The following is a 102,324-nucleotide window of genomic DNA, read 5'->3' on the forward strand; positions in this document are numbered from 1 at the left end:
TGTTATATCTTCCAATTAAGAAAAATATCTAATATAATCGCTGATAAATGTAAGTTACTGTAATCATTAAGTTGAAAAATTAAAGACCTCAATTAATAAATCATCTTGTTATGACATGTAACAAGTATTAATCGTAATTACTTAAAATAAAAGAAAATTAAAATCAATGTAATGTTTATATTATTGGATTTTTAAGGGGTAGCAAGTGCCCCCCCCCTCCTGACCCCTGACGCACTCCCGCACTCAAATCCACAATCACTTAAGTTTGAGACAGAAGTATCAGGTTTCTTTTTCAAATCACATACAAGTCTGAACACCAGGTGGCGCTTTCAAGTTCGAACTGATCATGTCTTCTGTTAAATCATCATATTTTTTTTTTCCTCTTTTTTATTCCCAGCTGTATTCTGTCACGTCATTAGAAAGTGACATTCGCGTTTTATGATTTAAAAGGAATGTCGGTAACATCGAAATCGCCCAAAACAAATGGAAATTTGGAAAACGTCGAACTCAAATCAAAAGATGCGTTGACAGAGGTAAGTGACTTTTGACCCTGCAAATGGGGGGTAGTTGCCTTAAGCAACGCGCCTATGTTTTTAACTCGGGCCCGAATAATTATTTAAAATATTATATGAAATATTATACATTAAAATATTGAGAAATTTTATGCAATAAATGCATTGTCAGGGTGCATGATTAATCAGGAAAAATTAAAAAAAATTAGTGATGTAATAAATACTGATGTAATAAATTATTTTACTAATTCCTATAAATAAAAATGTATGTTAACTGATTGATACCCCTTAACAAAAATGTGTCTCTATGCGTAAAACATCTATATGAACAACATCCATATAAAAAAACAAAGATTTAGTACAATGTTGTTTAGAGCGATGGATATTTCCTTCTTTTACCTATCACTGACATTTCAGAACTAAATATAAATAGTCATATTTTTATTAAATTATGGAACCCAGAATTATATTATTTTTGAAATATAAATCTTAACAATGAAATATTTTTGCTACCACTATTTTCTTTTTTTGATAAAAGGAACCATCCCTTCACGCTTTTCAAAATAGCGTTTTCCTAGTAGTAATGGAAAAGACGATGACATTGTATGTTGCTGTTTCGTATAAATTTAGCTAACAATTATAAGCACAATCAGAAATCTAGCTTGACTTGATCGGTGTATTTATGGAGTACCTGCCGCGTTAGCGGGCGCTTCACTCTTTCATCTGATGTTGGTCCTAGGGCGACTGGGATTGTTGGCATAGATAGGGGATATCTAGGAGCTAGGATAGGGGAATGTAATGGTAGTGAAAATTATTTTAAACCGTATTTATTTAATAAAGAATACATTGTAGGGAAGTACTTCTTTTACGTCGCACTAGAGCTGCGCAATTGGCTATTGGCGACTGTCTGATAAACATCCCAAATTTCAGCACAAATGCCGATCTGAATAATGCTATGAAGCAGAAGCATGGTGGCTCAGGGGATAGAGCGTTCGTCTTCTAATGAGGTGAGCCAGGTTCGAATCCCAGAGGTGGCTCGTAGATAGGAATCTTGCACCCGGCTTGCAACGACCTCAGGGCTGACGTAAAAAGATCCTCAGAGGTAGACAGATCATCGGTTAGAGTCCCCTCGCCGTCAGGCTAACCATGGGAGGTTTCCATGATTTTAGTCTTCATTGAACGCAAATGTGAGTTAGTTCCATCAGAAAGTATTCCACGAAGGGAAATTTCGTCCACTACTTGATGCAGAAGTTCCTTTGTCTTCTAGATTTGGGTCAAAATTACAAGGCTACGGAGTTGAAATTAAATAGTCTTAAATCAAAAATTACATCGACGGTTTAACGACGGTTATAAAATAAAAAAAAGAACTAAGGATTGTCCGTAGTATTTCATTTTTATATTTAAAGTGGTAATAAATCTTACAAATATCATTTTAAGTCTTGGACAAATAAGTTTAATTTAATAAAATTTTGACTACATTAAATGCAAACATATCAAACTTATATATGTAAAATCAAGTTATAGAAATGAAAATGCGTGAAATGAAATGATGATAGTTTCATACTCACGAATTACTTCATGAGTATAATATTATATTAAATATGGTTTTTAGCAAATTTGTAAAAATTCTCCACACTAGCTCCCTCTATCGAGTGTGAAAATCCGATCATTAGAGCGAAAATTATTCGGAAAAAACTTATTTATTATATGTTACGGTGAATGACTGAAATCGGTGGTTGTTGATTTCCACCGGAGAATGTTGACAATCACATAGTCGCTTTGGTAAATATCCGAAATACACTGGTGGACAAAATTAAAGAGATGGAAAGCATTTTCGCACATTCATTCGCACATGCAAGATACCCGCGCACCGCTCCATGTGTTTGACAATGGTTCCATGAATGCCCAGAGGTACAGGATGGAGGTCCAAGAGCCCCATGTGCGTCTTTTCAGGGGCACTGTTGGCCCTGAATTCATTTTTATGGACGACAATGCACGACCACATAGGGCTCTCATGGTTGCTGAGTATCTGGAAAGCGAGGATATTCAACGAATGGATTGACCAGCCAAATCCCCTTACCTGAATCCTATTGAACATGCTTGGGATGCTCTTGGGAGAGCTATTGCGATGCGCTAACCTCTCCCCAGAACCATTCTGGAGTTAAAAATTGCTCTGGTGGAAGAATGGGAGGGTCTTCCACAAGTCCTCCTTAACTCCCTTATTAACAACATGCATACTCGTTGTGCATGCTGTCTGTCTGTCAAGGGTGACCATACACCATACTAGAGGCAACACACACTGTTCAAGCCTAACTTTTATTGTCATCTTTTATCCTTAGCTCAGACTACATTGGAATTATTGGCAATAGGTCTTGCCAGTGTATGGTACTTTCATTTTTGTTTTGCATACTTTATTATCATGGAATAAGCTATATCCATGCCAAATTTCATTTATTTATATTCAGTATTTTTTGAGATATTTGGGAAAATGTCTTCCATCTCTTAATTTTGCCCACCAGTGTATATACAAGGTCTAGTTAAGTGCCACTGTTAGGTAAACATTTGTAGGAAATTTCGAACACTGATGTTTTTCTTAATCTATCCTCAGAAGATATTAAAATATCGAATAAATATAATAATACCGACGAATAAATTAATATCAATATAACAAATATTTCCGCCATTCAAAGGTGAAAGTCAAGATATTTTCTTCATTTCGTTCATTCACGGTAACATATACGCATTTTTTTTATTCACTGTACAAATCGAAAAAATGTTATATCAGGAAAAAGATTTTTATAAACTTCAAGGTGTAATTTTATATGTAGAGATAATATTTTAACTCTCTATCTTTATAGCTTTTCATCTTTATCACATTGCCCTATTTAGTGTTTTACACACGAGTTAGAAATAAAAGTATTGCTGATATAACAGACAGAGAAATAACACGTACGCTGAGACACACTAAAAATAAAAATATTTAAATTCAATTGTTTTATGAAAACACGAAGTTTTACCTTGAGAACTGAAAGTTCCGCCAACGTCATCGCATATAATTCTGTTACAAATTTGCTACATTGTTATTTATTTAAAAAACCATAATTTATTGTAAATTAAAATTTTATTAAAATTTTATTTCATTCCATGAATAGATTTTTCTTTCCTTCAGGGATGATCTCCTCCTTACTTTCAATCCTTCCTAAAGTTTAAATCCAATAAGACAATTTTTTTGCAGAAATGTTTCTCTTCTTGACACATGCTACATACATTCTACAACTAGAGAAAGTCACTTGGTATGCATTACGTCTCCTCTATTCTTTTATCCCTTCCAAACGTAAAAATCGTTCATGACAATATTTCTTCAAAAAATTCTTCTTATCTGAACCTTGAAATAGAGATAAAAATACTTTGCGTTACACATGATCAAAGTTAAGTGAAATAATTTGGATTCAATGCAAGTATTATAAATTAATTTTATAATACCTAAAAGGGGATTTCCCTCCAACATCAGAAAGCATATCGTTTTCTATTCTTTCTGGAAAATTAAATCCTGAAAAACAATTTATTTTTTTTGAGAAATGCTTCCCATCTGAACCCTGCAGTGGAGAAAGAATTGCGTTAAATATGATCAAATATTAAGTATAACTTAAATTAAATGCAAATATTATAAAGAAATTTTATAATACCTAATTGGGAACCGCGATGGATCAGGTGATAGAGCATTCGCCTTCCAATGAGTTGAACCAAATTCGAAACCCAGCAATGGCTGGTCGATACCAATCCACATCCGGCTTGCACCAAACACAGTACTGACGTGAAATATCCTCAGTAGTAGACTGATCATGGGTTGGAGTCCCTTTGCCGTCAGGTTAACCGTAAGAGGTACTCTTGGTCTTCCTCTGCATTTAACGCAAATGGGGGTTAGTTCAGTCAAAAATACCTCATCGAAGGCTTGATTTCTCCCAATACTTGATAAAGGAGCTCACTACTTAGCTGGATTGGGATAAAATAACAAGGCTACGGAATTAAACATTGGTAGTCGTAAATCCCAAAAATTGGGTCGACTGTTCAATGACGATTAAAAATAAAATACCTTATGAGGCATTCTCTCCAACATCAGAAAGCTTATCAATTTCCGTTTTCTTATAATGGTTCTCCATTTAACAATCTTTCTTGATTGAAGAAAATTTTCCTTTCTAAACCCAGAAAAAAAGGATAAAACCTGCTTTGCGCTACATAGGATCAAAGTAAAAAGGAATAATTGAATTTGAATGCAAGTATTATAAACAAGTTTTATAATAGCTTAAAAATTAATTGCTGAACAACATCAGAAAACTTGATATATTCTATTCCTTAATGGTGTTTTTCCTCTTTTTTTATTCCTTCACGAAGCTTAAATCCTTTAACACAATATATTTTTATTATTTGAGAAAAGCTTCGCTTCTGAGCTGTGCAGCAAGCCTGCTTTGCAATTAACATTATCAAAGTTAAATGGAATAATATAGATTCATTACAAGAATTGTACATAAATTTTATTAAAGAATTTTAAATAAAATTCAATACATCATAAATCTTGTAATTTTCCTTTCCCATAAGGTCGATATCTTGTTTTTTTTTTATCCTTTTTAAAAATATCTTTCAATCTTACATAGCAATCTTTTTTTATTGAGAGATTGCTCCCTTCTAAACAATTTAATAAAGTAAAATCCATGCTTCGAATAACACGTTATCTAATTAAAAGAAATAACTACGATTCAATGTAAGAATTAAAAATAATTTTACAATACAGAAAATATATTATTCATCCAACATCAGAAAGTGTCTCATTTTCTTTCCTTTATTGTGGATCTTCTCTCTCGTTTCATGTCTTCCGAAAGATAAAATCTTCCAAGACAATCTTTCTTCATTGGAGAAATGTTTCCCTTCTGAACCTTGAAAAAGAGAATGAAACATGCATTGCGTTAAACAAGATCTAAGATGAAATAACTCTGTTTGAGAGTAAGATGTATGAAAAATTATTAATATATCTTCAAAAGGGTTATCTCTCCAACATGAGAAAGCTTGTCGTTTTTCTTTCCTTTATTGTGGATCTTTTCTCTCCTTTCATGTCTTCCGAACGATAAAGTCTTCCAAGACAATCTTGCTTCATTGGAGAAATGTTTCCCTTCTGAACCTTGAAAAAGAGAATGAAACATGCATTGCGTTAAACAAGATCTAAGATGAAATAACTCTGTTTGAGAGCAAGATGTATGAAAAATTATTAATATATCTTCAAAAGGGTTATCTCTCCAACATGAGAAAGCTTGTCGTTTTTTCAAAAGGGCTATCTCTCCAACATCAGAAAGCTTGTCATGTTTCTTTCCTTTATTGTTGATCTTCTCTCTCCTTTCATGTCTTCCGAACGATAAAGTCTTCCAAGACAATCTTTCTTCATTGGAGAAATGTTTCCCTTCTGAACCTTGAAAAAGAGAATGAAACATGCATTGCGTTAAACACGAACTAAGGTGAAATAACTCTGTTTGAGAGCAAGATGTATGAAAAATTATTAATATACCTTCAAAAGGGTTATCTCTCTCAGGGCTAAAGAGAATAGAAGGGCTAGTTCACTCCGCTCCTAGAGCTGAAGCTACGATTTCCCTCCTCATGACGTCACTGTGTCCACAGATCTCGGAGATCGCAAGCAAAGATATTATGATAACTTTGCATCTTTCTCATTGCGAAAATAAGTTAGACTTTTTCTGGTATTTAGCTTTCAAACTTTACGTAATTAACACATAATTTCCGTTCATAAACATAGTTCAAAAAAACTTTCTTGGCCATTGTATTAAAAAAAATACCATTTTAAACTTATCAAAATGTTTTACTAGTTGACACTATAAATACACTATTTTGAAAAGTTCAGTTTTAACCTTAATTATTAAGAAAAATGAAGGCATATATCGACACTTTTTTTATCTTCATATTCTTTTATAACAATAAGTTGAGTTAAATTTAGAATCCCTGATTTTAAAATATGCCGTTAATAACAATTTGCTCATACTTAATCATTAGGAAACATCAACCTTAAACGCTAATTACTGAAACAAAATAATAATTTAGGTTCATAATGACGTTAGAAACGTTACAATTGCTTATAGATACTTAAATTTACGACGATATAATTTATAGATATTTAAATTTAAGAGAATGTAATTTATAAAAAAACTCATAAATATTTAGAATAACTACATTAAAAAATATGTCATGAAATTAGGAGAATTCCAACTATATACTTATATATTTTATTTATACTTTTTATTTACATTTTAATTTTCTTTAACTTTATCCATTTTTTAATTTTTTTCACCTGCCTTTCTTTTTGAAGTAACGAGGCGGTTTCTATTTAGATAATGAATTTTTATAAAAGTTCTTAACGACAGAATATACGTATTGCTGTTTTATATTAACTGTGTCATTTCGGAATCCATTCTTTACATAGTTGTTCATTTACTTTAGAGAACACGCGGAAAATTATATTCTTTCCTTTCGTTTTTCTATCAAAATTTTTCAAGTTGCAATCGCTCAAACTGGCATTTTGATAATAGTTTTAAATTCTTGTAAATTCACTGCAAAAACTGAGGAAAGTCATTATAGAAAATAACAAATGTCTTAGAATATATCGCAAAAAGAAATACTCCAATATTAGTAAGAGCTAGTAAGGCCGGACGCTCCGTTCTTGAAGTAAAACTGCGAGCTTTGCGCCAAAGTGACGTCACTAGAGAAAATAGGAGGATTGGCGCGGCGAGAGCTACTTCAAAGGAGTGAACCAGCCCTTCTATTCTCCTTAGCGCTGTATCTCTCCAACATGAGAAAGCTTGTCGTTTTTCTTTCCTTTATTGTGGATCTTCTCTCTCGTTTCATGTCTTCCGAAAGATAAAATCTTCCAAGACAATCTTTCTTCATTGGAGAAATGTTTCCCTTCTGAACCTTGAAAAAGAGAATGAAACATGCATTGCGTTAAACACGATCTAAGATGAAATAACTTTGTTTGAGAGCAAGATGTATAAAAAATTATTAATATACCTTCAAAAGGGTTATCTCTCCAACATGAGAAAGCTTGTCGTTTTTCTTTCCTTTATTGTGGATCTTTTCTCTCCTTTCATGTCTTCCGAACGATAAAGTCTTCCAAGACAATCTTGCTTCATTGGAGAAATGTTTCCCTTCTGAACCTTGAAAAAGAGAATGAAACATGCATTGCGTTAAACAAGATCTAAGATGAAATAACTCTGTTTGAGAGTAAGATGTATGAAAAATTATTAATATATCTTCAAAAGGGTTATCTCTCCAACATGAGAAAGCTTGTCGTTTTTCTTTCCTTTATTGTGGATCTTTTCTCTCCTTTCATGTCTTCCGAACGATAAAGTCTTCCAAGACAATCTTGCTTCATTGGAGAAATGTTTCCCTTCTGAACCTTGAAAAAGAGAATGAAACATGCATTGCGTTAAACAAGATCTAAGATGAAATAACTCTGTTTGAGAGCAAGATGTATGAAAAATTATTAATATATCTTCAAAAGGGTTATCTCTCCAACATGAGAAAGCTTGTCGTTTTTTCAAAAGGGCTATCTCTCCAACATCAGAAAGCTTGTCATGTTTCTTTCCTTTATTGTTGATCTTCTCTCTCCTTTCATGTCTTCCGAACGATAAAGTCTTCCAAGACAATCTTTCTTCATTGGAGAAATGTTTCCCTTCTGAACCTTGAAAAAGAGAATGAAACATGCATTGCGTTAAACACGAACTAAGGTGAAATAACTCTGTTTGAGAGCAAGATGTATGAAAAATTATTAATATACCTTCAAAAGGGTTATCTCTCTCAGGGCTAAAGAGAATAGAAGGGCTAGTTCACTCCGCTCCTAGAGCTGAAGCTACGATTTCCCTCCTCATGACGTCACTGTGTCCACAGATCTCGGAGATCGCAAGCAAAGATATTATGATAACTTTGCATCTTTCTCATTGCGAAAATAAGTTAGACTTTTTCTGGTATTTAGCTTTCAAACTTTACGTAATTAACACATAATTTCCGTTCATAAACATAGTTCAAAAAAACTTTCTTGGCCATTGTATTAAAAAAAATACCATTTTAAACTTATCAAAATGTTTTACTAGTTGACACTATAAATACACTATTTTGAAAAGTTCAGTTTTAACCTTAATTATTAAGAAAAATGAAGGCATATATCGACACTTTTTTTATCTTCATATTCTTTTATAACAATAAGTTGAGTTAAATTTAGAATCCCTGATTTTAAAATATGCCGTTAATAACAATTTGCTCATACTTAATCATTAGGAAACATCAACCTTAAACGCTAATTACTGAAACAAAATAATAATTTAGGTTCATAATGACGTTAGAAACGTTACAATTGCTTATAGATACTTAAATTTACGACGATATAATTTATAGATATTTAAATTTAAGAGAATGTAATTTATAAAAAAACTCATAAATATTTAGAATAACTACATTAAAAAATATGTCATGAAATTAGGAGAATTCCAACTATATACTTATATATTTTATTTATACTTTTTATTTACATTTTAATTTTCTTTAACTTTATCCATTTTTTAATTTTTTTCACCTGCCTTTCTTTTTGAAGTAACGAGGCGGTTTCTATTTAGATAATGAATTTTTATAAAAGTTCTTAACGACAGAATATACGTATTGCTGTTTTATATTAACTGTGTCATTTCGGAATCCATTCTTTACATAGTTGTTCATTTACTTTAGAGAACACGCGGAAAATTATATTCTTTCCTTTCGTTTTTCTATCAAAATTTTTCAAGTTGCAATCGCTCAAACTGGCATTTTGATAATAGTTTTAAATTCCTGTAAATTCACTGCAAAAACTGAGGAAAGTCATTATAGAAAATAACAAATGTCTTAGAATATATCGCAAAAAGAAATACTCCAATATTAGTAAGAGCTAGTAAGGCCGGACGCTCCGTTCTTGAAGTAAAACTGCGAGCTTTGCGCCAAAGTGACGTCACTAGAGAAAATAGGAGGATTGGCGCGGCGAGAGCTACTTCAAAGGAGTGAACCAGCCCTTCTATTCTCCTTAGCGCTGTATCTCTCCAACATGAGAAAGCTTGTCGTTTTTCTTTCCTTTATTGAGGATCTTTTCTCTCCTTTCATGTCCTCCGAACCATAAAATCTTCCAAGACAATCTTTCTTCATAGGAGAAATGTTTCCCTTCTGAACCTTGAAAAAGAGAATGAAACATGCATTGCGTTAAACACGATATAAAATGAAATAACACTATTTGAGAGCAAGATGTATAAAAAATTATTAATATATCTTCAAAAGGGTTATCTCTCCAATATGAGAAAGCTTGTCGTTTTTCTTTCCTTTATTGTGGATCTTCTTTCTCCTTTCATGTCTTCCGAACGATAAAATCTTACAAGACAATCTTTCTTCATTAGAGAAATGTTTCCCTTCTGAACCTAGAAAAAGAGAATAAGACATCATTGCGTAAACTCGATCTAAGAAGAAATTACTCTGTTTGAGAGCAAGATGTATGAAAAATTATTAATATACCTTCAAAAGGGTTATCTCTCAAACATGAGAAAGCTTGTCCTTTTTCTTTCCTTTATTGTGGATCTTTTCTCTCCTTTCATGTCTTCCGAACGATAAAGTCTTCCAAGACAATCTTGCTTCATTGGAGAAATGTTTCCCTTCTGAACCTTGAAAAAGAGAATGAAACATGCATTGCGTTAAACACGATCTAAGATGAAATAACTCTGTTTGAGAGCAAGATGTATGAAAATTTATTAATATATCTTCAAAAGCGTTATCTCTCCAACATGAGAAAGCTTGTCGTTTTTCTTTCCTTTATTGTGGATCTTTTCTCTCCTTTCATGTCTTCCGAACGATAAAGTCTTCCAAGACAATCTTGCTTCATTGGAGAAATGTTTCCCTTCTGAACCTTGAAAAAGAGAATGAAACATGCATTGCGTTAAACACGATCTAAGATGAAATAACTCTGTTTGAGAGCAAGATGTATGAAAATTTATTAATATATCTTCAAAAGCGTTATCTCTCCAACATGAGAAAGCTTGTCGTTTTTCTTTCCTTTATTGTGGATCTTTTCTCTCCTTTCATGTCTTCCGAACGATAAAGTCTTCCAAGACAATCTTGCTTCATTGGAGAAATGTTTCCCTTCTGAACCTTGAAAAAGAGAATGAAACATGCATTGCGTTAAACACGATCTAAGATGAAATAACTCTGTTTGAGAGCAAGATGTATGAAAATTTATTAATATATCTTCAAAAGCGTTATCTCTCCAACATGAGAAAGCTTGTCGTTTTTCTTTCCTTTATTGTGGATCTTTTCTCTCCTTTCATGTCTTCCGAACGATAAAGTCTTCCAAGACAATCTTGCTTCATTGGAGAAATGTTTCCCTTCTGAACCTTGAAAAAGAGAATGAAACATGCATTGCGTTAAACACGATCTAAGATGAAATAACTCTGTTTGAGAGCAAGATGTATGAAAATTTATTAATATATCTTCAAAAGCGTTATCTCTCCAACATGAGAAAGCTTGTCGTTTTTCTTTCCTTTATTGTGGATCTTTTCTCTCCTTTCATGTCTTCCGAACGATAAAGTCTTCCAAGACAATCTTGCTTCATTGGAGAAATGTTTCCCTTCTGAACCTTGAAAAAGAGAATGAAACATGCATTGCGTTAAACACGATCTAAGATGAAATAACTCTGTTTGAGAGCAAGATGTATGAAAATTTATTAATATATCTTCAAAAGCGTTATCTCTCCAACATGAGAAAGCTTGTCGTTTTTCTTTCCTTTATTGTGGATCTTTTCTCTCCTTTCATGTCTTCCGAACGATAAAGTCTTCCAAGACAATCTTGCTTCATTGGAGAAATGTTTCCCTTCTGAACCTTGAAAAAGAGAATGAAACATGCATTGCGTTAAACACGATCTAAGATGAAATAACTCTGTTTGAGAGCAAGATGTATGAAAATTTATTAATATATCTTCAAAAGCGTTATCTCTCCAACATGAGAAAGCTTGTCGTTTTTCTTTCCTTTATTGTGGATCTTTTCTCTCCTTTCATGTCTTCCGAACGATAAAGTCTTCCAAGACAATCTTGCTTCATTGGAGAAATGTTTCCCTTCTGAACCTTGAAAAAGAGAATGAAACATGCATTGCGTTAAACACGATCTAAGATGAAATAAATCTGTTTGAGAGCAAGATGTATGAAAAATTATTAATATATCTTCAAAAGGGTTATCTCTCCAACATGAGAAAGCTTGTCGTTTTTCTTTCCTTTATTGTGGATCTTTTCTCTCCTTTCATGTCTTCCGAACGATAAAGTCTTCCAAGACAATCTTGCTTCATTGGAGATAGAAATTAAAACATGCTTGGCGTTAAAATTGATCGAAGATGAAATAGATTATTTTGAAAGCAAGATCTATAAAAAATAATAATATACCTTCAAAAGAGTATGTTCTCCAGCATCAAAAAGCTTGTAAATTTTCTTTCCTTAGGGGTGGTTCTTCTTTTTTCTTTCCTCTTTTCCAAACCATAAAATGTTCCTTGACAATCTTTCTTGATTTGAGAATAATATTCCTTCTGAAGCATGAAATAGAAATTAAAACATGCTTGGCGTTAAAAATGATCGAAGATGAAATAAATGATTTTGAAAGAAAGATCTATAAAAAATAATAATATACCTTCAAAAGAGTATTTTCTCCAACATCAAAAAGCTTGTCAATTTTCTTTCCTTTGGGGTGGATCTTCTTTATTCTTTCTTCTTTTCCCAACCATAAAATGTTCCATGACAATCTTACTTAATTGGAGAAAAATATCCCTTCTCAACCTTGATATAGAAATTAAAACATGCTTGGCGTTAAAAATTAACGACGATGAATAAATTAATTTTGAAAGCAAGATCTATAAAAAATATTAATATACATTCAAAAGTATATTTTCTCCAACATCAGAAAGATTGTCAATTTTCTTTCTTTTGGGGTGGATTTTCTTTTTTCTTTCTTCTTTTCCAAGTGGTAAAATGTTCCATGACAATCTTTCTTAATTGGAGAAAAATATTCCTTCTGAGCCTTGAAATAGAAATTAAAACATGCTTGGCGTTAAAAATGATCGAAGATGAAATACATTATTTTGAAAGCAAGATCAATAAAAAATAATAATATACCTTCAAAAGAGTATTTTCTCCAACATCAGAAAGCTTGTCAATTTTCTTTCTTTCGGGGTGGATGTTCTTTTTTCTTTCTTCTTTTCCAAACGATAAAATGTTCCATGACAATCTTTCTTAATTGGAGAAAAATATCCCTTCTGAACCTTGAAATAGAAATTAAAACATGCTTGGCGTTAAAAATGATCGAAGATGCAATAAATGATTTTGAAACCAAGATCTATAAAAAAAATAGCTTACCTTCAAAAGAGCATTTTCTCCAACATCAGAAAGCTTGTCAATTTTCTTTCTTTTGGGGTGGATGTTCTTTTTTCTTTCTTCTTTTCCCAACCATAAAAAGTTCCATGACAATCTTTCTTAATTGAAGAAAAATATCCCTTCTGAACCTTGAAATAGAAATTAAAACATGCTTGGCGTTAAAAATGATCGAAGATGAAATGAATAATTTTGAAAGCAAAATCTATAAAAAATAATAATATACCTTCAAAAGAGTATTTTCTCCAACATCAGAAAGCTTGTCAATTTTCTTTCCTTTGGGGTGGATCTTCTTTTTTCTTTCTTCTTTTCCAAACGATAAAATGTTCCATGACAATCTTTCTAAATTGGAGAAAAATATCCCTTCTGAACCTTGAAATAGAAATTAAAACATGCTTGGCGTTAAAAGGGATCGAAGATGCAATAAATGATTTTGAAAGCAAGATCTATAAAAAATAATAATATACCTTCAAAAAAGTATTTTCTCCAACATCAGAAAGTTTGTCAATTTTCTTTCCTTTGGGTTGGATCTTCTTTATTCTTTCTTCTTTTCCCAACCATAAAATGTTCCATGACAATCTTTCTTAATTGGAGAAAAATATCCCTTCTGAACCTTGAAATAAAAATTAAAACATGCTTAGCGTTAAAAATGATCGAAGATGAAATAAATTATTTTGAAAGCAAGTTCAATAAAAAATAATAGCATACCTTCAAAAGGGTATTTTCTTCAACATCAGAAAGCTTGTCAATTTTCTTTCTTTTGGGGAGGATCTTCTTTTTTCTTTCTTCTTTTGCAAGTGTTGAAATGTTCCATGACAATCTTTCTTAATTTGAGAATAATATCCCTTCTGAACCTTGAAATAGAAATTAAAACTTGCTTGGCGTTAAAAATGATCGAAGATGAAATAAATGATTTTGAAAGAAAGATCTATAAAAAATAATAATATACCTTCAAAAGAATATTTTCTCCAACATCTGAAAGTTTGTCAATTTTCTTTCCTTTGGGGTGGATCTTCTTTATTCTTTCTTCTTTTCCCAACCGTAAAATGTTCCATGACAATATTTCTTAATTGGAGAAAAATATCCCTTCTGAGCCTTGAAATAGAAATTAAAACATGCTTGGCGTTAAAAATGATCGAAGATGAAATAAATTATTTTGAAAGCAAATTCTATAAAAAATAATAATATACCTTCAAAAGAGTATTTTCTCCAACATCTGAAAGCTTGTCAATTTTCTTTCCTTTGGGGTGGATCTTCTTTTTTCTTTCTTCTTTTCCAAACGATAAAATGTTCTATGACAATCTTTCTTAATTGGAGAAAAATATCCCTTCTGAAAATTGAAATAGAAATTAAAACATGCTTGGCGTTAAAAATGATCGAAGATGCAATAAATGATTTTGAAACCAAGATCTATAAAAAAAAATAGCATACCTTCAAAAGAGCATATTCTCCAACATCAGAAAGCTTGTCAATTTTCTTTCTTTTGGGGTGGATGTTCTTTTTTCTTTCTTCTTTTCCTAACCATAAAATGTTCCATGACAATCTTTCTTAATTGGAGAAAAATATCCCTTCTGAACCTTGAAATAGAAATTAAAACATGCTTGGCGTTAAAAATGATCGAAGATGAAATGAATTATTTTGAAAGCAAAATCTATAAAATATAATAATATACCTTCAAAAGAGTATTTTCTCCAACATCAGAAAGCTTGTCAATTTTCTTTCTTTTGGGGAGGATCTTCTTTTTTCTTTCTTCTTTTCCAAACGATAAAATGTTCCATGACAATCTTTCTAAATTGGAGAAAAATATCCCTTCTGATCCTTGAAATAGAAATTAAAACATGCTTGGCGTTAAAAGGGTTCGAAGATGAAATAAATGATTTTGAAAGCAAGATCTATAAAAAATATTAATATACATTCTAAAGAGTATGTTCTCCAACAACAGAAAGCTTGTGAATTTTCTTTCCTTTGGGGAGGATCTTCTTTTTTCTTTCTTCTTTTCCAAACCATAAAATGTTCCTTGACAATCTTTCTTAATTGGAGAAAAATATCCCTTCTGAACCTTGAAATAGAAATTAAAACATGCTTGGCGATAAAAATGATCGAAGATGCAATAAATGATTTTGACACCAAGATCTATAAAAAATAATAGCATACGTTCAAAAGAGTATTTTCTCCAACATCAGAAAGCTTGTCAATTTTCTTTCTTTTGGGGAGGATCTTCTTTTTTCTTTCTTCTTTTCCCTACCATAAAATGTTCCATGACAATCTTTCTTAATTGGAGAAAAATATCCCTTCTGAACCTTGAAATAGAAATTAAAACATGCTTGGCGTTAAAAATGATCGAAGATGAAATGAATGGTTTTGAAAGCAAGATCTGTAAAAAAATATAGCATACCTTCAAAAGAGTATTTTCTCCAACATCAGGAAGCTTGTCAATTTTCTTCCTTTTGGGGTGGATTTTCTTTTTTCTTTCTTCTTTTCCAAGCGGTTAAATGTTCCATGACAATCTTTCTTAATTGGAGAAAAATATCCCTTCTGAGCCTTGAAATAGAATTTAAAACATGCTTGGCGTTAAAAATGATCGAAGATGAAATAAATGATTTTGAAAGCAAGATCTGTAAAAAATAATAGCATACCTTCAAAAGAGTATTTTCTCGAACATCAGAAAGCTTGTCAATTTTCTTTCTTTTGGGGTGGATCTTCTTTCTTCTTTTCCAAGCGATGAAATGTTCCATGACAGTCTTTCTTAATTGGAGAAAAATATCCCTTCTGAACCTTGAAATAGAATTTAAAACATGCTTGGCGTTAAAAATGATCGAAGATGAAATAAATGATTTTGAAAGCAAGATCTGTAAAAAATAATAGCATACCTTCAAAAGAGTATTTTCTCGAACATCAGAAAGCTTGTCAATTTTCTTTCTTTTGGGGTGGATCTTCTTTCTTCTTTTCCAAGCGATGAAATGTTCCATGACAGTCTTTCTTAATTGGAGAAAAATATCCCTTCTGAACCTTGAAATAGAATTTAAAACATGCTTGGCGTTAAAAATGATCGAAGATGAAATAAATGATTTTGAAAGCAAGATCTGTAAAAAATAATAGCATACCTTCAAAAGAGTATTTTCTCGAACATCAGAAAGCTTGTCAATTTTCTTTCTTTTGGGGTGGATCTTCTTTCTTCTTTTCCAAGCGATGAAATGTTCCATGACAATCTTTCTTAATTGGAGAAAAATATCCCTTCTGAGCCTTGAAATAGAATTTAAAACATGCTTGGCGTTAAAAATGATCGAAGATGAAATAAATGATTTTGAAAGCAAGATCTGTAAAAAATAATAGCATACCTTCAAAAGAGTATTTTCTCGAACATCAGAAAGCTTGTCAATTTTCTTTCTTTTGGGGTGGATCTTCTTTCTTCTTTTCCAAGCGATGAAATGTTCCATGACAGTCTTTCTTAATTGGAGAAAAATATCCCTTCTGAACCTTGAAATAGAATTTAAAACATGCTTGGCGTTAAAAATGATCGAAGATGAAATAAATGATTTTGAAAGCAAGATCTGTAAAAAATAATAGCATACCTTCAAAAGAGTATTTTCTCGAACATCAGAAAGCTTGTCAATTTTCTTTCCTTTGGGGTGGATCTTCTTTATTCTTTCTTCTTTTCCCAACCATAAAATGTTCCATGACAATCTTACTTAATTGGAGAAAAATATCCCTTCTCAACCTTGATATAGAAATTAAAACATGCTTGGCGTTAAAAATTAACGACGATGAATAAATTAATTTTGAAAGCAAGATCTATAAAAAATATTAATATACATTCAAAAGTATATTTTCTCCAACATCAGAAAGATTGTCAATTTTCTTTCTTTTGGGGTGGATTTTCTTTTTTCTTTCTTCTTTTCCAAGTGGTAAAATGTTCCATGACAATCTTTCTTAATTGGAGAAAAATATTCCTTCTGAGCCTTGAAATAGAAATTAAAACATGCTTGGCGTTAAAAATGATCGAAGATGAAATACATTATTTTGAAAGCAAGATCAATAAAAAATAATAATATACCTTCAAAAGAGTATTTTCTCCAACATCAGAAAGCTTGTCAATTTTCTTTCTTTCGGGGTGGATGTTCTTTTTTCTTTCTTCTTTTCCAAACGATAAAATGTTCCATGACAATCTTTCTTAATTGGAGAAAAATATCCCTTCTGAACCTTGAAATAGAAATTAAAACATGCTTGGCGTTAAAAATGATCGAAGATGCAATAAATGATTTTGAAACCAAGATCTATAAAAAAAATAGCTTACCTTCAAAAGAGCATTTTCTCCAACATCAGAAAGCTTGTCAATTTTCTTTCTTTTGGGGTGGATGTTCTTTTTTCTTTCTTCTTTTCCCAACCATAAAAAGTTCCATGACAATCTTTCTTAATTGAAGAAAAATATCCCTTCTGAACCTTGAAATAGAAATTAAAACATGCTTGGCGTTAAAAATGATCGAAGATGAAATGAATAATTTTGAAAGCAAAATCTATAAAAAATAATAATATACCTTCAAAAGAGTATTTTCTCCAACATCAGAAAGCTTGTCAATTTTCTTTCCTTTGGGGTGGATCTTCTTTTTTCTTTCTTCTTTTCCAAACGATAAAATGTTCCATGACAATCTTTCTAAATTGGAGAAAAATATCCCTTCTGAACCTTGAAATAGAAATTAAAACATGCTTGGCGTTAAAAGGGATCGAAGATGCAATAAATGATTTTGAAAGCAAGATCTATAAAAAATAATAATATACCTTCAAAAAAGTATTTTCTCCAACATCAGAAAGTTTGTCAATTTTCTTTCCTTTGGGTTGGATCTTCTTTATTCTTTCTTCTTTTCCCAACCATAAAATGTTCCATGACAATCTTTCTTAATTGGAGAAAAATATCCCTTCTGAACCTTGAAATAAAAATTAAAACATGCTTAGCGTTAAAAATGATCGAAGATGAAATAAATTATTTTGAAAGCAAGTTCAATAAAAAATAATAGCATACCTTCAAAAGGGTATTTTCTTCAACATCAGAAAGCTTGTCAATTTTCTTTCTTTTGGGGAGGATCTTCTTTTTTCTTTCTTCTTTTGCAAGTGTTGAAATGTTCCATGACAATCTTTCTTAATTTGAGAATAATATCCCTTCTGAACCTTGAAATAGAAATTAAAACTTGCTTGGCGTTAAAAATGATCGAAGATGAAATAAATGATTTTGAAAGAAAGATCTATAAAAAATAATAATATACCTTCAAAAGAATATTTTCTCCAACATCTGAAAGTTTGTCAATTTTCTTTCCTTTGGGGTGGATCTTCTTTATTCTTTCTTCTTTTCCCAACCGTAAAATGTTCCATGACAATATTTCTTAATTGGAGAAAAATATCCCTTCTGAGCCTTGAAATAGAAATTAAAACATGCTTGGCGTTAAAAATGATCGAAGATGAAATAAATTATTTTGAAAGCAAATTCTATAAAAAATAATAATATACCTTCAAAAGAGTATTTTCTCCAACATCTGAAAGCTTGTCAATTTTCTTTCCTTTGGGGTGGATCTTCTTTTTTCTTTCTTCTTTTCCAAACGATAAAATGTTCTATGACAATCTTTCTTAATTGGAGAAAAATATCCCTTCTGAAAATTGAAATAGAAATTAAAACATGCTTGGCGTTAAAAATGATCGAAGATGCAATAAATGATTTTGAAACCAAGATCTATAAAAAAAAATAGCATACCTTCAAAAGAGCATATTCTCCAACATCAGAAAGCTTGTCAATTTTCTTTCTTTTGGGGTGGATGTTCTTTTTTCTTTCTTCTTTTCCTAACCATAAAATGTTCCATGACAATCTTTCTTAATTGGAGAAAAATATCCCTTCTGAACCTTGAAATAGAAATTAAAACATGCTTGGCGTTAAAAATGATCGAAGATGAAATGAATTATTTTGAAAGCAAAATCTATAAAATATAATAATATACCTTCAAAAGAGTATTTTCTCCAACATCAGAAAGCTTGTCAATTTTCTTTCTTTTGGGGAGGATCTTCTTTTTTCTTTCTTCTTTTCCAAACGATAAAATGTTCCATGACAATCTTTCTAAATTGGAGAAAAATATCCCTTCTGATCCTTGAAATAGAAATTAAAACATGCTTGGCGTTAAAAGGGTTCGAAGATGAAATAAATGATTTTGAAAGCAAGATCTATAAAAAATATTAATATACATTCTAAAGAGTATGTTCTCCAACAACAGAAAGCTTGTGAATTTTCTTTCCTTTGGGGAGGATCTTCTTTTTTCTTTCTTCTTTTCCAAACCATAAAATGTTCCTTGACAATCTTTCTTAATTGGAGAAAAATATCCCTTCTGAACCTTGAAATAGAAATTAAAACATGCTTGGCGATAAAAATGATCGAAGATGCAATAAATGATTTTGACACCAAGATCTATAAAAAATAATAGCATACGTTCAAAAGAGTATTTTCTCCAACATCAGAAAGCTTGTCAATTTTCTTTCTTTTGGGGAGGATCTTCTTTTTTCTTTCTTCTTTTCCCTACCATAAAATGTTCCATGACAATCTTTCTTAATTGGAGAAAAATATCCCTTCTGAACCTTGAAATAGAAATTAAAACATGCTTGGCGTTAAAAATGATCGAAGATGAAATGAATGGTTTTGAAAGCAAGATCTGTAAAAAAATATAGCATACCTTCAAAAGAGTATTTTCTCCAACATCAGGAAGCTTGTCAATTTTCTTCCTTTTGGGGTGGATTTTCTTTTTTCTTTCTTCTTTTCCAAGCGGTTAAATGTTCCATGACAATCTTTCTTAATTGGAGAAAAATATCCCTTCTGAGCCTTGAAATAGAATTTAAAACATGCTTGGCGTTAAAAATGATCGAAGATGAAATAAATGATTTTGAAAGCAAGATCTGTAAAAAATAATAGCATACCTTCAAAAGAGTATTTTCTCGAACATCAGAAAGCTTGTCAATTTTCTTTCTTTTGGGGTGGATCTTCTTTCTTCTTTTCCAAGCGATGAAATGTTCCATGACAGTCTTTCTTAATTGGAGAAAAATATCCCTTCTGAACCTTGAAATAGAATTTAAAACATGCTTGGCGTTAAAAATGATCGAAGATGAAATAAATGATTTTGAAAGCAAGATCTGTAAAAAATAATAGCATACCTTCAAAAGAGTATTTTCTCGAACATCAGAAAGCTTGTCAATTTTCTTTCTTTTGGGGTGGATCTTCTTTCTTCTTTTCCAAGCGATGAAATGTTCCATGACAGTCTTTCTTAATTGGAGAAAAATATCCCTTCTGAACCTTGAAATAGAATTTAAAACATGCTTGGCGTTAAAAATGATCGAAGATGAAATAAATGATTTTGAAAGCAAGATCTGTAAAAAATAATAGCATACCTTCAAAAGAGTATTTTCTCGAACATCAGAAAGCTTGTCAATTTTCTTTCTTTTGGGGTGGATCTTCTTTCTTCTTTTCCAAGCGATGAAATGTTCCATGACAATCTTTCTTAATTGGAGAAAAATATCCCTTCTGAGCCTTGAAATAGAATTTAAAACATGCTTGGCGTTAAAAATGATCGAAGATGAAATAAATGATTTTGAAAGCAAGATCTGTAAAAAATAATAGCATACCTTCAAAAGAGTATTTTCTCGAACATCAGAAAGCTTGTCAATTTTCTTTCTTTTGGGGTGGATCTTCTTTCTTCTTTTCCAAGCGATGAAATGTTCCATGACAGTCTTTCTTAATTGGAGAAAAATATCCCTTCTGAACCTTGAAATAGAATTTAAAACATGCTTGGCGTTAAAAATGATCGAAGATGAAATAAATGATTTTGAAAGCAAGATCTGTAAAAAATAATAGCATACCTTCAAAAGAGTATTTTCTCGAACATCAGAAAGCTTGTCAATTTTCTTTCTTTTGGGGTGGATCTTCTTTCTTCTTTTCCAAGCGATGAAATGTTCCATGACAGTCTTTCTTAATTGGAGAAAAATATCCCTTCTGAACCTTGAAATAGAATTTAAAACATGCTTGGCGTTAAAAATGATCGAAGATGAAATAAATGATTTTGAAAGCAAGATCTGTAAAAAATAATAGCATACCTTCAAAAGAGTATTTTCTCGAACATCAGAAAGCTTGTCAATTTTCTTTCTTTTGGGGTGGATCTTCTTTCTTCTTTTCCAAGCGATGAAATGTTCCATGACAGTCTTTCTTAATTGGAGAAAAATATCCCTTCTGAACCTTGAAATAGAATTTAAAACATGCTTGGCGTTAAAAATGATCGAAGATGAAATAAATGATTTTGAAAGCAAGATCTGTAAAAAATAATAGCATACCTTCAAAAGAGTATTTTCTCGAACATCAGAAAGCTTGTCAATTTTCTTTCTTTTGGGGTGGATCTTCTTTCTTCTTTTCCAAGCGATGAAATGTTCCATGACAGTCTTTCTTAATTGGAGAAAAATATCCCTTCTGAACCTTGAAATAGAATTTAAAACATGCTTGGCGTTAAAAATGATCGAAGATGAAATAAATGATTTTGAAAGCAAGATCTGTAAAAAATAATAGCATACCTTCAAAAGAGTATTTTCTCGAACATCAGAAAGCTTGTCAATTTTCTTTCTTTTGGGGTGGATCTTCTTTCTTCTTTTCCAAGCGATGAAATGTTCCATGACAGTCTTTCTTAATTGGAGAAAAATATCCCTTCTGAACCTTGAAATAGAATTTAAAACATGCTTGGCGTTAAAAATGATCGAAGATGAAATAAATGATTTTGAAAGCAAGATCTGTAAAAAATAATAGCATACCTTCAAAAGAGTATTTTCTCGAACATCAGAAAGCTTGTCAATTTTCTTTCTTTTGGGGTGGATCTTCTTTCTTCTTTTCCAAGCGATGAAATGTTCCATGACAGTCTTTCTTAATTGGAGAAAAATATCCCTTCTGAGCCTTGAAATAGAATTTAAAACATGCTTGGCGTTAAAAATGATCGAAGATGAAATAAATGATTTTGAAAGCAAGATCTGTAAAAAATAATAGCATACCTTCAAAAGAGTATTTTCTCGAACATCAGAAAGCTTGTCAATTTTCTTTCTTTTGGGGTGGATCTTCTTTCTTCTTTTCCAAGCGATGAAATGTTCCATGACAGTCTTTCTTAATTGGAGAAAAATATCCCTTCTGAACCTTGAAATAGAATTTAAAACATGCTTGGCGTTAAAAATGATCGAAGATGAAATAAATGATTTTGAAAGCAAGATCTGTAAAAAATAATAGCATACCTTCAAAAGAGTATTTTCTCGAACATCAGAAAGCTTGTCAATTTTCTTTCTTTTGGGGTGGATCTTCTTTCTTCTTTTCCAAGCGATGAAATGTTCCATGACAGTCTTTCTTAATTGGAGAAAAATATCCCTTCTGAACCTTGAAATAGAATTTAAAACATGCTTGGCGTTAAAAATGATCGAAGATGAAATAAATGATTTTGAAAGCAAGATCTGTAAAAAATAATAGCATACCTTCAAAAGAGTATTTTCTCGAACATCAGAAAGCTTGTCAATTTTCTTTCTTTTGGGGTGGATCTTCTTTCTTCTTTTCCAAGCGATGAAATGTTCCATGACAGTCTTTCTTAATTGGAGAAAAATATCCCTTCTGAACCTTGAAATAGAATTTAAAACATGCTTGGCGTTAAAAATGATCGAAGATGAAATAAATGATTTTGAAAGCAAGATCTGTAAAAAATAATAGCATACCTTCAAAAGAGTATTTTCTCGAACATCAGAAAGCTTGTCAATTTTCTTTCTTTTGGGGTGGATCTTCTTTCTTCTTTTCCAAGCGATGAAATGTTCCATGACAGTCTTTCTTAATTGGAGAAAAATATCCCTTCTGAGCCTTGAAATAGAATTTAAAACATGCTTGGCGTTAAAAATGATCGAAGATGAAATAAATGATTTTGAAAGCAAGATCTGTAAAAAATAATAGCATACCTTCAAAAGAGTATTTTCTCGAACATCAGAAAGCTTGTCAATTTTCTTTCTTTTGGGGTGGATCTTCTTTCTTCTTTTCCAAGCGATGAAATGTTCCATGACAGTCTTTCTTAATTGGAGAAAAATATCCCTTCTGAACCTTGAAATAGAATTTAAAACATGCTTGGCGTTAAAAATGATCGAAGATGAAATAAATGATTTTGAAAGCAAGATCTGTAAAAAATAATAGCATACCTTCAAAAGAGTATTTTCTCGAACATCAGAAAGCTTGTCAATTTTCTTTCTTTTGGGGTGGATCTTCTTTCTTCTTTTCCAAGCGATGAAATGTTCCATGACAGTCTTTCTTAATTGGAGAAAAATATCCCTTCTGAACCTTGAAATAGAATTTAAAACATGCTTGGCGTTAAAAATGATCGAAGATGAAATAAATGATTTTGAAAGCAAGATCTGTAAAAAATAATAGCATACCTTCAAAAGAGTATTTTCTCGAACATCAGAAAGCTTGTCAATTTTCTTTCTTTTGGGGTGGATCTTCTTTCTTCTTTTCCAAGCGATGAAATGTTCCATGACAGTCTTTCTTAATTGGAGAAAAATATCCCTTCTGAACCTTGAAATAGAATTTAAAACATGCTTGGCGTTAAAAATGATCGAAGATGAAATAAATGATTTTGAAAGCAAGATCTGTAAAAAATAATAGCATACCTTCAAAAGAGTATTTTCTCGAACATCAGAAAGCTTGTCAATTTTCTTTCTTTTGGGGTGGATCTTCTTTCTTCTTTTCCAAGCGATGAAATGTTCCATGACAGTCTTTCTTAATTGGAGAAAAATATCCCTTCTGAACCTTGAAATAGAATTTAAAACATGCTTGGCGTTAAAAATGATCGAAGATGAAATAAATGATTTTGAAAGCAAGATCTGTAAAAAATAATAGCATACCTTCAAAAGAGTATTTTCTCGAACATCAGAAAGCTTGTCAATTTTCTTTCTTTTGGGGTGGATCTTCTTTCTTCTTTTCCAAGCGATGAAATGTTCCATGACAGTCTTTCTTAATTGGAGAAAAATATCCCTTCTGAACCTTGAAATAGAATTTAAAACATGCTTGGCGTTAAAAATGATCGAAGATGAAATAAATGATTTTGAAAGCAAGATCTGTAAAAAATAATAGCATACCTTCAAAAGAGTATTTTCTCGAACATCAGAAAGCTTGTCAATTTTCTTTCTTTTGGGGTGGATCTTCTTTCTTCTTTTCCAAGCGATGAAATGTTCCATGACAGTCTTTCTTAATTGGAGAAAAATATCCCTTCTGAGCCTTGAAATAGAATTTAAAACATGCTTGGCGTTAAAAATGATCGAAGATGAAATAAATGATTTTGAAAGCAAGATCTGTAAAAAATAATAGCATACCTTCAAAAGAGTATTTTCTCGAACATCAGAAAGCTTGTCAATTTTCTTTCTTTTGGGGTGGATCTTCTTTCTTCTTTTCCAAGCGATGAAATGTTCCATGACAGTCTTTCTTAATTGGAGAAAAATATCCCTTCTGAACCTTGAAATAGAATTTAAAACATGCTTGGCGTTAAAAATGATCGAAGATGAAATAAATGATTTTGAAAGCAAGATCTGTAAAAAATAATAGCATACCTTCAAAAGAGTATTTTCTCGAACATCAGAAAGCTTGTCAATTTTCTTTCTTTTGGGGTGGATCTTCTTTCTTCTTTTCCAAGCGATGAAATGTTCCATGACAGTCTTTCTTAATTGGAGAAAAATATCCCTTCTGAACCTTGAAATAGAATTTAAAACATGCTTGGCGTTAAAAATGATCGAAGATGAAATAAATGATTTTGAAAGCAAGATCTGTAAAAAATAATAGCATACCTTCAAAAGAGTATTTTCTCGAACATCAGAAAGCTTGTCAATTTTCTTTCTTTTGGGGTGGATCTTCTTTCTTCTTTTCCAAGCGATGAAATGTTCCATGACAGTCTTTCTTAATTGGAGAAAAATATCCCTTCTGAACCTTGAAATAGAATTTAAAACATGCTTGGCGTTAAAAATGATCGAAGATGAAATAAATGATTTTGAAAGCAAGATCTGTAAAAAATAATAGCATACCTTCAAAAGAGTATTTTCTCGAACATCAGAAAGCTTGTCAATTTTCTTTCTTTTGGGGTGGATCTTCTTTCTTCTTTTCCAAGCGATGAAATGTTCCATGACAGTCTTTCTTAATTGGAGAAAAATATCCCTTCTGAACCTTGAAATAGAATTTAAAACATGCTTGGCGTTAAAAATGATCGAAGATGAAATAAATGATTTTGAAAGCAAGATCTGTAAAAAATAATAGCATACCTTCAAAAGAGTATTTTCTCGAACATCAGAAAGCTTGTCAATTTTCTTTCTTTTGGGGTGGATCTTCTTTCTTCTTTTCCAAGCGATGAAATGTTCCATGACAGTCTTTCTTAATTGGAGAAAAATATCCCTTCTGAACCTTGAAATAGAATTTAAAACATGCTTGGCGTTAAAAATGATCGAAGATGAAATAAATGATTTTGAAAGCAAGATCTGTAAAAAATAATAGCATACCTTCAAAAGAGTATTTTCTCGAACATCAGAAAGCTTGTCAATTTTCTTTCTTTTGGGGTGGATCTTCTTTCTTCTTTTCCAAGCGATGAAATGTTCCATGACAGTCTTTCTTAATTGGAGAAAAATATCCCTTCTGAACCTTGAAATAGAATTTAAAACATGCTTGGCGTTAAAAATGATCGAAGATGAAATAAATGATTTTGAAAGCAAGATCTGTAAAAAATAATAGCATACCTTCAAAAGAGTATTTTCTCGAACATCAGAAAGCTTGTCAATTTTCTTTCTTTTGGGGTGGATCTTCTTTCTTCTTTTCCAAGCGATGAAATGTTCCATGACAGTCTTTCTTAATTGGAGAAAAATATCCCTTCTGAGCCTTGAAATAGAATTTAAAACATGCTTGGCGTTAAAAATGATCGAAGATGAAATAAATGATTTTGAAAGCAAGATCTGTAAAAAATAATAGCATACCTTCAAAAGAGTATTTTCTCGAACATCAGAAAGCTTGTCAATTTTCTTTCTTTTGGGGTGGATCTTCTTTCTTCTTTTCCAAGCGATGAAATGTTCCATGACAGTCTTTCTTAATTGGAGAAAAATATCCCTTCTGAGCCTTGAAATAGAATTTAAAACATGCTTGGCGTTAAAAATGATCGAAGATGAAATAAATGATTTTGAAAGCAAGATCTGTAAAAAATAATAGCATACCTTCAAAAGAGTATTTTCTCGAACATCAGAAAGCTTGTCAATTTTCTTTCTTTTGGGGTGGATCTTCTTTCTTCTTTTCCAAGCGATGAAATGTTCCATGACAGTCTTTCTTAATTGGAGAAAAATATCCCTTCTGAACCTTGAAATAGAATTTAAAACATGCTTGGCGTTAAAAATGATCGAAGATGAAATAAATGATTTTGAAAGCAAGATCTGTAAAAAATAATAGCATACCTTCAAAAGAGTATTTTCTCGAACATCAGAAAGCTTGTCAATTTTCTTTCTTTTGGGGTGGATCTTCTTTCTTCTTTTCCAAGCGATGAAATGTTCCATGACAGTCTTTCTTAATTGGAGAAAAATATCCCTTCTGAGCCTTGAAATAGAATTTAAAACATGCTTGGCGTTAAAAATGATCGAAGATGAAATAAATGATTTTGAAAGCAAGATCTGTAAAAAATAATAGCATACCTTCAAAAGAGTATTTTCTCGAACATCAGAAAGCTTGTCAATTTTCTTTCTTTTGGGGTGGATCTTCTTTCTTCTTTTCCAAGCGATGAAATGTTCCATGACAGTCTTTCTTAATTGGAGAAAAATATCCCTTCTGAACCTTGAAATAGAATTTAAAACATGCTTGGCGTTAAAAATGATCGAAGATGAAATAAATGATTTTGAAAGCAAGATCTGTAAAAAATAATAGCATACCTTCAAAAGAGTATTTTCTCGAACATCAGAAAGCTTGTCAATTTTCTTTCTTTTGGGGTGGATCTTCTTTCTTCTTTTCCAAGCGATGAAATGTTCCATGACAGTCTTTCTTAATTGGAGAAAAATATCCCTTCTGAGCCTTGAAATAGAATTTAAAACATGCTTGGCGTTAAAAATGATCGAAGATGAAATAAATGATTTTGAAAGCAAGATCTGTAAAAAATAATAGCATACCTTCAAAAGAGTATTTTCTCGAACATCAGAAAGCTTGTCAATTTTCTTTCTTTTGGGGTGGATCTTCTTTCTTCTTTTCCAAGCGATGAAATGTTCCATGACAGTCTTTCTTAATTGGAGAAAAATATCCCTTCTGAACCTTGAAATAGAATTTAAAACATGCTTGGCGTTAAAAATGATCGAAGATGAAATAAATGATTTTGAAAGCAAGATCTGTAAAAAATAATAGCATACCTTCAAAAGAGTATTTTCTCGAACATCAGAAAGCTTGTCAATTTTCTTTCTTTTGGGGTGGATCTTCTTTCTTCTTTTCCAAGCGATGAAATGTTCCATGACAGTCTTTCTTAATTGGAGAAAAATATCCCTTCTGAGCCTTGAAATAGAATTTAAAACATGCTTGGCGTTAAAAATGATCGAAGATGAAATAAATGATTTTGAAAGCAAGATCTGTAAAAAATAATAGCATACCTTCAAAAGAGTATTTTCTCGAACATCAGAAAGCTTGTCAATTTTCTTTCTTTTGGGGTGGATCTTCTTTCTTCTTTTCCAAGCGATGAAATGTTCCATGACAGTCTTTCTTAATTGGAGAAAAATATCCCTTCTGAACCTTGAAATAGAATTTAAAACATGCTTGGCGTTAAAAATGATCGAAGATGAAATAAATGATTTTGAAAGCAAGATCTGTAAAAAATAATAGCATACCTTCAAAAGAGTATTTTCTCGAACATCAGAAAGCTTGTCAATTTTCTTTCTTTTGGGGTGGATCTTCTTTCTTCTTTTCCAAGCGATGAAATGTTCCATGACAGTCTTTCTTAATTGGAGAAAAATATCCCTTCTGAGCCTTGAAATAGAATTTAAAACATGCTTGGCGTTAAAAATGATCGAAGATGAAATAAATGATTTTGAAAGCAAGATCTGTAAAAAATAATAGCATACCTTCAAAAGAGTATTTTCTCGAACATCAGAAAGCTTGTCAATTTTCTTTCTTTTGGGGTGGATCTTCTTTCTTCTTTTCCAAGCGATGAAATGTTCCATGACAGTCTTTCTTAATTGGAGAAAAATATCCCTTCTGAACCTTGAAATAGAATTTAAAACATGCTTGGCGTTAAAAATGATCGAAGATGAAATAAATGATTTTGAAAGCAAGATCTGTAAAAAATAATAGCATACCTTCAAAAGAGTATTTTCTCGAACATCAGAAAGCTTGTCAATTTTCTTTCTTTTGGGGTGGATCTTCTTTCTTCTTTTCCAAGCGATGAAATGTTCCATGACAGTCTTTCTTAATTGGAGAAAAATATCCCTTCTGAACCTTGAAATAGAATTTAAAACATGCTTGGCGTTAAAAATGATCGAAGATGAAATAAATGATTTTGAAAGCAAGATCTGTAAAAAATAATAGCATACCTTCAAAAGAGTATTTTCTCGAACATCAGAAAGCTTGTCAATTTTCTTTCTTTTGGGGTGGATCTTCTTTCTTCTTTTCCAAGCGATGAAATGTTCCATGACAGTCTTTCTTAATTGGAGAAAAATATCCCTTCTGAACCTTGAAATAGAATTTAAAACATGCTTGGCGTTAAAAATGATCGAAGATGAAATAAATGATTTTGAAAGCAAGATCTGTAAAAAATAATAGCATACCTTCAAAAGAGTATTTTCTCGAACATCAGAAAGCTTGTCAATTTTCTTTCTTTTGGGGTGGATCTTCTTTCTTCTTTTCCAAGCGATGAAATGTTCCATGACAGTCTTTCTTAATTGGAGAAAAATATCCCTTCTGAACCTTGAAATAGAATTTAAAACATGCTTGGCGTTAAAAATGATCGAAGATGAAATAAATGATTTTGAAAGCAAGATCTGTAAAAAATAATAGCATACCTTCAAAAGAGTATTTTCTCGAACATCAGAAAGCTTGTCAATTTTCTTTCTTTTGGGGTGGATCTTCTTTCTTCTTTTCCAAGCGATGAAATGTTCCATGACAGTCTTTCTTAATTGGAGAAAAATATCCCTTCTGAACCTTGAAATAGAATTTAAAACATGCTTGGCGTTAAAAATGATCGAAGATGAAATAAATGATTTTGAAAGCAAGATCTGTAAAAAATAATAGCATACCTTCAAAAGAGTATTTTCTCGAACATCAGAAAGCTTGTCAATTTTCTTTCTTTTGGGGTGGATCTTCTTTCTTCTTTTCCAAGCGATGAAATGTTCCATGACAGTCTTTCTTAATTGGAGAAAAATATCCCTTCTGAACCTTGAAATAGAATTTAAAACATGCTTGGCGTTAAAAATGATCGAAGATGAAATAAATGATTTTGAAAGCAAGATCTGTAAAAAATAATAGCATACCTTCAAAAGAGTATTTTCTCGAACATCAGAAAGCTTGTCAATTTTCTTTCTTTTGGGGTGGATCTTCTTTCTTCTTTTCCAAGCGATGAAATGTTCCATGACAGTCTTTCTTAATTGGAGAAAAATATCCCTTCTGAACCTTGAAATAGAATTTAAAACATGCTTGGCGTTAAAAATGATCGAAGATGAAATAAATGATTTTGAAAGCAAGATCTGTAAAAAATAATAGCATACCTTCAAAAGAGTATTTTCTCGAACATCAGAAAGCTTGTCAATTTTCTTTCTTTTGGGGTGGATCTTCTTTCTTCTTTTCCAAGCGATGAAATGTTCCATGACAGTCTTTCTTAATTGGAGAAAAATATCCCTTCTGAACCTTGAAATAGAATTTAAAACATGCTTGGCGTTAAAAATGATCGAAGATGAAATAAATGATTTTGAAAGCAAGATCTGTAAAAAATAATAGCATACCTTCAAAAGAGTATTTTCTCGAACATCAGAAAGCTTGTCAATTTTCTTTCTTTTGGGGTGGATCTTCTTTCTTCTTTTCCAAGCGATGAAATGTTCCATGACAGTCTTTCTTAATTGGAGAAAAATATCCCTTCTGAACCTTGAAATAGAATTTAAAACATGCTTGGCGTTAAAAATGATCGAAGATGAAATAAATGATTTTGAAAGCAAGATCTGTAAAAAATAATAGCATACCTTCAAAAGAGTATTTTCTCGAACATCAGAAAGCTTGTCAATTTTCTTTCTTTTGGGGTGGATCTTCTTTCTTCTTTTCCAAGCGATGAAATGTTCCATGACAGTCTTTCTTAATTGGAGAAAAATATCCCTTCTGAACCTTGAAATAGAATTTAAAACATGCTTGGCGTTAAAAATGATCGAAGATGAAATAAATGATTTTGAAAGCAAGATCTGTAAAAAATAATAGCATACCTTCAAAAGAGTATTTTCTCGAACATCAGAAAGCTTGTCAATTTTCTTTCTTTTGGGGTGGATCTTCTTTCTTCTTTTCCAAGCGATGAAATGTTCCATGACAGTCTTTCTTAATTGGAGAAAAATATCCCTTCTGAACCTTGAAATAGAATTTAAAACATGCTTGGCGTTAAAAATGATCGAAGATGAAATAAATGATTTTGAAAGCAAGATCTGTAAAAAATAATAGCATACCTTCAAAAGAGTATTTTCTCGAACATCAGAAAGCTTGTCAATTTTCTTTCTTTTGGGGTGGATCTTCTTTCTTCTTTTCCAAGCGATGAAATGTTCCATGACAGTCTTTCTTAATTGGAGAAAAATATCCCTTCTGAACCTTGAAATAGAATTTAAAACATGCTTGGCGTTAAAAATGATCGAAGATGAAATAAATGATTTTGAAAGCAAGATCTGTAAAAAATAATAGCATACCTTCAAAAGAGTATTTTCTCGAACATCAGAAAGCTTGTCAATTTTCTTTCTTTTGGGGTGGATCTTCTTTCTTCTTTTCCAAGCGATGAAATGTTCCATGACAGTCTTTCTTAATTGGAGAAAAATATCCCTTCTGAACCTTGAAATAGAATTTAAAACATGCTTGGCGTTAAAAATGATCGAAGATGAAATAAATGATTTTGAAAGCAAGATCTGTAAAAAATAATAGCATACCTTCAAAAGAGTATTTTCTCGAACATCAGAAAGCTTGTCAATTTTCTTTCTTTTGGGGTGGATCTTCTTTCTTCTTTTCCAAGCGATGAAATGTTCCATGACAGTCTTTCTTAATTGGAGAAAAATATCCCTTCTGAACCTTGAAATAGAATTTAAAACATGCTTGGCGTTAAAAATGATCGAAGATGAAATAAATGATTTTGAAAGCAAGATCTGTAAAAAATAATAGCATACCTTCAAAAGAGTATTTTCTCGAACATCAGAAAGCTTGTCAATTTTCTTTCTTTTGGGGTGGATCTTCTTTCTTCTTTTCCAAGCGATGAAATGTTCCATGACAGTCTTTCTTAATTGGAGAAAAATATCCCTTCTGAACCTTGAAATAGAATTTAAAACATGCTTGGCGTTAAAAATGATCGAAGATGAAATAAATGATTTTGAAAGCAAGATCTGTAAAAAATAATAGCATACCTTCAAAAGAGTATTTTCTCGAACATCAGAAAGCTTGTCAATTTTCTTTCTTTTGGGGTGGATCTTCTTTCTTCTTTTCCAAGCGATGAAATGTTCCATGACAGTCTTTCTTAATTGGAGAAAAATATCCCTTCTGAACCTTGAAATAGAATTTAAAACATGCTTGGCGTTAAAAATGATCGAAGATGAAATAAATGATTTTGAAAGCAAGATCTGTAAAAAATAATAGCATACCTTCAAAAGAGTATTTTCTCGAACATCAGAAAGCTTGTCAATTTTCTTTCTTTTGGGGTGGATCTTCTTTCTTCTTTTCCAAGCGATGAAATGTTCCATGACAGTCTTTCTTAATTGGAGAAAAATATCCCTTCTGAACCTTGAAATAGAATTTAAAACATGCTTGGCGTTAAAAATGATCGAAGATGAAATAAATGATTTTGAAAGCAAGATCTGTAAAAAATAATAGCATACCTTCAAAAGAGTATTTTCTCGAACATCAGAAAGCTTGTCAATTTTCTTTCTTTTGGGGTGGATCTTCTTTCTTCTTTTCCAAGCGATGAAATGTTCCATGACAGTCTTTCTTAATTGGAGAAAAATATCCCTTCTGAACCTTGAAATAGAATTTAAAACATGCTTGGCGTTAAAAATGATCGAAGATGAAATAAATGATTTTGAAAGCAAGATCTGTAAAAAATAATAGCATACCTTCAAAAGAGTATTTTCTCGAACATCAGAAAGCTTGTCAATTTTCTTTCTTTTGGGGTGGATCTTCTTTCTTCTTTTCCAAGCGATGAAATGTTCCATGACAGTCTTTCTTAATTGGAGAAAAATATCCCTTCTGAACCTTGAAATAGAATTTAAAACATGCTTGGCGTTAAAAATGATCGAAGATGAAATAAATGATTTTGAAAGCAAGATCTGTAAAAAATAATAGCATACCTTCAAAAGAGTATTTTCTCGAACATCAGAAAGCTTGTCAATTTTCTTTCTTTTGGGGTGGATCTTCTTTCTTCTTTTCCAAGCGATGAAATGTTCCATGACAGTCTTTCTTAATTGGAGAAAAATATCCCTTCTGAGCCTTGAAATAGAATTTAAAACATGCTTGGCGTTAAAAATGATCGAAGATGAAATAAATGATTTTGAAAGCAAGATCTGTAAAAAATAATAGCATACCTTCAAAAGAGTATTTTCTCGAACATCAGAAAGCTTGTCAATTTTCTTTCTTTTGGGGTGGATCTTCTTTCTTCTTTTCCAAGCGATGAAATGTTCCATGACAGTCTTTCTTAATTGGAGAAAAATATCCCTTCTGAACCTTGAAATAGAATTTAAAACATGCTTGGCGTTAAAAATGATCGAAGATGAAATAAATGATTTTGAAAGCAAGATCTGTAAAAAATAATAGCATACCTTCAAAAGAGTATTTTCTCGAACATCAGAAAGCTTGTCAATTTTCTTTCTTTTGGGGTGGATCTTCTTTCTTCTTTTCCAAGCGATGAAATGTTCCATGACAGTCTTTCTTAATTGGAGAAAAATATCCCTTCTGAACCTTGAAATAGAATTTAAAACATGCTTGGCGTTAAAAATGATCGAAGATGAAATAAATGATTTTGAAAGCAAGATCTGTAAAAAATAATAGCATACCTTCAAAAGAGTATTTTCTCGAACATCAGAAAGCTTGTCAATTTTCTTTCTTTTGGGGTGGATCTTCTTTCTTCTTTTCCAAGCGATGAAATGTTCCATGACAGTCTTTCTTAATTGGAGAAAAATATCCCTTCTGAACCTTGAAATAGAATTTAAAACATGCTTGGCGTTAAAAATGATCGAAGATGAAATAAATGATTTTGAAAGCAAGATCTGTAAAAAATAATAGCATACCTTCAAAAGAGTATTTTCTCGAACATCAGAAAGCTTGTCAATTTTCTTTCTTTTGGGGTGGATCTTCTTTCTTCTTTTCCAAGCGATGAAATGTTCCATGACAGTCTTTCTTAATTGGAGAAAAATATCCCTTCTGAACCTTGAAATAGAATTTAAAACATGCTTGGCGTTAAAAATGATCGAAGATGAAATAAATGATTTTGAAAGCAAGATCTGTAAAAAATAATAGCATACCTTCAAAAGAGTATTTTCTCGAACATCAGAAAGCTTGTCAATTTTCTTTCTTTTGGGGTGGATCTTCTTTCTTCTTTTCCAAGCGATGAAATGTTCCATGACAGTCTTTCTTAATTGGAGAAAAATATCCCTTCTGAACCTTGAAATAGAATTTAAAACATGCTTGGCGTTAAAAATGATCGAAGATGAAATAAATGATTTTGAAAGCAAGATCTGTAAAAAATAATAGCATACCTTCAAAAGAGTATTTTCTCGAACATCAGAAAGCTTGTCAATTTTCTTTCTTTTGGGGTGGATCTTCTTTCTTCTTTTCCAAGCGATGAAATGTTCCATGACAGTCTTTCTTAATTGGAGAAAAATATCCCTTCTGAGCCTTGAAATAGAAATTAAAACATGCTTGGCGTTAAAAATGATCGAAGATGAAATAAATGATTTTGAAAGCAAGATCTGTAAAAAATAATAGCATACCTTCAAAGAGTATTTTCTCGAACATCAGAAAGCTTGTCAATTTTCTTTCTTTTGGGGTGGATCTTCTTTCTTCTTTTCCAAGCGATGAAATGTTCCATGACAGTCTTTCTTAATTGGAGAAAAATATCCCTTCTGAACCTTGAAATAGAATTTAAAACATGCTTGGCGTTAAAAATGATCGAAGATGAAATAAATGATTTTGAAAGCAAGATCTGTAAAAAATAATAGCATACCTTCAAAAGAGTATTTTCTCGAACATCAGAAAGCTTGTCAATTTTCTTTCTTTTGGGGTGGATCTTCTTTCTTCTTTTCCAAGCGATGAAATGTTCCATGACAGTCTTTCTTAATTGGAGAAAAATATCCCTTCTGAACCTTGAAATAGAATTTAAAACATGCTTGGCGTTAAAAATGATCGAAGATGAAATAAATGATTTTGAAAGCAAGATCTGTAAAAAATAATAGCATACCTTCAAAAGAGTATTTTCTCGAACATCAGAAAGCTTGTCAATTTTCTTTCTTTTGGGGTGGATCTTCTTTCTTCTTTTCCAAGCGATGAAATGTTCCATGACAGTCTTTCTTAATTGGAGAAAAATATCCCTTCTGAACCTTGAAATAGAATTTAAAACATGCTTGGCGTTAAAAATGATCGAAGATGAAATAAATGATTTTGAAAGCAAGATCTGTAAAAAATAATAGCATACCTTCAAAAGAGTATTTTCTCGAACATCAGAAAGCTTGTCAATTTTCTTTCTTTTGGGGTGGATCTTCTTTCTTCTTTTCCAAGCGATGAAATGTTCCATGACAGTCTTTCTTAATTGGAGAAAAATATCCCTTCTGAACCTTGAAATAGAATTTAAAACATGCTTGGCGTTAAAAATGATCGAAGATGAAATAAATGATTTTGAAAGCAAGATCTGTAAAAAATAATAGCATACCTTCAAAAGAGTATTTTCTCGAACATCAGAAAGCTTGTCAATTTTCTTTCTTTTGGGGTGGATCTTCTTTCTTCTTTTCCAAGCGATGAAATGTTCCATGACAGTCTTTCTTAATTGGAGAAAAATATCCCTTCTGAACCTTGAAATAGAATTTAAAACATGCTTGGCGTTAAAAATGATCGAAGATGAAATAAATGATTTTGAAAGCAAGATCTGTAAAAAATAATAGCATACCTTCAAAAGAGTATTTTCTCGAACATCAGAAAGCTTGTCGATTTTCTTTCCTTTGGGGTGGATCTTCTTTTTCCTTTCATCTCTTTCAAACCATAAAATGTTCCATGATAATCTTTCTTAATTGGTGAAGAATTTTTCATCTGAACCTTGAGTAAGAGAATTAAACTTGCTTTGCGTTAAACATAATCTAAGATGAAATAACTTCAAAATTTTTTGTAAGATTACAAGTTATATTTTTCATGTGTTTTTATGCTAGCATTTTAATCTTTGGCAAAAAGAATTTCTCTCTTTTTAAGGTTTTGGTGGGTAAAAAATTGCAGCTGATCTTGTTTTTGAGAAAATCACGCCTATTTGTACGTAATGATATTTTTTAAGAAATGTATGAAATTTTAATGAGTGAGCAATTATTTTGTGTTTACCTACTTTCACATGAACTATTAAGACATTAATACTTTCAGTAGACCTTTGTATCAAAAGTCATAGGTCATTAAAAAAGGTTTTATGTCTTAAAGTTTTCCCGTCAAAATCTAAAAATCAAAGTCATCAATCAATCATCAAATTCTTGCGCTAGCAGTGATCCACAAAGGCATCAACATATGGATTGTAAGCAACTGGCGTGACCTTGAAAGCTCAAGTACTTCTGTACGAATTTCACATTATTTATTGCCTTCTTTAAAACTATTCAAATATAAAATTGGTTCGAACAAAATCCTTATTGAATAAATGAATGGTTTGAGAATGAATGGATGCATCAAATTTAACATAGATGGAAAATGAAGTATGTCAACGAATCAGTGACTAGGCGAATCAGTAAATCGGCATATTAGAGAATGGAATTATCATCAAGTGATAAGAAAGTAATAATGATTTTAATTCTATAGGTTTTTGGTATTACAATCGGGGTTTCTTTGCGTCACTCATAAGTTAAGAAATTTTTAGACATTCAAATGCAAACAATTTTGAATAAGTGTTACGAAACACAAAATAATAGCTTCAGCTTTTTTACCCCGCAATTACGGGGAGGGAGACAATTACTAAAAAATGTAAATTCAAGTTATGTAAGTATGATCTCAAAATTTAAAACTTTTTCACTTATACAGAAATAATTGTAAAAAATTTATTGTTACACTTATTTAAAAAAAATTAAGGAAACTTATTTTCATTGTTTGTACATTTGACGAAATTAGAGAACAAACAAAGGAGATACTCATAATAAATTATAGTTTAACTCTCATAGTAACTTTTAATTTTATTCTTATTAAGCTTTGCACGTTTAGTTCATGCTGATACCTTTTAAGCTCATTATTATATTTTATTATTTTATTTTAATTATAAATATTGTATTTTTCTTACATGATAATGTGTTAGATATAAAACATCAAACAAGTTTCAAAATTATTTGAAAAAATACTGCTATAAAAGGATGTTGCTTATTATTCTCATTACTAAAATTTATTATTTCATTTTATTTACAATTTTTGCATTTGTCCCATGGGATAATTCGATAGATTAAAAATTCAGCAAGATTTAGAGATAGTTAAAAGCACTGCTCTAAAAGAATGTTATTTGTAACTTTGTATTTAGTGCACGTACTAGTTATTATTATCTATATATATATTTCTCTTACACGGCGACAAAAAAAAGCCTCATTACAACTCCCCGAATGGCAACGCTAGAAAATCGACCAATGATTGCCGCTAAAAATGTCACATGTCAAATCTAGCTGAGGTGGCTCAAATTATAGCGCTTTTAAAAACGGAAACTGAAATAACAATTCAGCTGCGGCAATCTCATTCTAGGCAGAAATGAGTAGTCTTTGTCGATAGATCTCTATTTTACTATTTTGTCGAAAGCGCTTTTTTTCACGAATTTATATATTACGAATTTGTTTGACGATTTTTGATTTATATCACGAATTTATTTGTTTTATTATTGTCATTAGTTATTCATTGAAAAATGAGTCTCAGTCAATGAGTCTTTATTTGAATTCAAATTTATTTTAATGACTTAGTATTTAATAAAAAGATGAATTTTTTTTTTAAAAAAAGTTGTTACATGGATTTGAATGATTGTTTTGAATTCTTAGAATTTTGTGCATTTGCAATGGACCTAAGTTAGTGGCGAGCGAAGCGAGCTTGGTTTGCGATTTCTGTATTAAGCGGAGAAGCAAACCATATAAGATTGCGTAGCAATTTTCAGGGGTTGGCGAGCGTTAGCGAGCAGGGGGCGCAGCCCACTAGTTTGCATTAGTTAGTTTAGTGCATGCATTAGTAATTAACTATATGTATTTAAATATTATTTCATTTTCGCTAAATATTAAATTAAATATTTCGGCTCACTATTTTTAATCATCGGACAGCAGCTGTTGTTTACTTCATCATTTAAGCTTTCACAGCTTTTACTCATCGTCAAAACACAACTTTCTACCACGAATTCAAGATACAAAATGATTCTTATAATGCTTTTTACTTATTGTTGAAATTAGTTTGCAACAATGGACATTTTTAAATAAAATAGTATTTGTTACTAACGGCAGGGATTGTTTAATTACATCTAATTGCTCTCTGTAAACAATGGTGCACACAGGTAAACAACAATTAAAAAGTAAATCAATATCATTTCATTTCTAGATAATATGAAAACACACAAAACGAAATTCCGATATATTTGCAAATTCAAAATTTTATCTAGGTGTCCAAGACGATTCTCCATAAATTTGTATTTTTAGAATCTGCGTAAAAATATTTATGAATTAGGGTAATCAAAATAACATAAATACCGTTTGATTTGGTTAAGGTTATCATTTGTCTAATTTGAGTCGTTCTTTTTATTTTACTCGAAACAAAGATTCTGAACTATATGTAATTTTTTTTTACAAAATATAATGTATTCTTCTTTATAGTGAGGACATTTTAATGGCAGGTCAACAAGGCCACCTAAAGCCAATAGCTAAGTTGAGGAAAAAGGGGGCAAGAGAGTATATATTTATATATATATATATATATATATATATATATATATATATATATATATATATATATATATATATATATATATATATATATATATATATATATATATATATATATATATATATATATTCAAAAATTTTGCACCATAATTTAATTAACATGTTGAATGCCACGATAATTTTACATTGCTTGGCCCCAAACGGTAACTAACTACAAACTGAATTTGAAAATATTAGACAGATTTTGCTAGTTTTTTAAAAGGTATAGCATGACATCTTTTACTTTTATTTACAAAAATTGGGCATCTGGGCCTCTTAGCGGCCCCTATCCCATACATCTAGAAATTTACAGAAAATTTATAGTAATAACATTTTGAATTTAGCAGTCGATGTGGTAGCTAATAGAAAAACAAGCACTTTGCTTGAGTAAATATAACATTTGAATATCTGATTCATCGAATCTAAGTTGACATATATAAATATAAACATAATTTGACATATATATACGTAAGTTGACATAAATAAATATTAACATAAATTGATACATATTTCACTAATTAAATTTCAATATTTTAACTAGCACATATTTAATTATGACATACATTGAAGTTCATTCGAATACATTGTGGTAGCCATAAAAAAAAATCAAGCCGTTCGCTTGTGAAATAATAAAACAATGAAAAATTCAAAATGACGTTTTTACATAACATTAGAAATATTGATTGTAGACTTTAATTTAAAATAAAGATATAACATGATTTGATATGTACAATAATTGATTTTTGAAAAATGAAGAACATAATTGATGAGCATGACATATCTGAAAAAAGTGGTGAATTATATAAACCTACGAATTGTTTAGAAATAGTGGTGGATAAAAATCTACTAAATTGAATTTATTAAACCGAGAATCACAGTTAATAAACTACCACTTGAAATTATTTATTCGCTGTCCGGAGCAAGTTGGCCTCTCCATGTATATAAATAAAACTATTTTGGTGTGCTCTATATTGCATTAATTACTCCAAACCATTTTAGTAACGATAATAATATAAAAAAAATAAAAAAATTTTCTCGAATTATGTGTTTCCCCTTTACCATTCATCTTTAACTTTAACTTAAAACCCCATCAATAATCCTAAGTAACCGTAACAGATGATTAAGACCAGAGATACAACTTTAATCACGAAACCATGATAAACAATCATAAACTATAACAGATGATTAAAATTTTATATTATTAACCGAATAATAACCTAAAATTTCAAGCAATTTGTATTTATTATTTATTTCTTAAATTTCAACAAAAAAATTCCGAAGTTCTTGCAACGCAAGATTTTCTCCCTCTAAAGCAAAAAAAAAAAGAAAAGTTTTCTTTTCTAGATGGTTTCAAATAACTAAAGAAATTTTTATTTGCTCGTAATAATGTATTTTTACATATTGTGAGATTAAAAAAAATACAAGTGAAGTTAGATAGCATCGTGAAAAAACTGATAAAAAAATAGTAATGATGGTTTGATTTTAATACAGGACTATTCATAACTCAGTCAGATATTTCAAAACGCTAAATTTGGAAATAAAAAACTGAAATGTATAAAGCAGAAACGAGTCTTACTGCTATTACTGAAATAGTTACGGGTTTATTTAAAGTTGTTGTTTTTAATATAGTTGTCTTAATTCAGTTCTAAAGGAAACTGGTGATAGCATTGATTTATTTTGTAATGGTAAACTGACTTCAAACATGTTAACCGGTGTATGGCCTTTGTTAAATTGCCATCTGAAGCAAATTCAAGTGGTTACAAAGCTTCAGAAGTTGAAGTCAAATGTAAATATTGCACGAATAATTACATATTAAACTGAAAATGTTATATTTGAAACTGTGAGTCTTAAATATGCTAATTTTCTAATTCAGAAAGTATAATTATAATTATCTAAATGTATAATTTTTCTAAACATTTTTTGACACTCAATTCTAATTATTTTTTGACACTGAAAATATGGGTTTACGTAATATGGGTCCTAAAAATATGACTCTAAATAAAATTAGTAAAAGCGATCTAGGTTGCAGGCATATACCTTTTCTTGTATTTCATTTTTGCTGGAAATCTAATTGTATGATTTGAGAAATGTTTTCCCTCAACTGTGATATATTTTTCTCAAAAATAATCTATTGAAAACATAATTTTAAATAAATAATACCTATTTCTTATTATTTCATTTTAATTTGATAAAAAATTTTAGAGCAATACTTTTGCCTCGCGTTAAATTTTACCAGGTCTTTATACTGTGTAGAAAATTTTATCAAAGTTCGGAGAAAAAAGTCAATTAGTGGTATTATAAGCGCAGAATTGAAATAAAGCAGCTATCACTTAATTAAAAAGCTATTTCATCTTAAGCAGAAATAGTTGTGACAGAAATATATAATGATCTGTAAGCTTTGAAACAGGGTAATCCTTCTTTTTACCTCCTAAATATAAATTCCATAGAGCGTGGTATAAAAATTATTTACTCTTCAGTTCTGTAGGTTTTAAAAATGTGTGGTAATAAAAACTGCAATTTTGAAAACCAAAATTTCCGGTTAACAGTTACTAAAAATCTACCAAAGGAATGGTTTAAAAATGCATGTTTAGTTTTTATTATCAGCATTATGCTTTTTTTATTAGATAAGTAATTACCATAGACTACGGTAAATAAACCAGAATATTTTTCTCCCTGTAGTTCCTACCTACTAAATATTTTTCCGAATAAAAAAAAATCAATTTTGACATTACTTTTGAGTTAAAAATCTAAAGTTACACTGATATCAAATATTTAAGAATTCCGAAAGCCTTTAAAATATTTGCTTTTCAACTTATTTTAATCTAGAGTTCTAGAAATTAAACAAAACAATATTCATCCATTTGAAAAGAAAAATTTTATCTTTCTTAGATGGCTGCAAACATCCAATACAAAATATATTAGTTTTTATTGTTCTGTGTCATTTCTGTTTTGACTATTCGAGACTGAAAGATTTTTGGAAGTAAAATGTGACAGTTTAATGAAAAATGTGATTATGTGACTTTTTTTTATTCCTTGAAGTGCGATTTTCTTACGATGCAGTTGTTCAATGATTTCGACCAACATCTGTTCTCAGATATCAATTGATAAGAGATATTGATTTATTTTGTGCTAGTGTTAAATCCTTTTGTAAGGATAATCTAAATTCAAACATGTTAACTGGAGAATGGACTTCTGTAAAATCTTCTTCTAAAACAAATCCAAATGGTTACGTAGCTTCAGAAGATGTAGCCAAATGTAAATATTAGCACGTTTTGATTAGGTTGATCACATATTAAGTAAATTAAAATAAATGTAAGTATTAATAGAAAGTATCAAAGCAAAATAAAGTGGTCAAAAAGTATATGCATGCTAAGTAATATAATAAAGTGTATGTGTACATAAAGACGATTTTCGTTGTACGTACAAAACTGGTGAATTAGATTTTAAAAAAATGGCTCTGAAATAACTGGTGAAATAAAAAAAGAAAAAAAATTAAATTTGAAAAACAGTAAATTGAAACCAAATAAATGTTCAACCTAGGTTAGAAAATATTGAAATGTAAATTAAAAAATAATGTTTGTTAGGGATCATGAAATCAATAATCTACTTCAACTGCTGGCACTAATGCAGACTGGTACTAAGTTAATAAACTGAAACCTATTGTTCTACCTAGGTTAGAAAATAGTGAAATGGCAATTAAAAAATGTATGTTAAGGATTATAAAATCAATAATTTGCTGCAACTGATGGCACTAATGGAGACTGGTACTAAATATATATATTGAAACCAAAGAACTGTTCAACCTAGGTAGGAGAATAGTGAAATGTCAATTGAAAAATAATGTTTGTTAGAGATCATGAAATCAATAATCTACTCCAACTGCTGGCACTAATGCAGACTGGTACTAAATTTATAAACTGAAAACTATGAATTGTTCAACCTAGGTTAGAAAAATGGTGAAATGGCAATTAAAAAATGTATGTTAAGGATTATAAAATCAATAATTTTAAAACTGATGGCACTAATGGAGACTGGTACTAAATATATATATTGAAACCAAAGAACAGTTCAATCGGAAACAGTTCAGGTAGGAAAATAATGAAATGTCAATTGGAAAATAATGTTTATTAGGGATCATGAAATCAATAATCTACTTCAACTGCTAATATTTATATTTGGCTACATCTTCTGAAGCTAAGTAACCATTTGGATTTGTTTTAGAAGAAGATTTTACAGAAGCCCATTCTCCAGTTAACATGTTTGAATTTAGATTATCCTGCATTAGTGCCAGCAGTTAATATTAGCACAAATGTAAATATTAGCACGTTTTGATTAGGTTGATTACATATTAAGTAAATTGCTGGATGCTGGATTTTGGGGTTATCTCGGCGTTTGGCACGAAGCGCCACTAACCGATTCATCGATTCTGTTTTGTTGTATTCTGGGAGGTCCTATATATCTTTGAAGTTGTAGTATGTTGTAAAAACAAGTCAAGTCCTTAAAGAAGTAAATCTTTAGTTTTGAAGGGAAAATCATCTTTGGAATGGGGAGATCCCCTTGAGTAGAGTTGTATGATAAAGATTAAGTAAATTAAAATAAATGTAAGTATTAATAGAAAGTATCAAAGCAAAATAAAGTGGTAAAAAAGTATATGCATGCTAAGTAATATAATAAAGTGTATGTATAGATAAAGACGATTTTCGTTGTAAGTACAAAACTGGTGAATTAGATTTTAAAAAAATAGCTCTGAAATAACTGGTGAAATAAAAAATGAAAAGAAATTAAATTTGAAAAACAGCAAATTGAAACCAAATAAGTGTTCAACCTAGGTTAGAAAATATTGAAATGTAAATTAAAAAATAATGTTTGTTAGGGATCATGAAATCAATAATCTACTTCAACTGCTGGCACTAATGCAGACTGGTACTAAGTTTATAAACTGAAACCTATGTATTGTTCAACCTAGGTTAGAAAATTGTGAAATGGCAATTAAAAAATGTATGTTAAGGATTATAAAATCAATAATTTACTGCAACTTATGGCACTAATGGAGACTGGTACTAAATATATATATGGAAACCAAAGAACTGTTCAAACTAGGTAGGAGAATAGTGAAATGTCAATTGAAAAATAATGTTTATTAGGGATCATGAAATCAATAATCTACTGCAACTGCTGGCACTAATGCAGACTGGTACTAAATATATATATTGAAACCAAAGAACTGTTCAACCTAGGTAGGAAAATAGTGAAATTTTAATTGAAAAATAATGAATGTTAGGGGATCATAAAATTAGTAGCCACTGGTACTAATGAAAATAATCCTTTGAGAAACATTAGTGAAACCTAGATTGTCAACAATTTTATCAATCTTCTACATATTATGTTTGTCTCAAAAAATAATTCCGGTCATTAACCAGTCTCAATTTTCGACCTTGCAATCGGGAAATCACATATTAAGTTGCAAATGTTATATATGAAACGATGCTTCTTAAATACTAATTTACTAATTCAAGAAATATAATTATCTCTATATACATAATTGTTCCAAATAAACAGACAATTTTATTTTTTGACACTCAAAATATGTGTTTACTGTCATCCTTAAAATATGAATTTGAGTAAAATATGACTTTGATAAAAACATTTTACAGCAATACTTTTGCCTCCCGTTAAATTTTTACTAGTTCTTTACTCACGGTAGGAGAATTCTATCAAAAAAATGAAGAATTATAATTGCAGGAATAAAATTTGGTCACCTTAAGCAGAAATAGTTGTCGATAATTTATAGTGACACTTATTAATTAAAGGTAAAAGATGCTTGCAATTTAAACGAAAAGGAAAAGAAATTATTGTATTTATTTATGATTGCTACTTCGCACGTTTAGGTTATGTTTATAGTTTCACATATATTAATTATATTTATTGAACTCTATTGTATCCTAGAAAAGACCAAACAAACGCGTAAGTAGTTTAATTTTAAAATTAGTTATATGCATTGTAAAAAAAAAATATCATTTATTTTTGAATATCATTAAACCATTAACTTGAATTTCGATTCTCTTTTAAATTTTATGAAATAAATATTCAATGAAATACTTTATCTTACAATTTTAAGTCATCTTTCTAACCTTTACATTTTCTTCTTTCAACAGCATCTTTTATTTCTTCAGTCTTTAAAAACTTTCACTCAAATTCAAAAAATAACCTTCACACACGAAATCTAAACGTAAAATGAACTCAATAATGATTTTTATATATTGTTCAAATTAGCTTGCAACAATGGATACTTTTATAGCTAACAATATTTGTTACTTTTGACTAATTGTTTAACTACATCTTTTTGCTTTGTTGAAACAGTGGTGTACACAAAAAAAATTTTAAAGACCAACTCAATATCCATTGTTAGAGAGTGAATTTATTTAATTTTTCGAATACACAAGGAGTCATAATTTATATAGATTTGATATTCAACTCGACACAATTAGTATTTTATCAGTTTTTTTGCAAAAACCACCCGAAACAGACATTTTTAAAATCCCTGTAAAAATTTATACAAATATTCTAAATTAGCATAGCTAATGTTCTGTAAAGTATGAAATAAGACAATCGTTTTATTTTATCTCTTAAATGCTAATTTGAGTTATTCTTTTGTTTTACTTTAGACATGATTTTTAAAATATATATTTATACTATAATGTATATTTCAAAAGATCCTTCCTCTCTAATAAGAAAATTTGATAAGAGGGTCAATGGATTGCCAGGGTTAAACTAAAGGAAACTAAACTAAACTAAAGGAACTAAACTAACTAAACTAAACTAAACTAAACTAAAGGAACTAAACTAACTAAACTAAACTAAACTAAACTAAAGGAACTAAACTAACTAAACTAAACTAAACTAAAGGATTAAACTAGGATTAAACTAAAGGATTAAAATTAAAGAATTAAACTAAAGGATTAAACTAAAGGAAAACATGGCCAGAGGGGACATGTACTTTTTATTTTACATTTTATAACCGTCGTTGAACAGCTGACCCAATTTTTCAGGTTTACGACTACTAATGTTCAACTCCGTAACCTTGTCATTTTGAACCCAATCCAGAAGACAAGGGAGCTCCTGGATCGAGTATTGGGAGAAACTTGCCTTCGTGGAGGACTTTTTGATGGAGCTAACCCGCATTTGCGTTGCATGGAGAGGAAGACCACGAGTACCTCCCACGGTTAGCCTGATGGCAAGGGGATTCTAACCCATGATCCATCTACCACTGAGGATATTTTTGCCAGTCAGCACTGTGGTCGGTGCAAGACAGATGCGGAATTCGTATCGACTGGGATTCGAACCCGGTTCGCCTCATTGGAAGGCGAATGCTCTATCCCCTGATGATACATTCACTGCAATCGTATGCTGCTATTGGTCTTTTGCCTTCGGTTAAATTTTCAAGGAATATTTCATTGAAATTTGCTGCAGACAGAAACGCCAAGGCTAAAAGCGTATGTATACCAAGACGGAAAAAAAAACAAAAACTGGTACGAAAAACATTTCATTCTATCATTTTTATCGAGAAAAATAAAAATTTCTGTAACAACTAAGATTTTTACTCACAATTATAGCTGTTGTTGTAGTTGTAGCTTATTTACGTCAAACTAGAACTGCACAATGGGCTATTGGCGACGGTCTGGGAAGCAGGATGATCCGAAGACATACCATCGCAATTTTGATCCTCTGCAGAGGGGATGGCACCCCCGCTTCGGTAGCCTAATGACCTGTACGGGAAGTCGAACACTTTACGATAGAACAGTTTAACGAGGACCAATACCGCACACCCTCGGTCCCTACGCAGATTGATCCAAGAGGTCACTCACCCGCACACTGACCGCAGCCGGTGACGCTTGACTTCCGTGATCTGCTGCGATCAGTGAACAGCGGGACTCATAATTGTAGCATTTATATAGAGCAGCTTTTTTCTCAAGAAAACGTAGATATTGATGAATAATTTAAATAAGAGAGTAGATTTGCTTATCCCGGTAACTATTTAAATCTGAAATGTTTTTACCACTAGTGTTTCCTCTTTTCCATGGAGTTTGCTCATTGCTTGAATGACATAGGATGCCGCTTTTGAATTTTATTTAGCAGAGAAGTTGGTTGTAATTTTTATTTTGTGCGGAATGTTCATTTTATCTAAAATAGTTCAATATTAATTTTAAATAGAAGAGTGTTTTCCTGTAGTTTAAAGATACGATTTTTAACTTAGGTGGAAGTTACAGGCTTTTTCAGTTTCTAATGAAATAAAGAAGTTTTTAATACCATATAACTTGTGGCACTGAAGTCGATGGCTACGTTTTTTTTTGCTTTTTCTATTTTGCATTAGTAATAATGAATTTTAATATTTGTTTTCGAAATTTATAATAGATAATAATTTTAAATAAATAATAATGAATTGTAATATTTATTTTTAAAATTTACAATAAATAACGATTTTAAATAAATAATAATAAATTTTATTATTTATTTTTAAAATTTGTTATAAATAATGATTTTAAATGAATAATAATGAATTTTAATATTTATTTTTAAAATTTATAATAAATAATAATTTTAAATAAATAATAATGAATTTTAATATTTATTTTTAAAATTTATAATAAATAATAATTTAATTTTAAATAAATAATAATGAATTTTAATATTTATTTTTAAAATTTATAAAACATTTTAGATCTAATACTTTTTACCTCGCGCTAAATTTTTACCAGTACTTGCAGGGAGCTTTTATCAATGTCTGGATAGAAAGAAAATCATGTTGTGATCTATAAAATGAAAATTCGATCAAGCCAATTAGAAATAGTTATCTTTAATTTATTGTGACGCTAATAAACACGGGTTTTCGAAGTTCTTTCGCCAAGGAAAATAAAAAATCAACAATTTAAGTGCCTTACATTTGAAGGAAAGCTATAATTTTAAATTATAGTTTTGGCATAATTAAGTTATAATATAATTATAATATAATTTTAAATTATAGCATCTTGGCGTAAAGAATTATTTGGGTGCTAGAATAAATATATTAAATATTTTAAAAATTATTAAATCACCAATTTGGCGATATTTTCCCCCTAGATGAAAAGTATCTTTTTCGTAATTTTTTTCATTTCATATGAGCCCAGATAATGCGACATTGGACTAAGTTTTTAAATGTTAAAAATTTAAACCATAAACGCTTTCAATTTTCACAACAAAACAGTGGGTTTTCTCCAAATTGACGTTTTGCGCCATTTTCAGAATAAGCACAGAGCACACTGGCTAAAGGTATTTTAAACTTTTCAGTCATGAGTAACTGTTACAATTAACAACTGTTATGAAATTAGTATATAATTCTCAAAAAAGCATAACGAACGACGGAGTTTTTAAAAAAACAGCCTTAACTAAAACCATAAAATGGCTGATTTTTAATGATTATACAGTCAACAAAATTGAAGGAAAAAAATTAATTTCATTTCATTATAATTCTTACTTCTTATGTTTAGTTCATGCTTATAGTATTTTTAAAATATATTACTGCTTTTAATTATAATAATTGTATTCTTAGAAAGAGGTAATTCAAACATCAAACGTTAAAATAGTTTAAATTGAAAGATACTTAAATGCATTGCCATGAAAGAATGTTTAATATATTTGAGTACCATTAAACTATTTGCTAGCTGTATTTTCTTGTTATTTTATAATTTATGAAATAAATATTTAATAAATTATTTAAACTTGCTATTTTCTACCAACTTTTAACTTTCTTCTACAACTTTTACTCATCTTCAAAACGCAACCTTCATATATGAATTCCAAGCGTAAAATGATTTCAATAATGATTTTTACTTATCGGTTAAATTAGTTTACAACAATGAATACTTCATAAAATTTTATTTGTTACTTTTGACTCCAATTGTTTAACTATTTTCCTTAGCTCTGTTATAACAATGGTGGACGAAAAAATGAGAATTAAAGTATAACTTAACAGCCATTGTTAGCGAAAGAATTTTGGTTTTCAAAAATATAAAACAAAACGAAACATGATTTTCAAAGACTTGCTATATAACTTTACACAATAAGTACTCAATCAGGTTATTCTGCGAAATCTGGCCTAAACATATATTTTTAGAAGTTCTGTAAAATCGTATATAAATTAGGGAATCCAAATTAACACAGATAATGATCTATGAGATCATGTTAAGAACCCCTTCCCCCTCAATGTTAACTCCAGTTATTCAACTTTATTTTAAATAAGGGTTCTAAAATATATATTAAAGATTTGTTTCATAAATAGATATTTATATAAATATTTAATTGGAATATTTGACAGATGTGGTCAACGGATCACCTAAAGCTTAACTAAGGGAAACGAGAGGGGACATGCAAGTTAGGAACTAAAGGAATCAAAATAGTTTTCACCTACTAAAAATACTTTACCGAATAAAAGGGAATAAATTTAAGCACTGAAACTTTCTTTTCTCATTTCTACACCAGATGGAGACATCACTGCTTGCTTTTAAAACTTAGATTCCTAATTTTTGTTTTTTCCCCATTCTATTAAAATATTTTATGTCTTTCTTTAGATGGAACTACTAATGTATTTTACGTGTTTCGTTTCTCATTTTATTGAGTCGTTCATTTTTAAGCTTTATTCTCTTGATACAACTCATTCGCCATACTTTTTTCTAATTGGAGATGATTTTCAACTGCAGAACCACAATTTGCGCATAATTTTAAGAATGATCCACTGATTTTAAGTTAAAAACAGGTGGTATGAATTTTGTTTAAACGTTAAAGAGCCAATGTTCCACTTTTGGAATATATCTCTTTTTTCAACTTTTAAGGACTGACAACTTAAATCTTTACTTCTTAGTGATTACAAATGGACATGCTGAATATTTCTATCTACCAGAATGTATTAATAACATAAAATTATATATATTACCGCGAATATCCGTAATCGATGAATGTCGACTTTCATCAATAAGTCATACTGTCGCTTTGGTGAATGTCCGCAATATTTGCTATATCCGATTTGATATTAATTTATTTGCTGATATTATTGTATTTATTCAATATTTGCTCTCGAAGAGGTTAAATGACAATGTTTCATTTTCAGAAATTTTTTTTTTCAAATTGTTAAAGACTGGAAACAGAAATTTCAAACTCTTAACACGTGTAACTGGATAAACAGAATATTCCTATCAATCAAAATTTATTAGTTAAAATATGGTATAATATATATATTAGATAATATATATATTATCTAGTATATATTCTGATATCTAAAAATTGTTGCTTTTTTTAGCAAAATTAGTAGATAATTGAAGAAAATTTCCATTTATTTTATGTGCAAACTTACTACCTCGTTTTTCTCAAAGTTTCTTTTTGTATTAGTGCAAAATAAGAGTCCGGACAGTAAATGGTTAGAGTGGTAGACATAGTGGTAGCGGAAGAATTTTTCAGTATTTTTAAGAATTTTTCCGCCGACATTTAAAAACAAGAACCACATGTCTAGTAACGCAAAGTGGCATTTTAAAAATTCTAAAAGGAAACACAAATATTTTTAATTCAAAATAGAAAAAACTTCTTTGAAAAGTCCTGAAGACGTCGGCTTCGGTGGTCATATTTTCATTTTTATTTCCTTCATTTTCTTTTTCTTTATGGCATTTTAAAAGAACTCTTGAATCATTCACACGTAGTGGTGTAGTAAATAATCTGGCATTTTAAAAATACTAAAAGGAAACACAAATATTTTTAATTCAAAATAGAAAAAACTTCTTTGAAAAGTCCTGAAGACGTCGGCTTCGGTGGTCATATTTTCATTTTTATTTCCTTCATTTTCTTTTTCTTTATGGCATTTTAAAAGAACTCTTGAATCATTCACACGTAGTGGTGTAGTAAATAATCTGGCATTTTAAAAATACTAAAAGGAAACACAAATATTTTTAATTCAAAATAGAAAAAACTTCTTTGAAAAGTCCTGAAGACGTCGGCTTCGGTGGTCATATTTTCATTTTTATTTCCTTCATTTTCTTTTTCTTTATGGCATTTTAAAAGAACTCTTGAATCATTCACACGTAGTGGTGTAGTAAATAATCTGGCATTTTAAAAATACTAAAAGGAAACACAAATATTTTTAATTCAAAATAGAAAAAACTTCTTTGAAAAGTCCTGAAGACGTCGGCTTCGGTGGTCATATTTTCATTTTTATTTCCTTCATTTTCTTTTTCTTTATGGCATTTTAAAAGAACTCTTGAATCATTCACACGTAGTGGTGTAGTAAATAATCTGGCATTTTAAAAATACTAAAAGGAAACACAAATATTTTTAATTCAAAATAGAAAAAACTTCTTTGAAAAGTCCTGAAGACGTCGGCTTCGGTGGTCATATTTTCATTTTTATTTCCTTCATTTTCTTTTTCTTTATGGCATTTTAAAAGAACTCTTGAATCATTCACACGTAGTGGTGTAGTAAATAATCTGGCATTTTAAAAATACTAAAAGGAAACACAAATATTTTTAATTCAAAATAGAAAAAACTTCTTTGAAAAGTCCTGAAGACGTCGGCTTCGGTGGTCATATTTTCATTTTTATTTCCTTCATTTTCTTTTTCTTTATGGCATTTTAAAAGAACTCTTGAATCATTCACACGTAGTGGTGTAGTAAATAATCTGGCATTTTAAAAATACTAAAAGGAAACACAAATATTTTTAATTCAAAATAGAAAAAACTTCTTTGAAAAGTCCTGAAGACGTCGGCTTCGGTGGTCATATTTTCATTTTTATTTCCTTCATTTTCTTTTTCTTTATGGCATTTTAAAAGAACTCTTGAATCATTCACACGTAGTGGTGTAGTAAATAATCTGGCATTTTAAAAATACTAAAAGGAAACACAAATATTTTTAATTCAAAATAGAAAAAACTTCTTTGAAAAGTCCTGAAGACGTCGGCTTCGGTGGTCATATTTTCATTTTTATTTCCTTCATTTTCTTTTTCTTTATGGCATTTTAAAAGAACTCTTGAATCATTCACACGTAGTGGTGTAGTAAATAATCTGGCATTTTAAAAATACTAAAAGGAAACACAAATATTTTTAATTCAAAATAGAAAAAACTTCTTTGAAAAGTCCTGAAGACGTCGGCTTCGGTGGTCATATTTTCATTTTTATTTCCTTCATTTTCTTTTTCTTTATGGCATTTTAAAAGAACTCTTGAATCATTCACACGTAGTGGTGTAGTAAATAATCTGGCATTTTAAAAATACTAAAAGGAAACACAAATATTTTTAATTCAAAATAGAAAAAACTTCTTTGAAAAGTCCTGAAGACGTCGGCTTCGGTGGTCATATTTTCATTTTTATTTCCTTCATTTTCTTTTTCTTTATGGCATTTTAAAAGAACTCTTGAATCATTCACACGTAGTGGTGTAGTAAATAATCTGGCATTTTAAAAATACTAAAAGGAAACACAAATATTTTTAATTCAAAATAGAAAAAACTTCTTTGAAAAGTCCTGAAGACGTCGGCTTCGGTGGTCATATTTTCATTTTTATTTCCTTCATTTTCTTTTTCTTTATGGCATTTTAAAAGAACTCTTGAATCATTCACACGTAGTGGTGTAGTAAATAATCTGGCATTTTAAAAATACTAAAAGGAAACACAAATATTTTTAATTCAAAATAGAAAAAACTTCTTTGAAAAGTCCTGAAGACGTCGGCTTCGGTGGTCATATTTTCATTTTTATTTCCTTCATTTTCTTTTTCTTTATGGCATTTTAAAAGAACTCTTGAATCATTCACACGTAGTGGTGTAGTAAATAATCTGGCATTTTAAAAATACTAAAAGGAAACACAAATATTTTTAATTCAAAATAGAAAAAACTTCTTTGAAAAGTCCTGAAGACGTCGGCTTCGGTGGTCATATTTTCATTTTTATTTCCTTCATTTTCTTTTTCTTTATGGCATTTTAAAAGAACTCTTGAATCATTCACACGTAGTGGTGTAGTAAATAATCTGGCATTTTAAAAATACTAAAAGGAAACACAAATATTTTTAATTCAAAATAGAAAAAACTTCTTTGAAAAGTCCTGAAGACGTCGGCTTCGGTGGTCATATTTTCATTTTTATTTCCTTCATTTTCTTTTTCTTTATGGCATTTTAAAAGAACTCTTGAATCATTCACACGTAGTGGTGTAGTAAATAATCTGGCATTTTAAAAATACTAAAAGGAAACACAAATATTTTTAATTCAAAATAGAAAAAACTTCTTTGAAAAGTCCTGAAGACGTCGGCTTCGGTGGTCATATTTTCATTTTTATTTCCTTCATTTTCTTTTTCTTTATGGCATTTTAAAAGAACTCTTGAATCATTCACACGTAGTGGTGTAGTAAATAATCTGTAATCAAATTTACTTAACAAAAAATCGCATATTGAAAGATAAAATTTGCAATCACTAGAGAATTTTCCCCACAAAGTGTAGAAAGTTGGCAGCCCTAGATTAATTACGAAATCTAACCTGATACCTTCTCTAAATGCTTAGTTCTTCATGAACTGCGGTAGTTATAGATGTATTATTTCTCTCTGAAATAAACTGACAGAAATATATTTTGTCAGCAACTTTTTAATTTATATTAACACATTGCTGACCGGCAACTTCTCTGAAAATTACCCCATGTGCCTGGCTATTGTTTGGAAAACGGATGTGGATGTAAAACAATATAAATAAACTTCAAAATTTTTTAATTTTTAATGCCGTATGATAATCACCTACGTGTGATGAAACACCACGCTACAAATATATGTGGTTTTGTAAGGTTAAAATAAATTGGTAGAGACTTAAATAGTAAAACTTGAAAAGTGAGGAAAATTACGCCCACTTTTTAAAATAGCCACCACGTGAGCACTGCTAATATGATTGCTATGACTCGTGACCGGTCACCAACGCTTGGCCACGAAAACACGAGTTAACTCGTGGCCGGTGAGCAATGTGTTAAAACGTTGAATGCCATGCTAATTTTACATGGCTTGCCCGCATGGCCACGGTAAATAACTACAAACTATAAAGTTGCAAATTTTAGACAGATTTTGCTTGTTTTTTTAAGAAATTTAGTATTACATATATAAAAAAAGTGGTGAATCATGTAAGCCTATGAATTGTTTAGAAATAGTGGTGGATATAAATCTAATAAATAATCCTGACTTCACAGGTCACCGGTGCCCCCCGTGGCGCTACGAGCAAACTCAGTGCCGGTTACCGGTGACCCCCATGGCATTCAACGTGTTAAATAAATGTATGATGAGTCTCGCTCGTTAAATGCCGCGATTGGATTAACGCTATTTAAATTATTCTTTTTATGCTTTATTTCAAACATTTTAGTTTAATCAGTTTTAAGAATTTTGAATGCCTTGTATTAAGTTAAAGCTGTTTGTTTAGCAGGAAAGTTATAAAACTGTAGTAAAATTATTTTCTTTCGAGCTTATTTTTGCAAAGACCGTTTTTACCAAAACATTATTGGAACTTATTTTAAAGCATGTGAAACAAATATGTTGCTTCTTATGACACTTGGACAAGCCAAGCATCCCAACCATTGGCCTTTGCGAACTAAGCCAGGAAGGTACGTGCGCCTTTCGTTTGACAAGAAAAGGTAAGTGTGTCTTAGTTCAGAACCCCTTGTATAGATGGCAGCACCACTCATTCATGAGACCGCTACCACACTTTTGACATATATCTAAAAGCGAAATTTTTTTTCTTCAGATGGCATACCCACGGTATTGCTCAGCAATAAGTCACAGGATTTTCGATTCAACAGATTCTACGACCATGTATATCGCATGTGCATCATAGCTGTGACCGAGCTCCGGCCCCTCTGAACCGTAGTCTAATTCTCTAACCTCTCGGCTACCTCGGTTACAAACAGTCTTGTACGCGCCTTATAACTTTAAATTTGACTTGGTAGCCAAGGTTCTTTATTTCTCTCGAAAATAAGCTAGATATAAAATGACTTTACTGCTAGTCTTAAGACCTTTCCAGGAATACAAACAGCCCTGATAAGTTAATGCTTTTAATTATTGACTGAGCTTATTTTATTTTACAGAAAGATGTGCCTAGCTACAATTCTGGAGCGAATCAAGATGCCCACACGAATGGCGTGGCAAATGCTGGCGGATCTCAGGATAATTTAGTTCAAAAGCTTCAAGTGACTCAACAAACTTCGTATTACTCTTTAGACTCTTCACTCTTTTATAATCAACTTAACCAGCTATTTTTTATGCATTTTGTCACAAATAATTCTAAGCTTGCTTCTAAATCTGAAAGTATAAAATACTAGTTGAAAAAAAAAACAGTTCATTTTCTCCTATAATTAAGAATATATCAAAATTTTTTAAATACTACTGTAATCCAATCAAATTGCCCCAAAAATTAGTGAAATTTGAACAAAAATTAGAACAGTTTCAATTCTTTAATATGTTGTTTGAGAAGAAAACAACTTACCGCGTGCGCCACAGTCTTGAAAAAAAAATAATAAAAACAAAAATTGAAAACCTAAATGTTTTTATTCTTTAGGTTTTTTTCCAAATACTGCCCGAAGAGCCGCGATGGCTCAGAAGATAGAGTGCTCGCCCTCCAATGAGGTGAACCGGGTTCGAACCCCGGCTATAGCTATTGATACGAATTCGCATCCGGCTTGCACCGACCACAGTGCTGAGTAATATATCCTCAGTGGTAGACGAGTCATGGGTTAGAGTCCCTTTCCTGTCAGACTAACCGTGGGAAGCTCCCGTGTTCTTCCTCTCCATGTAACGCAAATGTGGGTTAGTTACAACAAAAAGTCCTTCTCGAGGACGAATTTCCTCCTATAATTGATCCTGGAGTCTCCTTGTCTTCTGGATTGGGTTCAAAATTACAAGGCTACGGATTTGAACATTAGTAGCCGTTAACCAGAAATTCGGTCGACTGTTCAATGACAATTATAAAATTTGAAAAAAATTGGTACAAGCGATATTTAAAGCTATGAAATCAGACACAAAAACGTACTATGTCTGAATAAATTTACTTTTTTTTGACGGAATATTGTTTCTGACTCCCAAAATAGGGAGGAAGCCGCAATCTGGGAAATATGGTCCTCACAGTTAGGTCAGAAGATCGATCCAATGTTTGGACCCCTTAATTTTACTTTTTGCGTATTTTTTCATATCACGAGAATATCTTAAGCGAGGTAAAAAAATTTTGCTCACAATTATAAAATTCGTTTATCCAAAGATGCAGAAAATCCATGAAGAAAATAAATGTAAGTAAATATTATTATTTTTTATTTTATTTAATAATAGTCGGGAAAATTTTGAATTGTAAAGTATAGAAATTTTTCTTCATTTAGAAGAATGTAATTTTACATGGCTTAATACAAAATTTGAACGAAATCAATCGAATAGTTTCTGAGAAATCAAGAAGGTCATATATATAAAATTCCATTGCTCAGGAACTATTCATCAGATTTCGCTAAATTTCGGATTTTGTCTTGAAAATTAAACGATGTAAATTTTTTTCGACTATTATTAAATAAAATAATAAATATCTACAAAAAAAATTTTTTTTTGCATGAAATTGTCTTTGGATAAGCGAATTTCCTAAATGTGTGTCAAAAATGTTCAATTCGCTTTAGAAGTTCTTGAGGTATGGTGAAATACGCAAAAGCTTAGACTAACATAAGGGGTACCTAATTTGAATAGCTCTCCTGGTCAAACTATGGGAACCATATTTCCCAGATTGCAGCTACTCTCTATATTTTGGTGATTGAAATTCAAATACTTTGAATAAATGCTTTTATTCAGTGGAAGAGTGACTTTGCGTCTGATTTCGTAATTTAAAATATCGCCTGCACTAATTAATTAGCAAATTTCAAGTCACCTCCTCAAACCATCAATAATGAGTCCTAGAACGTGAAATTCCGATCATTAGATCAAAAGTTATCAGGGTGTTCCGTCTTTTATTTTGCGCACTCTACTACCAGATAAAAAAAACAAAAAAAAAACACTTACTTGAAAACTTCTTAAAAAAACTCTGTTACTTGAAACCTTAATAAAAAAATCCTATTACTTGAAAAAGAAAGTACTTAATCCTCTAAAGAAAAATACTATTACTTGAAACATTATAAGTGCATACCTGCCAACTCTTAAACCTTTCGAAGATGACTTTTCCCAGTGGTAGTAAAATGGAAATTGAATTACTATCTCTGATAGAAATATGCATATTATTTTGAGAAACCTATTATGAATATGTATGATAGTATGAAATATATGCATAAATTTTTAAAAAATAGTGGTATTCAAAACCATTACAAATTAAGTTTTAAAATGCAAGGAATACATAGAAAGTATACATTTTACTACCATTTTAAATATAGAGATAAAATTTTACGCCAAATGCGAAAAAGTTACCAAGTATGTAAAGTGTAATTAAAATAATATTTTGTCCGGAAATCACATTATTTAAATTGATGGTATTGCATAAATTGCGACACAAGATTATTAGTGATCTTTATATCTAATCAGTGTTAGTTCAAAGTATAACTATGAAGTTTTTATTTTGATCTAAACTGCGGCGAGCTAAATAAATTAAACTGTTGCTATTTTGCACTCTAATAAATTTCCGTAGAGATAATTAGGCTATGAGTTTTATACTATCAACCCGATTGTCGCCACCCTGTTTTTTAAACTACAGTAGTTCCGTAGTACCTATCTGCATGCATCTCAGCATTTCAAGAATGCATCTATAGCATAACTATAGATTTTAAACCGATAAAAATGAACTGTTTAGAGTCAAGTAAGGATTAAAATTTTTGAAGAAACTATTTCCCTATAAAAATTTTTTTTCTTTTTATAGAAGCTTTGCAACTCTCATGCACTTGCTAAAAGGTAACCTGAACATCGGAGTTTTAGCAATGCCAAATGCTGTTTCAAACGCTGGTCTTGCTGTAAGTATGCCCATTCATTATATGAAGAGAAAGGGTCTGAAAGTGCCGACAAATTTACTATGAAAATACAGGATAAATTGGGCATTTAGAAAAGATAAATTGGACATTTCATTTATACATTTAATGAAATAAGTAAACTATTACAGTCCCTAGCCTATTACAGTAGACGCACTATAATATTCTATGTAAATTCTTAGTTATCAGTTGATACTATACGGCTTTATTGTTTTCACACCACTGAAACCCGTTTGCACTTGTTTGCGTTCGTGTATCAAATTGGTTAAATTAGACGATATATAATATAAATCCGACGATTGGATAAAATAAACGATATATTATATAAATATAGAATATTTATTATATCAGGTATTATATTAGTACATTATAATAATGAGACCAAATGATTAGACGCGCTGTAGTTTTTTAATAATGGCATGATTTGCACGAGTTTATAGGCAATACTTTTATATTTAAACATACATGAAATGGGTTTTCATTCCGGAAATTTTTTATATATTTTCTTTATGTATTTATTTTTAACGTTACAATGTTTACCAATTGATGCGCTCACGTAAACAAGTGTAAACCCGTTTCGGCAGCGTAAAAACAATAATGCTGTCACCTGATCATTAAGATTAGACATAGATAGTGTGTCTAATAATCTAGAGCGTCTAATAATTTAGCCAGGAATTCTACTTTTTCTTTCCTAATAGTTATTTTATTTTCTAGACAATTCAATACTAATGTACAATTCATACTAATTTTGATTTTTCATGAGTAAATATGAATAACTGTTCTTAACTATTAGCAGTCACGGATAGTTTACATTTCAGAAAAGGTAGAAATGAAATTTTCTTACTGCAATTTTTTTTTAATTCATTTCTACGCAAGTTCTTAACACATTTGTTGTTGCAGTTGCTGTTTTTATAATTTTGATGTTAGTAAGTTTCTTTTTGTTTTTCTAATGCCAAGCTTATTAACCAATAGTAAAATTTTAGAATCTCGAAAAATGACACAATCAAAGATTTAGACCCTTCGTGTAGCATTCCGCTCTTTTATGTACGCATTTTCTACACAATCTCTGTTTACTCCGCTCAGCCATTGTTTGGTTTATTCTACTATATGATGATACAGTGAGGATTATGATATGATTAACACGTTGAATGCTATGGAGGTCACCGGTGATAGGCATAGAGTTTGTTTGTAGCTCCACGGTGATCATCGGTGACATGCATGGCGAAACCAAGATTATTAGAAACACATAATTCGAGTATAATTTTAATTTTTTTTTAATATTACTATCGTTACTAAAATGGTTTGAAGAAATTAATGCAATATAGAACACACAAAAATAGTTTTATTTATACAGAGATGCCAACTGCTCCGGACACGCCAAAATAATTAAGAAAACGGTAAATAACTAATAAGTAAATTTTGGAAATATTTGACTATTTTTGCTTGCTTTTTAAAAGGTATAGCATGACATAAACACTTAAAAAGTGGTGAGTTATATAAGCCTACGAATTATTTAGAAATAGTGGTGGATGGAAATATACTAAATTTTATTTACTAAACCAAGAATCCCAATCGGGAAACTACCACTTTAAAATATATATTTGCTGTCGGAAGCAAGTTGGCATCTCTGCAAGTAGTGAATTATATAAACCTACTAATTATTTAGAAAGAATTTTATTTATATACACAGAAATTCCAACTTGCTCCGGAAAGCTAATAAATATTTTCAAGTGGTAGTTTATTAATTGTGATTCTTGATTTAATAAATTCAATTTAGTAGATTTTGTATCCACCACTATTTCTAAACAATTCGTAGGCATATATATTTACCACATTTCTCAAATAAGTCGTACTTAATCTTTTAAAAAACTACTTAAATCGATCTAATACTGCAAATTTCGTTTGTAATTATTTGCCGTTTGGCCAGACGGGCAAGACATGTAAAATTAGCGTGGCATTCATCGTGTTAATATTATGACTTCTTTATTATGATGCTAAATTTAACACAATTATTATAATAATTATTTGCTAATGATATTAGAACAGGATAAATTTTAATTCTGATTAATAGTAAATTTCCTTTAGTTTTTCGAACTCCAAAAATAACTAATAGCAAAACTGTAGAATCTCGAAAAATGACAAAAACAAGATTTAGACCCTTCATGTAGCACTCCGCGCTTTTATGTTCGCATGCTCTGCGCAAACTCTGTAAAGAACTGATGTTTTTCCGTAGTATAAGCGTGACTGTTCCATTGTAACTGTACTTCTGAGTGTACTTCTGACCTTAGTACTTGCGAAAGTATTTGTAGCTGGTTAATAGGTTGGCAAAAGAGGGGAAAAAATTAAATATTTGAGAATTGTTATTTTTTGTTGTATTTCTTTAGATGTTTAACTTTTTCCTCATTCAAACAGAATTCTTTTTTTTATAGCTGGGTACTGTTGGCATCCCAATTTTGGGAGCAATTTGTATTCATTGTATGCATTTATTAGTCATCAGTAGTAAAACAATAGGTGAAAAGTAAGAAAATTATATTCTATACTAATATTTTTTTGATATGTACTCTGTTTCTGCTACCGAAGAAAATTATATTGTATACTATTATTTTTTTGATATGTACTCTGTTTCCGTTACCGTAAACTAGCTGGATTGGAAGGGAAGAGCAATAACATTTCAATATTGCCATGATTTAATACAAAATAAATTGCTTTTTTTTTTTCTTGAATTTTTAAAAAGGAAAGAAGTCTAATGTTAATATTTTGCAGTTGGGGTAATTTTAAGTATAATATAAGTGCTGTGATAATTTTTCTTGAATTTTTATGATTGGAGAAAGTAAATGTTACGACAGAGTCGCGATTACACAATTGAAGCAATTATTTCAATTTATTTAATTAACAAGGCATTAATTTTGCTGTCAATAGGAACGAACAATTTTATAAAATGCTTAATTTTTTCGTTAATTAAAACAGCATTTATGCGATTCTTAAAAATTTAAAAAGTGGTAGCATACGTGTGTCAATCATTCAAAACAATTTTCTAACTTACTTTATTTACAAAAACTGGGCACCTGGGCCACGCAGAATGCCCATATCCATACCTACCAACGTTTAACAGAGATGCCAACTGCTCCGGATGCGCCAAAATCATTAAGAAAACGGTAAATAAATATAAAGTAAATTTTGCAAATATTTGACTATTTTTGCTTGCTTTTTAAAAGTTATAGCATGACGTAAGTACTAGACAGTGGTGAATAATATAAGCCTACGAATTATTCAGAAATAGTGGTGGATAAAAATCCTCTAAATAGAATTATCGAGCCAAGAGTTAGAATTGATAAACTACCACTTTAAAATATGTATTTGCTGCTCGGAGCAAGTTGGCATCTCTGTTTTAATCCTTTAGAGGATGTTTTTCGCCAGTGGTAGTAAAATTTAATGTAAATTATAATTTCAGGCAGATACCATACCTGCCAACTTTTAATCCTTTCCATTATAATTTTTCCCAGTGGTATTAAAATGGAATTAAAACTTCAATTTTAAGCAAACAAATACGTTGTATTTGAGAAAAGTGGTAGCATACGTGTGTCAATCATTCAAAACAATTTTCTAACTTACTTTATTTACAAAAACTGGGCACCTGGGCCACGCAGAATGCCCATATCCATACCTACCAACGTTTAACAGAGATGCCAACTGCTCCGGATGCGCCAAAATCATTAAGAAAATGGTAAATAAATATAAAGTAAATTTTGCAAATATTTGACTATTTTTGCTTGCTTTTTAAAAGTTATAGCATGACGTAAGTACTAGACAGTGGTGAATAATATAAGCCTACGAATTATTCAGAAATAGTGGTGGATAAAAATCCTCTAAATAGAATTATCGAGCCAAGAGTTACAATTGATAAACTACCACTTTAAAATATGTATTTGCTGCTCGGAGCAAGTTGGCATCTCTGTTTTAATCCTTTAGAAGATGTTTTTCGCCAGTGGTAGTAAAATTTAATGTAAATTATAATTTCAGGCAGATACCATAGCTGCCAACTTTTAATCCTTTCCATTATAATTTTTCCCAGTGGTATTAAAATGGAATTAAAACTTCAATTTTAAGCAAACAAATGCGTTGTAATTGAGAAAACTTAAGTTAAAAACCATGATAGTAACGCATATTCATATATGTGCTTAATTTTTGTAAGAATAGTGGTGATCAAAATCATTTAAAAATTAAATTTATAAAAGAAAAAATAGTGTATATTTACTACCACTTTAAATATGAAAATAAAATCTTCCGCAAAATCCGGAAGAGTTGGCAGGTATGCTAATTGTAGCCCAAATTAACAAAATAACATACAGTGTACTATTGGAAGGCTTCTGCGAACTACTGCAACAGCGCTCCATATTTGTTTAGTTACTTAATTTTTTCAAAAATAGTGATGATCAAAAAGATTATCAATTTAGTTTATAACTACTTTACTACCACTTTAAATATAGAAATAAAATTTTACGCCATATGCGTAAAAGTTGGCAGGTATGCATTTCCCACACATCATGAAATTTTATAGAAAATTAAAATAAAAAGCAGTTTGAGTTCAGCAATTTGTGGGATGGCTGATATAAAATAATATTTGCATTGCTGACAACTGGTACGACCACTGATAAATAAATCTTTGAGTGGTAGCTACATTAGCGTTTTGAAGAATTAAATCTTGAAAAGTCTTCACTGCTGTGGCCAATCAATAATTTAAAATATCTATGTAAATAAAATCTATTTGTTGGCTAATTTTGCTTTTAGATGTCTGTAGCGCATTATACAAACAACAAAACTTATCCATTTAATTCATAACAGATTAAAACTGAAATTTTTTTTTTTTGTGTAAGGACATTTAAATACTCTCATCTCCTTAGTCCGGGTTTTTTTTTTCAATGATCTAATTCTCTTGGGGAGATTTTCCTTTTCTTGTTTAATGAAAAAATCAGATTGTAAAATTATTCTAATTCTATTTATTCTATTAAAGTATTTCATTTTGTACACTGTAAAAACATCGAAACTCATCAATCCTACACCCATCAGATTAAAAATGAAAAGTTGACTTTGGTGTTACCCTGTAATATTAGGTAACATTTTAAACGTTTTTTTTTTTCAGAATGGGTGTTGCATCTTTGGATTATTCCACAACAGCTGAACAAGCATTTCGTTCGGGACCCAAGAAAGTGCAGTTTCTTGCTCCTTTTGCTAGGTGAATAACATTTTATTTCAAATATTTACAGCATATATCTACAACATCTATTGTTTTCTTTAAATATCGTTATTTATCATTTATAAAATGTCTTTCTCAACAGCAAACTATGGGTCAAAAATATAAAAGCTATTGTTTTAAACTTCAGCCGTGTGATAGTTGTACTTTTTAATTGGTGTGATCTTATTTATTTATTCATTTTATTTATTTTTTGAATGATGCCGTGTAAGTTTGAAACTTTAAAAACGCTTTTCCTCCCCTGGAGAAAATGTCGAATTTCAAGTTCGATCAAGGTCATTTCCGTATTCGAGGTTCATTCTCTGTATTTCATCATTTGCTTGGCATGTGTTGGTGTACTGTTCGTCTACGCTAAGAACTCCTCCCGCCACAAAGTCTGAGGTCGTCTGGTACTTTGGAAACAAGAATGGCGCATATTAGGGAGGATAACACAATAGACCAAAGAGATTGACTTCCTCTCGCCGACCCTACCCGAAACCACTCCAAAGCAGTGACCCCGCACCCCTACGTGTAATAGTCATACCTCGTTACCATAGTTACCGCCACAGGTGCAGACGAATGTCTGGAGGAGTTCTTACTTTAGACAAACTGTAAAACTCAACACACTAAAAAAAATCATTTCTTTTTATTCAACTGGTCTGTTCTCTAAGACTACTTTCAAGGGCCAACTAACCCGTTTTGTCCCGACTTTATATATTGAAATGATACAAAAAGTGGTTTTATGGAAAATGTGATATAATATATTATCGAAATTAATTGGTTTTTCAACTGTTATGGCATTCAAAAAATCTTTGATAGATCAAAAAATACTTGCTCCTTTTAATTCTAGATCTAGTCAGAAATAACTAAATCATTGTAGTATCTGAGAATTTTTTAATTCACCCAGATAAATGAAAATTCTGAAGAAAGTTTCCCATCACAATGAATGTCTTTGAAAAAAAGGAACTGTCTTAAATATATGACGCTGGGCGTTAGCCGGTTAATTGAATTGTGTGGTATTACGTATTTTTCTTTCGAGACAAATCTATTGGATTCTATGCTTTCCACTTTTAAATTTATCTGGTGACCTAGTATTTTACAGGTAAATTCCGTAATATGTTTTTTGATAAAATCATTTATTTCCATCTATGGATGTTATCTTTAATAAGTATAGTGATATTCTGGCCTTTCTGACTGCAGACAGACAATTGAAAACTATTTTCTTTCTCCATATTTTCAGTTTCTGACTCCTCCCTATCGTTATTTTCATATATATTTATCATTAACGTCTAAATTTGGCATGTCTTTATTAGTAGGTGAGACTTCTCGGGACCATTACATTAAATCAGCAGTTCTCGACTTTTCATTATGATGCATTTCAGAATCAGAATTAATTCAGATAATTGGTTTTACAATAGTTTCATAGAGGAAGAATTAGAATCAAGCTTCTTGCGTTTATCTTTCACATTTTTTCTTTTTCTGTTTGCAGAAGCAGTAAGCACACTGTAAGCAGTGATAGGCGTACTTGCCTTTTCCCTGATAGGTGACAGCGGTAGTAAAAAGACACTCTCTTCGTTTGGGGTTAGTGTCGGTGGGCAGGCTTCATTCAATTCAAACAGTGGATCTAACCTTTACAAGGTGCAATTACCAGGTGGATGATCATTTTAGCTAGTAACAGAAGCAAGCGAAGATAGCATTTCTGCAAAAACTTTTCTCTAAAAAATAAAATAAAAGCATGTTTTTAATAGTTTTACACGATTATATCCTACAATTTTCCACCAAAACAAAAATGTAAACTATAGTTTGTCTAAATAAAGAACTCCTATAGCTATCGTCTGGAGTAACCATAGCCACTGCCACGGTGATTATGGTTACTCCAGACGATAGCTTTATTATTTCAAGTAGCGGTATTGGGTCAGTTTTGGATCGGTTAGGCGAGAAAAGCTCCTCTCTTTGAAATGCGCTATATCTTGTTTCCGCAGCAGCTGACAGCCTTAGACTTCGTGGCGGGTAAATTTATAACTATAGACTAACTCTTTTTAACCCAATCAGTCTACTACTAGACTGATTTTTTTAAAAATGTTGTTTACTAAATATTTAAGATCATTGGACATTCAATTTTAATTAAATTTATATAAAATCAAAATTCAATAAAAAATAGTGGGAGTTATAAATCTTTAAAATATAGAATAATTAAGTTTTTGTACGGAGTGAAAAAAATGTAATCGGATTACTTTTCAATTGTTTGTCGGATTTTCATTCAGTAAAGTTTAATGGCAATATATCAAAGAAATATTTTAAATTGTAAATAACAGTTAACTGTAACCTTTGTGGAATATGCTTACTTTGAAGAAAAACACACTTTTTCTGAAGAAACATATCAATTTTAAATATTGCTTTCGATTTAGCATGCAAAAATAGCACCCGAATTCAAACTTCATTTCATAGTGAAAAATAGAGGGCTTTCAAAGACGAATTAACATTTGGCAGAAAAATGAGAATATCGCCAATTGTTGGCATTGATCGTAACAGCTTTACATAAGGAATCACTTGGTAATCGTGTTATCTGTAAGTTCATCGCTGTGTAACCTTTTGTTTGGTATAGTGGTAGTAATAAAAAGTGGTCGCAAGGTTTACTACTTGTTAAATGTGAAACCTAATGCACTACATATAATTATGATTTACCAATATCTACCAAGGGTGATGGTAGAGTTTTGAAGATCAAACTTGTGAAACAGGAAAACCTCGATGTCACCCTATACCTATATAACGTTTGGACCTGAGTACCAGCCGCAGGCTGCGGCTTTAGCTCATTCATCTGAGTGAGAAAATAGTGAAATTACGTAAGAACGTATCAATAAAATCGATGTCACCCTGCTGGATCATGTAATTTTGTCAAGGTACCTGCCCGCGCAAGCGGGCACCAGACCTCTGATCTGTGTTATGCCCTAGGGCGACTGAGACTAATGGCATTGGAAGTAATGAGTAATATTAAAGACTGAAGTAGATGTAAAAGTTGGTGACTGGGCACTAGCCCTTGATTCCCACATTGACTCTGATTGAGACTGGATCATTCCATTTATTTCAAAGGTGGGAAAAGTAGAAATTGCTGCGCATCATTTCGGCGCACGTGCTATACAGTAAATCCGATTGCAATATCTTCCTTGAAGACACATCTCCTATTCTTTCTGTAAGCAGATTTTTAAAATTAAAATGACGGCGCCATTTACCAATTTCGGACTTAAATATATATTAACTTATACATTTCTGATAAGTTTTAAATTAATCTGATGTTTTTAAATATCATATTTTTTACACTCTGATTACATTTTTTAAAATCGTAACTAATTTTATATAGTGTCTGAAATATTATTTTATATATCTTCTTGTATTTTTATGAAGTTGAGGTAAGAAAATCTAAGTAAAATATAGAAAGAGCTTAATGAAATTAAAGATTCATCATAATATAGAATTTTTTAAAAATAAAGATGATAAAAACGCATGGGCGGAAATTATTTTATTTTATAAGCATATTTGTATATTTCTCTGTTTGCAAAAGATGGATTTTTTTTTTTAAATATATTCCAATCTCTATGAATGGATAATCGTGACTATTCTACAAAAAATAAATAAATAATCAAAATTTATTCTTTAAAATTTAATTTCTTATGCAATTAACAGATATATTTAATTACATAAAAATGCTAAATTAAACGTTATTTCTATCTTCATTTTGTTCAGAAGAAGTTTTAAATACATATTATTGCATTGCCATGTGCTAATAATGTAGAGAACCACCAACAGGAATAAGATGGATAAAACATGAAATCCCATTATCCTTATGCGCATACAAAGTGTAAAGCCCAAAAGTGATTTTGATACTAATTGATTTTAGGAACTATGTGTTGGCGACTTTTTTTTCACATATCTTCGTCTATATGAACATTGATATATATATATATATATATATATATATATATATATATATATATATATATATATATATATATATATATATATATATGGCTACAGGGGAATGGCTACATACGGAACATGGCTACATGGTCCCTTTAATTGATAAGTACCTTTATAAAATAATAATTTTATCTTATGAAAGAAATTATACTTTTATATTATAATTTTATTTTATGAAAGAAAAATATCAAAAGAGTTCAAATACATTTATTTAGTGAGATTACCTCAAGAAAATGAAAATAACGCCACAAAAGTTTATAAATGGATAATTTTCACCAACAATCTGAAATGATATAGTAAATATGAAGAATATTATAATTTTCCAATAGAAACAATAAGTAATTTGTTTGACACACAGATTAAAGATGGCACTATCACATTAAATTATGAATTTGAAGCGTAAGTAAAATAAATATTTTTACTTGTAACTAAAATACATAACATATACCTTTCTTATCTAAGTTTTAAAATTTGAAGTTTCACTTAATTATTCTAATGCACCAAGTTTTGAAAAAAAAGATCAGGAAAAAAAATCATCACCATTCATGGAATATCTGAGTTTTAAAACCTATTAAAATTATTTCACCAGCAGCAAAAAAGAGCCATAATTACTTTTATGCATTATCCGCCGACGATTTTCGCCAATTTAAAAAAATAATTTTGTCTGTCGTTCAAATTTAAATATTTTCTCATTTTTTGTATGAATAAGTTATATTTGTATTTTCTTTATGATCAATTACTATGAAAAATAAATTTGAAAGTTACCAAATAACTTAACGAAATAATGGCGAATAAGTATCTTTTTTTGGCAGAATTTCCGCAATAGCACTGATACTAAAATGGCTGGCTGTTTCCTATTGTCAACAGCTGAACCGTGTCATGTTAGAAACTAAAAAAATAATCACAAAAATTGGTTAACTTAAAGCCTACAAGGAGGAAACAGCTATTTTTTATTTTTAAATTAATTGCCAGTACAAAAACCGTGCACTTTCGCTTGGTTATTGGCCAATTTCACTGACTTACTGAAATAGATACTGAAATTATATATTTCATATTATATGAATGAAAATCATAAATACCGAAATGAGACTATTCTCATCTTTTGTTTGAAAGATGAAAGTAATAGGCTATGTGCTAAATGAAAAAAAAAATATTGCAAGAAATAAGACAAGAATAAAAAAGATTAAGCATGAATGCTACTTTAAATTTGCATAAAAAATTTCGAACCAAAATATTTACTTCAAAAATTGAGAAATTTGTGTAATGATTTCATTTCTTTTTACTATCATAAGAAAATAGCCTATTTGCAGAAAATTCGGGGAGAGTTTCATCAGGATACAAGCTTGAAGAAATTAAGGTTTAAGATTAAGGTCATACAGTTGTTTAATGATGAGTATTATAAAAGTAGTTTAAATGTATGCAAATAAAATTAAGCATATAGTAGAAAGGAATTGCGTTAAAAATATTGAATTCTGAGTTCATTTATCCTTTTATCTATTTTTTTTGTTGTTGTTTTCTTTTGGGAATTTTGAATTTCCTTTGAGGATATATTTTTTTATTGGAAGGAATAGCTTTCCATTCTTCAGAAGTGGGCAATTCTGAATTGTTAAACGCTTGCATTAGAGCACGAATATTTTTTAAACCATCTTCAATTTGCTGTAAATTTTCAAATGACTGAATGGATTGGGCATCTCTAGATATATCCTTGCAATATTGTTCTATAGCTAATTTTTTCTCATTCATGTCTTTCCGAGGTTTTTTATTCATCTGCTTTAAAATAATGTTCTTTTCAGTATTCTTAGAAATTTCGTCATCGTCAATAACCAGCATATTCTCCTCGGATGTACTAGGGCAAATATCCTCTTCGACTTTTTTACACACGTTTTTAAATTTTTGGCATACAAAGTGAATATGCTTGCAGATTACGTATCTTATACTAAAGTCTACACAGCTGCACGACATGGTGTGAATGCATATATTGCAATCTATGCATGCAGTAGTGCAACTACAGCTACTGCTCTCTTTTTCGACTTCATATGTAAAAATTTTTCCATCTTCCTCTTTTGATACGATATACTGTCCCTCATTCATCTGCATAGCTGAATACATACTGGCATCCATTTTAGTGCTTTCCAAATGGCGTTTCATTATAAGTTTGACGCGATTCGTCAGCTTACCGCGTTCAATGGCGATAACCCTATTGATAAGTTTTTTTGCCATTGCTTTCATTACTGTCTGTAAGGATTTGTCCAGTCTTTTCATAACTACACCGCCAGATTTCTCATATTTGATTTGGCGGTGCCACCGTTCTAACTTCATATTCGTATTTATTTTTAAACCCTTTCTGAAGCAATATGCCCATTTTTCTGCTCTGGACATGTAATACTCCTGAAAATAGCTGAGAAAAGATTCTTCCTCTTTGTATTGTACAAAGAAGTTTTCAGCTAGCTTTGAAAAAGTAATTTCATCCAATTCATGTATTATCAGCTTCATGTCTTTTTTCATGTTTTCTCGAACCACTTCATTCTTTACTTTGGAGTTGAGGTTTTTATTTAAACTTTTCATAACATGCCAGGAACATAGCAAATGACGCGGTTCGTTTTTAAAAGATTTCACCCAGGCATTCAAAAATGTTGTTGTGTCATCGGTCATCATGACACGGGTTACAAAACTTGACAATCTTTGTTTAATAGCATCAAAAAATGGTTCTAAACTCTCAGAAGCAATTCTCTTAGAGAAGAAAATTGCTACTGGCAAACCCTCGTGGTTTTCATCATGGACTAAAATTGTAGTTAGGTGAAACCCATACTGGTTAGTGCCATGGGTGTCATCTAACATGATGCACTCTTTTCCATAAAAATCCATTAACTCAATTTGAGATTCAGTGGCTATTCCTAGCAAAAATTCTTCTTCTTCAATTCCTGGATATTGATTTAGTTTTTCACCGATCGGCTTGTATATTAGAACAGGATTACTTTCTTCCTGCATCATTTTCTTCACAGTTATATCAACTGCCATAGCATCATCGTTATGCAATATTATTGCTAACATTAAAACCTTGAGCAACATTGTAAATATCCTGACGTGTAGTAAGTCCTAATCGCTTCGTTGGCGAGAACTTGGCTTGAATTTTGTCCATCACAACACTTATTGGTATCCCAACACCAAGCATATTAGCCAACGTTGCACGGTCTTCTTTTTGCAAGGGAAGTTTTCCTACTTCGCATTTATGACCTGCATGAGTTGATTGATATTGCACAGTAATTTGAGTATCTTCGTGAACAGTTTCTTTAGTAGCAGTGATCATTGCTGGACAAGTGATGCTAGTTTTTATAGATCCTGTATATTTCGAACGTCTTTTCCTTTCTATTTCACAAGGTTTGTAAATACCACTTCTGTGACATCTGTAATACCGAGTTTCTGAATTTTCCTTTAGTAATGAGTTTTTTAAGATAAAAGAAGAGACAGTTTGCTACTCGATGTCACTTTTCTACTGTTCAAAATCAGATTGACAAAAAAATACCTTATCATGAAAAGTTAATTTAATTTCAGGATGTTCCGTTTTTATATGATTATGGAGATCTATAATTGTTCAGGTTTTTAAACTGCATAGACCGCAAACTTGGTTGCAAGTTGCATTGTTTATAGAGTGAACATTTCTTTCATGCCGGCGTAGATTACTGTTTTTGGAAAAAGTTTGAACACAATGTGCACAGGAAAATTTATTCACTTTTTGCGAGTTCATGTTGTCAATATTATTTTCGGAAGGCAATATTTTATCCTTATCCATGTGATCATTAACCAAGTTCTGTTCCGAGTCGTCAACATTATTTTCCAAAATCAATACTTTATCCTTATCCATGTGATCATTAACCAAGTTCTGTTCCGAGTCGTCAACATTATTTTCCAAAATCAATACTTTATCCGTATCCATAAATTCATTACCTAAGTTCTGTTCCGTGTCGTCAACATAGTTTTCCGAAGGTGGCCCTAAAAAGAGCCTTTTTGTTTTAAAATCATTGGACATAGCACAATGTTAGCAATCAAACCAACGCGTTATGTATAAACTTGATAGCCAAGGATGAGAACATGAGAGTCAGGGTTGCCAGACTTTGAAATTAAAAAGTACTACAACTTTATCTGAAAAAATACCATAAAATACTACATATTTTTGAACGCCATCTGCTGCAGTAATTTGGAAGTATAAATAATATTAAAAGGATAAAATGCTATTAAATGGATAATAATACTATTAGAAAGATAAAATAAAAGGATATATTACTAAGAATAAAATAATTTTAAAATAGAAAAACAATTATATTTTCCCTTTTGTGCACTTTAACTTCAGGTGAACGCGTAGTAACAAAGATTCAAATCAACAATTTTGTCTAAAAAGAATTGTGTGTATCATAAATGTCTCTTGTGCATTGTAAATGATTTATAACAAATTTATAGAAAATCAAACATTAAAAAAAAATCCCATTTTCATAACATATTCTACATAGGAAGAAAAAGCGTAAAGTCTGTTTTGGTTGCACAAAAAGCAAGTTATATTACATTATAATCTACAAACTAGGAATAAATCAACTTTTATTTCTTACAATCATCACTAGATAAAGTGACTAGTACAAAACGAACGGTTAGTGGTACAGCTTGATCGCCAGGCTTGAATAATTTGCATTTAGTTTGTGGCTTCCATATCTAACATGGTCACTGTAAAAATCGAGATGTATCCAGTAGTCTTATTTCAAAAATCGCTTTTTACTTCAAAAAACTAGAGTGGCACTTCTCTTTGATATAAAAATTAATTAAAAAAAAAACATTTGTACAACACTTTTTAAAAAAAATACTATATAGAAATGTTATTTTATATTTTATTATTAAAATTATTTATCTTTAATTTTTAGTGAAACAATACTTACCATACGTATTATTGAAAATACTACTTATGGCAACCCTGGTGAGAGTAAATCCGGCGCATGCGCAGCAATTTCTACTTTTCCCACCTTTGAAATAAATGGAATGATCCAGTTTCAATCAGAGTCAATGTGGGAATCAAGGGCTAGTTGACTGGGCTGGGTAGTCTGCATGGTGGAGTAGATGTCACCCATTATGGATTGTAATATCTATATAAAAATGTTTGTTAATAATAGTGGTATTTTAAAGAAAAAATTTCCTATTATATAATAATAATTTCATCTCATAGAATAACTTCATTTCATTTCGGCGGATCTAAATTTTTTGCATGTGTAAAGAAAACCTCTTATTCGAATTGTACCAACAGTTTTGCCATGAAAAATCTTTGAAACTTACGATAAATTTTTTTTATATTTAGTTAGTATAAGAAAGTTTCCATTATTTTAACCAACCCCTGTATATAATTTGCTATGATCTGCTGAATTATTGTATGCAGAATTATATGATTTTGTAACTTTTAAATATTTTCATTTATAAATATTATCCTTACTCATTGGCATTATTTTTGCAGACACTCTGTAGACATTATGTTAATACTTACGCAGTTTGGATTCTGTTGTGTATATTTTCTTTTTGTTGCTAACAGTCTCTATGAGGTAAGCCTTTTCATTATATACCAAATTTATATATAGTTTCACTACAATACCATTTATTCATTACGATTGAAATTAGTAATTATCTCTACCAAATTTATCTCTTAAATATAAACTTATTCAGTACATTTCATTAAGTATGTATAAAATCAAGTATGTTGCCAAGATTATTTAACACTAGGTTTACGAACGTTTCTTATACACCTATCTCTACGAACACACGTCAATTTGACGCAAGAACGATTACATATAACAGCACTTAAAGAGATGCCCACTTGGTCCGGACAGCAAATGTATATTTTTAAGTGGTAGTTTATCAATTTTGATTCTTGGTTTAATAAATTCAATTTAGTAGATTTTTATCCACCACCATTTCTAAATGATTCGTAGGCCTATACAATTCACCACTTTATATTTGCAAAATTTACTTATTCAATGCCAATAGTCTCAGTAGCCAGTTAGCCCATCCAACGCCTTCTACAACTGAAAACCTCCACGCAGTTTTTTGTAGAAGTACGATCAGACCACTATGAAAGTGCACCATTTTACGAAAGAGTCACTTAATAGAAAATCTAGTAAATATAAGAAAGTGGTATCAAATGTATGTCTAAAAATTTGTTTAAATTATGAATATGATTGGTTTATTTTATTTACTTGTCTACCACTACAGATTTATTTCTCAAATATATATGCGAAATTTCTCTCAGTCATTTTTTACAATAAAATTTGAGTTCATGCGCACAACTGGCTCACTTTTTAAATAGTCTGCGATGACTACCTATAAGAAACCGTGTGGATGCTTTCTAATGAAGAAGTCGGGTGACGGCTGCAGCAGGCAGGTACTTCAACAAACCTCCTACCAAGTCAAATTTGCAAAATTTGTTTAGTAGTTATTTACCGTTTTTTTTATATCTATTTTGGCGTGTCAGGAGCTGTTGGCATCTCTGCACTTAGAAAGCAATGTAGTTACATACTATAAGGAAGAAAAAAAACCAAAAATGTTCAACATACCAATACCAATAGTTAAAAAAGCAAATTATCTTGGCCTTATAATCAATAGCAAACTCACCTGGAATGATCACATCAAAAGCACAATAGATAAAGCAAATGCAGCAATAATAGCCATACAACCATTAATATATAATCAGAATATGTCATTTAAACTAAAGAAGCTACTATATACAGCAATGATCCGCCCAATACTTACCTATGCCTCACCTGCCTGGACAACGATACCTCAACATCTACTGAAGAAATTAAACCAATGCCAAAACAAGATCCTTAGAAAAATAACCTGTGCAAGATGGTTCATCCGGAATACCAATATACATGCAGACCTCAAAATACCAACTCTATCACAGCATATATACAAGCTAAACGCAGATTTTTTCGATAAAGCCATAGAATGTAAAACAGCAAATTTTAATGAAATCTTTAAATTTGAAAATTATATCAAAGATAAAAACTACAGACCAATAGCTGCACATTTCACCTCCGACGCCTCATATCATAACTATCAAAACAAATAATTTTATCAACCTTTCTGAAAATAACGTTTACTCATGCTGATACAATTCTGAACAACTCCAAAATCAAACAAACACAGTTTAGAGCAAGCTGCTCAATTTATTTTTGATTCCTTTTTAGTTATTCAAGCAAAGAGCTTGAAACATTCATAAAAGCAACTCCATTGCCTGCTTACCTCATTGCTCAACCAAAACTGTTCTAAAATTCCAGATGAATGGGATAGATGAATGGGTGCCCAATAGAATCAAAACACTAGGACTAGGAAGGAAAAAAAAAGATAATATGAGATATATTCTAGTATTTTATTTTTCAATACTCGAACTAAGCAACTGAAACCTTCAAAATCTGGCATCAATTGACATTCTGCGTTTGCTCTTTCTATTATTGCTCATCGGCAACAGTTCTTTATCACTTGTTTCATTTGAGATAACGGATCGAAGTATTGTAGGTACATTCCTATTTATTATTGATGTGATGTTTGCATGTTTACTCAAAATTTTGTCTAAATTACGATCTCGTTAAATGGACTCATATATCCGTAGAGATATGTATACCACAAAAAGAATTTCACTATTTCAACGTTTTTGAAGAAAAATTACTTCAATGTACCTCGATCAATGGATAAAAGACATTACAAGAGATAAAAAAAAATTCAAACGTTTTTTGTAATTTTCTTACAAAACTTGAAATGCGTCAAAATGACGAGTCCCGTAAACCTAGTGTTAAGATCAGTTCTGAAGTCTAATTCCGAACCTGTTATAAATTGAACCTGTTGTAAATCATTTATTATAAAATATGTTATTTTTTTTTTTAAGTAGTATGCATTTCCAGGTTTGCCATGGGTGACTAAAATATTAAAAAGTGATGCCGATTAAAATTTAGAATTTCAATAAAAGAGATTAAAATTTTCAAATTTTATAGCATATTTTTCTAGATTACCAGAAATACCAACTTGCTCAGCTTTGTAAAAAAATATTTTCCAGTAATATCAAAATTAAAGTTATTTTTAGTTATAATTCTTTCATTTTCTTTGTAATTTGACGGATTGAAAATATAAAATATCATAAGAAATGCAACATTATTACTGTTGTCTCCTGGTGACACTTTAAAAGAGTGTGTGTAATTTTCCTAATTCTATATGGTTTACTCTTCAATTCTCTACCAATTTATTAGAATTTTGCAGAATGCGGAGTAGTTTCTATTTCTAGTTTACCACTGAAAGTGGATTCCTAGAATGATTTTCCTTAAACTTTCAACAAAAACAATTTGAAATGTAACTCATAGTGTTATTAAATAAATAAATAAAATTTCTACCACTTTTTAAAATTTAGTAGCCTGTGACATCGCTGCATATCTTTTGTAAGGAACACGACTTCAGCGTGATAAATGGTACCTAAATATTAATAATATTTGTTTCTTACGGAAAAAAGTCATATTGATTATTTTGCTCATTACAAACTAACGTAATTTATCGCCTCGTAAACGTATGATCCCCTTCTTCCTACCACTTTCTACGTAGCAGAGAAGTGGGAACTCTTAGTAGTCACACAAATTAAATTTAAAATTTTTTTGGATAGAAATATATTTATAAATTGCATAAAAACTGCATCTTGTAGAGTGAAACCGATTGCGAAATTGCAATAAGCGACGAAAAAATATCCAAAATTCCTTTCAAAAATCTAATGCATTAGAAAATAAAAAGAAATTGTAATTCATTATAGCATGAATAAATGCACATCTGAAAATTTGACGTGTTTCTTCGCGAACAGAACTTTCAGACAGACCTAATTATCTATATTTGTGTTTATAATTGAACCGCTTTTTAATTGTTGAGAAGCCTGTTCAAGAACTGAAGAAATTTTCAGATCTAAAAGATGAATACTTATCAACCAATCTTCTGAACTTTCAAAACTACCATTTTATTGCAAATTACTGTCACATCTTTAAAAAAATAAACTTTTCAATTCTACGAAATAGATTGTATTCAGAAATATTTTCCTTTTTTATTATTTTCAGTATCTACCAGCAAAATGTATTGCTATCAGATACCTATATTAGATTTTACTATAGCAAAGAATTAATAATATGTATTAATCTTCAAAATTAAAATTTATATTAAATATATATTATTTTTTAAAACGGTAGTTTATAAAATTTGAACCACCTCATTTCTATCTCAACATTTGTCACGTAAAAAGAAGCAGTAATTTTTTATTTGTTTAAAATTACATTTCCTAAAATGATTTAATAATTCACATGGCTTAAAATTCAAAATTTTTTGAAACGTTTTCACAAAAATAATAATAAATGATAAATAATTATTTAAAGCTACTTATTGCATAGAATAATCTTTGGGTAAACGAACTTTATAACTGTGTATAAAAGACCTTGAAAATTCATCTAGATATTGCTTAACCCGCAAAAATTAAAATTAAGAGAACTAAACTTTTGATCGCTCTCCTGACCATACTATTGGAACCATTTCTACAGAATTCGAATTTGATGGAAAAGAAGCTTAATAAAAATCTGCGGTTATGTGACTGATTACAAGATAAAAGCCACAGTTCCCCCAATTACCTTATAACAGTTCGAGGTCATTAAAGTGGTTATTAACACTAGGTTTACGGACGTTTGTTATATACCATCTCTATTGCGCTATCTCTATTGCTGTTTCAATGTTTTATCACTTTACATGATTTTTGCTGCACTGCCCCCGCCATGATCATGGGCTGTTGCCATGTCTGATATGTATTTTATGTATGTTCTGTTTTCTGGTTTTTTTTATGATTTTGATAAACGTTTACCCGTATGCCCTAAATAAGGGCGGGTCTGGGAAAAATTTATAAAAGATATAATTATCTCTACGAACAAGCGTCAATTTGACGCATGAACGAATACATATAACAGCACTCACAGAGATGCCAACTTGTAACAGCAAATATATATTTTAAAGTGGTAGTTTATCAATTGTGATTCTTCGTTGAATAAATTCAATTTAGTAGATTTTTATCCACCACTATTTCTAAATAATTGGTAGGCTTATAAGATTCACCACTTTATAAACGCAAAATTATTTATTAGTTACTTACCGTTTTCTTAATTATTTTGGCGTTCCCGGTAATAGTTAGCATCTCTACACTAAGAAAGCATTGTAATTTTGTACAGTAAGAAAAAAAATATATTTATGAAATATTCTAGCATTTTATTTTTCAATACTCGAACTAAGCAACTGGAACCTTCAAAATCTGACATCAATTAACATTCTGCATTTGTTCTTTCTATTATTGCTTACCAGCAACAGATGTTTATCGCTTGTTTCATTTGAGATAACGATAACGGATCGAAGTATTGTCGTTACATTTCTATTTATTAGTGATGTGATGTTTGCATGTTTACTCAAAATTTTGTCTAAATTACGATAGCGTCAAATTGACGCACATCCGTAGAGATAGGTATACCACAAAGAGAATTTCAATATTTCAACGTTTTTGAAGAAAATAGACTTCAATATATATTTATCTCCATCAATGGATAAAAGTTATTACAAGATATAAAATAAAAATGCAAACGGGCTTTGTAATTTTCCTTATAAAATTTGAAATGCGTCAAAATGACGCGTCCCGTAAACCTAGTGTTAAGCAGATGTATGTGCAATTTTGTATAAGCTTAAGTGTGTAATAGTTCATTGCAATGAACCTAAAAAAACTTCTGGTTATTTGAAAATACTACCAAATTTTCCTGTTAGTGTGGAGTATTGTAAAAAAATTGATCCATTTATTCTCCAAATGGATTACAACAGCCATGATTATAAAACTAAAGGACGTGATAATCAGCCTATGTGTTATAATTAATTGCAGGCCAATCTAAACATTTTTTTGGAGAAAAGAAAGTAATATTTAGGTAGTATTGTAATATTTAGGTAGAGACATACAAGATGCAGATTTCCCTACTTTTTCATTAACATGCTCTCTCATCACCTCTGCCAACGCTTCCTACAACTGAAAGCCCCCACGCGGTTTTTTACAGGCAGTCTGACCAATCCACTATGTAGGTAAACCAGTTTATGAAAGAGCCCTTTAATAGAAAATCTAGTAAAAAAAGAAAGTGGTAGCAAATATATGTCTAAAAATTTGCTTAATTTACGAATATGATCAGTTTGTCTTATTTACTTGTCTACCACTACAGATTCAATTCTCAAATACATATGTTAGACTCTTCTCAGCCACTTTTAAAATAGAATTTGGTTTCATGCACTCAAACTGTTCACTTTTTAAATAGTCTGCGCAGACTACTTATAAAAAACCGTGTGGAGGCTTTCTGATGTAAGAGGTGATGCCTCGGCTCAATCCAACGTTTAAGATTATGGATTCACCGCTTGTATGCCTTTTTCTTATCCATAGCTTTCTTAGGGCGCGGCATGCCTTTTTTTTTATCAGTATATAGAGAAGGCTGTTAAGCGTTATTGTACGGTGCTGCAAACAGTAATTCCGCAGAAGTGGCATGGCTTTACTAGAATTGATTTCCAAACTAGGTAGTGTATCATTTGAGTATCTCTCAATCGAACACAGATTATATCATTCTCCGTGACCATCAGTGAGACAGGGATAGCCTGGCTGGTCGGGTGTTGGGCCATGTCCGAGGTGTCACAAATTCGATTCCAGCCGGCCGAAGACTACCGGTGTACAAAATGGTGACTGATGCACGCTAAATTTGACGGGGTCATAAATTCCTCCAGGTTCCCAAAACAAATCGAAACCTCTGGGGGTAGTGGAGAGGAGATTGATCGTGTTCTGGCTCTGGTCAAAATTACGATCTGCGGATGGATGGAGTGTGAATGTGAGCTCTCAATGAAACGGGATGTAATGTATGCATATTTTTTCCTAAGGGATGTTTTCTAGTCCGTTGCCAGTAGCCCATTACGCAGCTCCAGAGCGACGTAAATAAAAGTACCGTAAACATAAGATTTTTTTTAAAAATTCCAGTAATTATTTTCTTAAAATATAAAATTATATAATAATATACACTTTTAAAATTTGCATATTATTGCGCAGTGCTGATTATTATCGATTAATTGACTATTTACTTTTTTTTATCTCTTACTAAAAGCCAAAATTCAGCTAATAGAATAGATGAATTGTAAAACAAATGCAGGGTTTCCACGGTGACTATTAATGAAAAAAAGTGCTGCTCTATAAAATTCAAAACTAATAAAGTTTTGAATTTTTTAGGTCAGCCCACACACACTTGCTAATTTTAATTTCTTTTAATAAAAAAGAAATTAAAATTTAAAAAAATTTTACTGCATATATTTTTCAGTTCAGTATTGCAAATTAAAGTTTTTATTTGGAATAAGAATAATTTGCAATGTAAGAATAATTTTAAATGTGTTATAGATACAGTTGAATAATTAAAGATATAATAAATATATAAAAATGAATTGAGTTTCAACTATATTTTTTTTAATTTTTAGCAGCAAGCAATTGTATTATTATATATAAAACTAGCTGTACCCTGCGTGCGTTGCAACGCTTTCAGTTTGAATTTAAATTTTGTATTTAAGTGTGTAAATGAGATTTGTGATTATGATTTGAATAGAGAATTTTATTTAATGGTGAAAAAACCAGTGATAGTCTCAACAGTTAATTCTCTAGGATATCGTTAGTGCATTTTCAAACAGACATGTATGGTGATGCACACCGACCATGAAACATATTTTGGATGATGATCTGAAATAATTCTGGATCAATGGCGTCATGAATATTTCTGCTGATATGAGCTGACCAATTTGTCCTGGTGTGAGTTTTTCAATAAGCCAAATCATGTGGCAATTCTCTTTTTCTGCCGTTCAATAGAATGCATCAAACACCGTGTCTCTCCATAAACATGACTTTTCGCAATAAAACCAAGTTTAGAGCTTAATATTTGTTTTAACTCACGTGTGATAATGCATCATGAAGATCCGATGATGTTTGCCTAAGTTACTAAAGCTCTTTAATTTTAGCTCAAGCAGGATTGCATGTGAATGTAATAAATAACTCTAGCTGTCCATATGCGCACCGATACTTGTAGCAGCACCGAATGAAGTCATTTGAAAACACGGATGTACTGACCTATATTCGCCAAGAAAAGTTTCTATTGATTTGCTTGACCCGATAACAACGTTGATAATGGCTCGGCTGGCGACGTTAAATCTGGTAGTTACACTTTGCCTCCAGAACAGCAAATTCCAGCTGTTTCATTCTTAAATTTGAGAGCACTACAAAACATACATAATTGATCCATTTTTCCGATGATGACGCTTGGGTGAAAGACTATAGTTGGTTGTCGGATCATAGTGAAATGCACTGAGATTCAAATCAGAGTATTGGCAGCGTCTGAATAGCGAAGTGCGTTCTTGATTGATTTTTATTCTTGCATCCCGTTGCTCTGATGTTTCCGACGAACGGGCTTGATAAGTGCGTAGTTGATTTGTTAACAGTCTTCTTTCCCGTTGCTCTGATGTTTCCAAGGAACAGGCTTGAGTAGTGCGTAGTTGATTTGTTAACAGTCTTCTTTCCTGTTTCTCAGACGTTTCTAAGGAACGGGCTAAAGCATTGTGTTCTCGATTAGTTTCAAGTCTTTCTTCCCGTTGCTCCGATTTTTCTGAAACACGGTTAGTTCTCTTCTTGCGTGCTTGAGATGTTGATCGACTAAGAGCGATTCGTTTAGGCGGCATATTTTTGCAAATATTCTCTTTCAAACAAAAAGAAATGTAGAAGTTGACAGTGGTCGCAAATTTGCTAATTCGAAAATTCACGTATTTATTTTAAATAATAAAAAAGCAATAAAAATGAAATAAATTAAATAAGAAATATAATAATGATAAAATTTAAAACAAAAATCTATTTTTGGTAAAAATATACTTGTGGGTGCCCCTTGACGAAATTGGTAACTTATGTTTATCACCATTCCTGTTTGCGCGGAACACCGCGGTAACAGGAATGGCTGCCAAAGCATAATGATATTTTAATAATACATTGGAAAATTTCAGCAAAACATCGGCCAAATTGCAATGAACCCAATGTAAGCAAAATTAATAAACCCAATAAAATGCATTTTGAATCGAAATAAAAATTAATGGAGTAAGCACAGAAAGAAAAGGAAAAAAAAAACATCTCACTTATTCATTAAGCTTGAATTTCCTCAGCTTTAGGAGCACAGAATTCTCTAATAGCAGTTAGATACTGTCTAAATTTATCATGAATAGAATCTGTGTTCCTCCATCGCCACATAAATTCGGCGAAATACGAATTAAAAATGGCGTCTGTGGTATCGGAATGGCGGTGACATTTTTTTCTAAAGTCCTTTTTTTATGACTGCCCACATACCTTCGATCCTATTGATCAGAAGCAAAAGTAACCTAACCAGCCGGTATCCAACATAGAAGTAACGGACTTCTGAAATTACATATACCGTTGAACATTTAAAAATAACGCTGAAATTTAAACGAATCAGAATCACGATTGGGATTCAACATCGGCCAGCTTGGAGATCAACCGCTATCACAACTTGGTGAGAATCAAGGGGCACCCTCAAATATAGTCTACTCCTATTTTTTAAATGAAATAATTAAAATGAATGTGAATTCGCAAACTTTGTAATAATAAACAATCTAATAGTTTTCAAATGACAACTGTCAGCAATGAAAAATTGCATACTAAATTGAGCTAAAATTGCATACTAAATATAAATAATTATTAAAAGCGTGCAAGATGAATAAAATTTGCTTTTGCCTTGATTTTTATTAAACAGTTTTCACAATACTAAATCCGTGATACGACCAATAATTACGAAACTTATTCTCGTTGATTTTACGTGCTTGTGCTCACCTGAAATAAAGAACCGAATAATGATTAAATATTAAAGTATATGTAATTTACTTTTCTAAAAGAATAGAGCTATAAGATAGAAAATATCACTGTTGTTATCTTCAAGATATTTGAAAACTGATTCGTGTACAGCAAAATTTAAAACAATGGCTAACTTTTAACCAATCAGAAAATTCCATTTCAATTTTCGCTGATACCGCTGGAACGGTTTGTGGCAGAATGTTCTATTGTGAATCTGAACCATTCTCGAATCCTTCTGAAGGTACACAGAAAATTTCATTTAAATCAGTCCAGCCGTTTAGGAGGAGTTCAGTGACATACACACGAACAGACGAAATATATATATATAAAGATTATATTAAAATTTTCCACTATTTTCCAACATATCCATGCATTATAGAGCTGCTAATAAGGAATTCAAATGCATCGTGATGAATCAATCGTTTACATTAATTATATGTCGTTTGTGGCAGCATTAGAACAAATAACAGTTGGCATCCCTGCTAATGCATGATTTATGATAAAGTTATCATATATGAATTAAACTGGATGTCTCAGATTGATCATTATTTTCAGCAGCACAAGAAATACAAAGAAATGAAATCAGAAAAAATAATGAAACGAAGTGTTAAATTGTAATTTCGCAATTTCTAAAAATAAATTTTACAAATTTTATTTCTTATTCGGTTTTTAAAATCATTTTCTTTAAATTATTTTTTATTACTTTTCAGGTTTCTGAAAATCTTTTCGGCTCTTCTCCGTTTTCCCTTCATGAGTTCATGGCCATCATATTTCCATTTTTGATTCTATTCAACTTCATCAGAAGCCTTAAGAGATTGTCCATCACTACAAGTATTGCCAATTTCCTCTTAGTTGTCAGTTTTGTGATGGTGTTTTACTTCCTTGTACAGGGGAGGCACAGTTCCAATCTCTACCCATATACAGCACCTGTCAAAAATTGGCCTTTGTTCTTTGGAACTGTAACCTTTGCTTTTGAAGGCATTGGAGTGGTAAGATTGAAATAGTTTCTAATATAGTTATTTCTAAACTACAATTTCGAACTCAAAGTACTAAAGGCAGATCTAGAAACGTCTGAAATAATATAACTGGAGCAGAAAGACTTACTTGACCCGGAAAAATCATCTTTAACTTCAAAAATTACTAAGGTACAAAAAACTATAAAAGTCCAAGGTTTGTTCGAATCCCAGTGGTGGCTGGTTGATACAAATTCCGCTCCCGGCTAGCAGCAACCACAGTGCTGACGTAAAATATCCTCAGTCGTAGACAGATCATGGGTTGAAAATCCCCCTTTGCCCTCGGGTTAGCATGGGAGGATTTAGTGGTTTTCTCTCCATTTTACGTTACGGATAGTTTCCTTAAAATGTCCTCCACGAAGGCTAGTTTGTCCCAATGCCTAATCAAGGAACTCCCTTGTCTTTTGGGTTGAATTCAAAACGGTGCAACGCAGTTGAACATTGATAGTTGTAAGCTCAGAATTAGGTCGACTGCTCAAAGCTGGTTATAAAAATGTGCATATTTTTGACACATTTTGAGTGCTCAGAAATAGGCGCCCCTTCTCAGGCGCGAAAAAAAAAGAAGAGAGAGAGCTTGTGCAAAAAAAGTTTTTCAAAAGCGACTTTACCAAATATGGAGATGGTTTTGAAATTCCCTTCTGTAGGACTTGGTCAGTTTTCCTGCTAAGCGAGATTTTCAGACAGATATAAATCGTGGATTTGGTTGAAATTGCAATTGATACTTGCTTTCAAAATATGGTAAAAGGAAAAATGTAAGAAAGGTACAGGCTTTGCTACTGAATGACTCAGTTAAAAATTTGAATAGAAAAAAATGGTATGAGGCGAATTGTACAAAAATGAATGAAATTCATCAAACATAAATTTATCTACTTAGGTATGTAACATAACTTTATAACTAGCATAAGTATCGATAGTTGATAAACCTAAATTATCTACTATCGTATGTTTATGTGGAAAAAGTACATTAATTAAATTGACTAAAGCAGCTCCCAATAACTACTTTAACAATAAATAGAAGAACTTAAAAAAATAAAAAATAAAATTACAGAAAGTTCTATTTGCATAAAAACATCTCGGAAGCCATTCATTAAATTTACTTTAAGTTTTTTGCTTCAGCACACCCAATGGAAAGACAATAGTTTCTCAATATTTTTTCTCTAAATTTATTATGAGAAACTTACGTTGTTTTTTCAACCCATTTTTCTCGAAATTTATAGTGAAACACAATAATGTTGTTATTTCAGTAGACATTACGATAAAAAGCTTCAATTTGTTTTAGGTTCTTCCTCTTCAGAATGCTATGAAAACACCAGAAGATTTCGGGGGTTTTACTGGTGTCCTCACCACAGGAATGATCATTGTGATTTGCCTGGACATAGCTGTCGGTTTTTATGGTTACCTAAAATATGGGAATAATGTCAAACCAAGTATAACATTCAGTCTTCCTAAACATCCGTAAGTATTCGAGTTCTTTTCCTCAGTTTTTATTAAATTGGAAAGCAACGCTATGTTATTGTACTTATAGTTATCATGCGTATTATATACCTGCAAAATTATGTTAAATCTTTTGCTTTAATATCTTAATCTGAGTATCAACTTTTGATTTTAAGTAGTTTAAATCACCGTATAATAAAGAATTTTAAAACGTGAATAATAATCTTGAAAATTATGGCTAGCATAAATGTAAGAGGAACGAAATTTTATAAAAATTCAGTACAAAATCTCACCAAATAAAATCACCTTCTCCGGTAACGAAAAAATTCATCAAGTGGCGCTAAGAAAGCATTCCGAGGAGAGGTAACCATTTATCGGTTACAGTTAAACAAAGCTTCACACTAAAAAAATCAATCGGTCAAATTAAATGTTGAAATGCCACCGCGGGTAAGAAAAGCGAAACAAAAATAAACTTGCTCGTTCGAAAAATTTTCATTGCGAACTACAAACTACAAAACTGAGTTAAAGTAGCTAAGATAAAAACGATTCGGCGCTGGTGTGATGCAGTAATATTAGAGTTATTTGTAGAATGATATTGGCATGATTTGTTTAATCTGTACAATTATATTGATATAATTTTTCCTTTGTATAATTATAATGACCTAATTTATTATTTGTACAATTATATAGACATAATTTGTTATTTGACAATTATATTTAAACAATTTGTTATTTGTAAATTTATACTGAAATATTTTGCTACTTATACAGCTATATTGATATTATTTATTATTCGTGCAATTTTATTGATAACAATGCACACTATTTTATTAGGCTGAGTGAAACAATTCGTCTCACATTTGCCCTTGCTATCTTCCTGTCACATCCTCTTCAGTTTTATGTGGCTTTATCAATTATATGGTCTTATTTGAAAGAAAAGTTTCAGCTAGAGAAGAAATTTTCACCGAAAATTCAAACAGTTTTCGAACTTTTGCTTCGTACTTTTTTAGTCTTTGTCACGTGTAAGTATAATTTGCTTAAATCTTTAGAAGTCTTTATACCTTATATCTATAATTGCCATTATTTGCTCACTTTTCATTATTTGTTCACCCATTTACAACTATATTTTGTGATAATTGAGTCCGCTGATGGTACGTTTGAAATAAAGAGATATAGTTTTTCTCCTTCTTGCGTAAACACTGGGGAACAAATATTTTGTTGCATTTACGTAAATAATTGATCTTACCTAATTCAGATGTGAGGATATCAAATCTGACATTAGTTTTATTCCAAATACTGCAGATTTTTGTTTTTAAAAAAATGATATTTTTAGTTTAATTTAATTTTTGTCTGAATGCACAATTTATAAAGAACGGATAGGTTGATATACTTAGGCTGATATACATATACATGATCTATACACTTGTGTGCTCTTTTAAAAATACACTCATGTCCATAAATTAAGGAAAAATCAGAATAACACGGAAATTGATTTTTAAAGTAAAAATTTCCCCTGTAGGATTATGACTCACATCTTAAATCCCTGGATTATGACTCACATCAAAAATGATATAGTATAATACATGAAATCACCAGATGACGTCGCTAGTACGTCACAAAGACGAGAGTTTTTGTTGTTGTACATCCCCGAGATCAGTAGGGCTAAATCAGGTCCATGATTTTGCGCACCCTAAGAATATCCAATAACATCACAGGATTATCCCTCAAATCTTATCTGGTAATCCCAAGGCCAGCAAGGTTGTGACTGCGGGATGCTTGTTTATTGTAGCACATCGTGCATCTATCATAGCCCTTCGAACCACCTGAATATTTTAATGATATTAAGTGTCCACTGAGGAATCGAATAAGTGTGGCCTTATCAAATGACGAGCGTGAAAGAGAAGAGTATATGAGTAATGGTGGCTAAGTTAAATATATCACATGCGTTTTGTAGGTAGCTCAAGGCCATTATCAAATAGTTATGAAACAGAGGACGTACGTGAATGATTTTTTATATGGTTAAATTATCGACCGGCTGGAACAAGCGAGCACTCAGTTGGAAGTGTCCGAAAAACTTGAACTTGCACTAAGTGTCATCTCTAGGCTTGGGCAACGATTTCAAAATGGTGGAAATGTCAGTAAATGCTATAGTACCGATCACCTCCGAATTACAATGCTGAATGAAGACCACCGGTTTTGGCAGTAATTGTCAACAGAAGCAAACTGAACACAGCATCTGAACTGTCGCGTAAGCTATCTGCAGCGACGGGTCTGATCAAGGCAAACCGTCTATAGTCGTTCAAAAAATATTGGTTTATATGTCCACAGGCCTGTCAGATGCGATCCTCTCACGGTGGCTCACTGTCGCTAGCGGTTATCTTGGAGAAAAAACATGTAATAATGTGTAACATGTAAAATATGTAACATGACATCGACACAGTGGGCTTGTTTGATATTTTCTGTCGAGTCCAGTTTTAGCTTGTAATCTGATTCACTTCGGACTTTCATATACTGAGCACCGGTACCAGTTCAGAATTGTTTATTGAAATTATTATGAAAGGTTTTTCTGAATTGTGGGATATTTATTGTACGGAATTTTCTGGTTGTCACTATTTAAGTGTTATTTTCAAGATATTGATCGACGCCATTGTATTAGTGCAGGATTGCTCATTTGGGAATAAATTATACTGGACTACAGGACAGATCTGCATATTCAAACCGGAACCATTTAGTGATTTGCATTATACTTGAATGTAGTAGTCCATGCCTGAGTCCACACACACACGCATATATATATATATATATATATATATATATATATATATATATATATATATATATATATATATATATATATTTATATTTATATATATATATATATATATATATATATATATATATATATATATATATATATATATATATATATATTTATATTATATATATATATATATATATATATATATATATATATATATATATATATATATATATATATATATATATATATATATATATATATATATATATATATATATATATTTAACCTTTAATCAATTTTTTTACTTTTCATTTAATATATATATACATTTTAAATAAAAATTTCAGAATTCCTTGTTAATTGAAAAAAAATTCTTTTCTTCTCTGAAATTTGTAGGTGCAATAACGGTTGCAGTTCCTAATTTGGATTTACTGATTTCTTTAGTGGGTGCTTTGGCGAGTAGTTCCCTTGCCCTGATATTTCCACCCATCATCGAACTTGTTATGATATGGAATACTCCCATTAGTAAGTATCCATTTAAAACTTTATTGGAAATCTATTCATTATGTGAATTACTGTCACGTACAATGTCTGGTTTTCCATAAAATGCCTAGTTTCAGAGTGTTAGAAATCAACCCACAAAGTAAGAAAATTATTAAAATTTCACACTATGCTTTCATATTCAATACAATGAGTAGTGAACGCACATAAATATCGTACACCTAATTAAAGAGGACAATTTATTTACAAACATACTATGTACAAAGACTATCTATATATAGGACTATGACTTGTATACTATATATATATATATATATATATATATATATATATATATATATATATATATATATATATATATATATATATATTCAGAGATGCCAACTGCTCCGGACACGCCAAAATAATTAAAAGAACGGTAAATAACTACAAAGTAAATTTTACAAATTGTTGATTAATTCGGCTTGCTTTTTTAAAAGGTATAGCATGACTTTAGATTTAAAAAGTGGTGAATTATATAAGCCTACAAATTATTTAGAAATAGTGGTAGATTAAAAATCTATTAAATTGAATTCATTAAACCAAGAATCACAATTGATAAACTACCACTTTAAAATATATATTTGTTGTCCGGAGCAAGTTTGCATCTCTGTATATTTATATATATATATATATATTGGTATGCATTAACTTGAGAAGGACAATCTGTATTAGTCCTCAATGTAAACAACAATGCAGGCATGGGTGAAAGCCCTTATATAGCAAGACGGAAAAGAGAAATACCTGATACGTAAAACATTTCATCTCAGCATTTTTTTCGAAAAAAAATGAAATATCTGTAACTATCAAGATTTCTTTTATAATTCTGGCATATATATAAAACTGCTTCTTTTCCAAGATAAAGTAGATATTGTTGAAAAATTTAAAAAAAAGAATAAGTAAACTCCTCCCCAAAACTAACTATAACTGAAATGGTTTTACTACCAGCCTTTCCTCTTTTCCGTCTCGCTTTCACCCCTGAATGCAGGAACGCACGAATGTTGCTCTGACGACGACATTAATAGAAATCACGGATGGGGTACTCAATTTTGTGGGTTGCTAAACACTCTTTCTGAGTAGAATCAACTCTTTTGTATGGAAAATAAAAATTGATGTTTTTTTTTTATTGTAAACCCAATTGAAATAACAGTACAGCTCTCACGAGAACATAACTCGAGACTAAAAGTCTGAGGTAGTCTGCTGCTGTAAGAACAAGATTAAAACCACTACTTATAAGGGAGAAAAGAAAAAGAAAATGACATGACTTTTCCATATCAACTAATCAACTTTTCCATATCTTCTATAATATAATAATAGTAATCACATACTATTTACTTACCACTGTTTATTAAACAATATCATAAAACGATACGAAACGATAAATTAAATTTATTAAACACATTTCAACAATAACATGATATGAAGCACAGAAGTAAAATTCATGTCGTGATTTTACTTGATACTCGTAATTATACTTATACTTGATACTTGATTTATACGTGATTCTCCGAAAGAAAGACAGAGGGAACCACTACAGATTGGAGGATTCATCAGGTTATTGATGTGGTTGTTGGTTGGTTGATTGAAACAACTTTTCTGAACTCGTACTGAAATCACCTATTCATTCCATTAAAAATAAATGTTAAAATTTTTTAATCTATATAATAAATTGAACCTATTTACAAATAATTGAACCTATATAAACACTTAAGGCCTGTTTAGACGATCCAAGCTCTTGGACAAAGATTGATTGATATTGATGGAAACTTGTTTTGCTTTGGTCTACTATCGTCCAAGTCTTTGGACGATAGTAGAGCATGTTCTACTTTCCATCCAAGTTTTTACTCCCTTAACCAATCAGCATCTTAGGTTTTGTGACGTCAACAAGCAGGCATCAGATTACGTCATTTTGCTGTGTGTTCTCATATATTTTAGTCCAAATAAATTGATCTGTTACGGTTTATTTGTGTTATTATGAATTTATTTAGTTATTTTACACTGATGTAAGTACGATTTTATAATGTCGAAAATGAACAATACGCATGCGTAAGTTTTTCTTCCAACCAATCGGAGACATTCAAGAACTTGAATAGTGTGGACGAAACATCCAATTTTTTGGACAGAGAAATTCCTCCAATTTCTCGAATTCAAGAACTTAGACCGTGTAAACAGGTCTTTATATATAATAATAACCTAACCTATATATAATATAACCTATACAAAATGATAAGCAATACAAAATAATAAATATAGTAATTAATCTATATGTAATAATTGAACCTAATATATAAATTGAATCTATTCTGAAAAAGTAGTATTTCTATTATGCAGGTCGGAGAAAGCTAATTTTGATTATCATCAAAGATGCTGCCATCATTATATTCGGAATATTCGGATGTTTCATCGGAACATATACAACACTAAAAGAAATTGTTCAGAAAATGAAAAAGCCATCCTGATACTTGGGTATTTTTCGAGCATTTGTAATACCAGGATCTCTTGGACACTCATCTCTAAAGTTCAGGCCTGAAGGAAAAAAGAAAGCAGATACTGGAAGTAAAACCATTTTAATTTTAGCTGGTTTACGGAAGGAGTTAATTATGCTTTTAGTATTAAATTATAAACTCTTTATCACTATTTGCTTTTTTCTCGGTAAGAAACAATCTTATATACAGGTTATGATTGTTAAAATGTTTTTTGATAAACATGGATAATTTACTCCCCTCAAAAGCAAATCTAAATAAAATGGTTTTCCTACCAGTTATTGCTAACTTCTGAGTTGATTTATATGAACTTCAGCCCTGCTATATTACACTTGTAAGCACTGTGATAAAAACATTCTAATTCCGTACGGTCGTTGATTACTAAATTATGATTTATTTTTGTATTTGTCAATTATAGCAAGATAGAGTTAGTCACAAAAATACCTGAATGTTACAAATAATTTAGAAAATAAAGAATTGTAATTCTCGCTAGTTTCATGCATGTTCATTGTCTTGTTGTTTTTCTTTTTTTTTTTTTTTTTGTCAGGGGTTTTTTTAAAACATGTTATTTGGAAAATAAAATGAATTGAGGCTTAGGTTTCATATATTACAGGGTTCCCTTGATCTACAAAAATAAATGAGTTGTAGCTAATATTTTTCAGGACTACTGAAAAATGCTTAAATTTGTCTTTCATTTGTAAACTATTATTATTTTCGCAGTCGTATATATTTCTTTTAACCTTCGGTATACGGGCGTTTCTTATATACCTATCTCTACGAACACGCGTCAATTTGACGCATGAACAAATATATATAACAGCACTTACAGAGATGCCAACCTGCTATGGACAGCAAATATATATTTTAAAATGGTAGTTTATCAATTGTGACGCATGGTTTAATAAATTCAATTTAGTAGATTTTTATCCACCACTATTTCTAAATAATTCGTAGGCTTAAATAATTTACCACTCATAATTTCAAAATTTACTATTTACCGTTTTTTTAAAATTATTTTGGCGTGTCAGGAGCACTTTGCATCTCTGCAGTTAGAAAGTAATGTAATTATGTACAATAAGAAACAAAATGAAAATATGAGATATATTTATGAAATATTCTAGTATTTTATTTTTCAACACTCGAACTAAGCTACTGAAACCTTCAAAATCAGGCATCAATTGACATTCTGCGTTTGTTCTTTCTATTATTGCTTATCGGCAAAAGTTGTTTATCGCTTGTTTCATTTGAGATAACGGATCGAAGTATTGTCGGTACATTCGTTTTTATTATTGATGTGATGTTTGCATATTTACTCAAAATTTTGTCTAAATTACGATTGCGTCAAATTGACGCACATCCGTAGAGATATGTATACCACCAAGAGAATTTCAATATTTCAATGCTTTTGAAGAATATAGACTTTAATATATATTTACCTCAATCAATGGTTAAAAGTCATTCATTACAAGAGAAAAAATAAAAATTCAAACGGTTTTCATAACTTTCCTTACAAAATTCGAAATGCATCAGAATGACGCGTCCCGAGAACCTAGTGTTAAATTTAATATGTATTGATAGCTTAAAACATCAAGATATCTCCAATTTCGTTACCACTTTAAAAAAATTTCCACACAGTCGGAACCCAGTATTAGTATAATATTGGCATTTGTATCAACGAGATTCTTAATCCAGCCAAAGAAAAAAATTAAAAATTGGGAATTAAGAAAAACTGAATCAACACCAAAGTTGAAAGCCTCTTTATGCAAGTAGTATGTTCAGGATACTCAAAGAGGGAACTTGCTTTGACAACTGAACTTTGAATGGAGGGCTTGTAATGACAATAAAAATTAAAGTGGTGAAGAAAAATATCGAAATTTTTCCATTCCTTACCAGACATCTTCGGAGTGCATGTCTGGATGAAACTTGTCAATGTCCAAACATCATTTTCAAATGCATATGAATGCATGAAAATAATCGGCCTAGAAAGGACTTTTTATTTTGTTTTATAACCGTCGTAGAACAGCCGATCTTATTCCTCGGGTTTATAACTACTGTTGTTCAGTTCCGAAGCCTTGGAATTTTGATACCAATCCAGAAGACGAGGGAACTCCTGGATCGAGAATTGGGACAACTTTGCTTTCTTGGCTGACTTTTTGATTGAACTAACCCGCATTTGTGCTGCATGAAGAGGACAACTACTAAAACCTTCCACGGTTAGCCTGGCGGCTAGGGGGCGATCCGTCGACGACTGAAGATATTTTTCTGCGTGAGCTGTGATCATTGCAAGACAGGTGCGGAATTCGTATCTACCATCGTTGTGATTTCTACCCGGTTCAACTTTTTGGAAGCCGAACGTTCTACTCCCTGAGTCACAAAAGCTCACTTACAGATGTTGATCAAAACAATGTTGAAACTTCTGTACTAACTCTAAGTAAACAATTTTTCTTTTATCTGAAAATGTTTTGGAAAACTTTCTAGGGCGATAATGTTTGAACAATATGAAGCTTTTAAAACTTACGTCGTTTTCACCCATCCAAAGTTCGAATGAATCAAGGTTAGGAAACGAAGTTAATAACTTCTTTCTGGCTGTAACACAAGCAATTTTAACACTAGGTTTACGCGACGCGACATTTTGACGCATTTCGAATTTTGTAAGGAAAGTTATGAAAACCGTTTGAATTTTTATTTTGTCTCTTGTAATGACTTTTAACTATTGATAGAAGTAAATATATATTGAAGTATATTTTCTTCAAAAGCATTGAAATATTGAAATTCTCTTTGTGGTATACCTATCTCTACGGATGTGCGTCCATTTGACGCGATCGTAATTTAGACAAAATTTTGAGTAAACATGCAAACATCACATCAATAATAAATAGGAATGTACCGACAATACTTCGATCAGTTATCTGATATTGTTATCTCAAATGAAACAAGCGATAAACTGTTGCCGATAAGTAATAATAGAAAGAACTAGAGCCCCTGAATCAGACAGGCCGACTTATCATTTATTGTTGGAGCAAAGAGCTAACATAGGCACATAAATATTTTCAAGAGGTAGTTTATCAATTGTAATTCTTGGTTTAATAAGTTCGATTTGGTAGATTTTAATCCACCACTATTTCTAAACAATGTGCAAGCTTATATAATTCATCACGTTATATTACTCATGACATGCTAAACATTTTAAAAAGCAAGGAAATATTGTCAACTATTTGCAAAATTTACTTTGTAGTTATTTACCGTTTTCTAAATTTTTTTGGAGTGTCCAGAGCAGTTGACATCTCTGTAATAACATAACTAATACTAAAATAACGTTAACTTGCGAACTTGTTTGCTCCAATATTGCTTGATAGGTCAGCTCTGATAGTATAGGAGCCTTAGAAAGAACAAACGCTGAATGTCAATTGATGTCAGATTTTAAAGGCTTCAGTTGCTTAGCTCGAGTATTGAAAAATAAAATACTAGAACATTTCATAAATATATATCACATATTTTCATTTTTTTTCTTATAGTATATAATTACATTTCTAATTGCGGAGATGCCAACTGCTCCGGGCATGCCAAAATAATTTAAAAAAACGGTAAATAACTGCTAAAAAAATTTTGCATGTGTAAAGTGGTGAAATATATAAGCCTACGAATTATTTAGAAATAGTGGTGGATAAAAATCTACTAAATTGAATTTATTAAATTAGGAATCACAATTATATGTATTCTTTCATGCATCAAATTGACGCGTGTTCGTAGAGATAGGTATGTAAGAAACGTCCGTAAACCTAGCGTTAAACCCCTTCTGTAAGATTACCTGCCCTGTTACGGTTGGGTATAAAATAAAAAAGGAATGAAAAGTTGCTAACAAGCAAGTGATAACAATTTAAAAAAGAAAAATATAAAAAATTAATGGCCGGGTGAAACGATATAGTGGTACATTTTTGGAGTCGTGTTGCAATTTTACAACTCAGAAGGAATATTAATCTTTAAAGTCCCAGAAAAACAAATATATTCTACAAAAAAAGACATACCTCCTCTCCATAGAAGTTATCCGTACCTATGAAGAAAACAACAACAAAAACCAGTCAAAATGAAGTAGTCCAGCTCTTTTTACTAAATCTTTGTTGTTTATTGGAGATTACTAGGCAAACATCTTAAAATTATCACAGTGAGGCACAACATCTTAAAAATATCATCAATGGCACAACATCTTAAAAAAATATCATCAATGGCACAACATCTTAAAGATATGGATACTATTGGGTAGCTAGAGCAGGAGACCGAACTATCACAAGCTAGTGCATCATAAAGAAGAGTATTCAATCAAAAAGAATTCTTGATAACAGGATTGAAGCGTAACATTTTTCAAAAAGGAACAGCTGCCGATGTTTTCGGGATTTTCTTTGAAAAATTAAAACAGCATTACAATAAAGCTAGAAATGGCTGTGAAGGAGTCCATCAATGGCGGTGTATACTGCGGCGCCATGTAAGGTCCGAAACCCTTTCCTCAAAAGAGGAGGGAAGTAAAAAAAAGCTCCGCGAGGGAGTAAGTATATCGTTGGGGGGATGGAAGATTCGAATGCCACGAGCGTTTTTCGCGCTCTGGCTTTTATAGCAAAAAGGAAAAAAAACCGAGTTGATTACTCAAGGTACTGAAAGTATGAATTAAAGAAGTAAAATTTTAAGTTGAGATGTATTATCAATATTATTTTTAAGCGTTATTCTCACCTTCTGATTGACGTTGCAAAGCTAAGTTTCAGCCGACTTCAAATTCTCGTGCTACATCAAACGACGCCGACAGCTTTTTCCGAGAAAAGGAGTGTCTGAGGAATGTGCAAGGAACTTCCTGGGGAAAATGTCCTCATTGCGCTAACGCGTTAAGGGGCGAGAAGAAAAAGATGAAGAAATAAAAATTGTTTCACAAAATTATAAATTAAGCCGAAAAAATAAGTATTTTGATTAACAAAACAGGATATTTAAATATTAGGCTGTGACTTAATGTCACATTATACCCCCCACTGCAGAAAAAAATTTTGAAGAAATTGTTTTTTTTTTGCCAAAAAAAATATTAATCCAAAAAATTTATAAATGAAATTAAGTTCTAACAGCCTGCAACTCCAGTTCACCACTTCTCCACTTACAAATAGTCAGATGTTTACATAACAATCCATATATCAAAACTTTTGATAGTAAGAGTCTGAAATGAGAAAAGCTGTGCCCCAAACATAAGACATACAAAGAACTAGTAACACATAACGACACATACATATAAGCAGCTTTACATGGCTGCATCTTGATTAGTGAAATGGCAAAACAATGTTAATTGTTTGATAAATGGACGAAAAAAACACAAAACAATCTTAATTGTTTGCTAAATGAAAACAAACTTTTGACACAGAATCGTCAACACATGTAATATAAATTAAACAACATATGCCTTGTTGCATGTGAATGCCTATAAGCGCAATAACACCCGTATAAAAAATTCAGGCTACATGAAGTAGACTGAGAAAATCTTCTCCAAAGAAAATAACATTAAGGAGGTAAAATGGATAATTGATTATTCAAAAAAATCTCACTTAGTAATAGTGGAAAAACAATGTTTGAGGTAAAGGACATTAACTCAAAATATTCCTTGTAAGAAGGAATTGAAAATAAATTGATTTGTTTGCTGGAATTTATTATGAAAAAAATTTAAAAAATTGCAAACAAATGAAAAATCAGGCTACCATTGTAGACTGACAATACTCCGAGCTTAAACGAAAAAAACTTTGTACAACAACATTTTGTACACCAATCCATTAAGTGAATTTTGAGAAAAAAAATTGAAACCAATCGAACAGGATTGATAAGTAGTAATCCGAGTTAAAACGACAAAAAAATTTAGTACACATCAAAATGTATACCTGAAACAAATCAAAGTTATTAGTGAGAGCAATAAGTGCACAAAAATTATTAATTTAAGACTTGAAGGAAGTTAAAAAAAATTGCAAATAAACTTACTAGTTGTAACAGGAAAAGCCTAGGCAAAACATTAAACTTAACAAAAACTGCAAGGCATTCATAAGCACTAGACATAATTAAAAAAAAGCAATGGATACACCTTTATCTTGTAAACTAGTATCTACTATTTATTTTATAAATCTCAGCCAATAAAGAAATGTACGTGGAAAACAAAACTAGAGCAAAACATTATCCAGTGTTGCACTATCATGCTAAATACATTTTAAAACTAAAAACAGCTGAATTTCCTCATAAAATTTTGACTGTATTTATTTTCTGTATAAAATTATTAATTTTAAATAGGGAAAGTGGGAAATAGGGAAAGTGGATCTCGAAGAAAAATTCGTTAAATAGGAAATTTACTTCGCTATTTGTAAGTTAGTTTACGAAGAAATTTCCCAAAATGTTCTTGGCTCATTAAAAAAAATCGCAAAGTAGAGAAATTCGCAAAATGGAAGTTCGTTAAATAGAAGTCCGACTGTTCATACCCAACCTGAATTTTTTGAAAATAATTCGATTGAATAATAATTGCTCTTCTTCTCCGCTATGTAAGATAATAAATTTTTTTATCGATTGCAATACGGTAAGTTCATACGCTTTTTGTTAAAAGTGCAGAGATACTAACTGCTCGACAATATACAGGGTGAGCCAGTCAAACCTGCATATTTGAAAAGGGCGGGAGATGCGTGAGAGTAGGGGGAGCGAGTTATCAATGTTACCATTGTGTCCCCCACAACTAAGCATTTCTGTCACCATGGAACAGTGGTCTAAACAACAACGTTCGTTCGCTGTGAAGCGTTTTACCAAAGTGGTTGTTATGCAGCCGCTCAGCATCGTTTCCGGACGAATTTTCAAATTAATCGAAATAGGCCAGTGCCGTCTGTTAATTAAATCGAATTGTGGGTTTAAAAACTTTGAAGCAATTGGTGAAGCAATTGATGATCAAGAGAATTCCTCAGCGTATGCTCCGTGATGTGATGGGCAGTTTCAGAAATCGCCTACAAGAATGTCTCGATCGGAAAGGAAACCATCTTACTGGCGTTATTTTTAAACTGTGAATGTTGTTTCTTAAATACTTTTTAATGTAGATTAAGATAGTAGCGCCCGGTGGCTGAGCCCGGTTTGCACGCCCGGTGGCTGAGCGGTAGCGCTTCGCGCTGTCGTGCCACAGGACCCTGGTTCGATTCTGGGGCCGGGCAAGGTTGACTCAGCCTTTCATCCCTTCAGTGGGTCGATAAATGAGTACCAAGCATGCTCGGGAACTAAACACTGGGGGTTCCGCGTTCGGCTGACCACCTGACCGGAGCATCTGCTCCTGCACACCAGAGCCCAAGGTCAAGAAAACTGAGATGGGCACAGTAGGCCTTGGCCCTCTATGGGCTGTCGCGCCACTGAGTTTAAGATAGTAACAATAAAATTTTGAAATATCCACCCGTTTATTTTTTGAAGTCATTTAAAAAATGCAGGTTTGTCTGGCTCACCCTGTATTTTAAAAAAATGGTAACGAACTACAACCTAAAATGTGCAGATTTTCAGATAATTTTGCTAACTTTTTGAAAAACTCAATAGGGCTTTACTTCAACAAACTGGCGTATGACATAAGCTTTCGAATTATTTAGAAGTGGTGGTGAGTAAAAACTTCACAAATCGAGTTTTCTAAACCAAAAATCATACATTAAAAGAGTACCACTCGAAAATATTTATCCGCTGTCCGCAGCAAGTTGGCATCTCTGTAAGAGTAATTTCGGCGATTTATTATTTATTCCCACTCAGATGAATTAGTTAGAGCCCCTGGCGGGGCTGATGCTAAGATAACCACCACATATGAGAGTGAATGAGTAAGAGTAATTATAGTATGTGTATGTATATAAGCCAATATGTTCTTTATAAACTTGTATATTCCGACAAAAATAAGAATAAGAAACCGAGAATATTATTTGAATAAATCTATACAATTCAGAACAAATCTAATTTCAGATTTGAAATCCTCAGGTTTAGAAATCCTCTCGAATTAGGTGAGATCAAGTAGTTGCATAAACTAAATTTAACTCTGAGGCGTGATATCCTATGGAGGGTCCTTTACCAGTTTCATTGACTTGGGACGGTGCAGGAGGCAGTGGGTTGATCAGTCGATCTCGGAACCTCCAGTGTTTAGTTTACAAACTTGCTTGGTAATCATTTTAACGACCCACTGAAGAGACGAAAGGCTGAGTGAACTATATTTGGTTAAAGTATAGAACCCCGAATGGGAGCGTGAAGAGCTGACACTCAGACATCGGACTTTTAACTAGATATGTATGTATGCAACTACAACAAAATTGTTCCGTAGTTTAATTATTATTTGAAATTGTAGTAACTACCACTTTCTATTAGAAAAATGTTTGATATTATATTTTAATTTCCAATGTAACCAGTAGCATATCCTGTAACAGAATTAAAGCTTTTTAAAGGTGCTTACTTGCTATATGAAGAGCAGGTAAGATTAATTGATAATACAAGCGAACTATTTTGATTTACCATTATCCTTATTCAGTAAAAGCATAAGTTTCATTCAATAATGACGGCTTTAGAGTGAATGCGAAATGGAAAAAACTGCTAATAAAACCACTTCAATTATCGCTTGTTTTCGTGAGGAGATACCAAATTGTTCCGGACGGCGGATAAATACTTTCGAGTAGTAGTTTTTAAATGTAAGATTCTTGGTTTAGTAAACTCGATGTATAGGGTTTCTCCTCACCTCTCCTCTTCTAAATACTTAAAGGCATACGTGAAACGCAACAGCTGATCCTTTTAAGTGAGCAAAATTAACCGTAGAAGTTTGTACTTCTTTCATTTTTTTAATATTTTGCAAAATTCGAAATAGTTGACATTTCGAGGGGCATCACAAGCTATTATTGTTTTCATAAGTAAATTATACAACACCATTTACTTTTCTTCGAGTAAGAAAATGTTCCAAAGAGGCGTTTTATCTGTTATCTTTTTTAAAAAAAAAAAACAAGCAAAAATGAAATGGCTTTATCACCAATTTTTATCTTTATCGTTTCGATATAGATATAGACTTTCAGCCGTGAGCTATTGGTTCTTATTTTTCGACTTTTCATAGTGGAAAAATACCTTTTCCAAAACTGCCAGCTTTTCCTTGCAGCGTGGATGAAACCCTCAACTGAAAATAGAGTTGAAAACTGGTAGGAAATTATTTTCTTTGGGGATTATTTATACGAGCTGATTAAAATATTCATATCTACCAAAATTGTTTGTTAACAATTGTAAAATACATGATTTGATCAATAGTAAGGTAAATTTTCAATGCTACCTCCATGAGCTTATATGACAACTGGAATGGTAATAAAACAACACTTAGATTTGGAATAATTTTTTAATAACTTAACTGTAAAGACATCGCTAAATTGTAACAATCCAATAGATTAAAATTTACTTTTTTAATTTATCAATTTTCTTGGTAGCTTAAACCATTTTTATAGATATTTTACATTTCAACATTTAATGCGTCAAGACGACGCTAATGTTGTTACCAATAAGAAAATTATTTCACAACGGTTGTACAAGTTAACAGGTATGTCTTTATCAAAAATGCTATGCTAATTGGCTTCGAATTACGGATAAATATTTTCTTGTAAATATTTTAATCTTTTAGGTTCAGTACAACAAATGGCTCAAAACCGGTAGATATTCAGAACTAGTTGCTTTTAAACGTTAAGCAACAACTATTCTACGGATGTTGTTTTCTACCCTAGGGAACGCTGAAAGCTCCATACTGCCTATAGTTCCGGTCACTGACTGTATCTGGTGTATTTTAAAGCCATTTGGCTCACAGCGTGATCATTGTGTTTTCAGATTCTTGCAAACGTGGCATTTGATTACTTATTACTTGCGCTTACAATGCTAGCAATAGTTGTGCTTACAATGCTAAAGGGGCTAGCACTAACGAAAGAAGATGCACAGCTTGCAACAAGAGCAAACAGTAATAAACAAATGGAAAGAGGCCAAATCAGGACTACCAAAAAAGCGAGTTATTCAAAATCTAGCAACCAAGTCACCTTTTTTAACTACATATCTATAAATAATTAAACCAAATTTTCACTTCAAACTCACCAGAATTACTTATTAGCATGAATATCTTATGAAATACGGCAGATTTGAGCTCAGAAATTATCTAATGTACTTCTTTTAATGAAAACAAAATTATCCGTTTGAAAATATCACCTCGCAGAATAAGCTGTAGTAAGCAGTTGCAAACATTCTAACCGGAACTAGAGCGGGTATTGAGCTCGAGATTGTTATTGTTTACATTTATAATGAAAACGCCATCCATAAAAATCAAGGGACTAAAATATGTCTCTTCATTTAGAATGTATAATCTACGTCGCACTAGCTAATGTTTTAGCCTGTCTAAAAATTTTAGTCAAAATTTGCCGTTTCTTTTATTGCATGAGTTTTGTTTGAGTAAATTCGATTTATTAATGAATTCGATTTTTGATATCGTAAATTCGATTTATACTCTGTTTTTGCCACCTCTACTTCTAAATTAGCCAAAGACTTGTATGAAACGCAACTTCGTTTCAGTTATTTCATGTTGAACCCTTTAAAAATTCGTCAAAATTGTTGTTCTCCACTAGTTTTTGAAATATTTTGTACAATTTGTAGGAATTTGCATCTCTGTTTTGCTAACAACTTTTCTTTCACTTGCGAAAGTTTTGGAACATTTTACGTAGCAAAACATTGCAGGATTTTAAAGATCACGCTTATTTTTTCTCCAGATTATTTTTGATTACATCTCATTCGTTTATGCTCGGTTGGGCATTCAAGGATAAAAATAGGAGTCAAATAGGAGTTTTCAAGTTCTTGTACCAAATAAACTCTTCCACCCATTAATGCCGGGTCACAAGAACCGGTCTATGTATGAAAAAAACACATATATTAAAAAGAAATACTAAATATTTGTTATTTTTGCACAAACTTTTACGCATTAACATTGGATCAAAAGATAAAAATTTATAATATTACAAGCCAGTCAATTTTCTAAGCATATCGAGAAAATTTACTCTACTGTTTGCTAAGTTTAAGGTTTTAATGTACTATTCTTTGCTTCGTAAATATAATTTAAAATAATTTTCCAAAGACACTAGATGTAAATGATTTTAATTTTTAATTATACTAATAAAAAGAAAAGGCTATGTTCCATAATTTACCTCATGGTTGTGCCCTCCACAATTACCAATAATTTTGAATATTTTTAGGTTAGCATTCTATTTAAACCATTCTATTTATCGTCAACCATTCTATTTAAAAATTTGTAAGAACGCGAAGTACCTGGCAGGAAGACCTTTCAGGTTTCCACAAAAATGAATCTTAGCAATGATCTACCTACGCTACCACTTTAATCCTTTTTTTTTTTGTAAAAACCGATATTTTTGAAATACTTCGTTAAGATATATCAATCAGTCTTATAGCAAAACTGGAATACATTTGCACTGTGGTATAGATAGGGGTGTCATTTTTAAAAATTACATATTTATAATATTTTTTTACAGAAATTATATTTATTGAAAACATTTAAATAGAAGTATAAAATATGTGTATTGAATTTAAATATTAAACACATTTATTATACGTCTCTTGATAATTCTTTAAAATTTGGTGAATAATTGGTGACAGCACTTCTCAGTAATTCTTTAAGATGCTGGTTAGTTAATACTGACCGTTGTTTGGATTTCACGAATTTAAAAATGGAATAAAATGATTCACATAAGTACGTTGTTCTGAATATTGCAATTATTGGACAAGCAGCCTTTTTTAATTCAGGATACTTCGATTCTGGTACAAATGTCCAAAATTCAGTAATCGATGTCGACTTATATTTTAATATTGCCTATACTATGGATAAACTATACTATAGACCTAAACTATAGATAAATGATGAAACAAATAATGTAAATTTATTAAATGAAAGGAAATAGAAATTCCTCTAAACATTTATTTTATTTGAAGATGAGTAAAATATTTTTTAAGAGAAATATGAAATTTATATTTCCCTCTTTTGAATATCAAAATTTGAAAAAAATATATAAAATGAAGACAAAACCATTTGATAGATACATAACATATAATCTTAAATTTGTTACCCTTACTAATTTTTTGATTATAATTTTTGTAGCTTTATTTCCACAAAAAAAGGTCTTTCTAAGAAGACTTGTTTAAGTATATTTATATCACGTGTTGCTTTATCTATTTTCACGTGTCTCTTAGTGTTTACTCCAAATTTTTCATGTGTTTCGATTCATCTCTTTTTATGGTGTTTGCGTTATTGTTAGTGTATTCGTGCAGTAATAAATTTTGATGCCCATGCTGCAACAAGTAACGTAACTTAGTAAATAGTTTTATAGAAAAGTTATTGTGAGCTAAGCTTCGTTGCATACTTCACATTCCTCTACCATTTCGCCACGAAAATTAATCAAGTCACTCAGATTTTGTAACCCTGTTGTCTAACGTCTGACTAAAAATCT

At 31.0% G+C, this 102,324-nt stretch overlaps 1 protein-coding gene across 1 annotated transcript; it reads left to right on the forward strand.

The window, feature by feature from the left end:
* Positions 1-318: 318 nt before the first annotated feature.
* LOC107444210 (proton-coupled amino acid transporter 1) lies at positions 319-90,295 on the forward strand. The gene is made up of 11 exons (XM_087160687.1): positions 319-533; positions 54,490-54,608; positions 57,276-57,366; positions 59,811-59,899; positions 62,522-62,614; positions 72,075-72,159; positions 82,283-82,561; positions 83,865-84,040; positions 84,854-85,041; positions 87,177-87,305; positions 89,652-90,295. Exons 1-11 carry the CDS (start codon positions 453-455, stop codon positions 89,777-89,779), a joined length of 1,458 nt encoding a protein of 485 aa, XP_087016813.1. The 5' UTR covers positions 319-452; the 3' UTR covers positions 89,780-90,295.
* Positions 90,296-102,324: the final 12,029 nt, after the last annotated feature.

The sequence above is a fragment of the Parasteatoda tepidariorum genome, chromosome 4 (assembly GCF_982258835.1).
Source record: "Parasteatoda tepidariorum strain Cologne lab strain chromosome 4, Ptep-v5.0, whole genome shotgun sequence".
Taxonomy (NCBI): domain Eukaryota; kingdom Metazoa; phylum Arthropoda; class Arachnida; order Araneae; family Theridiidae; genus Parasteatoda; species Parasteatoda tepidariorum.

Excerpts from the sequence above, each read along its gene's own strand:
- LOC107444210 (XM_087160687.1), top strand. The coding sequence starts at position 453 with ATGTCGGTAACATCGAAATCGCCCAAAACAAATGGAAATTTGGAAAAC. Across the intron at positions 72,160-82,282 it reads TTGCTAACAGTCTCTATGAG|GTTTCTGAAAATCTTTTCGG; the intron begins GTAAGCCTTTTC and ends ATTACTTTTCAG. Across the intron at positions 87,306-89,651 it reads GATATGGAATACTCCCATTA|GTCGGAGAAAGCTAATTTTG; the intron begins GTAAGTATCCAT and ends TCTATTATGCAG.